At 40.8% G+C, this 110,779-nt stretch overlaps 2 protein-coding genes across 2 annotated transcripts in view; one reads left to right on the top strand and one right to left on the bottom strand.

Moving 5' to 3' along the window:
* The first annotated feature begins 24,025 nt into the window (after nt 1–24,025).
* Nucleotides 24,026–84,262, top strand: LOC124125785. The gene is made up of 5 exons (XM_046489147.2): nt 24,026–24,731; nt 67,013–67,309; nt 68,755–68,875; nt 75,923–76,173; nt 77,210–84,262. Exons 2-5 carry the CDS (start codon nt 67,104–67,106, stop codon nt 77,343–77,345), a joined length of 714 nt encoding a protein of 237 aa, XP_046345103.1. The 5' UTR covers nt 24,026–24,731; nt 67,013–67,103; the 3' UTR covers nt 77,346–84,262.
* Nucleotides 84,263–108,883: 24,621 nt separating this feature from the next.
* Nucleotides 108,884–110,779, bottom strand: part of LOC124152000 — an 11,564-nt gene continuing 9,668 nt past the window's right edge. The window contains exon 9 of the mRNA XM_046524709.2: nt 108,884–109,635. Coding sequence (XP_046380665.2) covers nt 109,541–109,635 — 95 coding nt within the window. The 3' untranslated portion in view covers nt 108,884–109,540. The remainder of the gene's footprint in view (nt 109,636–110,779) is intronic.

Genomic DNA, 110,779 nt, shown 5'->3' with positions numbered 1-110,779 from the left:
ATAAATGATATCCTTCTCAAACAGGAAGATTGCATCACCGACTTAGAAACTGAAGTTTCCCGCTATCAGTCTGATGTGATAGTCGATCTTGAACAATGCAGTCGGGAAAAACAGTGTTCGAATCTGGCTGGAAAGAATAAAAAAGAATAAGCAGTCATCTGAACATATCCAACGAGTCGGTGAGGAAATAGGGGTGGTAGTGATGTAGAAGCCATGGGAATGGAAGCCCCTTGTCCTACTCTGAAGAATACCCAATATTTAAATTTCTGAGCTTGAGTTCACGAACAGTTGATGTGAACTCAGCGATGCAAGATTCCTCTGGAAGATCTCTATAAACGACGATCTCACCAAGGCAAGAAGCTGTTGAGAATCTACGACATCTGAAGGTGTGAGCAGCTGGAAGAGTCATTGAAACTTAAAGTTGTGATGAATCAAACACAACAGTCGCAACATTTGGATGATAACAATGTCATAGACACATCAGCAGTCATAAACAACGTTATTTACTTCATGGGACTATACCTGATTCTTTTAAACCAACCGCCATATTTAGTGATCATGTAAACATCAGCATTCCATCGCAGTGACGAGATAATAGGATTCACATCGACTGTTCCGAAGCATTGCTTGCAAACAATAGCTAACGAATGCTGGAACGGACATTGTCGCGTTGTTCCACTGACGAAACAAGCAAAAAGTGTCAAAGTGCGACAACGCGACATTTTTTACATTTACATTTACTATTTGTTGCAATCTCGCGCTTTAAATAGTAATGCTTATCTACAATGTACAATAAAGGCGTTAAAATGGGCGACAATGAAACATATTGATTAATGTCGCATTGTCATCCTTTTCGATTCATGTTTCAAACTGCAGTGGTCTTTTGTTAGCTTGGATAGCTCTAAAAAAATAAAATACCCATGACAATGTGGGTTAAAACAAAACTCTCATCGTTGCATTAGAAATTATTTCATATATATTTATATATAAATGTCGTTCTTTTATAAACCAAAAATGTTTTCACAGCAAGAAACAAACTCTTTGCATTTATATTGCCCCAATCAGCAATATTCCATTGCTCATTAGCTGTTTGACCAGTGTTACAACATTCTGTGCCTTTCTGAAGTTGCATGGTAGACATGTGGTAGACATTTCCAAATTTGACGCATCAAGTGGTCCTTGTACCTGCCGGAGATTATGGAGACACCCCAACACGACATCCCTGTGCATGCCCCAAACTGAAATAAGGCCTTTGCTTCCATTTGAGAATCCGGGCACTCTTATGATCGGCACCAAGATGCCAGGATGTAACAAATTGAGGGCACCAAGAACAAGAGGTGTCAGATGACAGTATACTTTGGATGCAAGCGAAATATTTCGAAAGGGAGGTCCTATTACTTATCATGCTTTCTCCGAATCTTGCCAGTCACACTGCCATGAAAGGGGACAGGAATTCTTCAAATATATAAATAACTTTTTTGCCTCTATCAAACAGGACAAGGTCAAGTTTCCTGACAGGAATTCTTCTATCATGTAGATGTGCTATCTGTGCCTAAGTGTTGAACAGTCTCACCTAAATCATTTCACAATCTACACTTGATATTTACATTTTGTAAGAATAACATTTTGGGAAGTGCCTGTCTGTAATTAACACATATAGTTTTCAACTAAAATATTTTCCCAACATTTCCATTTTGTTCTTTTATATTTACGTGAACATGGTGGACGTTTTTGCTGGTGGGCTGAGTCCTTGAGTGAGAGTTACCAATCATGCTGTTTCAACTACAAAACAAAGGTTTGGGTCGAGACATTAAAACTGCCACCAACTGTGTTGGAACACGAACCTTTTTCTCAAATGTGTTTTTCTGAACTTATCAGCAGCAGAATGCCTGCAATTCTACACAACAGACGTAATTCAAAACTAACATATCGTGCACAGTTTCCACAAAATCAGTAAATGCGTCGTGTGACTGGATATCTGGTCCATCACTGGGTTTGTTTACATGCCGCCCTCGCCAATGGCAGGAGTACTGCTGGGATCCATTCACATTATTTTCACCACTATGTTTACCTTTTACGCCCAATGGAATCTGTTTCGGCGAATAATCGAAACTAATTATACTCTGATGCTGACGGTTTATATTCATAAGATGAACCACAACACCAGAACTTGATGAGGTGGAGTTTGTCTTTGCAAGAGTATTATCTTGGGATCAAGTTTATCAAGGGCACACTAATATGATTGTTGGTGCTTCTAGAGCCAGTTGATTAGATCTGTACAAAGATGTAGTTTTGATAATTATGCAGGTAGCAGGTATTGTATGTTTTTTTCAGAGAGTGTGTTACGTAAACTTCTCATTGCCTGCAAACATGTGTTCTCTTGAAGGCTGAGTTTAATGTGTAAATAATTTTAGTCGCGGTAGAAACGGCTGTTAATATATTCGCAGAAATTGTTAGTGGCAGCAAATGATTGAACTATGGGTTAAAATATATTGAGTGCCCTCGTGGCGAGATTTGGACCGCAGTCAACAGCGGCTATGGGAGCTTTTTAGAATGTTTTTTTTTGTGGTGGTATGGTATGGTATTTGGGTTTTGGGACGACTTGGACCATTAAAGATCTATTTGCCCCCAACACATCGAATGACTTTAAACAAGAGCAGAGCGAGTAATGGAAAAGAGATGATTAAGCAATCTGATTCAAGATCCGGGGTAGAATAGGTCTTCAGAAAGCCAACGTTGCCGTAAAAGGCGACTATGCTTGTTGTAAGAGGCGAACAACGGGATTGGGTGATCGGGCTTGCTAACTTGGTTGATGCATGTCATGTTATCCCAATTGCGTGAATCGATGCTCATGGCGTCAATCACTGGAATGGTCTGGTCCAGACTCGATTATTTGCAGACCGCCGTCATATAGCTGGAATACTGCGGAGTGCGGCATGATATAGTTTATATTTTAAACCCGCAAGTAATCACTATTTCATTACTGAAAAGTAAGAACTCCTTCCAGAAAAAAGCAGATCAGACCAAAAAGTCTCATATTGCCCGCTGCATTGAACCATAAAATATGTTTGGGACCAAACGTGTAAGTAGAGAAAATGAGATTTCTTTCTCAAGTACTTCACTTCTTAAATTCATTCTGATGTGATTGTGGCCTGGGCATTCAATTAAATCATGTCACTATCTCGGGAGTATTCCATCACAGTGCGTACATACAGGGGAGACCTAGCTCTTTATCAATTTAATCCACAGTGTCCGAGACGAAGTCTGGTAATTATGACTTCCTCACGTTTCTTTCGTCGACGAATTGTCCAATTTTATTTTACAGAAGGACAAACTGTCTTCATGTGTCGGCCAGTAGTCCCAGCATCCCACAACCGTTGCCAGCTTGAGGTGAAAGATTTTGAGGTGATCTACTTTCCAAGTGCAGTTGAGATACAAATTTGAAAACACTGAATTCCTGCCAGCTTTTGGATTCAAGTAAGGACTCGGAGACTGACCTCTTCCAATAGTGACATTCAATAGTGACACTATTCTAAATATTCATGAGTGCACAAACATTAATTCAAGAGCCACTTACCTATTTGCAGGCACGTATTTGATCCACTGTATTGTCCTTTTGATTGTTAACCTAAAACTGTGCGTTCACATAAACATATAATTCCTTGATTTATTCATAGATCGTGTGTGGTTATTTTTCTGATTTTACAATTTAATTGTGTGTATAACGATTTCTGGGTTGCAAATCAATTTGGATGCGTGTACTAATTTAAAAGTTTCAAGTCAGCGTGTTGAATAAAAAAATCAAACAATTGCAACTCAAGTCTCAAAGGCATTTAGAAGTGATACACACAAGGAAGAGAATTTATGGATGACAACTTCTTTATTATGAGGAACACAACATTTCTGAGTATATGTTACTCGCTCATCAGGTAAGATTTCACCTGATGAAGGAGTAAGCATATACTCCGAAACGTTGTGTTCCTCATAATAAAGAAGTTGTCATCCATAACTTCTCTTCCTTAATTGCAAGTCAGCTAATTATTTCTCTCTTGCTGCGCTGGCACGTATATTTTTCATGACATGTAATCCCTGCACCACATAGGACCTCAAGTTTAACTTGAATAATTATCCCAGACAAAAAGAAAATCTTTCTTTTTTTTAACTTCAGAAATCTTTTTTTTTCTTTCTTTTTTTAAATCTTTAATCACAGACGAAAAGAAAATGCAAAACGATAAAGATTTATTGTTTTATATGTTTGACACCACAATCGAATAAGCTCAAACGTCATAGGTAGGGATACATACTGGTTATATCATGACATGTTCACATGTGCTTATTGTCCATATTCTTTGTCAGGTAATCTAAAGTGGTTTAGTGGTGCTAACACGAGTTACCCTTGTAATAGAGTCATTCATTGAGCATAGGTGATATGTTTCTCATGAGTAAGGTGTTGTGATTAGACAAACAAACAGGAGATTAACCTGTGATTTGAAAATGGATGTAATTCCACTGTAGGGTAGATATCTCAATTCTACAGTGACACTGGTACCTTTTACAAAAGGGTGCTTTCTTGGAACGCTTACTTGTACATGGATGCAAAAGTCCGCTCTCTTAGAATATAAATTATAAATGTAACTGATATCACTAGAGATCAATACTTTTGTCAAAAGGACGTTGTCAAGTAACCCTCCATTTTATATATTTTGATTTTATCTCAACATGTTGCATTTTGCACTGCGATGACTTCTCCCACTGTAGTGGTCACAGCTTGTAGAAATAGTGAAAAACGCTGAACTCATGTATTTCTCAACAAACCTTATTAACTAGCATTGTGTTTTATTTCAAATGAAAAGTTTGGTTTTTTTGGTGTTTTTATTTAATAAATTCACGGCATGTGACGCCAACATGTGAACGTAATGTGACAGTTGCCGTCCTAACACAGTGGTTCGCGTATGTTTTGCTTAATTGTGCGTTATCTGAAATGGCTTGTAAGGTCTGTAAACAACATGTTGTCGTGAATAAAAAAAATTAACACACTTTTTTCTATTGATTTTACATTTTTTATCGTTTGTTACAATGATGAAATTCCTGAATACGGCCATAACCGGTATCATTTGTATGCAAAAGACATAATGACGTGAGTTAGCTGTGTTTGTAGGTTGTTGTATGAAGAATTTAATGTGAATAAAAATATAAGTTAATGGTCAAATATTGTCTCGGGGAAAACATGTGCTGTGTCACACCACTCGAGGAGATAAGCATGTTATTTGCAAGACTAACCAAAACTTACAGGACTTTTCCCGGAGCAGGGAATGACGGTTAGAAATCCGATTGCAATCAATCGTTGCGACACACGTGGTGTCAATTAAAGCACCTTTTTAAACCGTTAGTATGACATAATCTATGACATTAGTGGTGTATCTGGTTTCATTCCCCCCCCCCCCCCCCCCCCCCCCACACACACACACACACAACGGCTCTCTCGTGGTAATAACGCTTATTTACTGTTGCCCCTTTTGGCAATTTCTCAGTGTTTTAATTCCTTTTTTTCAGCACACTGTTGATTGACGGAAATCATCCCAGTTTACACCACGTCACGCAAGCTTAACATTGAGATATATATATAACGCCAGAGAATAACCAGTATCGATTATCCGACGAAACGGATTCCATTGGGCGTAAAAGGCAGAATAGCTGTGAACCTTATATCAAAGGATCACTGAAGATCAGCGATGACACAAGGTGTTTGCGAAAAGGGTAAGTTCTGAACTTGTGCCTTTTGGTATTAAGGCATATTAATGTTTTGGTATTTGGCAAGTTGGAAGTAGAATCAAATTGGAATGTGGTTTGTCAAAAATCAAAATCAGCTCTCCATATATTCAATGAAACTTTGCATATGTATGAAACAGATGGTGAACCTGCTATTGTAAATAATACTAATAATTATAATAACAACAACAAAACAACAACAATAATAATGATAATGATAATAATAATAATAATGTCACTCTGAATCTTTATGCATAGATCTAAATATGAAACAGATGAGGCGATATAACTGGTTACTCTTGCTTCTAGTTCAGGTGGGTAAATCAGTGACAGGTAAGTGGCTATTTGATTGTTATTGACGATCTCAGATCACCGATATACCTGAAGTTTAAGTTAAACGTCTTGGACAAATTAACTTGTTTTGATTTTGCAAATTCGAACAGAAATTACGATTCATATGTATAGAGACACATATCAGCAAAAAGGGGAGCGTAACTGGTGGCCATGGGGATGCCAACTTCTTGCCTAAATGTCTTACCCCCAAATTTTACATGAATGAGGAAGTCCAGGTAACCAGATGGGCACCAAGTGTGCTGCCTTCTAATAATCGAGTCTGGACCAGACAATCCAGACGTGAGTATTGATCTGCACAATTTGGATACGAAGACATGAATCAAGTCAGGGAGCCTGACCAACCGATTCCCTTGCTCGCTTCTCATGATAAGCATGGGTTGCTGAAGATCAATTCTATCCCGGATCTTCACGGGTATCCACTGATTTACCCACCTGAACTAGAACTAAAAGGGATCAGTGAAACCGCCTCATCTGTTTCATCTGTTTCGATGTATGGATACCGATTCAGAGTGACAAAAACTCTCAACATGACTGTATGACAAGAGGGATGACTCCAGCTTTCCAGAGGCTTTGGGGAAGCCCAGTAGTTAAAGCGTTCGCTCGCCAGTTCGAAGACCCGGGTTCGATTCCCCACATGGGCACAATGTGTGAATCCTTTCGCGAACACCGGTTATCATCACTATTCACTATTCGAACACACGCTCATAATATAATTGGTATCGTTCATAGGACTCTACTTTTAGCAGAGATGTCCTATGATGTCTGGAAAATACTTATGTGTTGTTTGTCGCTATTATGTACAACAGTCTTTACAGTTGATAATAACCTTTTAAATTTGTACATATTGTTCCTTTTATCGTTGTATGCATGAACAAAATGGCTGGAATGGAACAATGACAAAATGGTATGCATGATAGTATAGATGATATGCAAAAGGTTGACAAAATGATATAATTGACGAGAAAATGATATAAATGAAGACAATGGGAATGATACGCAAAATGATATGCAATAGGATGACAAAGTGATACAAATGATGACAAAATGATATTCATCGTCTATTCCGTATTTACAAATTGGGCAACTGCTAACCTTGATATACTTCAACGAAGAAGACCACATCTGATTTTCATTCATACAATGTATATTGCGAAACTTCTTGTCATTCAGATTTGTTAAATATTTCTCTGGTTCCAACAACTTATATGTTTTTTTGTACAACATATACATTGAGCGGTTGTTTAGTTTAGCTTCCTCAGCTGAAACATATGTTTATTAAAGTCTAAATGATCGTTTTACGGAAAGTTAACAAAGTCAACAACTGTATGACATAACCATAATATTCTGAAAGAAGAAGGAATTATAACCTGAATTCTAAAAACCAAGAGTACCAACATATAATACAACATCATTGATCGCAGTGGTCCTTGAGGTCTTTGCCATTTGTTAACAGTCGTAAACTTTAATCACTATAAAGTTGACCTTTGACATTTAATTATTTCTAATTAATATCATCCACAGACTGATAACCACGCTTTATGAAAGAGATTTGCCATTTCCATGCACTTCAGTATAGGAGTAACTTGACTTTGCATCCGCCAAGATTAAAGAGAGCTTAGCAATACCTTCTGTGGCACCATTGCGTACTCGTCACCCGACCGGAGAAGAATGTGATGCACTTTCACTCACTCATTGCATTCTGCTGATCTTTTGAGAAGTTAAGCACAGTGATGAAAAGTTCCAAGGGAGGCTACTCGTGGCAGCATGCGTAAAAAGTGCTTTTTAGGAAGACGATCATGTTATTAACGACCGTAAAATTTTAAATGAAATTCAGGGTTCATATTTCTTCAACTTACAAGGACTAATAAAACGTTAGCACATTGCAGTTTGAAGGCGTATTATAAAATCAAATGTAACAATAACTGTGAGACAAGTTATATGCGGGTCAGCAGAAAGGCAGCAATGGTAAGATGACGTATTCGACTAGAGGGCAGATGAGTACTTCAGTGGAATACCATCATGGCAATGTGTCGCCATCATCCTAGGGAGAAGGGCAAATCTGTTATTAAATGTACACAAATGTGCGAAATTTACTGTTTGGAAGATATGAGCGGTGGTGAGATTATTGCATCATGTAAATGTAGTGTGGTGTGAGAATTAAATGTATCATATAATATGTAGGTGTCTCGGCAGAATAAAGCCAACGGATAAAAACGGTATTCGTCGGTGTCATTTACGGATTAATATGCCAAGGGGCGCTAAATATAATGTGTATTCCTAATAGACGATATTATAACGTGAATAACAGCGACAAAAGCCTTTCCATTCCGACTCTATCGTGAGCATGAGTTTACGAATCACTGTCACATAGTGACGATACCAGGTGTCACGGGAACATGTGGTACACGTCAAAGTAGGCAAGGACATCATATTCGTTACTGATGCGTCAGATTTGGCCATGTCCTCCATATGTCTACCACAAAATTGAAAGCTTTGCAAAGGCCTTAGATGTTGTAACCTTGATAGGAAGAGCAAGAGCAAGAGTCGTATGACGCTTTTTGAAATCTTGGTAGAAAGAACATGCTCGAGTGTCCCTCAACAGTTGTGAAATGTAAACACCAAAGACTGGAGCTGCTGGAATATTGCTCGACTTGAAGGGGAGTTGCTGGAATATTGCTCGACTTGAAGGGGAGTTGCTGGAATATTGCTCGACTTGAAGGGGAGTTGCTGGAATATTGCTCGACATGAAGGGAAAGCTTACTATTGGAAAGTTGAAGTTATCCCTCTTGTCATACAGTCTCGTGGAGAATGTTTTGTTATGTTGTGTTATTTATGCATAAATCTAAGTCATGTGTGACAAGTAGGGGGAGGTGAGAGTGATGTGTAACAACATGTAGGGTGAGGTGAGAGTGAAATGTAACAACATAGGGTGAGGTGAGGTTGATGTGTAACAACATATAGGGTGAGGTGAGGGTGATGTATAACAACATATAGGGTGAGGTGAGGGTGATGTATAACAACATATAGGGTGAGGTGAGAGTGATCTGTAACAACATATCGGGTGAGGTGCGAGTGATGTGTAACAACATATAGGGTGAGATGAGGGTAATCTGTAACAACATAGGGTGAGATGAGGTTGATGTGTGACAACATATAGGGTGTGGTGAGGGTGATCTGTAACAACATGTAGGGTGAGGTGAGTGATGTGTTACAACATATAGGGTGAGATGAGGGTGATGTGTAACAACATATAGGTTAAGGTGCGAGTGATGTTTAACAACATATAGGGTGAGGTGAGGATGATGTGTAACAGCATATAGGGTGAGGTGAGGGTAATGTGTAACAACATATAGGGTGAGATGAGGCTGATGTGTAACAACATATAGGGTGAGATGAGGGTGATGTGTAACAACATATAGGGTGAGGTGAGGATGATGTGTAACAACATATAGGGTGAGGTGAGGATGATGTGTAACAACATATAGGGTGAGATGAGGGTGATGTGTAACAACATATAGGGTGAGATGAGGGTGATGTGTAACACCATATAGGGTGAGGTGAGGATGATGTGTAACAACATATAGGGTGAGATGAGGGTGATGTGTGACAACATATAGGGTGAGATGAGGGTGATGTGTAACAACATATAGGGTGTGGTGAGGGTGATCTGTAACAACATGTAGGGTGAGGTGAGTGATGTGTTACAACATATAGGGTGAGATGAGGGTGATGTGTAACAACATATAGGTTAAGGTGCGAGTGATGTTTAACAACATATAGGGTGAGGTGAGGATGATGTGTAACAACATATAGGGTGAGATGAGGATAATGTGTAACAACATATAGGGTGAGATGAGGCTGATGTGTAACAACATATAGGGTGAGATGAGGGTGATGTGTAACAACATATAGGGTGAGGTGAGGATGATGTGTAACAACATATAGGGTGAGGTGAGGATGATGTGTAACAACATATAGGGTGAGATGAGGGTGATGTGTAACAAGATAAAGGGTGAGATGAGGGTGATGTGTAACACCATATAGGGTGAGGTGAGGATGATGTGTAACAACATATAGGGTGAGATGAGGGTGATGTGTAACAACATATAGGTTAAAGTGCGAGTGATGTTTAACAACATATAGGGTGAGATGAGGGTGATGTGTAACACCATATAGGGTGAGGTGAGGATGATGTGTAACAACATATAGGGTGAGATGAGGGTGATGTGTAACAACATATAGGGTGAGATGAGGGTGATGTGTAACACCATATAGGGTGAGGTGAGGATGATGTGTAACAACATGTAGGGTGATGTGAGTGATGTGTAACAACATATAGGGTGAGGTGAGAGTGATGTGTAACACCATATAGGGTGAGGTGAGGATGATGTGTAACAACATATGGGGTGAGATGAGGGTGATGTGTAACAACATATAGGGTGAGATGAGGGTGATGTTTAACACCATATAGGGTGAGGTGAGGATGATGTCTAACAACATGTAGGGTGATGTGAGTGATGTGTAACAACATATAGGGTGAGATGAGAGTGATGTGTAACAACATATAGGGTGAGGGGAGGATGATGTGTAACAACATATAGGGTGAGATGAGGTTGATGTGTAACAACATATAGGGTGAGGTGCGAGTGATGTGTAACAACATATAGGGTGAGATGAGGGTAATGTGTAACAACATAGGGTGAGATTAGGGTGATGTGTAACAACATATAGGGTGAGATAAGGGTGATGTGTAACAACATAGGGTGAGATTAGGGTGATGTGTAACAACATATAGGGTGAAATAAGGGTGATGTGTAACAACATATAGGGTGAGGTGCGAGTGATGTGTAACAACATATAGGGTGAGATGAGGGTAATGTGTAACAACATAGGGTGAGATTAGGGTGATGTGTAAGAACATATAGGGTGAGATAAGGGTGATGTGTAACAACATAGGGTAAGATTAGGGTGATGTGTAACAACATATAGGGTGAGATAAGGGTGATGTGTAACAACATATAGGGTGAGGTGCGAGTGATGTGTAACAACATATAGGGTGAGATGAGGGTGATGTGTAACAACATATAGGGTGAGATTAGGGTGATGTGTAACAAGATATAGGGTGAGATAAGGGTGATGTGTAACAACATATAGGGTGAGATGAGGGTAATGTGTAACAACATAGGGTGAGATTAGGGTGATGTGTAACAACATATAGGGTGAGATAAGGGTGATGTGTAACAACATATAGGGTGTGTTGAGGGTGATCTGTAACAACATGTAGGGTGAGATGAGTGATGTGTAACAACATATAGGGTGAGATGAGGGTGATGTGTAACAACATATAGGGTGAGGTGAGGATGATGTGTAACAACATATAGGGTGAGGTGAGGATGATGTGTAACAACATATAGGGTGAGGTGAGGATGATGTGTAACAACATATAGGGTGAGGTGAGGATGATGTGTAACAACATATAGGGTGAGGTGAGGGTGATGTGTTACAACATGTAGGGTGAGGTGAGAGTAACGTGTGACAGCATGTCAGGCGTATGTGAATAAGAGTTCCATATCTATAATGTTGAGGAAACGAACGGCTAATATGGTTCATCATACTCCTGTTCTAGAGAGACACTCTATGCAAGATCCTATCACAAAACGCTGAAAGCAGTGATGTCGCATGGCTTATTCATGGCTTATACGTCCAGGGTTACAGTGGGGAGCAGTTATGCCTCGTATTTCGTCATAGAACACTGATCACCATTACACTCTAGTGTCCGCAGAAATCAATATGGTTTGATGTGAAGCTGACTACACAGAGAACAACGGAGATCAATCAACAATATCGCGGCCATTATGCTGGTGTAGCCTCATAAACTCCCCTGATGTATTGTGCTTCCAGTCAAGACTTGATTAAAACACCCGTGTCTTCCGGGTATACATACATCGCTGTCAAACGCGAAGAGCATCCAAAACAGAGGAACGATAATTATAGAGATAAAATACTGCTATGACAATGTGGACACCAGGTGTTGGTGAAACAGTACTAGTGGAGCTTGTCCGAGCGAACTGTGAATATGGCTGGATATCAAGAGAGCAACCGAGGAGCAACGAGGAATTACGGAGAATCGGTCCCGAGTGAATAAAATTAATAAAAAAATTCCTAGGGACAGAAAATCCGTAATTTCGATTTGAGTGAGTGAGTGAGTGAGTTGGGTTTTACGCCGCTTTTAACAGTATTCCAGTTATATCACGGCGTGTCAGCTTTATATGGGAGGAAAGCCCGAAGTGATGCAGGCCTCAGACGTTTTCCACTTCGGTGAAACCCACGAGCACGGGTATGGTGCTGACAAACCTAGAAACATAATCGGGGCGAACCGGGATTCGAACCCACAATCATAGGTTTCTGGAGTGCCCAAGGGACGCAACCCTGCACAGCGAATCGCGGCGCCTTAGACGACTGGTCCACCCGTGCCCCCTCGATTCGAGAGTAGGTTATTCCTAATACATATTACTCTTTTCCCTTTGAAAATCGTCGATAATTGTAGGCTCATGAAGTGACATAAGCTCGGTTACACAACTGTTGGAACGACGTCATGAACAATGGATGATGTGATCTTCAATTATTTACACTTTGCTATTGTCCTCTTCGCAAACTTGAAATTGAAATCGATGGAACAATTGTTATAATGCTCAGAGAAAATAACTAAAAATAATTTCACATATGCCCTTATGGGTAATATTAAAATAATTGTTGATCTGAAAAGGGAGATTTTTATATGAATTTTAATATGAATACACAACGCATCAATATGAACAGCACGTGTAGCGGCCTCGGAATAATGCCAGACATGATGAGTTTATAAAAGAGACGTTTATCATATACAACGGATAAAGAGCTAACAGGTAATCGCATACAGAAGGCAGAATCCACAGACTACCACGAGAGTTCAACCAATCAGACCCGATGCCGAACGCAACAGATCATGGAGAGTGGTGTCAGTGTTTCTTATGTAACTAGTGAGTGAGTGAGTATGGTTTTACGCCGCTTTTGGCAATATTCCAGCAATATCACGGCGGGGGACACCAGAAATTGGCTTCACACATTGTACCCATGTCGGGAAGCGAACGCTTTAACCACTAGGCTACCCGACCGCCCCCTTATGTAACTAAATACACCATGGTGCCAGTGTTTCTCATGTAGTGTTTCTCTAGTAACTACACACACTGTAGTGTTTCTCAAGTAACTACACACAGTGTTGTGTCAGTGTTTCTCAAGTCAGTACACACATTGTAGTGATTCTCAGTAACTACACACACTGTAGTGTGTCTCAAGTAACTACGCACAATGTGGTGTTTCTCAAGAAACTACACACACTGTTGGGTTTCTGAAGAAACTACACACACTGTAGGTTTTCTCAAGTAAGTACACACACTGTGGTGTTTCTCAAGTAAGCACACACACAAACTGTAGTGTTTCTCCAGTAATCACACATACTGTGGTGTTTCTCAAGTAAGTACACACACTGTGGTGTTTCTCAAGTAAGCACACGCACACACTGTAGTGTTTCTCAAGTAAGCACACACACACACACACTGTAGTGTTTCTCAAGTAAGCACACACACACACTGTAGTGTTTCTCCAGTAATCACACATACTGTGGTGTTTCTCAAGTAAATACACACAGTGTCGTGTCAGTGTTTCTCATGTAATTACATACAGTGTTGTGTCAGTGTTTCTCAAGTAACTACACACAGTGTGGTGCCATGGTTTCTTAAGTAACTACACACAGTGTGGTGTCAGTGTTTCTCCAGTAACTACACACAGTGTGGTGTCAGTGTTTCGTAAGTAACTACACACAGTGTGGTGTCAGTGTTTCTCAAGTAACTACACACAGTGTGGCGTCAGGGTTTCTTAAGTAACTACACACAGTTTGGCGTCAGGGTTTCTCAAGTTTCTACACACAGTGTGGTGTCAGTGTATCTCAATTAACTATCAATAGTGCGGTGTCAGTGTTTCCCAAGTAAATACACACAGTGTGGCGTCAGCGTTTGTCATGTAACTACACACAGTGTGGCGTCAGGGTTTCTTAAGTAACTACACACAGTGTGGCTTCAGGGTTTCTCAAGTTTCTACACGAAGTGTGGTGTCAGTGTTTCTCAAGTAACTACACACTGTGTGGTGTCAGTGTTTCCCAAGTAACTACACACAGTGTGGTGTTAGTGTTTCTCAAGTAACTACACACAGTGTTGCGTCAGCGTTTCTCATGTAACTACACACAGTGTGGTGTCAGTGTTTCTTAAGTAACTACACACAGTGTGGTGTCAGTGTTTCTCAAGTAACTACACACAGTGTGGTGTTAGTGTTTCTCCAGTAACTACACACAGTGTGGTGTCAGTGTTTCCCAAGTAACTACACACAGTGTGGTGCCAGTGTTTCTCAAGTAACTAGACACACAGTGTGGTGTCAGGGTTTCTCATGGTGGTACACACAGTGTTGTGTCAGTGTTTCTCATGTTACTACACACAATGTGGTGTCAGTGTTTCTCATGTTGCTACACACAGTGTGGTGTTAGTGTTTCTCCAGTAACTACACACAATGTGGTGTCAGTGTTTCTCATGTTGCTACACACAGTGTGGTGTTAGTGTTTCTCCAGTAACTACACACAGTGTGGTGTCAGTGTTTCTCATGTTACTACACACAGTGTGGTGTCAGTGTTTCTCATGTTACTACACACAGTGTTGTGTCAGTGTTTCTCAAGTAACTACACACAATGTGGTGTCAGTGTTTCTTATTTTACTACACACAGTGTGGTGTCAGTGTTTCTTAAGTAACTACACACAGTGTGGTGTCAGTGTTTCTCAAGTAACTACACACAGTGAGGTGTCAGTGTTTCTCATGTTGCTACACACAGTGTGGTGTCAGTGTTTCCCAAGTAACTACACACAGTGTGGTGCCAGTGTTTCTCAAGTAACTACACACAGTGTGGTGTCAGTGTTTCTCGTGTTGCTACACACAGTGTGGTGTTAGTGTTTCTCAAGTAACTACACACAGTGTGGTGTCAGTGTTTCTCAAGTAACTACACACAGTATGGTGTCAGTGTTTCTTAAGTAACTACACACAATGTGGTGTCAGTGTTTCTCATGTAACTACACACAGCGTGGTGTCAGTGTTTCCCAAGTAACTACACACAGTGTGGTGCCAGTGTTTCTCAAGTAACTACACACAGTTAGGTGTCAGTGTTTCTCATGTTACTACACACAGTGTGGTGTCAGTGTTTCTCATGTTACTACACACAGTGTTGTGTCAGTGTTTCTCATGTTACTACACACAATGTGGTGTCAGTGTTTCTCATGTTACTACACACAGTGTGGTGTCAGTGTTTCTCATGTTACTACACACAATGTGGTGTCAGTGTTTCTTATTTTACTACACACAGTGTGGTGTCAGTGTTTCTCAAGTAACTACACACAATGTGGTGTCAGTGTTTCTCATGTTAGTACACACAGTGTGGTGTCAGAGTTTCTTAAGTAACTACACACAGTGTGGTGTCAGTTATTCTTAAGTAACTACACACAGTGTGGTGTCAGTGTTTCTCATGTTACTACACACAGTGTGGTGTCAGTGTTTCTCAAGTAACTACACACAGTGTGGTGTCAGTGTTTCTCATGTTACTACACACAGTGTGGTGTCAGTGTTTCCCAAGTAACTACACACAGTGTGGTGCCAGTGTTTCTCAAGTAACTACACACAGTGTGGTGTCAGTGTTTCCCAAGTAACTACACACACTGTGTGGTGTCAGTGTTTCTCATGTTACTACACACAGTGTGGTGTCAGTGTTTCTCAAGTAACTACCGACAGTGTGGTGGCAGTGTTTCTCATGTAACCACACACAGTGTGGTGTCAGTGTTTCTCAAGTAACTACACACAGTGTGGTGGCAGTGTTTCTCAAGTAACTACACACAGTGTGGTGTCAGTGTTTCTCAAATAACTACACACAGTGTGGTGTCAGTGTTTCTCAAGTAACTACCGACAGTGTGGCGTCAATGTTTCTCCAGTAACTACACACAGTGTGGTGTCAGGGTTTCTCCAGTAACTTACACACAGTGTGGCGTCAGTGTTTCTCCAGTAACTACACACAGTTTGGTGCCAGTGTTTCTCCAGTAACTACACACAGTGTGGTGTCAGTGTTTCCTAAGTAACTACACACAGTGTGGTGTCAGTGTTTCCTAAGTAACTACACACAGTGTGGTGCCAATATTTCTCAAGTAACTACACACAGTGTGGTGTCAGGGTTTCTCAAGTAACTACACACAGTGTGGCGTCAGTGTTTCTCCAGTAACTACACACAGTTTGGTGCCAGTGTTTCTCCAGTAACTACACACAGTGTGGTGTCAGTGTTTCCTAAGTAACTACACACAGTGTGGTGTCAGTGTTTCTTAAGTAACTACACACAGTGTGGTGCCAATATTTCTCAAATAACTACACACAATGTGGTGTCAAGGTTTCTCAAGTAACTACACACAGTGTGGCGTCAGTGTTTCTCCAGTAACTACACACAGTGTGGTGTCAGTGTTTCCTAAGTAACTACACACAGTGTGGTGTCAGTGTTGCTCGAGTTACAACACACACTGACATCATCCCATCAGTGCAGCGAGGTACAATCATGTCCTGATCAGGAAGCCAGACATACCTTGCTCCATAAAAATCCGTCAAACAGTAACAATTAAAGTTTTAACGTTTACAATTAGAGTTTATGCAATAAAACCGTATTCTTTTGAATGTCAACAACTTAACACTAACTCTTTTAACGCCAGAACCAAACACACAGTAATGTGTTCATAATGCGAGTTGTCACATTATCCCGTCGTGTGGGGATAACGTTTCCTTTTAAGAGATCATTTTAATGACAAAGCGGATTTCCATTCGTGACATGCGTTAGACATAACTACAAAAAGGTTTTATGACAACAACGTGTGGAATTGAAGTTTGATCGATCACGCGATCAAGAGGTGATACAGCTTCGTTAAATATTCATGTGCATCCTCGGATGCATCTATCTACACTGAGAGATCCCGTTGTGTTCAATAACTGAAACAGTTTATTTTCTTACATCCTTAGAAAGTCGTTGTCACCCAAGCATAAACAATTACATTCGTCTTACTGTGACTTTGAGCATGCTTATAAGGTATGTGAGAGTTGTGGGTGTAGTTGTCATGGACAAACCACGGATGCATTAAGTTCATAATTATTGAAAGAGTCAAAACGTCGGGTTAATGAGTGAAGATGACGATATTTACAACGTCCATGTGCATGCTGTACACACACCTGCGTTGCTTATAATTATGATTTGCATCGCCGTATATGCAAGGCTTAGGACCTAGCGGGGTGCTATGTGCCAGGCCAGCACATGGTAGTAGGAGCACCTGCCTTACCCTCGTGATTCTTCTCTTGTCTCGTATCCGTACCAATGCGTTTATAACCAAAGGCATTGACATGGACTAGGATTCAGCCTTACGTGTACATACAAAAGTATAAATGATGAATGATGAGAATAGTTTGCTTAGGGTCACCGAGAGTAAATGGACGGTACAAAAGAGAAGAGGATTAACAGTTCATCTGGGGATAAGCATCGTTATTATGGACAATTGCGTGTTCTTGGTGGCGTGTCTTGGGCACATGGTTATGACACTTTTGAATTAAATGATATGGGGCGCATGAAATACAAATTTCATGAAGAAGTGGGTGATTGTCAGGATAGAGAATGACAATATGAGAAAACAGATTGAAATCACGACACGCACGGCTAGACATATTTAATGACATGAAAATGCCATGGCAACATCCGACTTTGGGATTCCGGGACACAGTATGTGTCCTTGCCAGTTACCAATTCAGTAAACGACTTGAATATGTAGCACATATTTAGCAAGTTGGTCTTTAAACTGCTCACGTATGGATTGTTGTTCATACTTTCAAGCATTGGTGTGTCAAGGTGTGATTGGGCCGCCTTCGTGGTCTAGTGGCAGAGCGTCCGCCCGTAGAGCAGAAGGTATTGTGTTCGATCCCCGTCCGCGTCATACCAAAGGACGTTAATATATGGTACTTGTTGTTACCCTGCCTGGCGCTCGGCATTAAGGGGCTAAAACAAGAACTGGCTCGGAGTCAATATTCTGGGTCTGAGTGGGTGCTTACAAGTTCTGAACCTAACTATGATGGACTGTGTTGATGCAGCTGGTTACTGATCATCGTCCAAAATAATCCCCTCCGAGGTCCACATACTTCTGCCTCACTGGTTCCTGGATCCCATTGGTGTAGAAGGCTTCTTTCTGGTGGGGTAAAACGAAATGACGTCATCATCATTTGCATAATGCTTGCCAGACAGTTCTTCCTACAGGATTAGGAAGAGGAAGAAATGTGACGGTGCCAAATCTGGTTGGTACGGAGGATGTTTAAGCGTTCAAACAGTCATGCATTGCCGTCATGAGGACAACAGAAATATGCACAGGTACATTGTCCTGTTGGAACGATACACCTTTAGTGAGTTTACTAGCCACAGTTACGTAGCCTTGATATTCTCACGCAAGTGCCCATGATACTATTGGCCATGAACTTCACCGCCCACCTCTTAACAGTGGCAAAGAAAAGGGCTTCGTGCCCTAATGTTGACACCATGTCCGCAAGGGTGGCTGTTGGTGCTGGTCCTTTCAGTTGGAATTACTTGGTGGCGGCGCCATAGCGAATGTGTCCATTTTCATCACGAGAAAATACCTGGCCCTGGTCACTTTGAGACCTGCAGAAATACGTTGCCTGTAAGCTTGAATAGTAGTTTACGTAATGCATGCACATTGCTAACAGTGTACTATACATCCTTCTTAGTTTGGATAAGAACTGTTCAGCCCCTCTCGAATATGGAAAATATACTGATATACTGAGTCCTGCATTTTAATTTTTACAGTCGTTTAATGTAGACCATATACTAGTATATAACACCAAAATACCAGATATGCCCCTGCATTCAAGATTCCAAAGGGCGATTAAGATCAGATATTTATATACACCGAAGGGAGATGTATTTCCGCACATAAACAACTGGCCCACAGCACAGTGCCATTTCTTTGTTTTTGAGATACGAAACAGGTATTGTATACCACATCATAGTTTTCAGATGACATTACTTTCAATGAAGGAATGCCAAAATAATGATCAAACATATTTGGTTATAGAGGTATTTCTCAGAGTGGCGTAATGTTCAATGACCAATGAAATTCGAAACATGATTGCTTCCTTTCCTTAGACTGAATGGACATAATCGCAGTTCCTATTGGTGTTTCTTCCGTTTATGCTACTGTATAAGTGCTTTATTTAAATCTTGAAAGATGATTTTGCGTCAACAGGAATATTAGCGTTTAAATATAATGCAGCATGTTGCAGTGACCTAAACTGAATATATTTTTCGTCGTTTTTAAATTTGTACTCTTTGAACCGAAAAGTTAGTCACGTAAACGTTGTTCATGCGATAAAATGGACGAAAGTAGGACGAGTTGCGTTCCTTGGGCGTTCCAGAAACCTATGATCTTGGGTTCGAATCCCGCTTCGCCCTGAATATGTTTCTAGGTTTTTCAACAAAATGGTACACTCCCCAGACACGCAATACTTCGGGCTTTCTTCCTACATCAATCGTCGATGTCGTAATATAACTGGAGTACTGTTCACAACGGCACGTAGTTGATACTCATCCCAGTAATGCTACGTTAACAATTCAACATTGATAAATAATGTTATACATTTGGTAGTGATACCGATGAGCTCTCCACCGGCCTGGATCCAATGCCTTCTATTATGCAGTAGCTGGTGAGAGATGGTGTTTCACTTCCCATATACGCCAATGGTGTTAACCCACAGTCTGATATGAATTGGGAAGAGCATTTGTTGGCTGTTGGCAAGAAGTGATACATCTTTCTCTGTTGGACGTTGTGAACATTCGCAACCTGTTGAAGTTTGAAGCTGCGTCGGCCCTGACAGATATATGTCTCCATTAAAAATAATACTGTAACAGTTTTATAGTCTGTCTGGCGGTAACATAGTACGCGAAAGCATGTGACATGCATTAGTGCATATTGATACTAGACACCGAGACATGATTGCAAAACTTCAATATTGATTTGTTTTGATCAGATTATCCATTGAATAAGGTATTGCTTACACGGCTCTCGCTCTCACTCGTAAGTGTATCTGCAGAGACAAGTGCTAACTTACACATTAACGAGCCGATATGTTTCGAATGCGTGTGTACACGTTTGCGTTGCTCTGCTGATCGACTTATCAATTATGTGTCCATGCTGGACAGTGCCAAATAGTCACTTTAGCCCGTTCACTCGGCGCGACTTAGTCCACAAGGACTTCGGGCAGCACTGGCAAGAATCCATAGGAACTAGTTTCGACACGTGACTGTCACATGATAATGTACAACCTGAATGCAGTCGTGATCCTCGTATAACTGTTCAAATTGTCTCCTTTCCTTTTGTCTTCAAATCAAAGTGTCCACTTAATTTATAGTAACTATAGAATAACCTGCTTTCAACACTAGTCGTCGTTTTAAACAACTATTTGTTCAGAGACTTTTCTCCTTCTTTGAATCTGAGGTCTTCGTTAGTACTTACGTGCGTTATCAATCAACCTCTTGGCATGACTTATCGTTGGCATGATCTGAGTAACAAATTGGGACCTTATCCATCATCTGATATACGGTAGCTGACCAGGCATACGCTATATCTCATGATGTTTTCTTGTCTTAGTGTCTTGCTATCTTACTTCTATTTCCCACTTGTTTTCTCTAAAAGCCTTTTGACGTCTTGGCTGCTATCGTAATGCTGTAATCTTCTGGGAATCATGTGCACGGCGGCACAGTGGTGTGACGCTGTGACGAGTTGCGTCCCTTAGCCATATCGGAATCTGCTGTTGGTAGGTACGAATCCTAGATTCCACCTGATTATAATCATTGGCTTGTCAGCACCATACCTGTGCTAAATGGTTTCACGAAAGTGATTAAAGATTAGAAACTTCAGCTGACAGGGTTTGATACGAGGGGTGGCTGAAATGTTCTAATCCTAACTGAAACGGATGTATACTAAACCCTTAACAGTTTAAATGCATTAAGTACAACACTTTCCAAGATTACAGGCTGAATTTGAACCAGATACACAACCAGGCAGCAGATTTCTGCATGCATCAAATTGACCAGGTTTTCTCCGTTGATGAAAATTGATACATTCGATGTTGCGCTGCCACCAAGTATCTCCAACTGAAAGGGCCAACTCCAACAGCCATTCGTGCGAACATGGTGTCAACTTTAGGGGATGATGCCCCTTTCTTTGCCACTGTTCTGGGGAGCTCGCGAGGGGAAGAGGGAGCCTCGAAGATGATCCAAGCTCAGGAAGACCTTCAACTGCCAATGTTGATACAATACATGATATGGTTATAGATGATAGACGACACACGTCACAGAGCTAATGCAGCAGGCATCTCTCATGAAAGAGTTGAAAACATTCGCGGTATGAACTAGGCATACCAAAGTTTCAGCACGCTTGGTTCCAAGGCTCCTGATAAGAAATGCTCCTGGTTCATCATCTCCAACTGAATTTGTGAAACGATTTGTAACCTTGGAGGAATCTTGGGCTCACCACTGTTAACCAGATACTAAACAACATTCAAAGCATTGGGAACATCTGACGTCTCCACTGATGAAGAAGGCAAAGTATCTTCCATCAGTTAGCAAGGGGATAGCTTCGGTTTTCAAAGGACTCTTACTGGTGGACTACATGCCGTAAGGTCAGACCACTAAAGGCTGATATTTTGCTCATCTGCTCGTCACTGCGTGAGAATTTCGAGGCTTAACGTTCTGAAAAACTCCACAAAGGCGAATTGTTCCACAGGACAACGCACCTTGCACAATTCGTTTGTCGCCATGGCTGTTGAATGTCTCTTTGACTTCATTGAACATCAGATTTGGCACCGTCAGTAAGAACTACCTGGCAATCATGCAAATGTGGACGTCTTTTCTGCTGTGGAGGACTTTTTACACACCCCAAAGAAGGCCTTCTACACCAGTGGGATACAGTCACTCCAGCATCGTTGGCAGAATTGTGTGGACCTCGGAGAAGATTATGTTGAAAGTTATTAGCCACCAACTCCATCAATTGTCCAACATCGTTCGGTTCCGAACGCATCAGCCACGCCTCGTATGTCTGAAGAAGTGCTCCAAGCGGAGTAAAATCAAACTTTATTCGACATCTCGCTTTTTAGCGTAATGCTCTTAATTATCACACAGAGGTGAGACTTCGTAATTTACTGGGTAAGCTTGGGCTCCCTAGCCTAATAAAATTCCACTAGTCATGGGTTCTAATCTCCTATCACCTCTATTAAAATCATTGGTATGTCAGCAGCATATCCCTGCGAGTGATAAAGGTCTACAGTTGGGCTTTCGCCATCAAACGTACTTTCCCACTTCTTGCCGTCTCTTATCACACGGTATCCTCGAATGTCTATATAGTCTTCTATGTGTATCTCATCCATGTAGGACCCGCGAAGATTCCGGGGTAGAATAGGTCTTCAGCAACCCATGCTTGCCGTAAAAGGCGACTATGTTTGTCGTAAAAGGCGACTAACGGGATCGGGTGGTCAGGCTCGCTGACTTGGTTGATGCATGTCATCGATCCCAATTGCGTAGATCGTTGCTCATGATATTAATCACTGGATTGTCTGGTCCAGACTCGATTATTTACAGACTGCCGTCATATAGCTGGAATATTGCTGAGTGCGGCGTTAAACAACCAACCAACCAACCAACCAACCTCATCCATGTAATCCTGTTATAATATAGTACTCATGTTAAGTAGAAGAGTCTATTTTCTTTGCTTGTCCTCTGCAATTCTGATGTCTGTGAGCGTACATGTGGTTATCTCTGTGGTCTGGATACGTACATGTTTTTGTTTAACTCTATTGCCTCTCGTCCTGTACAGTGTCTCTGTGCGTGTGTGTTTGCCATAGCCTATATCATTCCTTTTCCTCCGCTCATGAGAGTCGAACGTATCCACGCGTGGATACAGGGGATTTTTCGAAGCATACAAACATCTATACATCGAATATTTTATGAGTGATGCGGAATACAAAATTACGTGTCACACATTATGACGAACCAATTTGGTTATATATTTTTAACACAATGTACCAATCACCCAACATGAATGACCAAATCTTAAACTTCACCCATCCTTTTCCAAAAAGCTGTATCCTCTCCCTGGTACCCCAGTATTCATCATTAGGTACTTATATTACTTCTTGTAATTAATTATGCCCGTATGCTCCCCGGAGTCTGTACATATGAACGTTCTCGTTCCTCTTCCCCCCTCCTGTATTCGAACTGAACTGACAAAATGTCTTATGACAAAGTCATTTTGACGTGTTGCCTTCTCACTTTGATTCATCATGATTTCGTCCACTAGAGCATTAGGTGTCTCTTGTACATACGCGGTGTCTGCATGGCACAACCATCTGCGTCCCTGTGTTATCGGGACTGAAGTACTCCTCAAGGATGAATCTAGATGTTGTATATGATAAGTAGGTCCAGGTCCCCGCCCGGAGATATGTGACCATCTTTCATTCATCAGAGTCTGAACAAAGCTGACTAGCCCCAACAAGGAAGATATCGTTGATATGAACATCGTTATAACCAAGAAATGCAAACACAACAAAGGAACCCATGGATGAAAACGATCCTATTCATAATAGCAGACATCGATTTCTTCGAAAGAGAAATATGTGAAACACAGCGGCTCGGAGAACTCTCTGAACAGCCCGGTCGATATAGGGAAAAAGTCTTTCCATAACCTCACGGTTCCGCTTACATGTAGAATTAATACATCGGAAGGCAATACTACGCTCTCGATAATTGATTAATCGACAGAGCACTTGTAGGCAGAGAGCCTATGCGTTGACAACAGGTACGGAAGTACTGGCCAGGCAGGGGGGTTGAGCTTTGTGACAGAAATGGTGCGCTAGTTTATCTAGTTATTACCACCGCGGCACAGCCATTCCAACAGTGATCAGATCGATTCTGTACATGTACATGATGCTATGAAGTCCCTTCACACCGAGGACAGAAAATGGACCGTTCGGTTTGCTGTTGTGCCACCGCCTCGAAAAATACCCACTTTCGTTGAGAGCGGAGGAAGAGCGCCGAGACACTCAATTTGTGTCTGCTCCCTCTGCAGTTGACACTAAGCAGCAGACGACAGTAGCAGACGAAGAAGAGTGAAACGTAATCTCAGAGAGAATATAACAACGATTGTATCCACTGGAAACAAGCATTTATAAAGCCAGTGTTCGCTATCCTCAACAGCTGATGCGTTGTTGTCAACTATATATGACTATAAATCATGCATAATTCTGTATCGATCGCTACAGACGAGTCCGCCGATCTGACGCTTCGCCTCTTTCTAGCCTAGTTATTGGTACCATGCCTCGGCAACAGGCCATGTGTGATGGTAGCGGGCTTGCTGCAACACCAGAGGCCTGATTCATGGGACAATTTGGATAGGCTTGTCATGGTGAGTTCCCTATACGCCTCATACAGTATTGTGTCATGTGTTAATCATGCCAAATTCATTGATTTTCACGTTTGTAAACATTACGAGGGTGAGATCTGGCGTCTGACTGTTAGGACCGTTGTATCAACACAAGCTTTCAGTTCCAACCGTATGCGATAGACGTGGTGTTTATGCTGTTTTAAACATTCATATTATCTCCTGATTGTTTAGCTGTGTCGCGTTCTAGAGCTTACAGCGAGATGACAGCACCACATGGTGTTGACATCTCCGCTCTTCCATCCGCACCATGGTTCCCGCGACACACGCTGTACTTGGGCTTTTAATATGCATTCATGTAATAATGTGATGTAATGAGAGCTGCGAACACTGTCTCGATAATCAGACCAGTGCATATTTGATATACTGTTTACCATAAATGTGCAAATATTGACTAATCCCTGTAGCCGATACCATTCGGCCGTGGTTCCATTAACTAGATTCAAATGCATAGGTGGATCCCTGCCACTACTATGTATTATGCTAAGTATAACTCTAGCAGCCGCTGATCGCTGTATCGCAGAACCGTGCACCGCCAAATGCAACTGTTCGACGATATTAATATTACGTCACGCGAAAAATCATTAGATAGAATTGCAGAAATTGTGCGCGCTGCATCGAGAACAAAACACGATCACTTAAATTCATCGTATGATATCACCCCGCATAATACAAGTGTTTATCAAGCCAAGCCCATTAGAATAAGATGACTCCGAGTCTTAAGTGCAAGATCATTCGCTGGAACATCCAAATGTTGTGGAATAAGGTTATATATGTCTGCCTTTGAGGTTGATATGAACTGTCAGAGATTTCAGGGAAACATGCAATATTTATTTCTGAATGGAACTTGTACGACTCTACATAAATGACATATTTATGATTTTAGACTCAGTAGTGTTTCTGAATCTGAAATTTTCTCTGCTGACACCATAGCCTGCTGGTGAAGGAGCACGCCGCTTTTGTTGTGCCCAATAGGCGCCAATGACTATCAAGAACCCAATCATAATGTCGGCAATATTCATTGCCAGGCAAATAGGGGCATTGATCAAGGAGATTACCATGAAATAAGTACCGGCTCCTCTAACAGACGGGGGACTATCATTAAGTCAGCTGTTTCACTCATCAATTTCTGCCCATGACTGAAAAGCCTTGAAAACCTGCATTACCTAAAGCAAATGATAGCACTCAATTTCATACAGCAGTTATAGGATCCCAAAATATCGAACTTGGACAGTGATACAATTTAATTACGAGAAATTTGCTTTGGGTAAACAGCGCACACCAGTAAAGTAAACAATAGTATATTATTACAAAATGATTCCAAACCGTGAATGAATATGCAGTGAGAAAATGGAAGTTGTGAGGTGACTCGCTGATGCACCCGTTGGCCCATTGGAGGTCGCCGTGAGATGAGACTATAGGCGTTGTGTATACACTAGCATAGAGTGTCGGTCTCATCACTGCTGCAGCCATACTGTGCAACATGGAACCTAATTGATACACACTCGGACTTGCACAATGCATTAAGAATATTATGAATATTTGATTGTGTAGACTGTCAGTAGTGGAAGCGTCAGCATCACGCAATTGTATATGGAGTCGCATATAAAGTAATTACGTGGAAGTCAATGATGTAATAATTATTTGGCGGATATCATATGTTTCCCGACAACACGTTTTCCCCTTCATTACAGTAATGGATGTAGTTGATTATTTCCCACCTGGTCAAGACATGCTAGGCAACGGTTAGTTTATCTCCAGCGGGTGCAACCTATTTTGGGGAACAGTCACTGTGTCAGGGAACAGCCACCCTGTCTCCCATGTGTGCCAAACGTCAGGGAACAGTCAACGTGTCTCCAATCTCATCATGGAACACATATACTTGGGAATGTCAACTTGTCTCATGGAACACATATGTTTGGGAATGTCAACTTGTCTCATGGAACACATATACTTGGGAATGTCAACTTGTCTCATGGAACACATATACTTTGGAATGTCAACTTGTCTTATGGAACACATATACTTGGGAATGTCAACTTGTCTCATGGAACACATATACTTGGGAATGTCAACTTGTCTCATGGAACACATATGCTAGGGAATGTCAACTTGTCCCATGGAACACATATACTAGGGAAATTAATTTGTCTCGTGGAACACATATGTTTGAAATGTCAACTCGTTTCATGTCACACATATGCTAGGGAATGTCAACTTGTCTCATGTAACACATATTCTAGGGGATGTCAACCTGTCACATGTTACACATATGTTTGGGAATGTCAACTTGTCTCATGTAACACATATGCTAGGGAATGTCAGCTTGTCTCATGGAACACATATGTTAGAGAATGTCAACTTGTCTCATGGAACACATATGCTAGGGAATGTCAATTGTCACATGGAACACATATGCTAGGGAATGTCAACTTGTCTCATGAAACACATATGTATGGGAATGTCAACTTGTCACATGGAACACATATGCTAGGGAATGTCAACTTGTCTCATGGAACACATATGTTTGGGAATGTCAACTTGTCTCATGGAACACATATGTTAGAGAATGTCAACTTGTCTCATGGAACACATATGCTAGGGAATGTAAACTTGTCTCATGGAACACATATGCAAGGGAATGTAAACTTTTCACATGTAACACATATGTTTGGGCATGTTAACTTGTCACATGGAACACATATGCAAGGGAATGTAAACTTGTCTCATGGAACATATATGCAAGGGAATGTCAACTTTTCACATGTAACACATTTGTTTGGGAATGTCAACTTGTCTCATTGAACACATATGCTGGGGAATGTCAACTTGTCTCATGTAACATATATGTATTGGAATGTCAACTTGTCACTTGGAACACGTATACTGGGGAATGTCAACTTGTCTCATGTAAAATATGTTTGGGAATGTCAACTTGTCTCATTGAACACATATGTTTGGGAATGTCAACTTGTCTCATGGAACACATATGTTAGAGAATGTCAACTTGTCTCATGGAACACATATGCTAGGGAATGTCAATTGTCTCATGGAACACATATGCTAGGGAATGTCAATTGTCACATGGAACACATATGCTAGGGAATGTCAACTTGTCTCATGTAACACATATGTATGGGAATGTCAACTTGTCACATGGAACACATATGCTAGGGAATGTCAACTTGTCTCATGGAACACATATGTTTGGGAATGTCAACTTGTCTCATGGAACACATATGTTAGAGAATGTCAACTTGTCTCATGGAACACATATGCTAGGGAATGTCAACTTGTCTCATGTAACACATATGTTTGGGAATGTCAACTTGTCACATGGAACACATATGTTTGGGAATGTCAACTTGTCACATAGAACACATATGTTTGGGAATGTCAACTTGTCACATGGGACACATATGCTAGGGAATGTCAACTTGTCTCATGGAACACATATGTTTGGGCATGTCAACTTGTCTCATGGAACACATATGTTTGGGAATGTCAACTTGTCACTTCGAACACATATACTAGGAAATGTCAACTTGTCAAAAGGAACACATATGCTGGGGAATGTCAACTTGTCTCATGTAACACATATGTTTGGGAATGTCAACCTGTCACATGTAACACATATGTTTGGGAATGTCAACTTGTCTCAAGTAACACATATGTTTGGGTATGTCAACTTGTCTCATATAACATATATGTTTGGGAATGCCAACTTGTCTCATGGAACATATATGCAAGGGAATGTCAACTTGTCTCATGTAAAATATGTTTGGGAATGTCAACTTGTCTCATTGAACACATATGTTTGGGAATGTCAACTTGTCACATGAAACACATATGTTTGGGAATGTCAACTTGTCTCATGGTAGACATATGCAAGGGAATGTAAACTTGTCTCATGGAACACATATGCAAGGTAATGTCAACTTTTCACATGTAACACATATGTTTGGGAATGTCAACTTGACTCATGGAACACATATGCAAGGGAATGTCAACTTGTCTCATGTAACATATATGTTTGGGAATGTCAACTTGTCACTTGGAACACGTATGCTGGGGAATGTCAACTTGTCTCATGTAAAATATGTTTGGGAATGTCAACTTGTCTCATTGAACACATATGTTTGGGAATGTCAACTTGTCACATGGAACACATATGTTTGGGAATGTCAACTTGTCACATGTAACACATATGTTTGGGAATGTCAACTTGTCTCATGGTACACATATGTAAGGGAATGTAAACTTGTCTCATGGAACATATATGCAAGGTAATGTCAACTTTTCACATGTAACACATATGTTTGGGAATGTCAACTTGACTCATGGAACACATATGCAAGGGAATGTCAACTTGTCTCATGGAACACATATGCTAGGGAATGTCAACTTGTCACATAGAACACCTATCGTAGGGAATGTCAACTTGTCACATGGAACACATTTGCTAGGGAATGTCAACTTTTCACATGTAACACATATGTTTGGGAATGTCAACTTGTCTCATGGTAGACATATGCAAGGGAATGTAAACTTGTCTCACGGACCATATATGCAAGGAAATGTCAACTTTTCACATGTAAACACATATGTTTGGGAATGTCAACTTGACTCATGGAACACATATGCAAGGGAATGTCAACTTGTCTCATGGAACATATATGCAAGGGAATGTCAACTTTTCACATGTAACACATATGTTTGGGAATGTCAACTTGTCTCATGGAACACATATGTTTGGGCATGTTAACTTGTCACATGTAACACATATGTTTGGGAATGTCAACTTGTCACATGGAACACATGTGTTCGGGAATGTCAACTTGTCACATGTAACACATATGTTTGGGAATGTAAACTTGTCACATGGAACACATATGCAAGGGAATGTAAACTTGTCTCATGGAACATATATGCAAGGTAATGTCAACTTTTCACATGTAACACATATGTTTGGGAATGTCAACTTGTCTCATAGAACTCATGTGTTTGGGAATGTCAGCTTGTATCATAGAACACATATGTTTGGGCATGTTAACTTGTCACATGTAACACATATGTTTGGGAATGTCAACTTGTCACATGGAACACATGTGTTCGGGAATGTCAACTTGTCACATGTAACACATATGTTTGGGAATGTCAACTTGTCACATGGAACACATGTGTTCGGGAATGTCAACTTGTCACATGTAACACATATGTTTGGGAATGTAAACTTGTCACATGGAACACATATGCAAGGGAATGTAAACTTGTCTCATGGAACATATATGCAAGGGAATGTCAACTTTTCACATGTAACACATATGTTTGGGAAGGTCAACTTGTCTCATAGAACACATGTGTTTGGGAATGTCAGCTTGTATCATAGAACACATATGTTTGGGAATGTCAACTTGTCTCATTGAAAACATATGTTTGGGAATGTCAACTTGTCACATGTAACACAATAGTTTGGGAATGTCAACTTCACTCATGAAACACATATGCAAGGGAATGTAAACTTGTCTCATGGAACGGGCTGTTGGGTAGCCTAGTGGTTAAAGCGTTCGCTCGTCACGCTGAAGACCCGGGTTCGATTCCCGACATGGGTACAATGTGTGAAGCCAATTTCTGGTGTCCCCCGCCGTGATATTGCTGGAATATTGCTAAAAGCGGCGTAAAACCACTGTCTCATGGAACATATATGCAAGGGAATATCAACTTGTCACATGTTACACATGTGATTGGGTATGTCAACTTGTCTCATGTAACACATATGTTTGTAACACATATGTTTGGGAATGTCAACTTGTCTCTATGTGGGTAGCCTGGATGGGTGGGAAATGGATACTCTTGTATAATAAATGTATGTAGGTATCTTGGTGGGAAATGGATACTCTTATGTATAAATGTATGTAAGTAGTCTGGATGGTAAATGGACACTCTTGTATATTACATGTATGAAGGTATATGGGTGTGAAATGGATACTCTTGTAAATTACATGTATGTAGGTAGTCTGAATGGGAAATGGATACTCTTGTATATTACATGTATGTGGGTGGCGTGGGTGTCAAATGATAAGTTAATTGAGGAGTTCTTTCACAGTTCCTTTGATTTGTTAATGCCATATTTTGTAGTATTATTCAATGCGATACATAAATCTGCACACTTTCCCGAAGCATGGATATCATTGTTCACATTCGTAAACAGGGGGATATTCATTCATCCAATGATTACAGATAAATTACAAGTTCAAGCATCTTTAGTGAAATATATGTATTCTGAATAGACGGTTAACAGTGTGGACTAATGCCTATGATAAACTTTGTGGAATCACAGGCCGGATTTCGTCAGAGGTACTCCACATTACAATATATCAATTTTACAGTCAGTGATCCAACGGTATTTATCAAAGAAAAGGGGGAAAGTTTGCGCTCTATTTGTAGATTTTTCAAAAGCTTTTGACTTGTTTAATAGGTCGAAATAATGGACGATTTTAAAAAGGGGAGAGGTTTCTCCAAAAATGTTAAATGTTGAGTACAAGCTATTTGTAATCGAGTTATTCATGTGTATGGTCTAATAATATGTATTCGGATATGCATGATTGTTATTTGGGTGTACGGTAGGTTTGTGTCCTTACTCGATATCTATTCTCTATGTTTATCACGAATGAGCAAGAATCCACATGTTAACCTGGTATCCAGTTTCACCAAGAGATGACTGAACTGTTTGTGTTATTGTTTGCCGACGATGTCAGTTTGATGTTGGTTTTTGGTCTGCAAAAAAGAAGATGCCCTTTAGAATAATATTGCAATAATTACAAGTTAACAGTTAATTTGCACAAGACTAAAGTTGTTTTTAAGAACGGGGGTATTCACTGGAGAAGAGAAAAATGGTATATATAGAGGAAAATAAGCATTTAGGCAAAACTTTTTGTAAAATATTATCTTGAGAAAAGTGCGGCTTTTCCGCCTAGAAAAGTTTTGTTGGGCATTTTAAGGATATTACATAGATTTCCGTGTGAATTATTTTTTTAGGATATTTGATATTAAAATTATGCTTATTTTACTGTATGGGTCTGAGGCTTGGGTTGGGATAGCGATGCAAATATAGAAAACATTCACATGTTTGCACGTAAACGCTTTCTTGGAGTGAAGATCTCGACACCAAATTACACAGTATTGGGTGAATGTGGAATTTACCCTTTGTATCTTTTGCAAATAAAATTTTGATAAGTTTATTGCATATGCCAATGTAAGATATCAATAACCGTGTTATAATATGTTTTTGCAAGCAGCAAATAATGGTAAAAATAATTGGGTTTCCAAATTGAAGTATTTGTAGTTTCGACATGGATTTGGCTATGTATGGGAATCACAAACAATAAGAAGTAAAGAATCCTTTATCAGGGAACTAATTCCAAGATAAAAATGAACAGGACTGACACGCCTTTCTCTTCAGCAATTCTAAAACTAGACATTATACTTTCTTGCAAGGTACATTTGGAACGGAAGTATACCTTGAACATATAACAATTGCAAAATTCCGGGAGGACATGGCACAACTTCGTTGCAGTTCCCAAGGTCTCAAAATAGAAATTAGCAGGTACTTCAACATTCCCAGAACTAAGATGCTGTGCACTCTTTGTAATGAAGATTACGTCGAAGATGAATACCGTATTTCTTTACCGGTATATAACACTGCGTGGGAAGTACACATCTACTAAATGTATATCATACCCTACGTGTAGTGTAACAAGAACAATAAGCGTTTTGCATCAACGGATAAGAATGAAGTTACCTAGCTATGTATGGTAATTATGCAAATTGCTTCAGAAAGATCCATGTTGACTGATTATATGTATTGTCATATATGTTATATTCTGACTGACCACCTGTATGAACATGGACCGGAGGCCTACATTCTTCATGAATAAAGATCAATTACATGTATGTAGGTATCTGGATGGGAAATGGATACTCCAACGTATAGGTTTTCCTGGATGGGAAATGGATACTCTTTTATATCCCATATGTGTAGGTATCTGGATGGGAAGCCTATATCCTTGCATATTACATGTATGTAGTTATCTGGGTCGGAAATTGATACTCCAACGTATAGGTTTTCTTGGGTGGGAAATGGATACTCTTGTATATTACATGTGTGTAGGTATCTGGGTGGGAAATGGATACTCTTGTATATTACAAGTTTGTAGGTATCTTGGTGGGAAATGGATACTCCAACGTATAGGCTTTATTGGATGGGAAGTCTATATCCTTGTATATTACATGTATGTAGCTATCTGGGTGGGAAATGGATACTCCAACGTATAGGTTTTCCTGGATGGAAAATGGATACTCTTGTATATTACATGTATGTAGGTAGGTATCTGGGTGGGAAATTGATACTCTTGTATATTACATGTATGTAGGTATCTGGGTGGGAAATTGAAACTCTTGTATATTACATGTATGTAGGTATCTGGGTGGGAAATGGATACTCTTGTATATTACATGTATGTAGCTATCTGGGTGGGAAATGGATACTCCACCGTATAGGTTTTCCTGGATGGGAAATGGATACTCTTGTATATTACAAGTATGTAGGTATCTGGGTGGGAAATTGATACTCTTGTATATTACATGTATGTAGGTATCTGGGTGGGAAATGGATACTCTTGTATATTACATGTATGTAGGTATCTGGGTGGGAAATGGATACTCCACCGTATAGGTTTTCCTGGATGGGAAATGGATACTCTTGTATATTACATGTATGTAGGTATCTGGGTGGGAAATGGATACTCTTGTATATTACATGTATGTAGGTATCTGGGTGGGAAATGGATACTCTTGTATATTACATGTATGTAGGTAGTCTAAAGGGGGAATGGATACTCCGACGTATAGGTTTTCCTGATGTTTGTCAGTAGGTGCAGTGTTGAAAAGTATGCTTTTTACAATTGCATTGAATAACAATGTATATACTCGTGCACATTACATCTGTATATTTACTCAGAATAACAATGTATATACTTATGCACATTACAGTTGTATAGGAAAGTTGAATTAAACTGTTTTATACAAAATATGCTCGTGTACATTAGTGTATGTAGTCTTGAATAAGAAATTGTATACACATGTATATTATATATGTGTTGCATGGTTATATGTATTTGTGTGATTGATGGTGTTTACGACACCACATAGATATTCAAGAATAAATATATATATTTGGACGGCCATAGATGAAGTTATACACCCAGATGTATGTGGGTAGCTTCTGAGTGTGGTATCTTAACATATAATGTGTCAAATGTGTGTTGGTTGAAACATACACGTTTATCTTGTGTGCAAATCGGATGCTCATATTGCAAATATATACACATGTGTGCGTGGACAATGTTTCTGTGCATCACATCTATGTGGGTAGCCTGGTTTGGAAATGGATACTCTTTTATAATACATCTATGGAGGTATCTGGATTGGAAATGGATGCTACATGTTTGTAGGTAGTCTGATGGCAAATGAATACTCTTGTACATTACATCTATGCAGATGTTTTCTGGGTGGGAAATGGATACTCTTACATGTAGGTTTTCCTGGTGTTTGTCAGTGGACTCAGTTTTAAATAGTATGCTTATCACAATTGTATAGATACTCAGAATAACAATGTATATACTCGCGCAAATTACATGTGTATAGATACTCAGAATAACAATGTATATACTCATGCACATTACAACTGTATAGGAAAGTTGAATTATACTGTTTTATACAAAATATGTCGGCAGTCTCGTTTATATTAATGTAGGTAGTCTTGAATAAGAAAATGTATACCCATGTATATCATATATGTGTTGCAGTCTCAATGAGAAATTTATATTGGTGTATATAACATTATGGCAGTAATCGTAATGAGAATTATATACTCGTGTATCTTACATGTGTGTAGGTCGTCTTTGGAATGAGACACTCGTGTGTATTATATTTTTGTAGGTCGTCTGAATGAAACACTCGTGAATATTATGTGTGTGTAGGTCTTTGGAATGAGACACTCGTGTATCTTACATATGTGTATGTCTCGGAATGAGACACCCGTCTGCGTCACACGTGTGTAGGTCTTTGAAATTAACCCCTCGTGTATCTGACATGGGTGTAACTCTTGGAATGAGACCCTCGTGTGTGTTGAATGTGTGTAGGTCTTTCGAATGAGCCACTCGTGTGTGTCACACGCGTGTAGGTCATTGGAAAGAGACACTCGTGCATCTTACATGTGTGTAGGTCCTTGGAATGAACCACTCGTGTATCTTACATGTGTGTAACTCATGAAATGAGACACTTGTGTGTGTTGCATGTTTGTAGGTCCTTGGAATGAGCCACTCGTGTGTGTCACATGTGTAGGTCATTTGAAAGAGCCACTCGTGTATCTTACATGTGTGTAACTCATGGAATGAGACACTCGTGTGTGTTACATATGTGTAGGTCTTTGGAATGAACCACTCGTGTATCATACATGTGTGTAACTCTTGGAATGAGACACTTGTGTGTTTTGCATGTTTGTAGTTCCTTGGAATGAACCACTCGTGTGTGTCACATGTGTAGGTCATTTGAAAGAGCCACTCGTGTATCTTACATGTATGTGACTCATGGAAAGAGACACTTGTGTGTGTTGCATGTTTGTAGGTCCTTGGAATGAGCCACTCGTGTATCTTACATGTGTGTTGGTCTTGGAATGAGACACTCATATGTTCAGGTACTTTGAATACTAAATGGATATGCACCGGTTTGTCACATGAGTAGAGGTAGAAAGATGTACCAGGAGCCTGAATGTCATAGGGCTTGTTTCATTCTATATCCCATGGGTGTAGCCTGTCTGAAATCCATATGGATTGTTGGAAGTGGAGCTATAGTTGCATTACTAATCGATTGGGTTTATTTGTGATTCTTGTTCCATATTGTTATAAAACATGCAAAGAGCCTGGCGCCCAACGTGATGGGACCCGGTAAAATATACTGTGTTCTATAGAGTAATATTGTAGCAGAACTCGGCAATATCTGCAGCGAGAGATAATTGTGTTGCCTCAGCAATGGCGGTCCTGTGTCTAATTGATAATCTTAAAGTAGTTTTCCTGATTCAGTTGCCTGTGGGAGTAAGGTCAAGCACATAACACGAACTATTTTACTCTAGACGAAGTTTGTAATGAGCATATTCGACTAAATTATAGCGCAAGTGAAGAAATACATTAATTATGGCCTATTCATTTGGTTGGGATGGTAGACAATACTCCGTTAATGTCAACACTTGGCGCATGAAGTCTCATGCATACAGCCACTCCACTAGCATCGTTTGAGAAGATAATAAAGGTAAACATCATGGTTTGTGGACTCGTTGAAGTTTCGTAGTTCATATCCTGAATATTTCATGATTACAAGTACATCGCGAACAAAACACGTTGCAGTGTATTTGGGGTGAAGGCGGAACCAAATCGTGGTATTGATAAGTAACACTGAGTACTAGTATCGAAAAGTGGGATTGATTGTGTGTGTTTGGCCACCAGTCGGTGGGCTGGCAGCTGTCGATATGACCATTCTACTTCCGCATACAAGGGCTCCGGGTAGTTGTGATCACAGTTGATGTTGGCTTCATGTGATGTCAGTTGGACACAATCAAATGCGATTGTTGGTGTCACAGCTTCAGACAGTCCAGCTCCCAAATGATTTTAAGTCGGTTTTTAATCTAGTTTTTTGGACCAGTTGATGCTGCTTGTCGGCACATACAGTCCAATTTGTGGTCCAGTTCAGTGGGAATAGTTAGTGCTATGTGTACGTCAGTAGAGCCAGTTGATGTGTCCCAGTTCAGTTGGAATAGTAAGTGCTGTGTGTTCGTCAGTAGAGCCAGTTGGTGTTGTTTATGTTCCAGTTCAGTGGGAATAATTAGTGCTATCTGTACGTCAGTAGAGCCAGTTGGTGTGCTCCAATTCAGTGGGAATAATTAGTGCTATCTGTACGTCAGTAGAGTCAGTTGGTGTGCTCCAATTCAGTGGGAATAATTAGTGCTATCTGTTTGTCAGTAGAACCAGTTGATGTGCTTCAATTCAGTGGGAATAATTAGTGCTATCTGTACGTCAGTAGAGCCAGTTGGTGTGCTCCAATTCAGTGGGAATAATTAGTGCTATCTGTACGTCAGTAGAGCCAGTTGGTGTGCTCCAATTCAGTGGGAAAAATTAGTGCTATCTGTACGTCAGTAGAGTCAGTTGGTGTGCTCCAATTCAGTGGGAATAATTAGTGCTATCTGTTTGTCAGTAGAACCAGTTGATGTGCTCCAATTCAGTGGGAATAATTAGTGCTATTTGTACGTCAGTAGAGCCAGTTGGTGTGCTCCAATTCAGTGGGAATAATTAGTGCTATCTGTACGTCAGTAAAGTCAGTTGGTGTGCTCCAATTCAGTGGGAATAATTAGTGCTATCTGTACGTCAGTAGAGCCAGTTGGTGTGCTCCAATTCAGTGGGAATAATTAGTGCTATCTGTACGTCAGTAGAGCCAGTTGGTGTGCTCCAATTCAGTGGGAATAATTAGTGCTATCTGTACGTCAGTAGAGTCAGTTGGTGTGCTCCAATTCAGTGGGAATAATAAGTGCTATCTGTACGTCAGTAGAGCCAGTTGGTGTGCTCCAATTCAGTGGGAATAATTAGTGCTATTTGTACGTCAGTAGAACCAGTTGATGTGCCCCAATTCAGTGGGAATAATTAGTGCTATCTGTACGTCAGTAGAGTCAGTTGGTGTGCTCCAATTCAGTGGGAATAATTAGTGCTATCTGTTTGTCAGTAGAACCAGTTGATGTGCTTCAATTCAGTGGGAATAATTAGTGCTATTTGTACGTCAGTAGAGCCAGTTGGTGTGCTCCAATTCAGTGGGAATAATTAGTGCTATCTGTACGTCAGTAGAACCAGTTGATGTGCCCCAATTCAGTGGGAATAATTAGTGCTATTTGTACGTCAGTAGAGTCAGTTGGTGTGCTCCAATTCAGTGGGAATAATTAGTGCTATCTGTACGTCAGTAGAGCCAGTTGGTGTGCTCCAATTCAGTGGGAATAATTAGTGCTGTCTGTACGTCAGTAGAGCCAGTTGGTGTGCTCCAATTCAGTGGGAATAATTAGTGCTATCTGTACGTCAGTAGAGCCAGTTGGTGTGCTCCAATTCAGTGGGAAAAATTAGTGCTATCTGTACGTCAGTAGAGTCAGTTGGTGTGCTCCAATTCAGTGGGAATAATTAGTGCTATCTGTTTGTCAGTAGAACCAGTTGATGTGCTTCAATTCAGTGGGAATAATTAGTGCTATCTGTACGTCAGTAGAGCCAGTTGGTGTGCTCCAATTCAGTGGGAATAATTAGTGCTATCTGTACGTCAGTAGAGCCAGTTGGTGTGCTCCAATTCAGTGGGAAAAATTAGTGCTATCTGTACGTCAGTAGAGTCAGTTGGTGTGCTCCAATTCAGTGGGAATAATTAGTGCTATCTGTTTGTCAGTAGAACCAGTTGATGTGCTCCAATTCAGTGGGAATAATTAGTGCTATTTGTACGTCAGTAGAGCCAGTTGGTGTGCTCCAATTCAGTGGGAATAATTAGTGCTATCTGTACGTCAGTAGAGCCAGTTGGTGTGCTCCAATTCAGTGGGAATAATTAGTGCTATCTGTTTGTCAGTAGAGCCAGTTGGTGTGCTCCAATTCAGTGGGAATAATTAGTGCTATCTGTTTGTCAGTAGAACCAGTTGATGTGCCCCAATTCAGTGGGAATAATTAGTGCTATTTGTACGTCAGTAGAGTCAGTTGGTGTGCTCCAATTCAGTGGGAATAATAAGTGCTATCTGTTTGTCAGTAGAGCCAGTTGGTGTGCTCCAATTCAGTGGGAATAATTAGTGCTATCTGTTTGTCAGTAGAACCAGTTGATGTGCCCCAATTCAGTGGGAATAATTAGTGCTATTTGTACGTCAGTAGAGTCAGTTGGTGTGCTCCAATTCAGTGGGAATAATAAGTGCTATCTGTACGTCAGTAGAGCCAGTTGGTGTGCTCCAATTCAGTGGGAATAATTAGTGCTATCTGTTTGTCAGTAGAGCCAGTTGGTGTGCTCCAATTCAGTGGGAATAATTAGTGCTATCTGTTTGTCAGTAGAACCAGTTGATGTGCCCCAATTCAGTGGGAATAATTAGTGCTATTTGTACGTCAGTAGAGTCAGTTGGTGTGCTCCAATTCAGTGGGAATAATAAGTGCTATCTGTACGTCAGTAGAGCCAGTTGGTGTGCTCCAATTCAGTGGGAATAATTAGTGCCATCTGTACGTCAGTAGAGCCAGTTGGTGTGCTCCAATTCAGTGGGAATAATTAGTGCTATCTGTACGTCAGTAGAGCCAGTTGGTGTGCTCCAATTCAGTGGGAATAATTAGTGCCATCTGTACGTCAGTAGAGCCAGTTGGTGTGCTCCAATTCAGTGGGAATAATTAGTGCTATTTGTACGTCAGTAGAGCTAGTTGGTGTTGTTTATGTTCCAGTTTAGTTGGAATAGTTAGTGCGATGTGTACGTCTGTAGAGCCAGTTGGTTTGGTCCAGTTTGAGGGAATGGAAGTTAGTGTCAGTTGGTACAGGACTATAGATCAGTAGAGTTAAGTGATATTCATTAATAGTACTGTAGTTCAGAGGGAATAGTTGATGGCCGTTTGCCTCAGTTCAATAGGTGTTGGAAATACTATCATTCAATGGGAAAAGTTGATATTCCCTTACAATACCTTTGTTCAGTGGGAATAGTTGATGGCCGTTTACGTCAGTTCAGTAGGTGTTGGAAATACTATCATTCAATGGGAAAAGTTGATATTCCTTCACAATACCTTTGTTCAGTGGGAATAGTTGATGGCCGTTTACGTCAGTTCAGTAGGTGTTGGAAATACTCTCATTCAATGGGAATAGTTGATCCCTACGTCAGTTCTCTTGGTGTTGGCAGGTATACCTTGCTCGTCATTTCAGTAGAACCATTTGGTGTCGTTTGTGTATCAGACTGGCGGGAATTGTTCGTGTTATTTGTACATTAGTTCAGTGGAACCAGTTGTTGTTATTTGTGCTTACCTTTCATGTGAACAGTTGATGTGAGTTTACGCCAGTTCAACAAAAATCAGTTGGGGTTTGTTTGTCAAGTGAAATTTCCATTATAAGCTATCTATGCCTCAGGTCCATAAGGTAGACCTTCACTACTGCTTGTGGCCCAAGCCAAGAACATGGTGATGTCAGTGGTGCAGACCAGTTCGTGGTGATTATGTATCCCATCTCAGTGTCCCGGCTGACCCTGCAGTTGAGCTCCCAGATGTGACTTGTTTACGTCCGAGTCCCAGACAATAAGACGAGGTCGTTTGTATTTCGATTCCAAGCATGGCGGAATCAGAAATCAGGTTGTTTGTCTCTGTAGTCGGCGGACTGTCAGACTGAGGTTGTTTACCTTTCAGCTGTAGACGACGGTTTGATTGCCTCAGCTGTAGACGTCGGGTTTATCGGTTGAAGTTGATTGCCTCAATTGTAGACGGCAGGTTTATCAGTTAAAGTTGTTTGCCTCTAAGCTGTAGACGGCGGGTTTATCAGTTAAAGTTGTTTGCCTCTAAGCTGTAGACGGCGGGTTTATCAGTTGAAGTTGATTGCCTCAATTGTAGACGTCGGGTTATCAGTTAAAGATGTTTGCCTCTAAGCTGTAGACGGCGGGTTTATCAGTTGAAGTTGATTGCCTCAATTGTAGACGTCGGGTTATCAGTTAAAGATGTTTGCCTCTAAGCTGTAGACGTCGGGTTTATCAGTTGAAGTTGTTTGCCTCTCAGCTGTAGACGTCGGGTTTATCAGTTGAAGTTGTTTGCCTCTCAGCTGTAGACGTCGGGTTTATCAGTTGAAGTTGTTTGCCTCTCAGCTGTAGACGGCGGGTTTATCAGTTGAAGTTGTTTGCCTCTCAGCTGTAGACGTCGTTTTTATCGGTTGAAGTTGATTGCCTCAATTGTAGACGTCGGGTTTATCAGTTGAAGTTGTTTGCCTCACAGCAGGAGACGGCGGGTTTATCAGTTAAAGTTGTTTGCCTCGAAGCAGTAGACGTCGGGTTTATCAGTTAAAGTTGTTTGCCTCTCAGCTGTAGACGGCGGGTTTATTAGTTGAAGTTGTTTGCCTCACAGCAGTAGACGGCGGGTTTATCAGTTAAAGTTGTTTGCCTCTCAGCTGTAGACGGCGGGTTTATTAGTTGAAGTTGTTTGCCTCACAGCAGTAGACGGCGGGTTTATTAGTTGAAGTTGTTTGCCTCTCAGCTGTAGACGGCGGGTTTATTAGTTGAAGTTGTTTGCCTCACAGCTGTAGACGGCGGGTTTATCAGTTGAAGTTGTTTGCCTCACAGCTGTAGACGGCAGGTCTATCAGTTGAAGTTGTTAGCTGTAGACAGTGCGCTCAGTTCCGGAAAAATAACAAATGAGATTTCTTTCACAGTTCAGCATGTCTATCAGTGAGATTGTATCTCCGTTCAGCGTGTCATCTAACAGGGTGTATCTCAGTTCAGGCTCAGTTCGTTTGTATTCTAGTGATTTTATGAAACTGTTTGTATTCTAGTTGGACTCAAATATAAGTCTGACTCAAAAGTGAGGCCGGTTGTATTCTAGTGGGACTCCGGGATGATGGTGACGGTATTCAACTTGGACTTCAGATGGAGACTATATGTGTTATACTAGGACTCCAGAATGAAGCTGATTCTATTCTGGTGGGACTTCAGGATGAAGCTGATTCTATTCTGGTGGGACTTCTGGATGGTTCAGATTCTCTTCTTGTGGGACTTCAGGATGGTTCTGATTCTCTTCTTGTGTGACTTCAGGATGAAGCTGGTTCTATTTTTGTGGGACTTCAGGATGGTTCTGATTCTGTTATTTGTGGGACTTCAGGATAGGGCTGATTCTATTCTTGTGAGACTCCATGGCCAGGATGATGTTGATATTATTCCAATGAGACTTCAGATTGAGGCTTTGTGTATTATTGTGGAACTCCGGGATAAGGCTAGTTCGATACTAATGGGCCTTCAGAAAGATTCTGATTGCATCTCCGAAGTGAAAAATAGACCATCAAGAGGACAGGCAGTAGCCATCTACCATGAATATGAGTCAACGTTTAACTAAGTCAGTCATATTATCCTCAGTGAGTGAGATATGCCATGGGATATTTCTGACAGATTTTCCTACGATTCAGGATTGTCACACACTCGAGTCATCACGCAAGGGACTCCGTATGGGGATGATAGATCATAGATCAAGTGGAGTGACATACATTCATCTTCCATAGGCGTCAGCATCATCTGCTGCCATCTCCACTGACATGGAGTAGATTTGGTGAAGAGAAGGAGATCCCGTTAGGACTACTGACGGTGTGTATTAGTCCACCATAATGTCAAGGATAATGGAGAACAGCTCACACAATAAGAAGATTGTATTTCGCGCCTGTTGTGTTTGCTGCTTTACAATGTTTTTTTACGGACGTAAAGCTACTTTCCATCCTTACAATTAAAGTCTGATGTCCTGCCTAATTTGTTATGATTTGTGTGTTTGTTTCTTGTTTGACGCCACACTCAGCAATATTCCAGCTATATGACGGCGGTCTGCAAATAATCGAGTCTTGACCAGACAATCTAGTGATTGACAACATGAGCGTCGATCCACGCAATTGGGATCGATGAGATGCATCAACCAAGTCAGCGAGCCTCTTACGACAAGCATTGACGCCTTTTACGGCAAGCATGGGTTGCTGAAGACCTATTCTACCCCGGATATTCACAGGCAATTTGTTATGAAGTTTCCTTGATGATTGTGAGAATGAATACTAATTACAGGGATGTAACTGATGTCAAAACGACAAGTTACAGGATACGTACGAGTACGAGTGAGTGAGTAAGTGAGTTTGATTTTACGCCGCTATTAGCAATATTCCAGCAATATCACGGAGGGGGGACACCAGAAATGGGCTTCACACATTGTACCCATGTCGGGAATCGAACCCGGGGCTTCGGCGTGACGACGAACGCTTTAACCACTAGGCTACCCGACTGCCCCGGTTACGTACGATGTTAACAAGACATGTTACGTACGATGTCAATACGACATGTTACGTACTATGTTAACACGACAGGTTACGTACGAAGTTAACAAGACATGTTACGTACGATGTTAACAAGACATGTTACGTACGATGTTAACAAGACATGTTACGTACGATGTCAATACGACATGTTACGTACTATGTTAACACGACAGGTTACGTACGAAGTTAACAAGACATGTTACGTACGATGTTAACAAGACAGGTTACGTGCGATGTCAATACGACAGGTTACGTACGATGTTAACACAACAGGTTACGTGCTATGTAATTACGACAGGTTACGTACGATGTTAACACGACAGGTTAGTCACGATGTTAACACGACACTCTATGCAAATGCTGTTACCCTGACATGGTCCTTGTGAGGTTGAGACCACATGGTCCGTATACTGTCAACAAGGAATGATCATTGTTATGCCAACACGTTCCGGTACCTCTGATGCCAATTTGATTCCAGTACATGTGAAGCAACGCGACCTTCTAACGCTACTACTTCCGCTGTACAGGTAATGTTGTCGTCATGGGGATTCGTCCCAGTACCCCATGATTGCCATACAAACATATTCAAATGCCAGTCGGGTGGTTTCGAGGGTGGAATTGACTCTGAAAACACTGTTCATTGGTTTTACCTTGAATCACGTTTTTGTTATACAGTCTCGATAGGGATAATATGTGCCGCAATGCAAAATGAACACAAACAATCAATATCTGTAAGATAAAATCATGGGTAACATCCATAAGAACCGTCATACAGTGGCGGTGTGGGCACATGATACAACTACTAGCGGCTAACATTTGGTATGCAACACTTCTACCAATAAGGTGAGTTGAAGAGGGCTGTGACGTCATGTTTACCCATGTAGCGACGTGCATGCGTCTGTACTTGTCCAGACTCTAATGTCGGTGTTTTAGTACTAGCCCACTGAGGTATCACGCGGCTGTTTAACCCACCCACTCAAACACAGTATAGAGTCTCCGAGCCGGCCAGACCTTGTGAGCCGTGCGCCAAACAGGGTAACAACAAGTAACGTCTTTAACGTCTTTTGGTGTGACGCGGCCAGTGGATCGAACCCCGGACCTTCCGCTATAAGGTATGCCACGGAAGCTGTTTTACACAAACGAAGAGGCGGCAGTATTTGTCAAGATCGCCATTCACATACTTGTCTGCATGATGAGCTTGTATTATAATAGAACTTACGAAGTAGGAACGATAAAGTACATGTATATCCGCGTATGTTTAGTGCCTCTTCAACATGGCGATAATCTCCTCTGACTTCCTCCAATAGTTAATAGATAGAAAACAGCATCTTTTCCCCCGGGCCAGTCTACTGCAATAACATAAAAGATTCCATCGATTGAAAAATGGCCTGTCTATCCACGTGTTTTGTCACATTGGGTTTAGCAATACCGTGCCATCTAAAATGCCTCGGTGTTCGTCTCCGCTGATACAAAAGCGGACTCTCTTGGGAAACACTAAGACTGTCCTGGAAATGGAAGAACGCTTTGACTGGATATTCCTTTTGATTTTCGATGTGTATAAGAAATGAATATTTTATTACGTTTCGCTGTTTGCAGTCAAGAAATTCATCGGAAAGGAATTAGGACATGAAAAGTAGCTTTCCATTGTTCAGGATATAGATTCTACATTCACTGATAATTAAACCTGGTACCATTTCAAGCCGCCGATCTGTACACCTGTGAACTTGTATGACCCCATACGGTTTTTTATTTAATAATAATTAGTAATTATAAATAAATACGACGGAGGAGGGTTTTACTACTTTGGGTTCTTCTTGTGTACCGAATGAAGGTGGTTACAATTTGTCGGATTGTACAAATGTTATGTTTATCTTTAACACTACACTGTCAAATGATGACGTCATGAATGGTGACGTCATATTGTGTACGAGATGGTGATGGCAGCAATTCGTATACCAGATAGTGGCGACGTCATATTGTGTCCCAGATATTGGTGACGTCACGTTGTGTTCCCGACAGTGGTGACGTCATATTGGGTACCAGAAAATGTCCCGTGATATTGTGTAACAGATAAGGGTGACGTCAAGCTTTGTACCAGATAGTTGTGCCATGCTGTATATCATTTTGTGTCAACGTCATCTAGTATATACCAGACGCTCTCTCGTATGCTTAATATAAGGTGGAATATGAAACAGTTCATCTGGACATAGGATACAGGAGTATGGCATAAGCTCGTTAACTGACGGTTTTCCGTTGCAGAAGAATGATTCGGTCATAAAGAACACAATCTATAAAAAAAAGTTTAATTGGATCAGTTGCTCCTGTACACAACGAAATAAACATGACTACTTAAAAATAATATAACTAAAACAGGCGATATGATGTAATTCCTGTTTCACCTAGTGTATGCATTGTCTGGGAGCGTGTTCGCTGGCATGACTACGATCCCCACGGGGGGTAACATCCGACGCCTGGGACACAGCCTACTCACGGTGGCCGGGACTCAGCAGTGCTAGCTATCTGGATGGGACACGGGCCTTGGCAATGTTCTGTTGGTGTAGAATTCAGCGACATGACGTTGAACAAAGGGCTAATCATGGCTTAAACGATTTCGTCCTATCTGTATTGATATGCGAATATTCGGGCCCTGTTGCAAATGTTTTCAGGTTGTTTCAATCTCTGTATACAGCCATATTGAATTCTTTCTGGCGGAGATAGGGTGCCGGGGTCGGATGGTGCCTTTAAGGCATGAATTGTGGCACAATAATCACATGACTGTTAATATCACATCCATATCTCCTTATTCAAATATATAAAGCAGCCGACTAGCGATCGATTAAAACATTCCAGGCCTGAATCCATAAGCCTATTATCCATTTAATCTGATTGCACTAGAAGTCATTGGGGCATTATATGGAAATCGTCGTCATCGCAAATATATGAATATGGGTGGTTCCTATGAATGTAAATTTAACCACGATAATTCAGACCGTAACGAAACATTCACCACCCAAAGTCGCCGGTGGATCCAGTCGAACGAACGTCCCTTCTTACGCGGCGTGGCTACAGGTGTGATAGTTGTGCAATATAGACTAGTGTATATATTCTCTTGCAGGAACATCACTTTTGGTATGATCGCCGTGTTATATTGAGGGTTCGGTCTAAACATACTCAAACAAACGCTCACGCAGCAGCATGGCAATACTTGAACAATATACATTTCTGGAAAGGCCTTCCAATGCTTATTCAGCACTAGGGCAACAGGTGTCATGGTCGCGTAATAACGAGGTCGCAGTGGACATATACTGGGAAACCTGTGTCTCGTTCAATAACGAAGGTCCAGTGGGCATACATTGGGGCAGGTTTTTTTATCGGTCACGCGGCTAAATGTGCCATAACAGCGTAATAACGTAGGTGTTGTTGACATGTACGTGGGCAAGGATAATATGGGATACATGTGTCATGTCTGTGTAGTTATATTGGCACTGTACTGTGCAACGTCACCTTTTGTGCATTATTGCTATCAGAGATCCTGGGATTAGATCACGACACTATATTGGTTCGTGGGATTCTTCGAGAAAATCTCGTCGTTGATATTTTTTCTACTTGTAAGTGGTGGTGCTTAATAAAGATTTTGTTGTTGACAAGAATCCTAATATTTCCCAAGAACGCAGTCTTTAAATACTGAGTAAAAATTTGTTGGAAGTTAGTCACTTAGGGCTTTCGGTATCTCTGTTGCCAGAAGAGAAACAGTGTCAAACAAAACAAAGGCAATGCCACTGTTGTAAGTAAAATTGAAAGTTAAAGTTAAAATATACAATTTTAAAACCACCTGAAACGGATATTTATGTATAAAGCTGAAACAAAGGAAGGTGCTTGTCGTAAGTGACTGCTTTTGCTGACTTTGAAGATTGGCCAGTATCGAGGCGTGGTTTTATTTGATGTATAGATCTTCTAAGACATGTGGAGATGGGTCAGTAATAACAAAACAATCCAAGGTCCATCACATAATTAATACAGGGTACACCAAATAGTTAATACAAGGTACATTAAATAATTAATACAAGGTACATAAAATCGTTAATACAAGGTAAATCAAATGGGTAATACTAAGTACATGAAATAGTTAATACAAGGTACATCAAATAATGAATGCAAGGTACATACAATAGTTAATACAAGGTATATCAAAAGGTTAATTCATGATACATCAAAGAGTTTGCAAGTACATTTCTTTATGATTGAATATGTATTTTCTACGAAATGTGACTGGTTAAAATTAAAGTTAAAGTGATGGAGGTCTTAAATAACCCAGTCCAGTAATTGACACCATGAGCATCGATCTACGCAATCGATATGCTGGTATACGCCATCAAACAAGTCACCGAGTCTGACCACAGATCCATTAAGTCGCCTCTTACTACATGCATAGGGTGCTGGGGTTCTATATTCCTACCTGGAACCCCACGTGTACTAAAATGTAAGTACGCACATTAATACCTTTGTATGTTTTGTATATAAAATATACTGGTATATGGATCAATATTTCGCGTGTAGATACGTGGGCGACCTGGTTATTCGATCACGTTTTTGTTCCACGCATCAGCACATTAAATTATATCTATTCGCTTTAAATATTGAGAGCATATGCTAGTTGTAATTAGTATGTATTATCTATTTCTGACACCATACAAACGAGTTGCGTCCCACAGGTTACCAGAATCCGATAATCATGAGTTCAATCCCAGACTGGCTTCGATTATGATCCTTCGTTTGTCAGCACCATACCCGGTTCACCAAAACGGTGAATGTCTACAATCCAATTTAACAGAAATACTGTTTAAAGCGGCGTTTTACCAACGTCAGTCACACATTCTCAACTCTATTGGCAACATACTTTCATAATTCACGCATAACTGTCCCTATTGGTGTTTGTCTTTACCTTTCCATGTATATTTTAGATATACTTTTCCTTTACCCAACGTAACATTTACAGACGACAATTATGAGAAACGGCAGTCACTATGGACGGCCACTATCGAGCACCAATCAAACGATCTGGGCCTGAACAAACCCATGTCGAACTTGAACGCACAAGCACAGTGGTTAGCCTAAATTTCAAAATACCTTTACTTTACCAATCGCGGGGCGGCGGGGTAGCCAACACAGGTACAATATGTGAAGCCCATTTCTGGTAGCACCCGCTGTGATATTGCTGGAATATTGCTGAAAGCGGCGTAAAACCATACTTACTCAGTCTCATCATCAATCTGTAACTAGTTATAATCGGTAACTATCTAACAATAATGCAACGGCATCCATTTTTAAATATCCAAAGGGACGTAACTCCAAGTCATTGACTGAAGATTTGTCACCCACAAATAGTTAACGTTGCTTTTTTCCGCATTCACCAATATTCCTGATATTTCACACCGGCCTGTAAATAATTAAATCTATATGAGTCAAACTGGTGTTTGATAGCATGAACAACAATCCCCACCATCACTTTTTGATGACACTAGAAGACAGGTACACATAACAAACTCTTGATCCTCAAACCATGGTGTACTCGGGTTTCGTGTCGTCCCGAAATATATTTTCGGAAGTCCCCTCACAAATCTTTGACTATAAAGTTGGTCTCAGTTCAGTCATGAGTAAATTTTAGGATCAATATTTGTCTATGGAGGCAATTTTTAGGATAAATATTTGTCTGTGGAATGCTTTTAATGACATAGTTGTTTTTCCTTGCAGCGAATATCGCGATTAACGCTATTAAGACTAAACCACCGTTTTGATGTTTACAATATATGCCTTTACATCACGTCTATGTATGTGACAGCCTCCGTGTTTCAGCGGATACAGCGTCTGCTTGGATAAAGGAAGATCAGTGGCTCGATTTCATGGCCGCGCCAAATCAAAAAACGATAAAATATTGTACTTGTTGTTCCCATGTCTGGCACAGGCATCGAGCAGATAAAACAAGGTCTGGCCGGCTCGGAGTCAGTAGTATGTGTCTGAGTGGGTTATCCATGTTAACCTGCCGCATGGTGTGTACCTCAGTGGGCTGGCACCATAAAACTGGCATTTGTCTGGACCAGTACAAGCAAACACGTACATGCGTGTATACACGTCGTTGTCTGAGGGAAATATTCTGGAACACGACTTTAAACAATTACATCTCACATATGTATGACAAAGGGCGAAATGTGCACCTTACCATCTACCTTGTAGCTTATGACGTCATTCCAGGAATTGTTTCTCTCATCAAATTACAACCTTATATGAATTATTCATAAATCTCTGCGTGTACGAAAGAATTCACGTGCACCTTTTGTTTAGTTATACGTTATGTGATGATGAATTAATGAGATACAGGATGTGAATAAGGGAAAATAACACGATTATTTTGAAATCAAGATTAATAGCATATTAAGTTCTCTTTGTGGATCTTATAAAGCATAATCGTCGTACTCTGAACACATTAGGTGGTATCCAGATTTATTATAAAGCAATATTTACACCGAGGCAGCTGGACGGTTATCATAGAATTAAATGACATCGATGCCTAAATCATTAACAGGAAACGTAGTACTTGTAATATAGTCACGCTGTATGCACTTGTGACAGATGCCACGTGGAGACATATGTCACGTCTTTCATATGGTTGGCTGGTTTGCACATATGTACCATTCAATGTTTTTGAGGATGTCATTTACAATCGATACAGTACGATCGTTGCGGGGCAGTGATGAAGTAGTAGGCATCGCATAGAGACACGGGTAAATATGACGTGTTTGTCTTACAAGAACAGAAGACAACTGGTGTTGTTTGTCACAGATTCCAGCGTTGTTGTTAAATAGTGGTTTTCATTTAACCAAAACTTTTCCAGTTACAAGAAAATATCCTATCTCGTTTTCTGATCATCAGGTGTGAATAAGTGACTACTACTACTACTACTACTACTACTACTACTACTACTACTACTACTACTACTACTACTACTACTACCGTCGTCAAATAGCTGGAATATTGCTGAATGCGGCGTTAAACAAAAAACCAACAACCAACTACTACTACTACTACTACTACTACTACTACTACTACTACTACTACTACTACTACTACTGGAGTTAGTACGTTAATATGCATGTATATGTACACTCGTCATCTTGTATTCATTACCATGTCATTGCATTTTAATTTACTCAGAGAATTACTAAGCTTTAATTACTTTTCTTTTCATAACGGATTCACTGTAAAGTCGTTAACAATCAACTAATGACAAAAGCTGATAATCGATGTTCTCCATTAACTGAAACGTGCGTTGTAGGTCATCTAGGTATACACAAGCAATCCAGGGAATTTTATTCTCTCCCGAATTTACATGTATGGTATCCTGAACTCTTGACCCCTTAAACACATATACATGCCCTGTCATCCCTCACACTCGTTGTGTACGTACGTTAGCACAGGACCCCAGAGCCATGCTTGTCGATAGCTGTGATGGATGGTAACAGTGACTGTGGGATACATGGTACTTGAGTATGGACCCATCGGGGAAGACTAGCGGAGACCTGCCTGGTTGTGTGTCATCCTATCCGACAGCATAGATCGATGCTAACGCTATATACCCCCCGATTCCCTTGTTCCGGCTCTATTGTATTTGTAGGCCGCCATTATGTAGCTACGATATTGCTAAATATGGCCTAACCTCATTCCATCCTTCATAACTCTTTCGAGTCACAGCGTTAAAGCAAATACTGGAATGTCAGCGACGCGTCTTCTTACAGCATATCATATGATTGTTTTTTATTCAGTTATCTAATTTTTATTTCGACCATTACACTAGATACAGTTTGAGTAGGATTTTGGGAGTAACATTGATCATTGGCCAAACAAAGGTTCGTGCTTCCTGGTGACACGATGTAACGTCTATGTGCACAATGACAGAGCGATCGATTGTGAACTGAGCTGTGTAGCACTGTCTGGGTCTGTCGTTGTCTTCAAGTCATTGAACCATGTCAAATTACTTCTTTATTGGAGACTGTAGCCGTGGCGTGGCGTTGATTAGTGCTTATCTCTCACGCGGAACGCCACTTTCTAGGAAGTATTGTTCATTTATTGAAAACAAACATGCATGGCTAACATTTATAATCTTTATTGTGGTCCTGAGCTAAATTCATTAACACATCGAACACATGTCCATGATGACAGTTCGAGTATGACCAAGGGCGGGGTTTACCATATATCTACTCAAAAGAAGTTAAGGACCACCCTATTCATTCATATTATTGCAGTTAATCTGTCATGCCATTACGGTAAGGATCACCCGATTTTTTTATATTACTATGGTTAATCTGTCATGGCGTAGCAGATTAAGTATACTAATATGAAAGTATCTGATGGCCCTTAACTTATTTTCAATAGTATATGCCATGGTAGATTTGGATAGTCGTAGAATCTAGGACAATGGGATGACATCTTCCCGATTGACGGGTGGTATCAATGGTGCTGGAAATGCTAATGCGTTATGCGAACCCCTGTGTCTTTGCTGTCATTAACATTGATTTGTGTTGGATCTTGAAATTGTCCCTGCCATATTGTTTGGATGTTTTAATTAACAGGACAGGCATGGCCAGTCATGTAGGTATCATATTGGAAAAAAACACATCCTCGCCCATTGCAGACAATGTGTTATTGTTTTTAGTATTTTTGTAAAATTAAGGCTGATCTTAGACAGTGAGGACTGTTTATTCACTCACAGTACCCTGTTCACTCACTCAATATCATTCGACTTCGTCTCGAGTGTGGAAAAGCACTTCTGCCCAATGGCTCGAATTCAGGAACTACTTATCAACGCCCAAGGCTCAAGGATGCGGCTTACAAATTAGCTTAGAGGCTTGCCACACTTTGTGAATTATTTGAAAGAAAGCTATTTCTTGGGCTTTGATGACCACAACAGTCTCAAGGGCAAACCTTGACCTTGATCTTCACGCATCATGAGTGCTATCGGTAGGGCTGGCGTCGCCGTTGTAATTAAAATAATTATAATTACAATTACAACGATTCGTGTGAATATTTACTTGAAAAGATCAAGTCCACAGTTCAGTGGAAATTCAATTTGTCGCTATATCGTGTTTGGAATCTGGTGCAATGCCATACTGAGATGCGAATACCAAGAACTCTACTAACTGTAATAGACACTAGATAGTGTAGAGGGATGGCCAGATCTCAAAGATTCATGTCACGGGGTAGGTCTGTTTCCTTACATCACAACTAGGTGAAGTAATGACTTGGAACCAGCTCTATTTCCGTAATATCCATGTGTGTACTTCAGCTCAATGTGGAAGGAATGTTCAAAGTGGAGCATGTAGAAAACGCTGGGGGAAAAGCAACGAACAAGCCGCTGCACAGACAAACCAGTGTGCATGCTCAGAGTCTCCGGTTCGAATGAACGGCCATGGGTCCCGGCAATTACGTTCTGGATGGCGCTGAAACTATACACACTGAGCAAGAATTATCATGACTTAGGGGACGACCATTTCATATTCTATTTATCTATTTCTCCCCATTCTATCATGATACAGAAAGTACATTGAACAATAATACGGTACAATAAAAATAATGAGGCAATAATTTTCTCCGCCACCCCCCAAAAAAAACAACAACAAACAAACAACAACCCAAAACAACAGAAAAAGCAAAAAGAAGAAACAAGAAAGTAGTAATTATAAATAATATAAAACTGTATAATACAAAAATAAATAAATAAAACACAATTCATCGTTGGAAATGATGGTTATCCTCATAACAATTGTGTGAAATAACATGGTTCAACTTCACCTTTCAGAGAACAAATTGCGTGTTTTGAAGCAGAAACCGAAAACGTATCCTGTCTCAGACAAAAGTCCCGGTGGTATCCGCGGTAAACAGAATAACCCTGAGCAGACATGTTGACTGGTTAATGTCCATGAGAACTACCTTATTGCTATTCAGCTGCCGCACTTGCATATACAATACATTGTATTAATAGAAGCACACGACTACTATGTTTAAGCACCGGAATGTGTCAACGTGTTGTTAAAGGCATGCCAGACTTCTTGCATGTCATCCCGTTTTGTGAGAGGTGAGTATGTTAATGTGTGAGTGAGTGAGTATGGTTTAACGCCGCTTTGAATGGTATTTCACCTATATCACGGCATAATATTGGTGATACCAACGAGTCTGGTATAGACAAACCAATTAGGGCGAATATGGGATTCGAACAAATGATCATAGGTTTCTGGCACGTAAAAAAGGATGCAACGAACTGTGGGTCCTCATACGACCGGATTGCCCGTGTTTCTAGTATGTGATGTATAATGGACATCAAGGGGACGTCTTGATATGGGAAGATAAGAGAAAATATGTTCTTTCAAAGTTAGTTTTTTCCCCATACTTGGCTAGATGACTTTATGAGGTCTGTGGGCAAATGACACATGAACCACGTTTCGGTAACACTCGCATCTTATAGTATCAGTTTGACAGCAGTGTCGTAGAAGAAGTTGATATCTATATTATTTTTATTTTTTTATAAATCATAGGTGTTGGTATGTGGTAAGAACGTTACAAATGTATATGTGAAAATGCAAGGACATTATGAAGGGGAATAGTCTGAAGTGAGAACACAATGTGTGGGAATAACATGAGATGGATCTGTGAGAAAAGGTAGGAGTTGACCATGTTGGAATGTTGTTTGGCATGCCATGGTGATATGTGTGATGTAATGTGAGAATGAAGTGGGAGATTGTTATTGATGAAATTGTGCGATTTTTATGCAAGGAGAAATTGTGAAATTGTCGTGTGGTGGGAAATTGTGAGATTTAAAAAAGTGTGAGATTTTTGTGTGGTGAGAAAATGGAGAAGGACATGGGATAATCGAGTGTGAGAGAAAATGTGAGATTGATTTACGAGCATACAGTGTGAACTGAATGTGTGAGAATGAAGTACAAGTGGGGAGAACGTGCGAACAACGTGATAGAAGTGTACAGATGTGTGCACTACCCTGTAATAACACGGTAGTCTAAAAATTACAATGAAAACTGTTAGCAAAGAAACAAACCTAGCGATGCAAACAACGAGTAACCTAAATACTAATGACCAAGTGCAGATCCCCTACAAGCCCTGCGGCCTCGAAAGCACAGTAACCAGAAACACTGCACTGCACCAGCTAGTGCCGACCATCCACCATGTATTACACGCTATTGTAAACGGACATAATGATATTTGGTTCCTATAAGGACTCTTAAGTTAATGTAACTGTCTCAAATGCCAGGCGTAATGAAACCACAGGGATAAGCGAACAGCCAGGCCTGGTATCGATCCTAAGTGTCGGCTTTTTCTGCCTTGATGATGAGCAAACAAGCATCGATTTGTCAGGAATTCTCGTACAGTCGTACGAGGGTGTAAACATCATACAATCTAGAAGCTCGGAGCTTTGTTGGGAAGACATGCCTGTTCTTGTCGAGGTTAGCTTCATCAACATGTGACATAAATGCATGTGTTTTCTTCCTCTTAATTTTATACCCTTTATTGTGAAGACATGTCTGTGTTTTTGTGTAAAGTTGTTTGTCATGAAGATATGTCTGCTTCTTGTCATGGTTAGCTCTACAGGTTTGACATGAAGACATACTTGTTTTTGTGCAGTTTTGTTGCTTCAGAAGAGTTGAAATGTGTTAATCGGTATGGATTCTTTGGGGAATCGGGGCGGTCGGGTAGCCTAGTGGTTAAAGCGTTCGCTCGTCACGACAAAGACCCGGGTTTGATTCCCGACATGGGTACAATGTGTGAAGCCCATTTCTGGTGTCCCCCGCCGTGATATTGCTGGAATATTGCTAAAAGCGGCGTAAAACCATACTCACTCACTCACTCACTCTTTGGGGAATCGTTATCATGGAGGATATTTTTTTGTTAGAATTTGATACAATCGTCCTACATGTAAGATTGTATTGCAGTTATTCATTTTAGGTTTTCCTTTATTAAGACAGGTTCATTATTGCAGTTGTTTATTCCTTATATCTTTATATCACAAACTGTTTTGATAGTTGGCCCACTTGCATTCCTGGCAATAGATATCCTGGAACTATGGCCCCAGGCCGCACTTGGTTATGACTTCCGTTGGAGGGTCTTCATACATTCTGGTTGATGACGTGTCTGACATATGCTTGTGAAAGGTATATACACGTTCTCTTTGAGCCTATCTGTCATGATGACGTGTGATGTTGATGATATTCTGTACTTCAAATAATTTTTCGAATCCAGGCATTTGTTGATGACAGACGTGTTTTTGTTGATGTCATGACTTCAAAAGTTCAGCCACAAGGGATTAGGGTCGTTCTAAGTTAAAAGCTACAAGCAAGGTTTTTCAAATAGTGTCGTTCTGGGTTTGCCGATTGATCATGTCTGTGATGTTATGGGTTTTTTTTAATACTACTTCAGTACCAGGAGACGCAGGCCTTCATTCGAAGTTGAAAACAAATGTTATATTTGGGATAACACTTTCTTAGTAAAGTACAGATTCTGGTACTTTTGGGGGTTAAGTCCCGTCCGGGATTCGAACCCACACTTGCCACACTTACCCACACTTACCTAATCGCACCTAATGATGCAGTATTAATAACATTTATCTTAGTTATCTGTCCTACTGTTACAATTATAACCATGTCAATGTTCTTTATATAATTACCACAATAGCACTGCCTTACACGTACACTTATATGTCTCTCTATTTCCGTAGAGGTGCTGTCATACATGACCTTTTCTTGTCGCTGTATCTGATATCGTGCAGACTTGAGTTGCGTTGCGTTGCGTTGCGTTGCGTTGCGTTGCGTTGCGTTGCGTTGAGTTGAGTTGAGGTGAGGTGAATGTTATGTTGCGTTCAAGATTTTAACACTTATATAGCGACGTGCATGCACGTGTGTGAATGGCTGCCTGTACTAGTCAAGACTTATACCGATATTATAGTGCTATCCCACTGAGATACCATGCTACAGTTTAGCAAGGGTACCAACGCAGACACAGTATACTGACTTAGGTCGATCAGTCCTTGTTGTATCCCATTAGGTCGAGCACAGGGCATAGTATAACAGCAATTATCATTGAATGTCATTTGGTATGACGCGTCCAGGGATCGAACCACCAATCTTCCTCGCTCAGGGCAGACGCTCTAGCCATTACACCATGAAGGCGGTCTATCCTACAGAATGTGAGTGAGTGAGTGAGTATGGTTTTACGCCGCTTTTAGCAATATTCCAGCAATATCACGGCGGGGGACATCAGAAATGGGCTTCACACATTGTACCCATGTCGGGAATCGAACCCGGGTCTTCTGCGTGACGAGCGAACGCTTTAACCACTAGGCTACCCGACCGCCCCTACAGAATGTGATTCTTGATGCGTAAGTTACTATAAATGAATATTGTTATAGCACACATTCCTTCAATCGGCCATTCTCTTAGGATATCATTTATTTCTGTAACGCTAGACGTCTGGGTGTTTTTTTTGCTTCTATTTGAAGAAGTATATTTGCGATATTCTTATGAGAGGCATGCTGGGAGAGCCTCTCTCGTATTTCCGCCAGCAACTTTGAAGCTTTGTGTCATCATATCGTGTATTCATAATTAGCATGTATGTGAACTGGCACCAATGTTGGCACCATGAAATAGTAGTTTGCATCAGACGCAGCCCTGTGTTTCCATTGTAGGAATATCGCTATCAGACTGGCAGCCATGGACTCCACACATGAGCCCAGCAACAATTGTATCATTCTAGTTTTATTATTCCCTTAGAGATCTGAACAACACTAAATCTCCAAGAGGATTCATTAGAAATTCATGAATTCCCAGACCTTTGTTCGATGGCGTTACCATGGTCTGAATGTGGATAGCTTTAAAAATGCGATTTTTACAATGCTGCCCAATTTAGCATAATGTGCATAATTCAGAGTCAAGAAGAGCAAAAACAATTTAAAATATTGCTCGGTGTGCCATCTCAGGTGAATCATATAGCACGAGTAAAGTATCTTCTAAGGTGACAATGAACAATGCATTTTGCACAATGAAACTCCTAAGGTGACATGAACAATAGATTTTGCACAATGCGTCATCTTAGGTAATAATGAACAATATAATTTGAACAACGTGTCACAGAACAATAGAATCTGAACAGAATGTGTATATACGAGGTTGCACCAAGCAGAGTAATCTTCAAGGTTTTCTAGGGTAAAACACACTACTTGATATCCACAATAATAAGTTGGATTTGTATTCATGTCTTTTGGTACATTACTTTGAATTATACCACGCGCATAAACGTTTTTAGAGACAATTTACGGTTTAGCATGATGAGAATAAAGAGAAAAAACAATTGATCTGTTCATACGATACGTAATTTGGGGCCTCCAAATCAATCCACCAAATATCCCCTGGATCCTACACTGTTTAGGTACCAGATTGACCATGTGAAACAAGGCTTCGGTTCCTCCTGTATGGTGCTGGGTGCTGGGTGCTGGGTGCTGGGTGCTGGGTGTGTTACCTAGATACAAAAACGTTGGGAAGACCTTGCTGGTATCGGATATGTTTGTTACACACGGAGGTATGGATTAGAAACATGGTGTGGTGTGTATGATTAGAGCATGGATTTGAAATTACAGAACTACTTTTGTGGACAATAAGGACATTCGGATAACTGTCTATTGATTTGGTCCCATACACCAACTGTGGGCTGAAAGAAATCTCTCTTAGATACGATATCCTGGTGCCAGTTAGTTCAACAGTTAGATCAGTCCTTGTAATCTCTCTCTCTCTCTCTCTCTCTCTCTCTCATCCTTTTCTTGCAATCTCTCTTCCATGCGTTCTCACTCCCACCTCGTATCCCAACTTCCCTGTGTGTAGTATATGAGGGAATGTTTTGCGTGCGTGTTAGATGCAGACTTTGTCGGGATGAAGATGGGGACAATAGCTCCAACGACCTTGAAACAGAACATTTTCCGCAGTTGCATAAAATGTAATTGTAACATGTTTTTGGTAATTTGTCATTCTAATCTAACAATATCTAAAATTGTTTATCGTTGCAAACTGCAGATATATTACATTTAATTGTAAATTGAAGAAAAATATGTATTTGGCATTTTAGACATCCTTAACGGTTATCGTTTAAATGTAGAATGGAAAAACATTCTTTGTACTCTTTATCAACCTCCTCACCAACGAACCTCAAATTATCCTCGAACCTCGAACCATATAGTCTCTATTTGAATACATAATGTTAAATCAAATATGGTTTGATGGTTAATACATCGTTTTCACAAATACTAGACAATATTATAATATACTGCATTTTAGCCGTTGAATTAGTATAGAAAACTGATCTAGCGTAGAGACTGGGTGACCCGTTGTCATTAATGACTTCCTCAGTGAAAAATGAGTCTTTAATTGTTCCTTCGTTTGCATAATCTCCTTCATGAAGGCCCTTCAAAGACCATGATGAATTTTGTGACATGATTGTTTTCATAATTTGGTAAGCAGATGAGATTTCGCGTGTCGAAATTCATGCAAACGCCAATGACGTATTTTATTTTTTTATTCCATTATTGACAGCTCCTGTGAAATTAGATCATGCTAACAAATCAAGTGAGATGGCATTAAAAGAAGTTCACTGAGATTGGATGAATGTGTAATTCTTCACGTCACTTGGATCACCCACAGGCGAATAGTCTTTGCACATCCGTAGCGTGAAGCGCAGAAACATCTATCGTAGTCTGCCAATGATCTGAGAGTGCACACATAATAGCACGCATAAATGTCATTTTCTCCGTGTGGTGCCTCTTGTGTAGTGTCCACGGAGCAGGTAATTTGATGTATTGGACTAGATATAACATTACACGTAGCTGTCATATGGGCGGTAAGGTAATTTGGATATCCCCAGGTTAGAAAGAAGCAATTTGGTGAAGTAAGATAATTACATGTGACTGTCAACATCATTACTTATAGTGGTGGACATCCACGTATAGTCAATCCTGGTAGGCTGTGTGCCTTGATTACATAAATGGATTTGTACCCCTTTTATAGCGTATCCTTTGATGGTTTAGTTTAGTTCATATTACTTATTTACTATAAGACAATATCATCTTGACACATGTCATATAACCATTTACAGTAACAAATAATCATTGTACGAATATTAGTATGTTATTTGGGTGCATTTCGGGTTATAGATAGGTAGGCTGTTCTTAATAGCGCATACTCTATTTCGTCAGGTTTGTTTGGTGCTTTATTGGTTTGTGTTACACCAGTACTGTGATGCTGTTATTTTGCAATACACATTTCATTTTCAGAACATGTATTTTCACATCACCTGGGCTTTACATGTAATGGGTCAATATTATATAAATTCGAACTATTTTCCGTAACTGATAGAAAGCTCAAACACATTAACCGTTGCAGAAACCCGTATCTTCACCATGAATACATTTAATGAAAAAAGTATCAAGCTTGATGCTAAACTAAATCGATACAACGATCGATATTTCATTGTCGTTTTGAATAGCATGTACATCTATACATATGTCATCGTCTGTTGGAAGTGTGTAGACCTTAAACAATATGTCATCGTCTGTTGGAAATGTGTTAACCTGTAATAATATGTCATCGTATGTTGGAAATAGGTTAACCTATAACAATATGTCATCGTCTGTTAGAAATGTGTTAACCTGTAACAATATGTCATCGTATGTTGGAAGTAGGTTAACCTATAACAATATGTCATCGTCTGTTGGAAATGTGTTAACCTGTAACAATATGTCATCGTATGTTGGAAATAGGTTAACCTGTAACAATATCTCATCGTCTGTTGGAAGTAGGTTAACCTGTAACAATATGTCATCGTATGTTAGAAGCGTGTTAACCTGTAACAATATATCATCGTATGTTGGAAGTAGGTTAACCTATAACAAAATTTCTTCGTTTATTGGAAGAAGGTTAACCTGTAACAATATGTCATCGTATGTTGGAAGAGTGTTACCATATAATAATATGACATCGTTTGTTGGAAGTAGGTTAACCTAGAATAATATGTCATCGTCTGTTGGGAGTATATTAACTAATATTCATATGTCATAGTCAATTGGAAATTTGTTAACCTTTAACAATATGCAGCATATGTTTGAAATGTTTTAACCTTTAATAATATGACATCGTATGTTGGAAGTAGATTACCCTATAAATATATGTCATCGTCTGTTCGAATTGTATTAACCAATAACAGTATGACATCATCTGTTGCAAGTACATGTATATGAACCAAAAAGCATATGTCATAGTCAATTGGAACTGTGTTAACATATAAAACTATGACATCGTCTATGGAGACTACGTTAGCCTGTAACACAATCACATCGTCTATGGAGACTACATTAACCTGTACCACAATGACATAGTCTATGGAGACTACGTTAACCTGTAACACTATGACATCGTCTATGGAGACTACGTTAACCTGTAACACTGTGACATCGTCTATGGAGACTACTTTAACCTGTAACACAATGACATCGTCCATGGAGACTACGTTAACCTGTAACACTATGACATCGTCTATGGAGACTACGTTAACCTGTAACACTGTGACATCGTCTATGGAGACTACGTTAACCTGTAACAATATGACATAGTCTATGGAGACTACGTTAACCTGTAACACTGTGACATCGTCTATGGAGACTACGTTAACCTTTAACACAATGACATCGTCTATGGAGACTACGTTAACCTGTAACAATGACATCGTGTATTGAGACTTAACCTATAACAATATCATATCGTCTTGTTGGAACTATGTTATCCTGCAGCGATATTACATCCTATTTTGGATCTATGCTATCCTGTAGCAATATGACATTCCCGTCTGGATCAATGTTGTCCTGTACCAATATTACATTCCTGTTTGAGTCTGCGCTAAGCCATATAAATATTACGCCCCTTATTGTAACTACTTTATGCCATACTAATATCCTATATCCTGCTAATCGTGTTATGTTATTCCAACAGAACATGCCAAAGTAATAAATCTTGTCAGTGTCATGGACAACGCATGTAATGATTCTGTCATTTTCAGTTACTCTATACACACATAAATACGTTATTTATATTCAAATTTTGATTCCCATCCAGCACCTTATTAATGTAATCTATAACCACACCAACAACATTTATCTCATATCAATACCGCTGGTGTGTGAGAACAGATGGCACGTTTGTGGGAAAACATGCCGCGGGACAAATAGGTCATGTGACATTTCAGAATGAGGACACATGGTGTCAAAGCGTATATGGACGAAGAAAGCTGCAAAACACGGGCAACCGTTGATAAAATCCTTGTCTCACATCAACATGGCACTCCATCACGCGTCTTGATATTCCACCAGAGAGTTAGGTTCATTTTGAATGTACTACTATGTCAGTTATATCAATGTCAGCGTTATACGGGAAGAAAACCCAAATTGACACAGGTCGTTTTCCACTTGGGTGAAACCCGCGAGTGGGGGTCTGCTGACATACCTTTCCCATAGATGTAGTAGAAGATATACCATGATACTGCTTGTAAAACAATGTCTGTATCACAAGAGAAAGCTGATCAATACCAAAATTTCAACTAGGAACCAGTGTCCAATGTCCCTGCCTGTGCGGATGTCGCCATATTGCTAAATGATCCCCAGACACGGCAGCATAGAAGATTTCAGCTGCTTGATCCACGGTGGAACGCGGAGTACTAATGACGCTCAAATTACCGGAGTCGAAATCAATCATTAATTTGTGTCAACTCCAGCGATGTGTTTTGATTATAGTGGTAGCAGTGGCCAGGGCGAAGAGATACGCAGATCGATGGCCATATTGACATTTTCTCCGTCATGCGATGGTGCTATCTGTTGAGCACAATGCAGACACTTCCCTTGATATAACGACTGATAACTCCCTGCAGTGCCACGGTAGGCTGACCTGTACCGCTGCCCCACAGGCAAGAAGCAATCTAAGCGCTAACACTGTCTTAATCTCTGCACAGCGACGTGGGCTTGCTTTGCTGACATTAAGGAGTCTTAAATCTGGCACTGTCGTTCACTGCATACTTGGAAACGGCTCCGTCATCTCAGTGTCAGCCCTAAGGCTGTTTTAACTCGTAATGGGCCACGTAGCCCCAGTTACGCGTTGCGATCTTTCCTACTTCGGTTGTTGTATTTCAAAGCTGAACCACTAACTAGAAACGATCATAATTTACTTGCGACCATTGTGTTACTCATTACGAAAGGTAGATCTACTAGCGGTAAGCGTCCATTATACGACGGCGTTCTATTCTCTTTTGCGTTCTTTAGACCAACTAACATTTAAGGACCATTTTACTGCAACTTTGTTTCCCTGTAAAGGCAAGATACAGCTATCACCTAATTTCACTGAAACTTGGCATCAGAGTCAGGAAAGATAGTTAAACTGACATATAACGAGTCCATTTTACTGAAACTTGCGTCCCAGTTAGGAAAGATAGATAATCATAATCCATTTTAATCGAGCCTAGTTCCTCTTTAACATTTTAAACTCTTATCAGTTAGAGTGAAATTCTTCTAAAAATGTACCAAGCGCTTGAAAGCACTGATTTAAACACCGATATTGGGCACCCTCCTGCACATATCACAGTAGTGGTGCAATCAATTGCCACAACATATCTCCCTTTGTTTTGAATTTTGAATTGTCTGCGCATTTACCATATGCAAGTTTTATCGCATAAATATATATATTTTTTTAAATATCAGTTTATTCTGCGTAGGAGTTGCACAGACATTTTTAGGTTTTGGTTGATACAAAATGGGTTAGTTGTATTTTTAAAGAAAGCATACACCCACGTTTCGTGGTGGCTAAAAGTGAAACAAACAAGAAATGGTTTCGATAGTGATGTATTTGAAACAGGTATCTTTTCCAAGTGAATAATTTCTTTTGGCCGACAGATTAGTATAGGAACAGCTTCTAGGTGTGTGGGAGAGATGGTGTGCTGGTTTGGTTGAAGCATTCGCTCGTCACGCTGAAGTCCCGAGTTGATTCCCTGTGAGTGTTTGTGCCCACCAGAATACTGCTGCAATATGGCTAAAAGCTGCTTAATCCCCCATTCCCCCACGAGCAGCGTGCAATACCATTAGTGCCTGTCTGTGTACCAGACACCCTACCTTGACGTGCGACGAGTTCATCTCCATCTCAACACCTCTTCCTCAACCTTGGATACATGTTTAGTATACCGCATACAGGACAGAACATGATCTCGTTAATTTTCTATTTCTGTTTCAAAGCGTTGAGAATAGAATAAGTCATTATTCATTCAATTTCAATTTGAAAATGATACCTCTCCTCCTCTTTTGGTACAGGCTATCTGATCTGATCACATGATATATCTCTATCGAGATCAGTATATATACTCACCACCAGAAGAAACGCGAACCATAGACACATTTGGACAAGTGTGTACGTTAAGAAGAGATGTTTCCAATGTGTACCATTTAATGACAAAACTAACAATCAGTCAAGTGTTACCACTGAGAGTCTATATTCTTATCACGACATGCTGCACGTGATTAAATTTTACACGCTTATCCTGCACGGGACAATTATGGTCATGTCGAGATCTCGTCATGGATCTATGACGTCACATATGATGCGTTCATGAGCGTCGATTCACACAACATTCCAGTATCTTTGTTTGTGCATCGAACCTATGTAATATCTCTTGAATATGAGTAATTCTTCATATATTAACCAACATGTATAGTATTCGCGTTTCTTATGTCGTTGAGTATCTTACAGTCATTTTAACAAATGCAATACCAACTCTGACAATATAATATTGTATCTGATCTATGACGACACATAATGCACACGACATCATGCCTGTGTCCGTACCCAGTTGCATGTATTATATGATTACAAGAAAACATCATTCTTCAGTTGTAAACGGGCAATTATTTTTTTTTCTAATTTGGAGAGAAAGTGAATGCCTATGGTTTGTTTTTTTTTTAATTAAAAACACGATGCAACACCATACGTTTTTTATTCAGAGTTTGTACGTTTCAAACCTTCATCTTATCTATGCAATATCGATCTAATTCAACACCTTGTATATTATTATGTAACAGGAAACTATATCAAGGAACTCTTCAAAGAACACTCCCAGCACATTATACACCAAACACCTTGGTCGTCGGTGATACGTGTTTACGGTGAATCAATATCAGGAAGCTGTTGTCAGCGCCGGTACGGTGGAAGGGCGGCAGAGATAAGTTAATTCATACGATCAGTCCATGCTTATAAGGTTAATTGTAGAAGTGTGTCTTCATGGTGAATACAGATAAATATTTATCAAGGAATGGCTCGGTAAGATTAGTGATTGAGTGAGTATGGTTTTACGCCGCTTTTAGCAATATTCCAGCAATATCACGGCGGGGGACACCAGAAATGGGCTTCACACATTGTACCCATGTCGGGTCTTCGGCGTGACGAGCGAACGCTTTAACCACTAGGCTACCTGACCGCCCCCGGTAATATTAAGATGGTGGTGTCTGGTAATATCATATCGTTAAGTGACCTTTTTAATTACATGTTTTTGTTATCTATATTTGTCCATAGGTCGAGACTGAGTTATTATTATATTTTTAGTCGAATCTGGATAACTCGAAAAAATCGGATGTGTGGGCGCTTTTGTTTCGTCTGTGTCCGTGGTATTTTTCTGTCATCATTTGAAACCAGATACTTAGAGTAAAAGTAATTGAAGTTAGTAAATACGCATCGCAAAGGTCCGTGGGTAATTTTACATAGGCAAACTAGTGGATAGAGCGTCTGCCCGAAGAGGGAAATGTCAGTCGTTTGATCCACGGTCACGTCATACCAAAAGATGTTAAAATACGGTACTTGTTGGTGCCCTGCCTGGCGCCCGGCATTAAGGAGCTAAAACAAGTACTGGTCGGCTCGGGGTCAGTACACTGTGTCTCAATGGGGCCTCCATGTTAAGATGCGGTATGGTGTCTCAGGAGACTATCACTACAAAACCGGCATACGCCCGCACAAGTACAAGCAGCCACCCACTCGTGGATGCACGACGCTGTATAAGTGCTATACACTTGAACACGACGTTAAATCAGATTTTATTTAATCTCACCTCACCTGATTTATCACACATGATTTTCTTTGTTGTTTACGGTAATTAAATGCGATAATGTTCTATTCTGAACGTAAAAGTCACTCTATTAGAAAATACCATGTTGATTGTGATAAAAAACACCTTTATCGATGCAGTATATATACATTTTGATATACATGTATATATTATTACGTTAAAATTGGCCCTAAAACGAGATGTGGTGTATGTTATTAGGATTTAATACCTCCTATTGACCAATAAGAAAATACTTTACCACAGTTGCATATAATGATTATGACATTCACAGTAAGCGTGGGCGATTGGTTCAGAAGTATAAACAGGTTTTCAGTTCTATAACCGTTTGTCCATAATGGTATTCTGGCTTGATAATTCCATATTGTTAAAGTGCTATTGTTACGGCGGTAGCGCTGTCAACGTAATTGCTTACTGATATCGTGATCTTGTCATGATATGATGACAATGTAATTCTATGTGATTGGCGATGTCATTGGTAATCCCACGTCGGTATGGCCGCTTCCTATAAACTAGATGCGATGCTCTTGCTATAAGATGAGTAATTATATCGATAATTATATGAACATGAATGTTTGTGTTATTCCGATTTTGTCGAATGAGTTTATTTTTCACGTTTGCCGAACGAGAGTGAGCAGCAATTATTTATTCTTCAGCGTTGTGCTAATTAGTTAACAATGCACATACGACAGCAATTACAAAATGCCATAACATGAAGCACACTGACTGAAAAGGTTTTGTCGCTTTTATGCACGTCAACGGTGTCTGTATTACCTCAACAACGCTATAGACATTGTGAAATAACTTGTACGGTATGCCTTGTGTGGATCGTAAGCCAGATGCGGACTAATATTGTCTAACACCACAGTAAACACTATTACAATTATACCACGTCGACTGAAAAGAACCAGTGGTTAATTATCCACGCTGTCGTGGAAGGAGGCACACGCCACCAGTTTATCCCTATTTAATCTGGCGTTGGGTACGTCAGGCTACCCTGAATCCATGCTTCATACAGGTACAGTAAACTACGGTTATAACGAACTCAAAGGGACTATTAATTTTAGTTCGTTATAACCGTAGTTCGTTATAAGTACATATACAACATGACTACAGCAAGTAGTCGGGACCAAAAAGTAAGTTCGTTATATCCGTCAGTTCGTTATAACGGTGTTCGTTATAACCGTAGTTTTCTGTATATAAGATAGCTCCACGTGTATGGAGGCGTTCTTGTCAGCTGATGTATGTAATTGAGCTATTTAGCTTGTTAATTCCATGTCATTAGAGCTCCATTGGCATATTCATGCTGAATTTAGTTTATGTTTTGTCGAATGTGGACACATTTGTTTCTGTTCATTCAGCTGTGAATGGGTACCAGGTAGGTTGAGATGGTTAATGGCATGCCGAAGCGAATTGCATAGCGAATTGCGGCGCCTTTGACGCCTTGGCCACACGCACTCCCATCAAACTATTCGAGCACGCCCTTTATGGTATATAGTCTTTGCATTTTGAATTAACTCATTACTTGTGAAACCACATTTCGACTTCATAATTAGTACTAATTAAATAATAAATATTTTCTAGGTTTGTTGTGATTCTCGCTGTGCAGAGTTGCTTCCCTTGTGCACGCGAGAAACCTATGATTGTGGGTTCGAATCCCGGTTCGCCCCGATTATGTTTCTAAGTTTGTCAGAACCGTACACGTGCTCGTTGGTCTCACCGAAGTGGTAAATGTCTGAGACCTGCATCACTTCGGGCTTTCCTTCCACATCAAACTTAAACGCCGTGATATAACTGTTCAAAGCGGCGTTTAACCCAACTTACTCATTCACTCACTCACTCACCCTGTCGTTATCCATTAAAATTTGTATGTCTTTTTCCAGGTCAATATGTGAGGCCACGTGTTGGGATTCAAGTGACGCCAATCTGATACTCTCAGTCTTTCATTATTTGTGATTTCGTCACCCTGACGTCATGAGGCCTGCACTGCACGCCAACATTCTGCGGCACCGCAGTCAGCGGGCCCGGCGACTATACAACAGACCCCATACCTTCTCCCTCGGTCGCTTGTTAATGATAATACTTGTGGGATCCATCCTCTTTATTCCGGGGCTGATTTTGACGATTCTCGGAATACAACAGGCAAAGGACACTGACTCGATGTCTCCTGGGAAAGGAATGTAAGTACAGTATTTGTTGTGCCAATATTCGTATATATTAAATTTAAAGCTAGGGAACACCTGTCTGTCTGTCTTATGAATTATATATCTTGATAGATAGGCTGTCGGTATATTTGGTTATGAAAAACATATGACCATCAGAGTGAAATTGATCCGTAGTCCACTATTGTAATCATTACTGATTAGGTTTGGCAAATTGTTGGTGTAGGCGACTTTTCAATACATTATTAAACCGGTAAATATTAGGATGTGGGGTCATTTGACCAGAATCAATATGCAGGAATAGCAATCATATTCAGACATAATTCAAATGTTCAAAGAAGCGAAGGGTAATGTGATCTAGTGTAATGTTGTTTCAGGGATTAAACATTGAACCAAATTCAATTAGTATAGCTATGCATCTGGTAGTCTTTGAATCTGATTAATATTTAGGTTGCCAGGCTTATATTATACCACTTAAACTAAATCCGGTGTTAGTCTGGGGAGATTAACACGTATGGATGTATCTAAATAAGAATCAGTTTGTAGATAAAACCAATAACGCATATTCTTTCCTGTGTTTTAATACAAATACATGTACCTCCTCCTCACTGGCTGGTCATATGGTATTTGTGAGTCATTTCCTCGATGAAATTGTTTTTTCTGGAAACGCACACATACTTTATGTCATCAGTTTCGTAAGAATATTAAGTGTAACACGAACACTATTATGGTAGTCATGGTGCTAAAAAACGAAAATGATATAAGATTGGATTTGTGGCTAATACTTATATTGTAAGGTTAAACAAGAAACAAAGCATCCTGGTATCATTTTTTGACAAATTGGTTTCTGTTGTCATTAAGTAAGTTCAGACACAGAGATACTTGCATGATATATGTTCTGATTAAAAAATAGGTGACATTCATTTTTTTTAGATTTCTGCTTAAATATTTGGTTTCATCGCTATAACAGATCAGTTATGGTCATACAATATGTCTGATACTAACCATGTTTTAGGTCTTTGAAAGGCATTTAGAAGTGATACACATCAGGAAGAGAATATATGGATGTCAACTTCTTTATTATGAGGAACACAACGTTTCGGAGTATATGTTTACTCCTTCATCAGGTGAATTAATGCCATGAGGCAGAGAGCATATGTATGCAAAGATAAGGACAACAAAATAATAAGATAATAAGCTAGAAAATCACAAAGGGTAGAAACCTAGCAAGGAAAGCCAACAGATGATTGGCGCTGATGGCTTCCCTTGTTAGTTTTGGACCCTTTTGTAGCTTTTGTTATCTTATTATTTTGTTGTCCTTACCTGTACATATATATGCTCTCTGTCCCATGGTATTCAATCACCTGATGAAGGAGTAAGCATATACTCCGAAACGTTGTTTTCCTCATAATAAAGAAGTTGACATCCATATATTCTCTTCCTTAACCATGTTTTGTTCACAGCATGTACAAAGCTATAGGCCCTACTATGTGCACTCTGGGTGTGGGCATGCTGTTTGGAGCTGTGGTTTACTATTGTTGCTACGGAATGGGGGATCAAACCCGGAGGGAGGCCAACCAGCAGGTAAGAAAAAAACATGTATTTTTACGTGTAATTACAGGTACAAATGTCGAGAAGCTGCGATCAAGGAATCAGTATGAACGCTCTTAAATATATGCTTTTTTAAAATATATTTTATTCTCAATAGTGAAACGGATTAGGTACAAGCTGTCCAACTTAGAATATCAGATCCATAATATTTACAAAATCCAATTACAATATGTTTATTTGTTGTTTAACGCTACAGCGTTTAATATTCCAGCTGTATGACGGCGGTCTATAAATAAGCAATCTAGTGATAGACATCATGAGCATCGACCCACGAAATTCGGATCGATAACATGCATCAACTAAGTCAGTGAGCCTGACCACCCGATCTCGTTTGTCGCCTCTTACGACAATTACAATATGTAAAATAGGTAGAAATAAGGAATGGAGAAGCGGATTAGAATATAGACTCGCTGCTACTAAGGGCTTGTAGAACACACGCAGTTCAAAGAAAAGAGGGAGGTTATTGTGTCTTTGAGTACACGTATGAAGTATGTTCACTTTTCAAACGTCAACGCCAGAGAATAGCAAGTCTCGATTATCCGCCGAAACAGACCCCATTGGAAATAAATGTATATCACGTATGCACAGATGTTTGATGGGATTGGATTCATCAATCCCTGTATAAGTATAAGGTGTTTGTGGAATAATATTGAAATAATGGCTGTGTTTGTCGTAAGGAGATATATGAATGTCTATTAAAGCGTACGCATGGATATAAGGGTTGTCATTTTCATGAAGAGGGATTTTACTAAAAACACTATATACTGTTATCGTATTTCCGTATTTTTCCTTTGACTTTCGCTTCATGTTCCAAGTTATGAATTCATTAATTTGCATTTGTGACCATTAGTATACATAATCAAATTCCGTTATTTCGGAAACATTGCCTTCAAGGCGATCAACGTCAAAATATATTTGGTCGCTTTTATTCATTTTCGTAACCATTGATAACTGCGGAAATGTTTCAATCCAGAAGATTCCAGGAGGAAAGAGGTCGTCAGGATCCTCTAGGCTCCCTTGCAAGTTCCATGTTCCATATCAATATGCACTTTGTGCAAATCATGCGTAGTTATTAAATACTGTCGACGTTCAATTTCTTACAAGTCAATTTAGATACGTCATTTGATGTTAGGGAAATTACAAAAGGTTTTCAGATACGTAATCATAATGTTCTCATGCCATGGCTGAATGAACAGGAACTGACACTGTAAAGAATTAACATGATAACAGGATTTACTTATGTTTGTATTCGGCAATAGGTTAATGAAATTAGGATTGCGTTTAATATTATAAAGACACGGAATTATTAAGAGCCTCTCTTAGTTTTGCATGTTTGTAAGCTGGAGAAATTGTCAAATTGTCATTATTTGTGTTTTTGAATTCAATATAATAATGAGATTTTCTCCTCTTGCATAATTTATTATTAAACTCATAAAATAGAGCTTTTTTAAATTATATATCTTAAAATGGTATCAAATTGCTGTGATCTTCTTCAAGCAATAACACTTTGAAGCAAATGGCCATCATTATGAAAATTGTGTTTTATTTGAAATACTATTGTGTGTTAATTTGATAAATATATATTTCTTATTTTTCAGTCTAGCTTAGCTGATCTCTATATGAACATGCATGATGTGAACATGTGTACAGTGGGATAACTTCTAGGCCATGTTTCCTATCAGAGATCTAAACTTTTTCACCATCCTAAATTCATTGAGTTATTTATGCATGCTAAATCAGCGCTAGGTGTTCCTTGGTGTCAAACTGAAAATATACCAACAGTGGTATAACAGATACTGTACAACCCATTTAGATTTATTTGAAGGGGCATTCTGGTATTATATATTAGAGTGATTGGGAAATCGCAATAAACATTACAATTAAAATCGCCCAACTGACCCACTTCTTAAAACGAAATGTGAAGAGAAGCAAGATGTCAAGAGATTTCAGACTTCGTGGAAAGCCAGCATTCGAGATATGCCGTTATTCAAGAGCTAGTTGTTTTTATTAGTGCATTGTACAGCGTGAAGGGGACTATCGTGGGGATGGGGGAATCTCAGCTATTTGCCGTCGGTCTTCCCTACAACACGAATGCGCAATTACCAGAAAATGAGGCCTGTTGGAGGCTTCCTCGTGGTGCTGTTGCTAGATATACGAAGCATCCTATAGCGTCGAAGACGTGATGTGCCCCATGTTTAGTTATATAGACAACCTTAGCACCGAAGTAATCACCAGTGGGCTTTGACTTCTATGGCGGCCAGATGAATGGATAGGTGGCCTCATCGCTGATCAATATGGCGGGATCTTGTTAATGGCTGGATGGATAAAACTCGTTATATGTGATCAGTGTAGGAATACTCGAGAGGCGGGTAGATGGATAAATTCTTACTTAATTGTATGTTCGACCATATTATCATGAAGATTGGATGAATATTTTCACCGTGGTCTGATCCGCCATTATCTCCTTATTCAAATGTTATTTGAAGGGTAATTGAAATTAAGAGAACGAACACAATTCAACTCCATCGACCCTAGAGCCTTATTACTTGTTTTGACTTACAACATTGATTGTCTTCAAACTCAATACGTACTCGTTTCTGAGCAATGTCATTCAAGTTCGATGCATACTGACATACTTTAGGACATCTAACTGTTTTAATTGCACGAACGTTAAACATATTTATGCTTTCTCTAAAACGATTTTCCATTTCGAGGAAGAAAAGAGATGTTACATGTATATATTCTACAATAAAACATGATAAGTAAACGAAATAATGAGTGCAAGGGGTTCATATTACTCTTTTTCAATTGTGTCATATGACACCACCACCCCCTAACTTACACGTTTGACGGTAAACCCTGAACACCAAAGTAACAGTTGTATGATTCATGTATTCGTTTCATTTGGACAAGGATACCCACATACAATAATCTGCCCTTTCTTGGATTAAAGGGGCTCAATTTTTGAAACAAAAGCTCAAGAAGCACGTATGTTTGTGTGGTCTCACCTCCAATGAAAACGATTAATGCAAATTATAATGTAATTGTATAACACACACGCTGGTACAGTAAGTGGTACTTTTGTATATTTATGTATACATGCGAACTGATAACCCGATGCAAAACACCTGACTAGTTTAGTGTTTAGGTCGAATCGCCCTACAAGAACTATCACATTAACCAGGTTGAGCCATACCGAACATTTGAGGATATATGTATATCGCCCTGTAAACCATTAAAACAGGCCAATGACCCTACAATGTGATATAAAACGTCAATGCCAGAAAGTAATCAGTCTCGATTACCTGTCGATGGAGATTCCACTGGGCGTAAAATGGGGTTTGTGTGTAATTTGTTCCATGTCAAAATAATGATACTCAGATTGCTATACAATATATATTAAATTGGGGGTTCTACCTTCTGCAGAAAAAAACATTGCGTATTTTGATGAAGTGGTCAATAAGTGATTCTGTCTCTTACAAACATTGTAGCCATTCCAGTCCAAGAATATTCAATGGTGCGTCCCTATGCCGCAATACATGAACCATATGTACGAAGGTTGATTGATTGAATCCTCACATTAAAAGTAATTGCGTAACAGTGAAATCTCTTGTCGTGGACACTACTTTATGTCTTAGAGGTATATCCACAAAAGACAATTGAGCAAATTGTTTGGCTGGACAAGTCAGTACAATAAGCCTGAGTCTGTGACCTTTGAAAATGGACAAACTTAAGTAACAGGCCGTGATTAAATACTCGCTGAAAAAGACATCCACACCCAAACATGAAGAAAGCTCTATCCGGAAGGCATTTCGACTTCAGCGTTGGTGTCATATCAGCTATAGAGAACGATTAGGAAAACCAAGAGAAAAAAAATGTTGATTGTGGAAATTATATAGTGAACAATAAGTTAGGCTAACTCTTTCTCTTTCTATGTGAGGCTCAGTACTTATCAATCACCCCACGTAAACTATACGCGCAACGACCAAGATATAGTTGCACGCTCATCATGTATGTCCTAACTCTTGATACATTTCTAGAAGTGAGAAACAGAAATGCACTGAAACATCCGCATTTCCTTTAATGTTTTAATGTGGTATCTTGATAGTTTTGTCATGCTATCGTTCGTGTACTTTTGAAACAACGCTACACGTTAAAGATATAGCCCGAGCAAGACAAGCGTCACATTAAACAATGATGAAATACATACAATGATGTTGTTATGTCTTGTCTTTGGACCTATACGTTCGTATAGGTTGTTGAAGCTATATCTATTTCCCTGCGGCATGTAAACACTCAAACCTGTGGCTGATAGCTTGAACATGTGAGCCAGGTCATATTTCGTGACAACACGATCTCATTTTAATTGTGTTGACTAGAATGAGGGACTGGTACATATTCTGACGTGAAATATCCACAGGAAGTTTACTTTTTAAACACAAGTTGACAATGATGACCTATATAGTATTTTGCGCTCAAAGACAAGATATGAATTGAAAATGTTTCGTTTCAAACAGCTCCATTTCTAGTTTTTTTACATAAGCGTTTTAAAACGTTTCTTTTAATTTAAAATGTTATTTTTATAAGAAGAATGTCTTAATAAAGATTGATGCCATGGGCATGTCCTAGGGTCATCTATCTCTTGCCAAATCCCACTTCAGTAATAGTTTCTAGCATCTTGGCGGTTAATGAACAGCATTGATTGTGTTTATTGACGCCTAGTGCCATGGCTGTAATGAACGGGATTAACTTCAGTTTGTCATTACTATCCCTGGCAGTGACGGCTATTGATGATAAGAAGTCCGGAATAATTCTTCATCCTAGCTAACGTCATGTATTGTATGTCTGGGTTACAGAGATGGTATGATCTGATGCTCTACTATATAGAAAATAATGATATTACTCACTTGCATATGCTATATATAAAACATCTCCAGAACATCAAACCAGGTGTCAAACAATTAAATGATGCACTGACCGAGTTTGCAGAACCATTGGAAAGCTGACATGGGTAACTAACTAACTGGAATTGCGATATTTATCTAACGATATTTGACCAAAACATTTGACCAAAGAACAGTTGACTGAATCAATGATATAAATGTCGGGATCTATTAAGCACTGACATTCGGAAATGAGACAACATCTTTTACACAGGAACAGCAGAAGGTCTGGAAATCCCGGTCAGGGAAACAGCATGGGAAGGCCAATGGAATCAATAATTTTGGCTTATTCTGATGGAAAACATTATCAGGCCTCGTCGATATTCGCAACCATGGAAGCACAGTGTCTCTTTTCCCGGGAGTATTTTTTCTGATCGATTTTTCGGGGTGGCTCCACCACTCACGTGTCAGTCGCTATAGGTCCTCGGTCCTCTAATGGTGCTGACTGACTTTACTAGGGGAGTTTTTGTTCGTAATCCTTTAACATTTGGAAATCTGCAGCAAGCAAGGAATCACTGCGAACCACACATTCAAGGGTCGTGTATAGTCTACATTAAGGGACTGTTTGGATGCTGTGCTAAGGTGTGGGGATAGATGAACAATTACACGGTAGTTCAAAAGATACTATCTAATATAGGCAGTTACTTAGAGCTGTTCATTTCCAGCTTGGGTACTCAGAAAGAAACATTCCACAAAGATTGGTTTTATATAACCGCTGACAACGTAATTGCTTCTTTATCTGTTAAACTGAGTGAACATATGGCCTGGTCCAATGATAAAGCTCCTACACTAAACCAACAAATCAAATTTATTGATTATTGCCAAAATACAAGCAAAATATAAGTCCACAAACTAAACAATATCGTTATATGCTGTACCGGGGGACATCAATGGTGTTTAGCCTAGTTTCAAGTCGTGGGAGACATGGGGACATGGCGACCTTTCACTTCACCTAAATTAACCTTAGTCAGACAGGTTTGAGATACGGGAGTATTTTCTGCCACCCAACTGGAGGTGTTTTTTATTGTAATTTGATATACCATGGATCATATTATAAATGAAAGTCATGTCAGTGTATATAACTGTTTCCATGAGTCGTCTGTGTGTTCATGTAAGAGGCACATTATGTGGGGATTGTTTTGCGAGACTGATATTTACATATGCATTTGTATAAAGAATTTACTTCAGTGTGTTTTACATTGATGGAGATATTAACGTAGAAACCGGTGTACACACGATGTAAATCCGCGTATCGTATTTACGCAAACTGTGCACACCGCTTTTTACGTTCGGAACTTCATAAAAACAAAAATGTATTGTAGTCAATTCTGATGAATATACACGTAAAAACTAATAACTTCACAGTCTGCTTATTTAATCAATAACACAAACATCTCTAGACAAACAGCGCAATAATCCAACAATAAGCTCCGCCCATTGTATTTTTAACAAAGAAGAATCAGAAGTCTGCTAGTGGGCATGGCCTTTTTTTGGTTTTTGGAATCATGAACGCAGAATACTTGCTTACCAAATGCAACAGAATCTTTTGTAATTTGTTAGGGGATATACTTATTTATCAGAGAATATAAATCTTTGTCAGTATAAACACAGAAGTCGAACATAGAATAATCGAATTTGCAATATGTTTCCAGTCACGAATTTGAAATGTAAAAATGAAAGGACAATGCTTTGTGTTTTGTTTGTTTGTTGTTTAACGCAATAGCAATATTCCAGCCATATGTCGACAGCCTGTAAATAATCGAGTTTAAGTTAGATAAACCAGTGATTGGTGTTATGAACATGGACCCACCGAGCCTGACGACTGGGTCCATGTGGTCCAATCGTACAACAAGCATAGTGTATGGACCTATCCTAACCCGGAATCCACCGGTAGAAATGTACTATGTATATAATATTATGATTAACGCTCGGGTCTGTTAACGTAAGCATTACTAAGCAGAACAGTACATTGTTTTGTTTTTGAGAGATGCGGGTGTATTTAGATCATGAGATTAACATGTCCAGATTTCAAAGCCTCGTGTTTTCAAGGGTTTTAAGGGAGTTGGTTTTCTTCCAGGGTTCTGTGATGTCATCCGATTCTAAAGGAAACCAGGGAACGCATGCTAGTATACGAAGTCACCATGAAAATGGTAGCCATCTTGGATCGCCTGATGGAGTCATTCGTCGCCCCAGTTACAAGGGAGAGCACCACTCTCCCCGGCACATTCACCATCACACATCTCAGCACCAATATCACGCGAACATGGGATCTGATGAAGAGGCAGTACCACTTGCTCCATCGGAAAACTTCTCTACGATAGACAGTTCGTAAGTATCCCTAATTCATTGATTACTGTCTGATGGTCAGATAAATGGAGTCTTCGATATGAATTATTTATTTAATTATCCACAATTGATACACGAATATCATATTCATGTAGAGTACAACACTGGCTCCATGAACTGATCTCATTTATTATACGGTATATTTGGGAGATAGAGTGAATATTGTTTTACGCCGCATATGTAGACATAGATATATCCCGGCATGTATTTTTTTCGGTGGAAAGAAGTGATGCACGGGGTTCCTTCTAAAATATCTTCCAAAGAAAATCTTCCTCAAACACAACCCGTCTTCTCAACCACATTGAGGAGCAACGGGTGGCCCAGACGTCTGAGTCGCAATTCACTGTGCAGCGTTGCGTCCCTTGAACACGCCAGTAACTTATTGTCGTGGGTTGGAATTCCGGTTCGCCAGGACCATGATTCTCTGTTTGTCAAGTCCATACCAATGCTCTTGGGTTTCCCGAAGTAGCAAACGTCTGAAACTTGCATCACCTCGGTTTCTCCAAATTTAAGCTGACACGCCGTGATATGACTGGAATATTGTTTAAAGAGCACTGGAAGCAAACACTCATTCACTCTAAGCAACATTAAGCTGTTCAAGGAAGATAGTTCATTGTAAAACATTCTCAAAAGTATTTCGTGACTATCTATAACCAGACTGTCAAAACAACATTAAACCGTTTCAGAGTGAGTGAGTGAGTGAGTGAGTTGGGTTTAACGCCACTTTAAATAATATTCCAGTCATATCGCGGCGTGTCAGCTTAATGTGGGAGGAAAGCCCGAAGTGATGCAGGTCTCAGACATTTACCACTTCTGTGAAACCCATGAGCACGGATATGGTGCTGACAATCCTAGAAACATAATTAGGGCGAACCGGGATTCGAACCCACAATCATAGGTTTCTGGCGTGCTCAAGGGACGCAACTCTGCACAGCGAATCGCGGCGCCTTAGACGACTGGGCCACCCGTGCCCCCAAACCGCTTCAGAACAATGTCCCATGTGAGTATGTATTTGCAGGTCACCCTCCAAGCCCATGGTGTCTATAACAGTGGAAGATGTGTCCGACTCGGCTCTGCGTCACTCACCGTCTAACGCAGAAGAGACGGAACTAATGATCAACGGAGGTGTAAGGACTGATAGTGTTAAAGTCTGAAGTTTCATCTATTGTGATGGGAGATTACATAAATCCTGCTCAAACTATATTTTGTGGCCTTCTGACAGAAAGACTTTCCCAGGGCAGCAGGCTGAGCTAAACTAGACTGGTTGTGGAACTAAAGTCTAGAGCATTAAGATAGATGTTGTAGTTGATACAAAGTGGTGTGGTCTCAGCAAGTAGCGAGTTCTATGTACGTCGGTAGTTGTAGCAGAGTCTATGGGCAATGCAGCGTACAGAAGGCGGAAGGCCCGGTGTCCCAAAAGTCCTGCACGAGCCGGAGAAGCACCTCAAAGCTGGATACGAATATCACCTATATACGCAGCCACTTCGCAACGCACCAGTGGGAGGACGATCTAGGATACCGAATTTGGTTTTAGATTACAATGGATAGCCTACACGTAATTTCTTCGCATTTTTCATTTGTGAAAGTGTTTTGGCGTCTTTTAAAACGTAGTTTGAACATTTTGGGCACATGTTTATATGTCCATGCACCAGAGTCCCTGCTCACTGATTCTGCCTCCAATTTCAATGGCTTCCACATGGAATAATGTTATGTGTCTCGTGTTTGTGTATATTTTACAAGTGGAAAAACGAACAAGTCATCGACATTGCGATATATCACTAAGAAGACTATGCGTCATATTTTTCATGGCGTCGAAGCAGAGAACAGCCTAATGTTGATATTCGATCAGGGAAATACCCATGATCCTCTTGTACATAATCACAAACAGTAGCACATGTCAGTGATGGACAAACTAAACTTTCAGTACAGCAAATGTTACCCTAAGCCTTTTAATCAACGTATAACGGCACTATAACATTTTGCACATGAACTATTTTTCAAATATGTCATTTGCAAGTTATTTAGCAGGACTCGTATATAATTGTACATTGTGTGCAAGATGTCAGTGTAGATGTCTTCGCTTCCTTTCAGTCGTTGATTTACAATCAATATCGATGTCTGATGAAACTTGACTGGGAACTTTTACTTAGACAGTTCCGACTGCACAATAACTGTTTTTGTGTTTGATGATACTTGTGTGCCCTGTTACCACTGATGTTTGAACATGAGACATTTGGAGGAGAATAACAGCGGGGCATGTGGAGAAGCATGGCATGTACACAAGCAAGACGTGATATCACAGAGTCGGGATACAAGGTCGTGTACTGAGATGCTGGAGATACACATGTCCTGCACACAGTCCAAGCAGGGAGACACTTGGATACCACGTGATATGTGTGGGAACTATTTCACACATCTATTCATGTAACGAAACCCTTGAATTCTTCATACCGTTTCCCCTCCATCTCTCCACATTCTTCAACCAACCTTGTCTAAACCTCTTACCTACCGTGCATCTTCCTCTTCTAAAATACCCCATTCCTCCCTACTCCTCCCTCTGTCCTCCCAACCCTTCAATACATCTTAACTTTAACATCCCTCTCATCAACCTCCATCTCCCTCCTTAGATTGATCGCTGTGTAGAGTTGCGTCCCTTGATTGTTGGTTTGAATCTCGGTTCGCCCCGACTATGTTTCTAGGTTTGTCAGCACTATATCCGTGCTCGTGGGTTTCACCGAAGCGGCAAACGTCTGAGACCTGCATCACTTCGGGCTTTCCTCCCACATTAAGCTGACACGCTGTGATATAACTGGAATACTGTTAAAAACGGCGTTAAACCCAACTCACTCACTCACTCACTCCTCAGATTGAGGGCCACCCTTCAAAATTCAAACCCCTCCTTTCTCCATCTTGCCCCGTTTACCAACCCTCACTTCTCATCCCTGTATTTCGTCACGCGCCAACATGACCCGGCAAACCCTAACTCCCATAAATCACCATGTCATCCTGCTCAGCCTACAAAGTTAACCCTCCTTTTCCAAATCGCATCCACAATTCTTAGTCCCTCCCTGTTTACCTTGTCATCCTTTTCAGACCTTCACATCACCTCTCCTGATCTTTCAAACCCTTCTCAATCCACCCCCTTCTTCAAATCGCCAAACTGTTCCTGTCAGCACCATCCTTTAATTTGCAACCATCCTTCTAATCCATCAACCCCCCAGTGCTTCTCAGTCCATCCCGTCTACTTTCCATCCCTTCTCAACTCATTCCTTTAACATACATTCTTGTCAACCATCCTTCAACTTGTGGTTCTTTTCTCCTCGCCATTCCTTAATGCCATATCCCTCTTCTCTCCATTCTTACCCCTCAATCCTCCATACATCCCACTGGTCCCATACTTTCAACACCCTCCATACCTTCCTCCCCATGTCCCGAATTCATCCTTTCAACTCCCCCTGAGAAACCTTTGATCCCTCCTTCAGGTTTTATCATTATCATTACATAACACTTTGTTCGCTTCACAATGTTAACTATGACGGTGTTTTAAACTGATGTATTTGATGTTTGTTACATTTTGACGTAAAAACATAAACATTACGCATATATCAAATTCGGACAACTTTGATTTCTTTCTAGAATGAAAGCACCATGTTTGATGAATGAGTTTTATTTAACTCTTATTTTGTGAGTCTCTGGTAAAAATTGCAATATTATATGTAGTACTTTTTTATCTACTTTTTAGCCTTACGTGAGGCAAATATATGACGTGTATATTTACAATTTTATGTCGTTTAATCAAACTGATATTTTTACAGCACTTGGATAGCTGTCACCTTGCCATAAATCACATCTGTGCACGTCCATGCTCCTCGATCTAACACGATATATTTGTGAGACAGACCTCTGGTTCATGCACAACACATGCAAATTCACATTCTATGCTTCAAGCTTCATGTTGCAAGTTGGAAGACCAAAGGGTTGCTTTGAGATAACCATAGTAGTCCTTGTAGGTCCACTTCAAGATTCACCAGTTTTAGCTCGATGGACTGTAGGGCTGAATAAACGCATTCATAACGCATGCAATTTCTGCGTTGTAGAAGTGAAAAATTGTATTATGGTATTCACAAGCTGATGCTGTTCATGAACTTGGGGTGTGTCACGCGGCAAATCGCCAATACACAACCCACACACAAGCTTATTCAGCTTTTTTAATTTGTACTACGTTTGTTCAGGGGAATGGCATTGTCTTTAAACAAAGTGTACGAAGCGTTCTGCAGGACTGGTTGTATACATAGCCACTCTTTCAGGATCAGTGATGTTGATTTTAGAACATTCAAAAATATCATACAGACATTCGCCAGGAGTGACGATATTCATTACCTCGCGATATTTGACACATACGTTCAGCAGGAGTGGTGGTATTCATGAAGACACGTTCAGCAGGAGTGGTGGTATTCATGAAGACACGTTCAGCAGGAGTGATGGTATTCATGAAGACACGTTCAGCAGGAGTGGTGGTATTCATGAAGACACGTTCAGCAGGAGTGATGGTATTCATGAAGACACGTTCAGCAGGAGTGATGGTATTCATGAAGACACGTTCAGCAGGAGTGATGGTATTCATGAAGACACGTTCAGCAGGAGTGATGGTATTCATGAAGACACGTTCAGAAGCACTTAAAGTATTCAGATGAACTCGGTATGTCACTTGATTGTTTTGCGGAAGTGACGGCAGTCATAGCCCCGGAGTATATCACACACTCGTTCAGCAGGAGTGACGGCAGTTATAGCCCCGAGATATGTCACACACTCGTTCAGCAGGAGTGACGGCAGTCATAGCCCCGAGATATGTCACACACTCGTTCAGCAGGGGTGATGGCATTCATAGCCCCGAGATATGTCACACACTCGTTCAGCAGGAGTGACGGCATTCATAGCCCCGAGAAATGTCACATACACGTTCAGCAGGAGTGATGGCACTCTTTTCACCGAGATATGTCACACTCGTTCAGCAGGAGTGACCGCTTTCATATGCCGAGATATGTCACATACTCGTTCGGAAAGGAATGATGGCATTCTTTGCCCTGGGATGTGTCACATACTCGTTCAGCAGGAGTGACGGCATTCATAGCCCCGAGATATGTCACTCACTCGTTCAGCAGGAGTGTAGGCATTCAAAGCCCCGAGGTATGTCACATACTCGTTCAGCAGGAGTGTAGGCATTCAAAGCCTCGATGTATTCACACACTCGTTCAGCAGGAGTGACCGCATTCATAGCCCCGAGATATGTCACATACTCGTTCAGCAGGAGTTAGGCATTCAAAGCCCCGAGGTATGTCACACACTCGTTCAGCAGGAGTGTAGGCATTCATAGCCCCGAGATATGTCACACACTCGTTCAGCAGGAGTGACGGCATTCATAGCCCCGAGATATGTCACACACTCGTTCAGCAGGAGTGACGGCATTCATAGCCCCGAGGTATGTCACACACTCGTTCAGCAGGAATGTAGGCATTCATAGCCCCGAGATATGTCACACACTCGTTCAGCAGGAGTGACGGCATTCATAGCCCCGAGGTATGTCACACACTCGTTCAGCAGGAGTGTAGGCATTCATAGCCCCGAGAAATGTCACATACACGTTCAGCAGGAGTGATGGCACTCTTTTCACCGAGATATGTCACACTCGTTCAGAAGGAGTGACCGCTTTCATATGCCGAGATATGTCACATACTCGTTCGGAAAGGAATGATGGCATTCTTTGCCCTGGGATGTGTCACATACTCGTTCAGCAGGAGTGACGGCATTCATAGCCCCGAGATATGTCACACACTCGTTCAGCAGGAGTGTAGGCATTCAAAGCCCCGAGGTATGTCACACACTCGTTCAGCAGGAGTGTAGGCATTCAAAGCCTCGATGTATTCACACACTCGTTCAGCAGGAGTGACGGCATTCAAAGCCCCGAGGTATGTCACTCACTCGTTCAGCAGGAGTGTAGGCATTCTAAGCCCCGAGGTATGTCACACACTCGTTCAGCAGGAGTGACGGCATTCATAGCCCCGAGATATTTCACACGCTCGTTCAGCAGGAGTGATGGCACTCTTTTCCCCGAGATATGTCACATACTCGTTCAGCAGGAGTGATGGCACTCTTTTCCCCGGGATATGTCACATACTCGTTCAGCAGGAGTGTAGGCATTCAAAGCCCCGAGATATGTCACACACTCGTTCAGCAGGAGTGTAGGCATTCAAAGCCTCGAGGTATTCACACACTCGTTCAGCAGGTGTGTAGGCATTCAAAGCCTCGAGGTATTCACACACACGTACAGCAGGAGTGCAGGCATTTACAAAGCACAGAGGTATACTTGTGACACTCGTCAAGTAAACGGGATATAGGTTTACTCCGGGTATGTTACACACATGTGGAGCAGTTGCTATCAAGAAAAATATAAGTTGGCGCTCTGGTTATTTTTCTCACGAAGCTACCCTCACGATACGTCTACGCCTCTATCCACTGATAGTTTTTTCTCCTCTGTCATACCATTCATTTATTCATATTTTTTAAATTTAAACACCCTCAGTTATGTACATGTATGTATATATGCTAAAAGTGTCATCTTTTTACAATATGTCTCAAGAAGTTTTCTTCATGACACGTTGTATGTTGTAATGATCTGTCTTTTGAAAAATAGACCTAAGACCAATGAATCTCTGAAAATAATGTTTTCGAGGAACTCTATACTCTCTTCTACATGCATAGGTTTTTTGTCAATGTGTTCTAACATCAACAATGTAAGTCTTTTTAGATATGTGTATATATATTTTGTTTATATTAAATAATTGTTTTGAATATATTATCTTTGGAAGAAATATGACGTTTGAAATCACAAGAGCCGATCTGATTATTTGCTGCCTGAAGAGAGCGGTTTGTAGTCTCGCTTGTGTGCACCATTGTGTCCAGATTGTTGACAACTTGAGACATAAACAAGATCGCTTAATGGGGAGAGTTAATGTCTCTCTTTCGTGTCACTGTCGGGGTCATGTCATGATCTATTAAATATGTCTACATCAGCAGGTCTTACATTATTAACCAACTTAATGTGGGCCTCCACATTCATCAATAGGGAAATGGGCATTTAATATATAAGAATGTGTAAAACGAAATTACACCGGGAATAAGGAGCAACGTTTTTTCTACTCAAGCACACGCTTTCCTATAAAAACGCCATATGACATATTCTCAACGGAAGTGTAAATTAATACATTCGTTTATCAATTTTATCTATTTTTCTACTTCATTTACTTTCAGGAACTCCCCCAATTATAAGTAAAATATATCTGAGGAGCACGATGCTGTGCTTGCGCCACTTTTCACAAATCTCTAATAGTGCTAATAGCGTCTTAAGCCCCATGCTAACACTGATTTACGTAGTCGTAGTTATGAGAACTTTAGCCATATTCCAGGTAATGTTAAAGGATGCCTAACACTAAAGAGGATGGGGAGCGAAAGGTGCCGGTCGTGTTTAATGAAGGTACCATCTGGTAAACAACTTCATCACCTCACTGTTGTGACAAAAGCCAGAGCGGTTTTTTCAAACGTTGGTTCTTTACGAGCTTGAGCATCAGTATGATAGATCGAGCAGTTCTGGCTAGTATTTTTCGATTGATTTGTCTGCCATGTTTGTACTTTAATGTACATGTATATTATAACGACACTTTTTTAATAACATGCCATTGATAAGGAGATTTATTTTCACATCATCCTCATATTTGATTTGTTTGCAGTGGTATTCAACGTCCGGGTCAACATGATCATTGTCGGACCAGGAACGTTCGTTTTTCAACGACAATGTCTTTATAACTGATACACTTTTACTGTTAATGTACGATATTAAACGAACCCGTACAGCTGTATACTCGACAGAAAGGCCGTTGACAGCCTCTGACACCAACACGATATATATCTGTCAAGGTTTGCCTTCCACCTGTGTATTGAACATCAGAACCAGTTTTTTGTACAGGGGTATCACTTGGTTTGATCCTTACGCTAAATAAAATACCTTTATTATGAATGCAGTGGTTAGTTGTACTTGTAGGGAGCGATCTGAGTGATGGTTTTACATGCAAGCGCTCCGTCTGTTTGTAGAAGAGAAGCTGATGGAAGACTTACAGTGTGTTATTAGCATGTGTCATGTAATCATTCGCCCCTTTAGTATTAATTGTTATTCCTGAGGGCAACTCATACGTATTCACTTCACAGACACCTTGTGTCATCACTGTATCTCGTGGTGCAGGCTTCAGTTAATCTGTCAAATTTGTTGAGTACCTTTCAGTTCATTTGAAATAGGACCACGAATACCACAAGGTCTTTGCGTTTCGTTAAGCAAAGTTTTAGACTGAAGACTTAACGTAACATAAATTCCAAACGTGAACGGCAGATACAAATCAATCTGGACAATTCGCCGAAGGAGACTCCACTGGGTGGGGAACAGCAATGAAGTCATGTCAGCTACACAGAAGCATATCCGTTCGTCGTTTTGTCAGTGCAGCAGTTTTCGTCCACACATCAAGCGGGATAGCTGTTGCTAAAATATTCAGACAAATCGGAGCATTAGTTGGACCCAGCCTCTATGGAATCGGGCATTGACATTTGCGTGTCTCATCATATATTCCGGTCAATGCCATTATATTTAAAGTGACAGTAAATGATAGGGAGATGGTTAGGTTATTTATGTACTATCGCCAGTCTCTATAGGAGGGCCTAGCATGTTTTGCTTCGGGTTCTACTAGTCGAGCAGGACATATTTACCCTTTTCGCGGACACCTGGTATCAACACTATTTGATGGTGATTCATTAACACATGTTCATGTTGTAGTCGGAATCTTACAATGGACTCTGCTTTTAGTCGAAATGTCTTATGATTATGGAAAGGGCTTTGTCGCTTTCATTCGCATGTAACATATAACTGTACTATGGGATGCTAAATTTAAGGTTAATGGTATGAACTCTCACTAACAGTATCACTGCAAAGCTATCTGAACGTTGTTAATGAAGGCATGATGAAGATACAATCCCTTCTGTTATCCCTTCTGTGGGGGCACGGGGGGCCCAGTCGTCTTAGGCGCCGCGATTCGCTGTGCAGAGTTGCGTCCCTTGGGCACGCCAGAAACCTATGATTGTGGGGTCGATTCCCGGTTCACCCCGATTATGTTTCTAGGTTTGTCAGCACCATTCCCCTTGCTCGTGGGTTTCACTGAAGTGGTAAACGTCTTGAGACCTGCATCACTTCGGGATTTCCTCCAACATTAAGCTGACACGCCGTGATATAACTGGAATACTGTTAAAAGCGGCGTTAAACCCAACTCACTCACTCACTCTTACAGAAACGGAGAATTAGACTGAATAGTTACGTGCATATTGTGAGTACTTAATCCATGGCCCATGCGACGAGCTTCCTACGTTTGGTTGTAGCACGTGTAGATGAGTTGGTATAATGGAGGGAAACATGATATAATTCAAACAAAAGACATAAAATCACACCATATAACATCACATGTAATATAAATATAACATCACGCATAGCTTTAACACCGCACTCAGCATTTTTCCAGCTATATGACAGCGCTCAGTAAATAATCGAGTCTGGGCCAGACAACTCAGTGATTGATAGCATCAGCATCGATCCAAGCAATTGGGATACGATGACATGCAGGAACCAAGTCAGCAAGCCTGACCACCCGATCCCGTTGGTCACCTCTTACGACAAGCATAGTCGTCTACATCACGCATAGCATAGACACGTAACAACACACGTGGTATCACACATAACATCACACTTAACATCAAACATGACATCACACATAACATTCACACATAACATCACGCGTGGTATCACACATAACATCACACTTAACATCAAACATGACATCACACATAACATCACGCATGGTATCACACATAACATCACGCGTGGTATCACACATAACATCACACGTGGTATCACACATAACATCACACTTAAAATCAAACCTGACATCACACATAACATTCACACATAACATCACGCCTAACATTACACACAACATCAAACCTAACATCACGCATAACATTCACCCGTTACATCACACACATCACACAAAACATCAATATGACATCACATTCATAGTCATAGTGGCCAAAATTGCTCACTATGTTGTGTGGCCAATATGCTCACTATGTTGTGTGGCCAATATGCTCACTATGTTGTGTGGCCAATATGCTCACTATGTTGTGTTGCCAATATGCTCACTATGTTGTGTGGCCAATATGCTCACTATGTTATCAGGCCAATATGCTCACTATGTTGTGTGGCCAATATGCTCACTATGTTGTGTGGCCAATATGCTTACCATGTGTGGCCAATATGCTCACTATGTTGTGTGGTCAATACGATCACCATGTTGTGTGGCCAATATGCTCACTTTGTTGTGTGGCTTATATGCTCACTATGTTGTGTGGCCAATATGCTCACTATGTTTCGTGGCCAATATGCTCACTATGTTGTGTGGCCAATATGCTCACTATGTTGTATGGCTTATATGCTCACTACGTTGTGTTGCCTATATGCTCACTATGTTGTGTGGCCAATATGCGCACTATGTTGTGTGGCCAATATGCGCACTATGTTGTGTGGCCAATATGCTCACTATGTTGTGTGGCCAATATGCTCACTATGTTGTATGGCTTATATGCTCACTATGTTGTGTGGCCAATATGCTCACTATGTTGTGTGGCCAATATGCTCACTATGTTGTGTGGCCAATATGCTCACTATGTTGTGTGGCCAATATGCTCACTATGTTGTGTGGCCAATATGCTCACTATGTTGTGTGGTCAATACGATCACCATGTTGTATGGCTTATATGCTCACTATGTTGTGTGGCTAATATGCTCACTATGTTGTATGGCTAATATGCTCACTATGTATAGGCACCTCTGTTCTGGTTATGCTGGGACTATTCAAGCCGCTATATTGTAATACATAGTTATTGTAGTGACCTTTTACAATCCACGTGGACATTTCTAGTGGGAGTACATAGCTGACGGTTATAGAGTACTAATTTTAGATTTATCCCTCCGGTAAGCATTATTATAATGGTCCTATGGCGGTGTTCGGCAAGAAAGATACTTAATATTGTGGCATGTTCCTTTAGCAGAAAGGCACAGCCACAAATAATAAGAAATACTAATATTGTTGAAAATAGCATGAACACCTTCCTAAAACCGTTAATCAATTCGATGTGGCCTAAGAATAATGTCAGACAAGTTGGGGACTAACGCCAGTAGCATAAGGATCCTTTTCAAGAGTAACAAGAAATCGCGGATAATGTTCACTCTTCAAATACTGCTGATGTCTGGCCATGGCTTATATTCGCTCAGTCAACCACGCAAGTATTGTTATCGCTGTCATAATGCCACTTTAAAGACTGTTACTGACAAGTGCGCCATTGTTACTTCCGTTTAATTGTCAGGTGTCCTATGTGTCACCACTGTAACATTTACCATTTAATGGCGTATTGCCACTGTCATGTGATGTTTCAATGCTCTTCGTCCTTGTACGAGTCATTGTGAGTTAATAAGTCTCCCGTTATATGATCGCGTCACCTCCCTCTGTTATCGATAGTCGTTAATGGCTGTGTCATCCCCTCTATTGTTGATGGTCGTTAACAGCCACAACCACCTTATATCTCGTTAATGCTCTCGTTATCTGTCATAATATGTCCTGTATGTTATTGTTGCAATTGTGGGGTTATTTCTCTTGAAACGGTGTATCGTCATCACTGTCCAAAAGCCCTTTGATACCACTCGCCATATAGCTATGTCCCAATGTGTTAACCTGATCTTATTGCCTGAGTCTCAATGTCTACTGTTAACCTGGTCTTATTACCTATGTCCCAATGTCTACTGTTAACCTGGTCTTATTACCTATGTCCCAATGTCTACTGTTTACCTGGTCTTATTACCTATGTCCCAATGTCTACTGTTAACCTGGTCTTATTACCTATGTCCCAATGTTAACTGTTAAGCTTCTGTCTTTACCTATGCCACAATGTCTACTGTTAACCTGGTCTTATTAACTATGTCCCAATTTAACTGTTAAGCTTTTGTCTTTACCTATGCCACAATGTCTACTGTTAACCTGGTCTTATTAACTATGTCCCAATGTTAACTGTAAAGCTGGTCTTATTACCTATGTCCCAATGTCTACTGTTAACCTGGTCTTATTACCTATGTCCCAATGTCTACTGTTAACCTGGTCTTATTACCTATGCTCATATGTAAACTGATGACCTGGTCTTATTACCTATGTCCCAATGTCAACTGGTAACCTGATGTTATTACCTATCTCCCTAAGTCAACTGTTAAGCTGCTTTTATTACCTGTGACACAATGTCTACTGTTTACCTGGTGTTATTACCTATGTCCCAATGTCTACTGTTAACCTGGTCTTATTACCTATGTCCCAATGTCGACTGTTAACCTGGTCTTATTACCTATGTCCCAATTTAACTGTTAAGCTTCTGTCTTTACCTATGCCACAATGTCTACTGTTAACCTGGTCTTATTACCTATGTCTGAATGACTACTGTTAACCTGACCTTATTCCCCGTGTCGCAGTGTCTACTGTTAAACTGGTCTTATTACCTATCCTCATATGTTAACTATTGACCTGGTCTTATTACCTATGTCCCAATGTCAACTGTTAACCTGATGTTATTACCTATCTCCCTAAGTCAACTGTTAAGCTGCTTTTATTACCTGTGACACAATGTCTACTGTTAACCTGGTGTTATTACCTATGTCCCTATGTCAACTGTGAAGTTGCTTTTATTACTTATGTCCCAATGTCTACTGTTAACCTTGTCTTATTACCTATGTCCCCATGTCAACTGTTCACCTGGTGTTAATATCTATGTCCCTATGTCAACAGTTAACCTGCACTTTTTACTTATGTCCCAATGTCAACTGTGAAGCTGGTCTTATTACCTCTCTCCCAATGTCTACTGTTAACCTGGTGTTATTACCTATGTCCCAATGTCTACTGTTAACCTAGTGTTATTACCTATGTCCCAATGTCTACTGTTAACCTGGTGTTATTACCTATGTCCCTATGTCTACTGTTAACCTGCTCTTATTACCTATGTCCCTATGGCAACTGTTAAGCTGGTGCTTTTCCCTATGTCCCAATGTCAACTGTTAACCAGCTCTTATTACCTATGTCCCAATGTCTATTGTTAACCTGGTGCTATGACTCCTGTTGACCTGTTATTACCTATGTCCCACTGTCTTCTGTTAAACTGGTTAACTTCGGGATATTGCCATTGCCTGAAAGGGCGTCACTGACATTATCAGCTTCGCCATTCTGCCACCTTTCCTCTGGCAAACAGACGAGAAGGTTAAGGGTACTGGTATCACTACCAAACTGAGAAACAAACGAAACAGAAATATTGCATCTATACAGTCACATTCTCTTCACAAAATCAATATATAGACTGGTCACCATGGAAACGACATTTATATCCTTTTCTGCCGAACCCAAAATGCCGACTCTATTCCCCGACCCTGTTACCGGATCACACAGTTCGAAAGTATCGCTGGAAACTCAGGTTTCAAGAGACGCGGATGACTCAGAGCAACCCGCACCCACTTCAGAGAGTCGCCACACACCGATGGAAATTGAAAAGCACTGCACTGCACTGAAAAGAGCGTGGGGTGGCAATGTAACGGGGGCGCCTGGTAGCGACTTGTTGGAGTGTAGTGAAGTAACAACAAAGGAGAAATACGGTGGATAACCGCAGAGTATGACAGCAAGGTATCAAGAATGTTACAGACAAATTACATTTGGTGGATTTAAGAGAAGACTAGCGTAACTGATTGAGACTAGCGTAACTGATTGAGAGAAATAGGAGAAGAAAAATATATAATTACAGTACATGAAATAGAAGCACCAAAACCAAGATATCCCTGGTAAAAGTAGAATCAGTTGTTTTTCAGATCATATCATGAGCATGTATCACCATCACTATCACTATCGAGTAGAGATGATACCGGGTGTTCCCGGACAGGCGAGCTCATCCTCCTGCCACTACGGTGGCACCCGTCACAAACACATGCAAAGGCAAGTCAACTGTTCACCTGAAAAAATGGTAACATATAGTACAAGTCAAAATGAGGATACATCGGACATAATTTTTGTCAGTGATGAGTGATATTTAGGAATGTCCTCTACATGTCTGCCATGAAACGTTTTGGAAGCTTTACTGAGGCCTTGCATGTTGTAACCTTGATCAAACAATTCTTGGACAAGAGTATGACGCTCTTTGAAATCTTCGCAGAAAGAGCATACTCGATTGTACCAGGGGCTGAAGCTTGACACGGAAAGTTGACTATCGGAAAGTTGAAGTCATCCGCCTTGTCATACAGTCTTGTGGGGATATTTTTGTTTCTCGAAAGTAAAGTCTGAATGGTATAATTCCTGGCAGAACAGTACTAACTCATAGCGTATGGGCGGAGTGATAGAATTGCCTGACTGAATGGTACTGCCTGACAGCAAAGGATCAGGATGGTAGATTTTCCCGGTACAACAGTGAGTGAATGAGTGAGTGATTGAGTGAGTGAGTATGGTTTTACGCCGCTTTTAGCAATATTCCAGCAATAACCACTAGGCTACCCGACCGCCCCTCCGGTACAACAGTACCTACTGATAGCAAAGTTCAAGGAACAGGGTAATAGAATTACCTGGCAGAAAGGTACTGACTGTTCCAGAGGCCCATGATGGTAGCATTGCTTGGCACAGCCCACTGACTGATAGCAAAGGAGCAGGATGATAGATTTGCCTGACATAACAGTACTGCAAAGGATCAAGGTGGTAGAATAGCTTGGAAGAACTGTACCGACTGATAGCAAAAAAGTCAGGATGGTGGACGTGCATGGCACAACAGTACTGACTGGTAACTGAATTGTAAAATAGTGTTCGGTAGGCATGAAACAGTTCATATAGTGCGAAAAAGGTATGACAGAAACCTGAATTGGAATTTCAGAAAATATTTTTTCAGGAGAAATCTTCAAGTATTGTCTATTGGTAGTTGGAAGGAGCCTGGGTGATAACAAATAGTCGTGCAAGTGATCGCAAATGCATTTGTTGGTGGCCTTGATGCAGTAATAAACCCTGGTAATGGACATAAATATTGAGAACAATTCGCATGTCCATGACTGACGGTCAGGGGAGAGTAAAGACTGGCTGATGGATGACAAGACACTAATGGAAAAGGCAGTGGAATGGCTCACTGAATTAGTGTATGCCATCTGAATTAGTGTAATATCATACTGACCACTGGTCGGTCACAATCCTGCATATTAGCTGATTAGTTGCCATACATGATCTTGAGACTTGATCCTCGTGAAGTAATACACGTGACTGCGATAGTGTGAAAGGAGTACGAAGCGACCTTTACGGAGATAAGTAGCACTGAAATAATTTGTTTTTGTATATTCATGTTTCACCGTTTTTGTTCATTTGTATGTTAGTTAATAAATTCTTGGGGCGGTCGGGTAGCCTTGTGGTTAAAGCGTTCACGCGTCACGCTGAAAACCCGGGTTCGATTCCCGACATGGGTACAATGTGTGAAGCCCATTTCTGGTGTCCCCCGCCGTGATATTGCTGGAATATTGCTAAAAGCGGCGTAAAATCAAACTCACTAACTCACTAATAAATTCTTGGTTATCCGAATATCTTGAAGACGTACATGCACAGATCAGTATCAGATCAATACCTTCTGCATTCGGTGTTTTCCCAACATATACAAGGGTTGCACGATTTATGTATGGTACCATGCAATATATCCATCTCTGATCTCCGAACATTTAATGATGTCCTTGTCACATATATTGCCATATATCTATCACTTCATTGTGAGTATTCCGAGTTAAATTAAATCCACAGTAACCTGTGCTGCCGTAAAAGACAACTGCATGCATAGGGTGACCTATGATTTCTTTTGTAGTTTCATTTCATCAGATCCGTGTCATCGTAACGAGGTGGAACCCTGCTCATAATATCAACCATTGGTTTGTCTGGGCCAGACTTGATTAGTTACACGCCACCTTGATCTATCTGAAACATCTGAAATAATGCGGCGAAAGAAAAACAAATTTATAACTGAATACCAAACTTGATCTGGAATACCATGAATTTGGGATTTGTAGGAAACAGATAAGCGAGATTCAGGTTTCCCATCGAGCAAATTGAGTGAGTATGGTTTTACGCCGCTTTTAGCAATATTCCAGCAATATCACGGAATATGGACTTCACACATTGTACCCATGTCCGGAATCGAACCCGGGTGTTCTGCGTGACGAACGCTCTAACCACTAGCCACCCCCCCCCCCCTCCCCCCCCTCCCCCCTCCCCCCCCCCCCCCCCCCCCTCCCCCCCCCTCCATCCGGCAAAGGGTAACAAGGGTAGCTGACTGCGTGCTGGTCTTAGAACATGGACCTTAGGACCTTTTTCCACAAAGTTCGGGAGGGAGGGACAATGACAGAGCTAAGATGTCTTTGTAGAACATGGCCCGGGTCATGTATAATTAGAAATACATTTCTTGACAATGTATATTCTAAGGTGGAGGTAGTTTGTTAATTCTGATTCACTTGCACAGATGAAGAGTACGACAGGAGACGAGTTTATATCAACTGGATACATGTTTCTAGGGTTCAAGATTGGTCCTCAACGGGAAATAACTGGAGAAATAAACCGGAGAATAGTTTGGTAAGCAGGGTGGTAGCACCACATAACGGGGTGATTCATGTGGTTTAAGCACAGTAGTAACACACTAATGGGGTGCGGCATGGTATACAGTTTGAGAAGTAAGCTTATGAGAGTGATTCAAGAGCTAGGTACTTGCTCTTCATATTCACCCCTGCACTCAGACTTGTCAACGAGAGAGAATAACACTCTTGCTCCACTCTTTAGAGCAAGAGCGCGATTCTCCACTTAGACTATTATTTGAAGTAGTGTCAACACTAGCGAGTACTGCTCTGAACACTGCTCTGCGGGACTACAGACTAGGTCGGCGCATTATATATTGTAAAGAATAACTACCACTTGAAGCACCATGGGAGGTAGAGGCGTTACAGATGGTACTGAGATACATGCCGTCCTTGTCAGGCGCACACTGGCCCTCTTGGAATAATGACATCGATTTCACTGCACTAGCTATTTGAGATGTCTTTGTCAGAAAATGGCATCGATTGCTCCAGTTGTCCTGTTTCTGACTCCTCAATTACGGGGAATTCAGCCCAAATTGAGGTAATTAGCACTCAAATACCCAACCCTAACATGCTCCTTTTCACAAGCTCACATGATAACTGGCAGGATTGGGAGGGAACCTAAACTTTGTTAGGCGCAGCCGGCTTGTAATAGAAGGAATATCGACGTAGAAAAGGAGAGATGGTCATTAGTTGCATGTACATTAATGTTTCAATGACGTAACCTATTGTTTTTGTGACGTAACTACGCAGGCATATTGTGATATCTCGCTGGTCGTTTTTTATGCGTTGCACGAACAACCATTTGGAAGTAAGCAAAGTTATTGTTCTCAAGAGTTAAAGGAAAAAAAATCAGTCTGAAAAGATAGATTTTGAATTCAATTCAATGATTTGTCCGTAAGGTGGTAAACCATCGGCCCATATAAAATGAAGTTAATCTGTATTTGGCGTATCTGTAATAAATGAGGTGTGTGTGTGTATGTGTGTGTTTTGAAAATCAGATCTTAATCATGTTTGCCCTGAAAAAGGACGTAAACATACAAATACCTGCCAGAACCAATGTAAGAATGCTGACGCCAGGCGTTTGTGGTTGTTTGAGAATTTTAGAATATTGGTCACTGGAAACACGCTTTGTGTTTGAAAGTCGAAGTGCGCTATGGAGAATCTATCTTTACAGCAGTTTTGGTTGGGTTCATGTGTTTTAGTACAGAAAGGTTTGATGAAGTTGCATGAGCGTAACCTGTGCGGTGTCTCAATCGTTATGACCAAAGGGAGAAGGTTGACATGACATATGGTTGTGATACAGAACTAGACAATGTCTAGAAGCCTGTTCTTTTCAAAGACGATTTGTAACATTTTGGCACATTTTTATGGGTATTTTCGGTATATGTTTTTATGTGAAAGTTGTTTAAGTGACGCTTACTGTTGGGGATGTATGTATGTGCTTATTATCCACCGGATGCTGGTAAACGGGTTTCAAGTGCTGTCGTTGCCAGGTTTGGACAGCAGTCAACCACCGAGCTTTCTAGAATGAATTTGCTCTAGATTAAGAGTTATCTGCCCTTGTAGACTATATCAACGTCACAGGACTGATCGTTCTCGACGTTTCTGGATGAGATAATTTCTAGAAGGCTGGCTGTACCTATATTCATAAGAGCGACAAGAGGGCTTTTCGATTCCATTTCGAACAGACTTGCTTCTAATTTACTTGCCAAGTGAAGTTGGATACCTATTTGGATACACCGATTACCTTTCAGCTACCAAACCTGTTCTGGGTTCAAGAACGGAGAGAGGCCTCTTTCAGAACATTCAACAGTGACAACGTTCTGAACATTCGTGGGTGCATTACCATTATTTCTGTGGCATGTTACGTATTGCTGCTCCCTCCATTTGACCCACTGAATTGCTTGTTTGATTGTGAACCTACATTTGTGTGTTAAAATATAATTGATTGATTATTCATTAATCGTGTGTGGTCATTTGTTGATTTCACAATTTAATAATGTGCGAAACGATTTCTGGGTTAACCTCAATTTGGAAATCACTTTGTACCAGAAATTGGGGGCTCTTCCGTGATGCGAATTAAATTGCTGAAAATTCTATATTTGTGAAAAAAAATCAGTGCTGAATTTGCCAGTGTTCATTCCACTATCATTACTTTACACAGGATTATTGTAAAATCAGTTTCAGTAACATAAGTATAAGGTTGAAATATTTATTGTGTCTCCAAGTGAAAAGAAAATCAGGGTTTTGAAGAAATCAGGCTTGTTGGCTTTAGTTATGTATTATAGTCTTGGTGCTACGACTTCAATGAGAAGAAATGAAATATAAAAAGAACTTGGTGTGGAACGTTTCGTTGAAGAGGACATTTTGAATCATTCAGCTTTGGCTTTGCTGATTGAAGAAAGAACAGAAACTTTTGAACTGAAAAATCAGGAAATGGAATTGAAATTGAAAGAATTGGAGAAAGCAAGGAATGAGAATTTCAAAAAGAGGGAGAGGAGAAAATTTCAAAAAGCTAAAGAGGAAAGAGAAATCAGATCGAGGGAACTTTCAAAAATTCCTTGAAGTTACTAAATATGTCAGATAGGTCACTCCTTTACAAGAAAATATAGTTGACAATTTTGTCTTATATTTTGAAAAGATGGCAACAAATCTGAAATGGCAAAAGTGTATTAAAAGGCAAACCTCAAGAGGTCTATTCAGCACTATCAGTTGATGTTAATTCAAATAATGATCGGATGATAATCCCTATTTGCTAGACTTATGAGTTAGGCCCTTGGGGATAGAGGAAAAATGTGGTGATGATGCTTGTGTCGAGTTTGCTGTGGAAAAGAAGACTTTGTTGTATAGGATATGCTTATCTAAGGATGTTGGAAGTTGAGGCAGCTTATTTCGTTGGAAGATTTCAAGCAGTGTGCACATGCTGATATTAGGACGTATTTGATTGAACAGAAGGTAGATCTGTTACAATAGGCTGCAACCTTGGCAGATGACTACTCAGTTACTCATAAAGGTAATTTCAGGCAGTATGGTTACTCTTCCAGGAAAGGTCAGTCGGGTAATTCAGGTCTAGAAAGGTCGGCTCAATCTGGACAGACAGGTTCGAATTTCTGGATAATTCATCCCCTAAGAAATCAGATATCTCAGTTTGTTCGAAACAGGAGAGTACATGCTTGCTTCTACTACCACTATGAGGGTCTGACGAGGAAATGGAGACAGCCAGAACTTTCTGCTGGAAAGCTTCACCAGGTTGAAGTTACGTTGGTATTTTGTGATGAGTTTGGTCCACTATACTCCTATGGCTGGTCATTTTGGGTGCTAGCAGAAACGAATTTAGTAAATTTCTTCCGGCCTAGTTTGCATCAGGATGTATCACATTTTTGTAAGACTTGTCATGAATGTCAGGTGTTAGGAAATCCTAATCTAAAAACATCCTCTGCATCTTTGAAGCAGATACGAGCATTTGAAGAGTTGGGTTATTATTGATTGCGTTGGTCCCTTGCCTAAAACAAAGTCTGGTAATGATTTGTTGACAACCGTGTGCACTTCATCCAGATTTCCAGAAGCCGTCCCATTGAGGAACATTACTGCGCCAGTTATCGTTAAGGCTTTGATCAAATTTTTCACCATGGTTGGCTGTCCCAAAGTAGTTCAGTCTGATCAAGGGTCGCATTTCATGTCAGGGTTGTTTCATCACTTCATGCAAGTTGGGAATTGGACAAGTCAAATCTAGTGCTAACCACTCTTAGACACCAGGTGCATTGGTGATATTTGATCAGACATATAAAAAATATTATTAGAATTTACTCCTTTGAAACGGAAAAGGAGTGAGGAGGAGGCATTAATTTGTTGTTTGCAGCAAGAAAGTCAGTTCATGAATTGTAAGGGTTCAGTCCTTTTGTGTTAGTCTTAAAAGACTTGAAAGAGCAATCATGGCTTAACGACCAGTCAGACTTGAATTTACTAGACTGCGTGTCTACTATCCGAAAAAGACTTCTGAAGGCAACTGACCTTGCCAGAGAAGATGTTAATTTATTGTAGGACAAATTGAAAGCCGACTCTGACAAAAATTCCAAAAATGGAAGCTTCAGTCCTGGCGAGAGTGTTTTGGTATTGTTACCCATCCCTGGTCAGCCTTTGAGGGCTAGATACCATGGTCCTTATGTATTTGTTAAGAAAGTAAATGAACCGCTGGTCCTCAAAAACAAAAACGGTCGTGTCATTTGAATATGATAAAGGAATATCATGACAGGTCTTGCTTCTGTCTCTTCTGTTGGATCTGTATCATTTGAGGACAGATCCGAGTTTATCGGTCAGTATTTATGTGTTTGATGGTTTGGTGAGATGGCTAGCCCTTGGCTTAAGAATTCTGAGGGATTAAACAATCTTGATGTGAAATCAGATTAAGTTCACGAGTTTGTCCATTTGTGTCCGGATGTACCGGTCGTACTGTCATAGGTAGTCATGACATAGGTAGGTGATGCATTGCCTGTTGAACAACACGAACCCACTCAAGTTATAAATTCTCTGAAAAGAAGTCGAGTTGGAGAGCATCATCAAACGGAGTGAAAGTGAGTGGAGTTTACCATGCATCCTGGTACCCAAGCTTGACAACACCTAAAATCCAGAACTGGTGAACTCATTATCCAAAAGTGACTCGTTCCCCATACCAAGAATTGATGATTGTATTGACATAATTGGTCAAGCTAAATATGTAAGTGTGACCCTTGGAAAGGGTATTACCTCATCCCACTCACAACTGACTGTGCAAAGGCAATGTCTGCTTTTGCTACACCAGATGGATCTTATCAGTACAAAGGTATGTCATTTTGATTTTAAAAAAGGCACCGTCTACCTTTCAACGCCTCATCAGTGACTTCAATTCGGGTCTACAGTGGAGTGGAAAGATCATTTGAACTATCACAGGGATATCCGATTGTAATCTTGCAAAATGTTCAGGCACATGTTGTGTTCTTATGTCATATAATCAGACAATGTCAGATACGACCTACCAATACAAAAGTAGAAGATATTGCAACGTTACCACTTCCGAAAAGCAAAAAGCGCCCCAGGGCAGCGACTGAAGCGTTCAAGAATTGGATTAGAATTAGAGTTATCTGCCCTTGACGGGCTTGAACGCTCTGGGCGTTTCTTGATGGGAAAGTTTCTAGCAGGCTGGCTGTACCTATATACGTAAGAGTGAGTGAGTGAGTTTGATTTTACGCCATCAGCAATATTCCAGCAATATCACGGCGGGGGATACCAGAAATGGGCTTCACACATTGTACCAATGTCGGGAATCGAACCCGGGTCTTCGACGTGACGAGCGAACGCTTTAACCACTAGGCTACCCGACCGCCCCCTATATACGTAAGAGCGACAAGAAAGCTAATCTAGGCCTTTTCGACCAGTTTGTTTCTAATTTACATGCCAAGTGCAGCTTCGATACCTATTTGGAAACACCGAATTCCTTTCATCAGCTAGATGTTCTAGATTCAAGAACATGTTTCAAAACATTCAATAGCGACAATGTCCTGATCGTTCGTGAGTGCACTAACACTTATTTCTGTGGCCTTTTGCTTCAATGCATTTTTTATTGTAAACCTAATATTGTAAGTTTAAATGGGGTTTTTTATTATTCATTGATCTAGTGTGATCATTTACTGATTTCACAAATTAATTATGTGCCGATTTCTTGGTGAACTTTTGCGTTTTAATTTAGAAATGACTCAGTGGGGGCCTGTCCGTGATCTAAATTTGATTTCCTGAAAATTCTACATATGTGAACCCCCAATGCTTTACACAAGAATATTGTGAAATTAGTATTTCTAATATGGAGTTTAAGGTTGAGACATTTGTTAAGCCTCCACGTGCGGAGGAAATTAGGGGTTTGAAGAAATCAGAGTTGTTGGTATAGCTACGTATTATAGCTTTTGATGCTGACTTCAATGAAAACTTGAAAACGTGAAATTAAGAAACTTGTTGTGGAACATGTGGTTGAGGAGGACATTTTAATTGATTCGTCGAACGAACTAACCCACGATCGTGGATTGTAAAGCAATGTTGAGACTAAATTCCTAAAGTTCAGAATCAGAAAGCGATGGATTAGCGCGTACACTGCAATGACTCTACACATGAAGGGAGGAGACAGCACTAAATGGACGTCGCAGGGTTTGGATGTGGACAAAAATTTAACCTATCAGTGATGGAAGTACGCAGATACCGTTGTCCAGCCATCTTCCTCTTTTGATGAGTGATCCCCCGTGTCGTGTAATGATCCACTTCGGCTACACCTTACATATGTCACAAGGCAATGATACATTTCCTGACCGTGATAAATCAGTGTTATGGACGAAAGTGATGAGGTTGGTGAGAATCACCTTTCAACATTGAGTCATAAAAGATGATGTATGTCCTGGCTTTACCCCAAACGCCCATTGCATGTTGATATAAGTGTACAGAGAAACATCTTGAGTCCGTATACCTCGTCATCATGTGAAGTGAATGAGTATGGTTTTACGCAGCTTTTAGCAATATTCAAGCAACATCACGACAGGCTATACTTGCAATGGGTTCACGAATTGTATCCATGTGGGGAATTGTACTTGGCCCTTCGATGTGACCAGCGAACGCTCTAATATACCACTCAAAAGATGTTAAGAGTTAATCTGACTATTGTTAATCTGTCATGACACCGTCACGTCCTAATCTTGTTTGAAAATAAGATATATTCAGTACATATTAAAAGCAACATATTATAATCCGTACGATTTCACAAGGAACGGAACCGTTTGGATTACCGAAGTTTCAGTATAACGAGGGCCATTTGCTGCCTCCTGTTTTGCAGTACAGACGGAAAAGTATCCCACTTTTTGCAGTGATCGTCTCTTGAACTTGGAAGGTCGATCAGAATAGCATCCCCTTTTCCAGATGGGTACTTGATCTTTCCACCTATATGGCGTTTAGTTGAGTTTTTTAATTAAGTAAACATCTGAGAAAATGTTAGATTGAAGTTATTGTTTTTTAAGAGCTATCTAGAGAAACAGATCTCAGTGCCTTATAAACATATTCAGTTCAGATGCGTCACTCTTAAGTGCGCAAATGGGAAATAATGTTAAAATCAGTCTAACGGGTTTCAGTTTCTGGAAACCAATATTGATATCAGCTAGAAATGCGTGAACGTAGATATGTAATACACGTATCACCATGCATGTATTCCAATGTTTTATTGATTCGCGTTGAAAATAGAAAACAAACGCAATTATCGGCAGTTGGCTTGGGCGATATCAGTGTGATACTTAAATGGGTTTGAAAATATATATTATCGACGTTAAGACCTCATTTCAAGGTTTCCATGGATACTTCTGAAATGTTTGAAATCTTTGTAAAATCGTTAAATATATATATACATAAGTAGGTTAATAAAACTACAGGTGAACATTTTGTAGAAATGATTTTGAGAAGTGTGAGACATTTCAGTATGCCAAGAAACTATTGCCTTGCTGTCAGGTGAAGGAATGTATCGGTGTTTCCTGTCACAAGCAGTAATATCGTTACTGTATTGATGTTTTAAAAAAGTAATATAACGTTGTTTTGGAAAACACTGAGGCCAATGTACTTCCTGGAACAAAATGTTTTTAAAACAATACCAGCCTCCATCATTTGATAACAAAAGATGGGTCACTAATTTTGGTGTATCTGGTTATCGCCAGTAAACCAGCCTTGTGTAAGTGTATCTGACCATCGTCAGTAAAGCTTGACCTGTGTCACTGTATCTTGTCATCGTCAGTGAAACCAGACCTGTGTCACTGTATCTTGTCATCGTCAGTGAAACCAGACCTGTGTCACTGTAACTTGTCATCGTCAGTGAAACCAGACCTGTGCCAGACCTGTGCCTTACATTACACCACAGTGTGTGATCCTGACAATCAGGTTTGATGTAAGTGAAACCAGACCTGTGTCATTGTATCTTGTCATCGTCAGTGAAAGCAGACCTGTGTCATTGTATCTTGTCATCGTCAGTGAAACCATACTTGTGTCACTGTATCTTGTCATCGTCAGTGAAACCAGACCTGTGTCACTGTAACTTGTCATCGTCAGTGAAACCAGACCTGTGCCAGACCTGTGCCTTACATTACACCACAGTGTGTGATCCTGACAATCAGGTTTGATGTAAGTGAAACCAGACCTGTGTCATTGTATCTTGTCATCGTCAGTGAAACCATACTTGTGTCACTGTATCTTGTCATCGTCAGTGAAACCAGACCTGTGCCAGACCTGTGCCTTACATTACACCACAGTGTGTGATCCTGACAATCAGGTTTGATGTAAGTGAAACCAGACCTGTGTCATTGTATCTTGTCATCGTCAGTGAAAGCAGACCTGTGTCATTGTATCTTGTCATCGTCAGTAAAGCTTGACCTGTGTCACTGTATCTTGTCATCGTCAGTGAAACCATACTTGTGTCACTGTATCTTGTCATTGTCAGTGAAACCAGACCTGTGTCACTGTATCTTGTCATCGTCAGTGAAACCAGACCTGTGCCAGACCTGTGCCTTACATTACACCACAGTGTGTGATCCTGACAATAAGGTTTGATGTAAGTGAAACCAGACCTGTGTCATTGTATCTTGTCATCGTCAGTGAAAGCAGACCTGTGTCATTGTATCTTGTCATCGTCAGTGAAACCATACTTGTGTCACTGTAACTTGTCATCGTCAGTGAAACCAGACCTGTGCCAGACCTGTGCCTTACATTACACCACAGTGTGTGATCCTGACAATCAGGTTTGATGTAAGTGAAACCAGACCTGTGTCATTGTATCTTGTCATCGTCAGTGAAACCATACTTGTGTCACTGTATCTTGTCATCGTCAGTGAAACCAGACCTGTGCCAGACCTGTGCCTTACATTACACCACAGTGTGTGATCCTGACAATCAGGTTTGATGTAAGTGAAACCAGACCTGTGTCATTGTATCTTGTCATCGTCAGTGAAAGCAGACCTGTGTCATTGTATCTTGTCATCGTCAGTGAAACCATACTTGTGTCACTGTATCTTGTCATCGTCAGTGAAACCAGACCTGTGCCAGACCTGTGCCTTACATTACACCACAGTGTGTGATCCTGACAATCAGGTTTGATGTAAGTGAAACCAGACCTGTGTCATTGTATCTTGTCATCGTCAGTGAAAGCAGACCTGTGTCATTGTATCTTGTCATCGTCAGTGAAACCATACTTGTGTCACTGTATCTTGTCATCGTCAGTGAAACCAGACCTGTGCCAGACCTGTGCCTTACATTACACCACAGTGTGTGATCCTGACAATCAGGTTTGATGTAAGTGAAACCAGACCTGTGTCATTGTATCTTGTCATCGTCAGTGAAAGCAGACCCGTGTCATTGTATCTTGTCATCGTCAGTGAAACCATACTTGTGTCACTGTATCTTGTCATTGTCAGTGAAACCAGACCTGTGTCACTGTAACTTGTCATCGTCAGTGAAACCAGACCTGTGCCAGACCTGTGCCTTACATTACACCACAGTGTGTGATCCTGACAATCAGGTTTGATGTAAGTGAAACCAGACCTGTGTCATTGTATCTTGTCATCGTCAGTGAAAGCAGACCTGTGTCATTGTATCTTGTCATCGTCAGTGAAACCAGAACTGTGTCATTGTATCTTGTCATCGTCAGTGAAACCATACCTGTGTCATTGTATCTTGTCATCGTCAGTGAAACCAGGCTTGTTTCAAACCATCATAAGGAATGTATGACCTTTATTTGACATCGCAATCTGACAGCTGTTGTTGAGCTTCCCTTACATTACACCACAGTGTGTGATCCTGACAATCAGGTTTGATGCAAGAGAAGCTCATGTGATGAAAACTTATGTTACATTGGACTTGTGGTCTCCGCTAGAACCACGAACTCGGTAGAATCCCTTGGTTCTTGGGACTTACGAAGTGATATAATAGGATGGGGTTTGCCTAGTGGTTAAAGCGCTCGCTCGTCACCCCCATGGCCTGGGTTCGATGCCCTACTTAGGTACAACGGGTGAAGTCCATTTATGGTGTCCCCAGCCGAGATATTGCTGGAATACAGCTAAAAGCGGCGTGAAACCTTACTCATTCACTCACTCTTAACAATATTCCAGCTATATGACGACGGCCTCTAAATACATGAGTCTGGACCAGACAATCCACTGATTGATATTATGACCAACAATCCACGCCGTCAGGGCACGATGACACACTATCACCCAAGTCACTGAGCCTGACCACTCGACCATTACGTTGCCTCATAGGTCCAGCATCACTTGTTGGGGACAAAGTGTTACACCGAATCTCCACGGTGTAATAGTACGTAAACGAAGTGATCATGCCTTGCGTGTGGATATGGCGCTAAAATTTATCCTTATTATTAAATCAACATTTGGTTGTAAAGAGATTTTTAATGTTGTTTGAAGACCGAGGAAGTCATATCGAGAACGTGCAAAGGCATCTCACTGTCCTACCTTTTGAACGATGTTTAAGACGTTAACGCTTTTCAACGCTGAAGGAGCGAGGACCGTTACTCTGATATAACCAAAGCACTTCATTCACAAAAACAGAGACTATCTGTTGAATGGAAGACCTGAATGTGAACAGAACATCAACACGTGGTGATTGTACGGTTCATCCATCACTTGCATCAGGTGTCCGCTGCTCCATATCAATAGTTGTGTACAGAAGTCTTCATATGGTGCATTAGCAAACAAAACAAACAAACTCATGGTAATGCGATTGGTTCGTAAGGACTCGAAATTCTTACGATGCACCAACTGAGGATTATTATTATGCACCACTTTTAGCGAACGCTTTCACTACCCAGAAGCTTCGATGCATCAAGGAACTGCATGTGAGGTGACAAGTTCGGACACAAATCATAATAGTTTGGCTCTAAGACATGTTCATGCCCTTCACCCACCTTCTACCATCATTCCCAACATTGAAGGGTAGCTGTTGATTCTGTCTGAATTACAACTTCAACCGATTTGAAACGTTCGCAGTCTTTAGTGTCCAGGATTAACCATGCTTGGCGGTCAGCTTTGGGATTTGCTACCACCACACTGCTTTTGACACAAAGTGATTGAGTTATATCCCGACATGTCAGCTAATTGCATAAGGACTGCCACGCTCGTAGACGATTTCCACTTTACGGAAACCCACGTTTGTGAGTCAGGTGCTAATGGATCATGATCGCAAATCTAGGATTCGAACACTGGATCAGCGAATATAGGCACGGCTAAGGGGCTTACTGTGCACATCGTGTTATGGCGCCTTAGATTGGTGAAAAGAAGCAATAAAAGGAATTTTCGATGGCATCAATATCCCTTTTAATCATTGTTATGTGACACGGATTCACCAGACCTCACACAACGTAGAGTCTATGTAAGAAGCCCCGTGCATGTTGTCATCACAGCTTTGCGCAGTCTAAAGACCACACAGAAATAGATTTGCTCGGTAAAACCAGACGACCGTCTACAGTCGTCCACGCTCATTTCAAGTAAAATCATTAGTCAAGCAAATATACTCTTTATTCTACACTGTTGACTCCCTGTTGTTAGGCATTGACTACCCGCCCAAAGCGATGTCTAGAGCTTTCGCTTTGGGACAACAGTCTGGATGTCGTGGTTGTTCCGCTCTGCTTTGAAATACTCGTCACCAACAAAAACCGAGCGGAAACAGTGGACGGGGTTCCAGCACACAGCGAAGTGAAACGCAGGCGTCACGTTGAAAAAGTGAATGAGGTTTGTTATACACCACTGAAAGAGATTGTCATGCCAAAATGCGGATCAAGATAGCTTCAGCATCAATCCAGGTCACTGAGCTACATCATCATTCCAGGTCACTGAGCTACAACACTACTCCAGTCGACTGAGCTACAGCATCACTCCAGGCCACTGAGCTACATCACTCCAGGTCTTTGAGCTACATCACTCCAGGCCACTGTTACATCACTCAAGGCCACAGAGCTACAACACGACTACAGTCGACTGAGCTACATCACTCCAGGCGACTGAGCTACATCACTCCAGGCTACTGAGCTACATCACTCCAGGCCAGAGCTACAGCATCACAACGTCTACAACGCTACAACGTCACTCCAGGTCACTGAGCTACATCACCACTCCAGGCCACCGTTACATCATTCCAGGCCACTGAGCTACAGCATCCTTCCAGGTCACTGAGCTACAAAACCACTCCAGGCCACTGAGCTACAACACCACTCCAGTCGACTGAGCTACTGCATCACTCCAGGCGACTGAGCTACATCACTCCAGGCCACAGAGCTACAGCATCACTCCAGGGCCACTGTTACATCACTCCAGGCCACCTAGCTACATCACCAATCAAGTCCACTGAGCTACAAAACCACTCCAGGCCACTGAGCTACAACACCACTCCAGGCGACTGAGCTACAACATCACTCCAGGCAACAGAGCTACAGCATCACTCCAGGCCACTGTTACATCACTCCAGGTCACTGAGCTACATCACCAATCAAGTCCACTGAGCTACATCACCACTCCAGGCCACTGAGCTACAGCAACATTCCAGGTCACTGAGCTACAAAACCTCTCTAGGCCGCTGAGCTACAGCAACATTCCAGGTCACTGAGCTACAAAACCTCTCTAGGCCGCTGAGCTACAACACCGCTCTAGGCCACTGAGCTACAACACCGCTCTAGGCCACTGAGCTACAACACCGCTCTAGGCCACTGAGCTACAACACCATTCTAGGCCACTGAGCTACACCACTCCAGGCCACTGAGCTACATCACCACTCTAGGCCACTGAGCTACAACATCACTCTAGGCCACTGAGCTACATCACCACTCTTAGGCCACTGAGCTACAACACCACTCTAGGCCACTGAGCTACAACATCACTCTAGGCCACTGAGCTACAACACCACTCTAGGCCACTGAGCTACAACACCACTCTAGGCCACTGAGCTACATCACCGCTCTTAGGCCACTGAGCTACAACACCACTCTAGGCCACTGAGCTACAACATCACTCTAGGCCACTGAGCTACAACACCACTCTAGGCCACTGAGCTACAGCATCATTCCAGGTCACTAAGCTATATCACTACTCTAGGCCAGTGAGCTGCAACACCACTCCATGTCACTGAGCAACATCACCACCTCAGGTCACAGAGCTACATCACCACTCCAGGTCACTGAGCTACAAAACCACTCCAGGCCACTGAGCTACAGCATCACTCCAGGCCACTGTGCTACAAAACCACTCCAGGCCACTGAGCTACAACACTACTCCAGGCCACAGAGCTACAGCATCATTCCAGGTCACTGAGCTACAATGTCACTCCAGGCTACTGAGCTACAAAACCACTCCAGGCCACTGAGCTACATCACCACTCCAGTCGACTGAGCTACTGCATTACTCCAGGCCACTGAGCTACAGCATCATTCCAGGTCACTGAGCTACAGCATCATTCCAGGTCACTGAGCTACAAAACCACTCCAGGCCACTGAGCTACAAAACCACTCCAGGCCACTGAGCTACAAAACCACTCCAGGCCACAGAGCTACAGCATCATTCCAGGTCACTGAGCTACATCGTCACCCCAGGCTACTGAGCTACAAAACCACTCCAGGCCACTGAGCTACATCACCACTCCAGGCCACTGAGCTACAACATCATTCCAGGTCACTGAGCTACAAAACCACTCCAGGCCACTGAGCTACAGCATCACTCCAGGCCACTGAGCTACAACATCACTCCAGGTCACTGAGCTACAAAACCACTCCAGGCCACTGAGCTACATCACCACTCCAGGCCACTGAGCTACAGCATCATTCCAGGTCACTGAGCTACAAAACCACTCCAGGCCACTGAGCTACAGCATCACTCCAGGCCACTGAGCTACAACATCACTCCAGGCCACTGAGCTACAAAACCACTCCAGGCCACTGAGCTACAACACTACTCCAGGCCACAGAGCCACAACACCACTCCAGGCCACTGAGCTACAACACTACTCCAGGCCACAGAGCCCCAACATCACTCCAGGAAAGTGAGCTACAATACTACTCCAGGCCACAAAGCCACAACACCACTCAAGGACAGTGAGCTACAACACTACTCCAGGCCACAGAGCCACAACACCACTCCAGGCAACTGAGCTACAACATCACTCCAGGCCACTGAGCTACAACATCACTCCAGCCACTGAGCTACAAAACCACTCAAGGCCACTGAGCTACAACATCACTCCAGGCCACTGAGCTACAACACTACTCCAGGCCACAGAGCTACAACACCACTCCAGGACAGTGAGCTACAATTTGATGCAAGGACACTGAACTACAACATCGTTATGGGCCACTGAGCTATCTAGAACCATTGTCTAGATATGGATTTCATGTATTTATACAAAAAAGAATTGATACAAGATATAAGAAATATTTTTTTTATTCAACTTTAAAATGAGTTTCCACTGTATATTTATTTTGCATGACTAAAACAAATTTATCTAGACCACTGTATAGTTGTTGAGAATAGCTACTGTTGAAATATATAATATATGTACTGACACACTATGAAACCGCATAGTGGAATTTGGGAAATATTTTTCAGCAAACTGACAGAAAACAAAGAAACTGGTATGTCGAACACATTGTGGTAGTGAGGCCTGAAGGCATGGCACATTGTAACAAGAAAACAGCATTACAACTATCCCTCGCCATGGGGCACATAAGATTTTTGTTGGTCAATATAGTAGTGAATATAAGCTGTAAAAAAGAGTCCTATAAAGGCTTAAGAAGAGATAGGCCCTAGGGTTGCTTTGTGTCATCAGAAAAATATTAAATGTGAAATTAATAACCACAAAAGGTGGAAAAAATATTTTAGGGCACCAATTTTCGAACTCAGTCTTAACAAGTATCTTGTAGATAAGCATGCAAACTTTCATTCATGACACTTCAGTAGTTTCTGAAAAACCTTGTCCCCATGTCAGACAATATGGACTTGGTTGAAAAGCACGGAACAAGGGCCATAACTCTGTAAAAATCGAATGTAAGACACCAATTTTCGAACTCATTTAGGATCATGACCAGTAATATAAACGTGTAAAATTTCATTTCTCTAACTTAAATAATTTTTGAGAAACTTGTGCCTTTGAGAAGCGGACGGATGGACAAACTCCGTTCCTGTATTCACCTCATTTGCATTTGTCATACCTGGACATAAGTTTCCTGTCACTTGTTACTTATCGAGAGTACAAATCCACTATGTTTTTTCAAAGTGTTTCAGGATACAAACTTTTTAAAGTCCAAACATTTTCTAAAAATTTCTCTGCATCACTCTTTACCTTGGAAATAAAACATGGCTTGAAAGTGAGTGCTTTGCAAACCAAATAAATAATTGCATATGAATTACAAAGCAATGAGTAGCTTCTCTCAAAAGTACTCTCTCTTTAACTACAACAGTTCACAATGCACAGAGAAACCTCATTAACATGGATTCTAGAGTTCCCCACACAACTGTCTGCTTTATTCTGGTGTTGGTCAGACTACGCTGTTGGGATAAGATGAAATGCATCCACAAAATCGGCGAGCCTGATCATGACCACCTGATCCCATTAGCTGCCTTTAACAATAAGCATTGGTCACTGAAGACCAAGTCCCTATTAACAAGGTGAGACTGTGCCCATGGTAATTTAGGGGAGCAAATTAGGGTTGATTAGGTTCAGTTTAGTGGTCACAATAGCAAGATAAATAAGTACCATTTAAAACTTATAATATGTCACTGTTACAATCTTTTTCACGTCATATTATGACGCTGTTCTGTTGATGAACAAACTGTAAGTGACCTTTTAGTCAACTTCATTGCAGCACATGGCAATTCCCAAGCCAGTAGTATAGTACCATACTATCCGTATTGGTTCATCAAAACATATTCATTTACACATTTCAGAATTGGATTTCTGCTACACTCGCAAGAGGAATAACTAATAAGTTGTGGTGTCTTTGACTACTTAGTCCCCAGTGTCTTGTGTCACCATTATACTCGAGACATAGATCATACTATCTAGAGGTGGATCATACTATCTAGAGGCAGATCATACTGTCCAAAAGCAGATCATACTATTCAGAGAAAGGTCATACTGTCCAGAAGATCATACCCTCTAGGGGTGGATCATACTATCAAGAGGTGGATCATACTATCCAGAAGCAGATCATACTATCCAGAAGCAGATCATACTTTCCAGAGGTAGATCATACTGTCCAGAAGATCATACTCTCTGGAGGTGGATCATACTATCCAGAGGTAGAGGTACCTCTGAACAGTATGATCTTAAGAAACATGTAAATAATATATTATTTTTTTCTTTGTAAATTCATTCTTATATTTGTAAACTAATGAATAACCTAGAAAGTCACGTTAGTGTAAATCGCAAATCCCAATGTGCTGCTGATCAAGGTTTTATCACTATCCCTAGCAAACAGTGAGCAGTGTACATCAATGCTGCATCTCAGTGTCTCCATCCGACTTCATGTCCGTCCACCATCTGCGGCTCCAGGAATCCCCGGAACATTGAGCCATCAGCCAGCCATCTGGCTCCATAACCTGAAACATCACATACAACACTCTCAAAAGCCATTGCACATATGTATTGCAACATAGGTTGACACAGACGACAACAACAATAACAATAACAATAACAATAACAATGATTATAGGTTATATGGTGAAACTGAGTTCAGTGATGCGTTTGTAGCGGCCATAAAATTTCCGAGTCCCGTGATGGGATTCGAACCACGAACCTTCTGATCAGAGGTCGGACGCCTTGTCCACATGACCAAAGAGGTTAACCCCGTCATCAAGCTGACAAGGTAAGGATGTCATCTGTGGGATGACTCCACGCCCTGCTACATACTCCCCCGTCAACAGAAGGCACGTCCCGGGCCGCATAGTAGGGTACTGAGGCTTATTTTGCTCAAATTTAATATGAACGTGCTCAGCCCCACGTTGGGCGCCAATGTAGCGGCCATAAAATTTCCGAGTCCCGTGATGGGATTCGAACCATGGACCTTCTGATCCGAGGTCGGACGCCTTGTCCACATGACCAAAGAGGTTAACCCCGTCAGCAGAAGGCACGTCCCGGGCCGCATAGTAGGGTACAGAGGCTTATTTTGCTCAAATTTAATATGAACGTGCTCAGCCCCACGTTGGGCGCCAATGTAGCGGGCATAAAATTTCCGAGTCCCGTGATGGGATTCGAACCACGGACCTTCTGATCAGAGGTCGGAGGCCTTGTCCACATGACCAAAGAGGTTAACCCCGTCATCAAGCTGACAAGGTAAGGATGTCATCTGTGGGATGACTCCACGCCCTGCTACACGTTCAAGGTTATTGCACCTTTGTGTCTGTCTGTTGTACTAGTCTGGTTCTGAACTTATTATTCCACTTGCATTTTTATTTAGTGGTATGAATCATTGCTGTGGAAGAGTTATCTCCTTTGGGAGAGTTAATTTTTTTGGTAGCCAAGCACATGGCACCATGGTGTGCATCTGGTGTGATGTTTTGTGTCTGATTCATGGTGAAAGGTCCGTAAAAGTGTCGAACTGTTCCACAGAGCTTTACGAACACTAGGGCTTTGTTATCTTGGACAGAAATGGCTGACCGCAAAAACTAACTGCGACTGTTGTATAGTAGTCCTCGCCCACTGAGTTATAATGTAAAATGTATACCCCACTCATAGTAAACAGTC

This window comes from Haliotis rufescens, unplaced genomic scaffold (assembly GCF_023055435.1).
Source record: "Haliotis rufescens isolate VD_foot unplaced genomic scaffold, xgHalRufe1.0.p SCAF_11, whole genome shotgun sequence".
NCBI classification, from domain to species: Eukaryota; Metazoa; Mollusca; class Gastropoda; order Lepetellida; family Haliotidae; genus Haliotis; species Haliotis rufescens.
The sequence above is the reverse complement of the archived record's forward strand: the minus strand, read 5'-3'. Positions and strand labels throughout refer to the sequence as shown.

Excerpts from the sequence above, each read along its gene's own strand:
- LOC124125785 (XM_046489147.2), top strand. The coding sequence starts at position 67,104 with ATGAGGCCTGCACTGCACGCCAACATTCTGCGGCACCGCAGTCAGCGG. Across the intron at positions 67,310-68,754 it reads ATGTCTCCTGGGAAAGGAAT|CATGTACAAAGCTATAGGCC; the intron begins GTAAGTACAGTA and ends TTTTGTTCACAG. Across the intron at positions 68,876-75,922 it reads GGAGGGAGGCCAACCAGCAG|GGTTCTGTGATGTCATCCGA; the intron begins GTAAGAAAAAAA and ends GTTTTCTTCCAG.